The following is a 102903-nucleotide window of genomic DNA, read 5'->3' as shown; positions in this document are numbered from 1 at the left end:
GCAAAAAAGGCAGGGGCGCAGAATTTTGGCCTCACATGGCACTGCTGAAATTTGAAAAACCAAAATCTGGCCATAGGCATAGATTGCTAGGCTAGACCTGTTGGGTGTAAAACAAGGATAGCCAACGTGATGCCCTCCAGATGTTGCATTACAACTTCCATCATCCCTGATCATTGCTGGGGTTGGGAGATTGCTGACTACTGCTATAGGCACTCCACTGTACAGTGGTACCTCTGGTTGCGAACGGAATCCGTTCTGGAGCCCCGTTTGCAACCTGAGCAGAGTGCAACCCGCGTCTGCGCATGCGCGGGTCGCCACTTCTGCACATGCACGTGACATGTTGCGCGTCTGCAAAACCCAGAAGTAACTCGTTCTGTTACTTCCTGGTTGCCGCAGTACATATCCTGAAAGAATGTAACCTGAACCTAATGTAACAAGAGGTATGACTGTAGTGCCAAAAATATTTCTGTGCCTGCAAGACCCCTTGGAAATTTGTCCTTTAACAGCAACAACAAAACCTTTTCAAAACTTAAATGATTGAAAATAGCATGGAATAACTGACCAGAAAGTCCTCTGAAAGGCAGCCTTGAGAACTGCTGTTATTGCTGCACCCATTTTTACACTTTGGCCATGCCCACTTTGATATGCAGCCCCTGGAGGATTGATCATGTGTCAGTGCAACCCTTGGCCCCCCAAAATTTGACCACCCCAGGTTAATGGTTGGCAGTCCAGGGCTTGAACACAAAGGCTCTTGCAGACAGGCTGCCTTTCAGATAGGAAGCTGTCTTCCCATGCTCCTAGGAAAACTGTTCAAAAACTTACTAGACTTAAGTAAATCAGTGCATAGGATCTAGGTGTACAAACTGCAGTGGTGACATGCGTTTGCAAGCATGCAGGATAGTCTTGTTGGCTACACCACTTGTTGGCTACTGGTAGCAACAGTATATGTAAACGGTATTGCAGTGGCAAAATCTTATCTCTGACAAATATAGCTCCAATATTATGTGCTTGCTGAGAGTGAATGCAGACATGACAACTCAGCGATTTATTGGCTGTGTGATTCCTAGACTAGAACAACCTATGTTGCTTTATATATGATTGCAAGTTACCACAATAAGATTTAACATAGACAACATCATGGGTTGAGCCTTCCTGACTTTAGATGACACTGCAGATGTGTCAGACACAGTTATAATCATTTAGCAGACGAGAATAGTTACACTGGCTCTGTGTCACATGCATAAGAAGATCATCAGAAGGGTTCAGAGTTATCGCAATAACTGAACCATTCCCTACAAATAGAATAAATAAAATAATTTTAAATAAAATTTATTTGTGGCTCAGTGGCATGTCTCAAATCATTTCTGAAATTAGCTTCAAAAATATTTCCTTTTGCCCCATAAAATATGCACACATATCACATACAATTTTTGTTTTGTTTTCACGTGTAACTACCACATCTACTTGTTTTTATTTTGCAGAATATATTGACCCCAAAATGTCAACATTTACAGAATGTCAGAAACAGAATATGCAAGGAAAGTCAGAATCAGAGGTGGCTGGTCCCAAAGATGACATGGTGTAAAACAAGAACAACCAGTTCAGTATCAGGGACAAATTCTGCATACACCATCAGTCTGTACCTATAGTGAAACAACAGGCATTTGAGAATATGGCCTATAAACTTGAGTTTTTAGGTGGTAGCTTTATGCATGAAAGGGTATGATTTTATATATGTTTTATAGAGCAAGGATGCATTACTTAGAACATGGGCATACTTGGTGATGGCTATTTATTTCATGTGTAATGATTTGTGTTTCTCACCTGCTCCATCTTGGTTTCAGGTGAGCAACTCAAGTAACGGCTAGTTGACTAATGTATATTCATCGCTTGATAACCTGAATGAGCGAAACCCTCACAGACCCAACACCATAAACAGAACTATTACATCGCCTCACAGCACTTCTTTCAACACTTTCAATAGATTCATTTCATGTGTTTGTTTGGCTCCAAGTCATAAATTATCAATACGTTAACAACTCAGTCCTATATGTATGTCCACTCATAAGCAAGCACCACTGAGTTCAATGGGACCAACTCCCAGGTACGTGTTTGTTGTGTGTGTGTAAAAATGCTTCACTGGGAGCCAATCTCACATACCTCAGTGGGACTTTCTTCTAAGATTACATTGTCACTGATGATAAACCAAACCATCTGAATGTGTTTGAGACCGAGAATATTGATAGAACAAGGCCAGCAAAAATAAAATTACACATTTAATAAACTATATCCCTGGTTTTTAGTGCTCCATATTTAAGATAATCCAGTTAAGGTCTTAAAATCCGTCCTCAAAATATACTGGTTCAAACTTTGGTTAATCTCTCAGGAAAGGAAATCCTACAGTTGTGGAGCAGCCAAACAGAGAAGGTGGGAACAGCTTACTGTTCCTGTGATAATAATTTTGCAAATCAACACAGAATTATTAAGATGGCATTTTCAGTTGATTCTAGCTTGAGGGGTAGCATTATAAGAAGAGAAGAGAGATTAGCTAAGGTATGGGGGGGGGGGGGATTCCAAGCAGCTTTGAACGTTATCAGGTCAAAATTCATACCCTGAACTCCCCTCTTAAAGTAACAGAAAGCCAATGCTGATGTGTTCCTAAAATGTGTGATTTCCATCCTCTACACACCATAGATTACTTTGCCATCCTTGTCCTCTCTATAAAGTCTGATCACTCCCTAAAACATTATTTCCAGAGCAGCATCAATTGTTCATAACACAGCCTGTCGGTAAGCTAGTTAGGACTTACAGTGTGATTAAAATTTATGGTTTTGAGTCAACAAACAAGTGACAGTAAGGGAGATTGCAAGCCTCCCTTGGTGGCCACTTTCAGACCACTTACAGAATGTCCTGGGGAGGTTGAAAACACCCTCGATTCTGTATCTCCATTTCCACGTGGAGAAATTTAAAGCAGGTCTCGAGAGCAGCACGCTAAGCCACAGATGTCAGAAGATGCGACTGCGTTGAAAATCCGTTGCTCAACAACCTCGGAAGAGCAACTGGTAATCTCAACTGACTGCTAGTTTTGGAATGGTTGTGGAAACAGGCACGGCACGGTGCAGGAAGGGAACACGGCGCCTCTTTCCGTTAAGGTAGCGCCGGAAAGGAGACCATTGGTGCGGTGTTGTTTTTTGGGAGGGCGAAACTGGAACCAAACGACTTTAAACCTTGCAAGCCCCACGATCTCGCTTTCTGCAGTGCCAGGGAACTTCGCCTTTGCCAAGAGAGAAAAGTCAAAACTCAACTGCTCCAAACACCCATAACGCAAACACCCCTCTAAGGCCGAGACGCGTCAAGAGTTAAATTGACTGGCAGCCCGATCCTCAAACCAGTTAAACAGGAGCCCTTGGATTTAAGCCGGCTTAGTCCTATTGAGTGAGAGCTAAGCCCTGGAGAGGCCCAGGAAGCCGAGAGGCGGCAGGGGGGGGGGGAGATGCAATAGCCCAGGCGCCATCCTGCTCCGCCCTGGATTAAAAAACCTCGGGATTTGAATTTTATTAAGGGGTGTGCAAGGGGGGGTGGGGTGGGATTGTGTCTGCAGGGCTCGAGATCCTCAGGGGTCCGCGCGGAGGAAAGAGCTGTGGGGAGCGGTGAGTTTCAGGGGTATCTGGGCAAAGGGGGAAGAGCCGATGCGGCTGCAAGGGAGGGAGAAAATGGGGGGGGGGGGAGAGAGAGAATCAGGCGGAGCCGAAGAGCAAAATCCGGGTGGGGGGGGAGAGGGGAGGGCTGGCAAAGGAGGTAGCCGGAGGGGGGCTGATTCCTTTCCACGGATCTCTGCAGATCTGCGTGGAAAGCTTTGCAGGAGCGGGGGGGGGGGGACGGGACACACGCACACACACTCGTCTCGCCTCTTCTTTGTGGAGTTGGGAAACGACGGCCGTGGTCTGTGCAAGCATGGGGGGGGGGGGCGCTTCTGTGGGGCCTGCTCCATGGATCTGCTTCTCTCTCCCTTTGTCCAGGGTCGAGGCGTCCGCCCCCAACCGGCTGCACCGAGTCCCAAGCAGCCAGGCTTCATGGGTGCCATGCCTTAAATGCAATGCTGCTGTTGCTGCTACTACTAATAAAAAAAGTGGGGAGGGGAGGCGGGGCGGGGGAGGGGAGCCATGGTTGGGTTAACTTAATTCCGTAAAAAAAAAAGAGAGACACAAAAGGAGACAATCTGGAGTTTTGTGTTTTGATCGCTTGTTCGGCGAGTGGGAGGGAACGGAAGGAACCTTCTTTCTGCTGAATGGTTGCATTCAGGGGAAACTCCCTCCAGCGGGAAAGGCAGGATTCCCCCAAAATGGGGTTTCTTCCACCAGATCCGACCTCCCCCCCCCCCGCGCGCTTTGCTTAAGAAACACCCCTTTCTTTAGGACTCCCCATTTCCAGCCACTCACTGAAGGAAGAGAGTCCCATCAGACTTTGCTAGTTTAATTGCACACCCCATTCTCACGCACTTGTAGGGCAGGACTTGAGGTGGAGAGTGGGTTTTGTTTTTGAATTGGGGAGGGGGAGCCCCAGTGGACACCGCTGCCTGCTGGTGGTGGGGAGGGCGAGCTTTGCAGAAACGTATTTAACTCCTGAGCCGATTAAGGAATCTGCATGCTGAGCCTGCTTTTGGTCCCTGAGACAATAACACCTCTGTTTCCCCCCTTTCTGCTCCATTCCTACTCTCTGGGCTACTCTGCGTCTCATAAGAACTAAAAACAGCCGCCCTGCGACAGAAATAATTCAGGCAGCACCCCTTGATCCATGGATGGGAGAGGGATAAACTGTGTCCCAGCACAACCATCCAAGGAATTGGGTATATCTAATGTGACTCTCCGAGGCTGAGTGAAAACATTAAGAATGATTTCACCACATGTGTGTAGTTGTAATAAACTGGGTAGCAAAGATGTCCATCTGCGCATGATTTTGGTAGACACTTGATGCCATGTGTTGCTCCCAGAGAATAACCCGTATTTTTTGTATATAAAAATAAATCCAACAGATTGTCTCATAACAATTAGTTAGCACAATCAAGCCTCTTAAGAATTGATTTCCCAACATCAATGAACCAAATTCTGAAAGAAAGAAAGAAAATGGTGGGGAGGAGCTTCAGGAGTTGGGTCATTTTTTACCCAAGTTTCCCCTTCAAAGACTCAGGCTGCAGACACACCATCCATTTAAAGCACATTAGTAACAACACCCCAAACCCTGGGAACTGTAGTTTGTTAAGGATGCTGGGAATTGTCGCTCTGTGAGGGGTAAAGCTCGTACCCTCCAACATTTCTCTGATGAAAATAAGGATGTCCTACCATACCTTCCAACATTTTTTCCAACGAAAATTGGAACGTCCTAAGGAAAAGTGAGACATTCCAGGATCAAATCAGAAACTGGGACGGCTTCTGTAAATCCGGGACCGTCCCTGAAAAATGGGGACACTTGGAGGGTCTATAAGCTACACTTCCCATGGTCCTTTTGTGAGGAGGGGGAATGCTTTAGACGTAGGTTGTGTATGAAGAATCACGCCCAAGCTAGGCTTCATATGAACCTGGAACATACCACAACTTCAACTTTGAATTGTGTTTTAACTGCCAGAATTCTGCTTAACCTGTGAAAGAATTATTAAATAATACCTGTGGGAATGCAGGAAGCTGCCTATTTGTCCATCTAACCCAGTATTTCCTGCTCTGGGTGGCAGCAGCTCTCCAGGGCCTCAGGCAGAAGGAAGTCATTCTCATGGCCTTGCTCCATCATCCTTTTATCTGACGACTGAATCTGGGGAGCAAAATGCTCTGTGTCACTGAGCTGCGACAGAGCAGGGCTTTTAGGCATGGCAAGGGATGATGGAAGTTGCAGTCCAACAACACCTAGACGGCACCTGGTTTAGGCCCTTGATTGTGCTATGCTCAAAATATCCTCCCCTTCTGCCAGCCAGTCTGTCAAGAGAAACCACTGGTTGTTATTTCTCAGGCTAACTTCATATTGCAGGATTCTTTTAGGGCAGGGACAGAAACAAACAGCCATAGGTACACTGTCCTAAGCAACCTGGAGGACATATGTGAGCCACAATTGTTAATAATAATAATAATAATAATATGCCACCCATTTACTGGGTTGCTCCAGCCACTCTGGGCGGCTCCCAACAAAAAAACAGTAAAAGCACAATACAACATAACACAAAAAACCCTTTCCTGAACAGGGCTGCCTTCCGACGTCTTTTAAAAACCACATAGCAATTTTTCTGTTTGACATCTGCTGGGAGGGCGTTCCACTATCTAAAAGGGCCCTCTGCCCGGTTCTCTGTAACCTCACTTCTCGCAATGAGGGAACCCGGCAGATTAATTTTAATTGTTATTTTTCTCTCTTTCTCAGGAACAAGCTCCAAGTATCTGAACAAGAACTGGGCCTTGTCTGCGACCCTGCTGTTCAAACCCACAAGCACTGTCAGGGGGGTATCATATACCCTCGCAAGGGTATATGGTGCAGAAAACAGGAAAAAATAAATAAGAGTAGGAGAGGATTCCAAGTGTGAGAGTAGTTGAAAGGGTGGGCAGCTGAGAGGGTGGGGATAGATAGTTAAAATGGCTGAATAGTCGCGGGATGCGGCAGCCCTGGGTCTCCAGGTTCAGGAAAGGTTTGACAAGACGACGAGGCCAGTAGGGAAAATGGAGAATCAGGACCCGGCAGGCCCAAGGCCAGCAGAGAGCTTGGACAGAGCAGGAAGAGAGAGCTTTGCCATCCGCCCGGGAGCCATCCGGGAGCTACCTTGCTGGGCAGTGCCACGCCAGGAGGGCAGCATACCTCAGCACTTGCACACCCAGTGGCAAGATTTCCTGAAGACCATGCAGTCCCCTCACGCAAGATGGGGGAACCCTCTGCCGTTGCCAGAGCTGACCTCCTGGGACGACCTGGTTGCTTTCGAGAGGGTCTTTGGCGCCTGCCAGTGGCCCAGGGGAGATGCTCTGACCCGGCTGATGCCGGCCTTCAGCGCGGAAGCCCACCAGGCGCTGAGCAGCCTGGCCTCCAGAGACAAGATGGACTACGGGAAGGTGAAGGCCGCCTTCCTACAAGGGAACTCCACCGGCACGGAGATCCATCGCCAGCGCTTCCGGCAGTTCTGCTACCAAGAGGCTGAGGGGCCTCGGGAGGTTTGCGGCCGGCTGAGGGAGCTCTGCCACTGCTGGCTGGAGCCGGAGAGCCGTACGAAGGAGCAGATCGTGGACCTGCTGATCCTGGAGCAGTTCTTGACCATCCTGCCTCAGGAAATCCAAAGTCAGGTCCGGGATCGGAGCCCAGAGACCTGCGCCCAAGCAGTGGCCCTGGCGGAAGGCTTCATTCTGAGGCAGCAGGAAGGCGAGCAGCAGGAAGAACAGGTGAGGGTAGCAGCAAAGGCAGAAACAGGGTAAAAAGTGCAGTCCAGTGCTTCTCAAACTTTTTTTTTTCTGGACACACTTTTAGAATAAAAACTTGCTCGTGCCACCACCAGATTTTTTACAGATTGGAAAACGGAATCTCCTAGCAGCGCTCAATATATAACATGGAACACAACTATTATTATTTATTGAATTTATATACCACCCTATACCTGGGGGTCTCAGGGCGGTTCACAGAATAAAATCAAGATATAAAACCACAAAATACATACAGTGGTACCTTAGCTTACAGACGCTTCAGGTTACATACGTTTCAGATTACAGACTCCGGTAACCCAGAAATATTACCTTGGGTGAAGAACTTTGCTTCAGGATGAGAACAGAAATTGTGCTTCAGGTTAAGAACAGTTTCAGCTTAAGAACAGACCTCCGGAACGAATTCAGTTCTTAACCCGAGGTACCACTGTATATAAAAACAACAACCCAATAGCTTCCCCCCCAAAAAAAAAATTGAAAAGGGCATAGGATGTCAATCAGATCAACCAAAGGCCTGGTTAAAAAGGAACGTTTTTGCCTGGTGCCTAAGGTTGTATAATGAAGGAGCCAGGCAAACTTCCCTGGGGAGAGAATTCCACAGATGGGGAGCCACTGCAGAGAAGGCCCCATTCTCATGTTGCCACCCTCTGGACCTCTCGAGGAGGAGGCACACAAAGATGATGATCTTTGTAAGATGATCATGGGACATCCAGTAAGTATGAAACAATGTAGCCACGTAAGAACGTGGATCATTCCCAAAATATAATTATAAATGAGCCTGTTACATATGTACCTTAAGTAGGTAAACAAACTCAACGAGAGGTGTGAGCTTGCAGTATCACTTGATGCTTTTGAAAAGATATCTTTGCATATTCTGAAAAAAAAAATTGATACTATACTATTTACTACACTGAAATGTTTAAATGTTTCTTAGATTGTCCTTGAATCTTTCCACCACACTTGCCAGCCTCTCTTCCCACACCCTCTGAGAACCACTGTTTCTTTCTCTCTCCCCCTCTCTCTTTTTCTCTTTCTGCATGAAACCAAATGCCACCGCTGGGGTGTTATGTGGTTGGGGTTGTGGCTGCTGTCATGATGAGTTCCTGCACTTCAAAATTCACCGCTGCCCTACTGCATTTAACCCAGTCCTGTCCGTCTGGACTAGCAGGAAGTTTCCTACCCCGTTTTTCAGGATCTCACACACAGGTTGCTTTTAACTCTGCTGTCCCAGGTCCATTGAATGGGTATGCTAGGAATCGAGGTTTCCATATATGCAAAGAACACCCTCTACCGCTGGGCTGCCAGCCTCTTTGTGAGCAGGACTTTCAATGCTGTTTCAGGGGCACGAGCCGTTCCGAGAGGTGGCTGTGGATTTTTCTGAAGCGCAGAGAGCTCCGCTGGATGCCAGGCAGAGGGGGCTTGGCAGGGACGTCAGGAAGCAAGATAACGGCAGCGCCTGCCTAGTGGGTAAGACTCCCTCTGGTACAATTGGTGTTGAGTCTTACAAGCTCTTGGTGCCCACTGAAAATGTGCTTATTTGCCTAGAGTGGAATTCCATTTTCCTCTCTCCCATTTGTTCTGTCTGCACAATCATTTCAGCTCTCCAGACAGAACGATACCCCCTTTCCTCCCTCCTTCAATATACTGTTCTGCAGATTCTCTGGACCCTCCCTAAGCCAATTTGGAGAGGGGGCGCATGGGGGAAGGAGATTAGTTGACACCATGGCACGGGTGCAAGTGGGGCTGGTTAGATGTATCCCACTCCTAGGGTGGATCTTCACTCATGGTTTATAATGTTAAGGAATAATAATAATAATAATAATAATAATAATTTATTATTTATACCCCACCCATCTAGATGGGTTTCCCCAGCCACTCTGGGTGGCTTCCAGCAAAATATAGTGGTACCTCGGGTTACATACGCTTCAGGTTACAGACTCCGTAACCCAGAAATATTACCTCGGGTTAAGAACTTTGCTTCAGGATAAGAACAGAAATCATGCTCTGGCAGCACAGTGGCAGCAGGAGGCCCCATTAACTAAAGTGGTGCTGTTAAGAACAGTTTCAGGTTAAGAACAGACCTCCAGTACAAATTAAGTTCTTAACCCGAGGTACCACTGTATTAAAATACAATAATTCATCAAATATTAAAAGCTTCCCTAAACAGGGCAGCCTTCAGATGTCTTCTAAAAGTCTGGTAGTTGTTTATTTCTTTGACATCTGGTGGGAGGGTGTTCCACAGGGTGGGCGCCACTACCGAGAAGGCCCTCTGCCTGGTTCCCTGTAGCTTTGCTTCTCGCAACAAGGGAACTGCCAGAAGGCCCTCGGCGTTAGACCTCAGCGTCCGGGCAGAACGATGGAGGTACAGACGCTCCTTCAGGTATACAGGGCCAAGGCCATTTAGGGCTTTAAAGGTCAGCACCAACACTTTGAATTGTGCTTGGAAACATACTGGGAGCCAATGTAGGTCTTTCAGGACCGGTGTTATGTGATCTCGGTGGAACAGTTAAGGAATGGTTTTCATAACTTAGGACACATTACATTCTACTTTTAACATTCATAATGTGTTATTAAAATGGGTGCTGCAGAGCAATGAGGAACCAGCAGCAGGGAAGCAGCATATTTACAGTGAAAACAAGGAAAGGAACGTTTTTAATTTACCAGTATGCCCTGTGACGTTTTAGAACGATATACAGTCGTACCTCAGGTTACAGACACTTTAGGTTACAGACTCCACTAACCCAGAAATAGTACCTCAGGTTAAGAACTTTACCTCAGAATGAGAACAGAAATCACGCGGCAGCAGCAGGAGGCCCCATTAGCTAAAGTGGTACCTCAGGTTAAGAACAGTATCAGGTTAAGAACGGACCTCCTGGATGAATTAAGTTCTTAACCCGAGGTACCACTGTATCTAATATCATCCTAATAACGTTGGAAAGGTCGGTGTAGATCCAGCCCTAGTTTTTTTTGGCCCCATCTTCCTCCCACCTTTGCAATGGCCCACGGCCCAACATTGTCATTTGCCTCCTCACCCTCCAGGCACCACTAACACAGCCAGCAGAACCGAGGAGCAATTTGAACACCAGGGATCAAGGAGGGAAGACGTAGAGGAAGAGGCGGCAGCGCCCGCAGCCCCAGAGGGAGCCCAAAGGAAAGAGAAATCCCACCTCTGCATCGAATGTGGCAAGAGCTTCACCCGCCCCTCGGACCTGGCCAAGCACCTGAACGTCCACACAGGAGAAAAGCCCTACCTGTGCGTCGAGTGCGGGAAGAGCTTCAGCCAGCTCTCACACCTTACGAGACACCAGAAAATCCACTCGGGAGAGAAGCCCCACATCTGCTCCGAGTGCGGGGACACCTTCAGCCAGCGAGCGTACCTTGTCAGTCACCAGAGAAGCCATTCGGGAGAGCAGCCGTACCGCTGCTCCTACTGCCAGAAATGCTTCAGCCACCAGTCGGCCCTGAAGATCCACGAGCGGAACCACATGGGGCAGAAGCCCTACGCCTGCGCCGACTGCGGGAAACGCTTCGTCTCCTCTTCCTCCCTCACCACCCACCGGAGGATCCACACGGGGGAGAAGCCCCACGCCTGCAGCGTGTGCGGGAAGAGGTTCATCCAGCACTCGAACCTCGTCTCCCACCAGCGGACACACTCGGGGGAGAAGCCCTTCTCCTGCAAAGTGTGCGGCCGGAGGTTCGCCTACCCTTCCGACCTCACCAGGCACCAAAAGATCCACACGGGAGAGAAGCCCTACCCGTGCGACGAGTGCGAGAGGCGCTTCACCAGGCTCTCGGACCTGATCACGCACCAGAGGATCCACACGGGGGAGAAGCCCTACCGCTGCATGGAGTGCGGGCGGAGGTTCAGGCAGAGGGGGGTGCTGGTGAAACACCAGAAGTGCCATTCGAAAGAGAACCCGAGAGGAGGCGAGTTGGCGGAGTCTCAGCCCGGCGGCGAGTTCAAACTCTGCGAGATCAAGCAAGAGAAAGAAGAACTGGAGAGCCTGGCAGAATCCGGTTTGATTCCCTCTCCCAGCTCCTGATGCTCACCAGAGGGAGGAACGATCTCGTAGGCTACCCAGAAGGGTTTTCACTGTGCTTTTATTTCTTTTCTTTTCTTTTTAGTTAAATAGTTCCCCTTCTTTTGGTGCTGGCTAAAACCGGTTCCAAGAGCAGCTATCCATTGCCATCTGCCGCTTGGCCTGTGAACAGATGTTGGGAACTGGGGTGGAGTGTGTGCATTTTGTGGATGGGGAGAAAGGACGCAAGGAATCCGCTTCACCCTCTCCCGCTTCACACGGCTGAATGGCCTGCTGTCACGGTGACCTTTGGAAGAAGCGGAGGCGAGGTGGAACGCTCTGTGTACAGCAGTCAAATACACCTCTCTAAAGCAGCTGGCCTGTCTGTGTTTTAGCTAGATGCGAAAGGGACGACAGGGAAATAGGATTTCCTCTCTGCTACCTTGAGGGAGAAGCTGGATGCAGTGGTCTACTTTGTACGTCTCCAAAGGGATAATAGCATCTTCAACGCCAGACATTGTTGCTGTGCTGGGCTGGAAGTGAATGCAGCTGCCAGGGGGAAAAATGAAGCCAGGGGCTGGGGAAAGGAGTCAGGACCATAGCTGCCAACTTTTCCCTTTTCTTGCAAGGAATCCTATTCGAAATAAGGGAATTTCCCTTAAAAAATGGGAAACGTTGACAGCTATGGTCAGGACACCACAAGACCAATGGTTGTGGGCGGTGGGAATTGTATGTGTGAGGTGCGCAGCAATAATAATGGCACGGGCAGGTAAGCTTCCTTGAATTGGAGCAATGGTGGCTCCATCTTCTCCACATCCCTAGGCATTTGTGCAAAACCCAGCGGGCTGTCAAACAAGACAGGACTGCCGACAGTAACCTGCTTTTCATTCCTGCTCTTGCCACACACCCCTCCCCCTGATCGCACCCAGACATTATGAGCTGGTCCTGCTCAGTTGATGATATAAGAAGTGGCTTAAAAAACCCCAACTCTGGTCATTGGTAATGCCCAATCTGGCTGGCTGCAGCTCCTCAAGCTCTCAGACAGGAGTCATTCTCAAGCTTGCTACCTGAAATTGCAGGTGGTAGGGATTGAACCCAGGACTTTATTCCACACAAGTCATGGGCTCTGCCACCAATTTATGGGCTCTGAGCTCTGCTGGCTACAGATTAGAGCCTTTTTTTTTTTTTAATGCCATGCGGCAAGCAGGCAGTCCCAGATCAATTGCCAAAATCTCTCGTTTTAATGTAAGCCACTTTGGGAGCCTCTGTGGCTGAAGAGCGGTGCACAATGCTCTAAATAAATACAAATAAAATATACGCATTGCCCTCTGCTACCCAGCTCATTAGCAGATCTGCAAATCTGAAGTAGACAACAGATTAATATATACCTCCCCATCTCAGTGTTATAGAAGGAGAAAAAATGCATGGGGCTGTACACTGGAGGAGAGGGGCAGCCTGCAGTAACTAAACTTGGCTTGTGAACACTGAGATCCTGGAGCAAACAGAGCAATAGGATTTGCTTGGCTTCTGTTCATTCATCCTGAGACTTTAAATAGGGAGATTCGGTGATGGGAAAAGTGTGTCCTGAGAAATTGCCTCTGTTGAAGGCCTCAGAGCCCTGCCTGGAGAAAAAGTTAGCAACCTGCTGTATTCAAGTGGTTGGCCTCTTAAAACTATTCTTAGCATCACCATTTGAATGGAACTATTTGGGTTTCTCCTGACAGCAGGGTAGAGATTAGGTTAGAGTAACTGTTTGTTGTTCCAAAGCTGCAAGGTATTTTTAGAATGAATTCACCCAAAACCTCGGAAAGGAACTGGCAAAAATACGTATGTTAAAAGAACTTTAGACAGGGACTGTGTGTACTTTATGATTCTGCAGAGGTTTGGGAATAAACATGTGGTGGACCTCACCTTTTAATCTGAAAGGTTTTTGACTTTCATAGCTGAGAAAATAAGCTTGAAAATTATGCAGATAGGAGGGAGAGCTCTGAGCCAAATGCGTAGTCACCAGGAGACAAATAACTGGTGCTTAAGAGAACAATCCGAACCGTGTATACTCAGGAATAAATCCTACTGAATTCAATTGGACTTACTCCTAGGTAAGTGGGTTTAGGATTGCAACCTACTCTCCCCATGGTTGAACAAGCAGAAGGGTGAAAATGTATGCCGATTTATAGACACCACAGAGTTTATGTTTTCTGGGCATGGGGCTTGGGTTTCCCCAGTACAGTTCCCACAGCCCTACTTTTATGGAACTTCTGATATATAGAAATACTTTCAAATGCAGATGATTTTAATAAATAGAATCCTAAAAATTACTCTGACCCATTTTTAGAACATTTGAGTTTGTACTCTCACGTGGCAGTTGTAAACCGTGTGTCTCACTCATATTAGGCATCTTGGGAACCTCTGTTCCTTTTTCAGTGTCCTGAGGTAAAGAAACAGATTATCTTGCTGATATGGTTTCAAGGCCCGCGACATATAAATACGGTAGTTTGAAGTGTTTGGATTTTTTAAAAAAACAAAAAACACCACTCCAGCCACGTATGTTTTTACAGCTTCTTTCTTCGTTAATTAGGTAGTAGCACTCTTCATAGTCAGTGTTAGGGATGTAATTGATTACTTCCAGAGATTTTCTTCCTCAACACTAGTGCATCACATAGGGAACCTGTGGCCTTGACCTAATTGAACGTGAATGGGGAGAAGGAATAAAAGATAAAAAGTGGGAAGCAGAGAGAGAGAGAGAGAGATTCTTCCTTTGCTGCATCTATTAAACCATAAATTTGCTTAATTCTGAGAACTTGATTCTTGGGCGTTCAAGAACAGGCTCACAAGAGGGTGGGCAGCCATGGAAGCGTCCCCCAACTATAGGATGGGTGGGGTATAAATAAAATTTAATAATAATAATAATAATAATAATAATATTTCTGTACTCAGTCGTGTGCAAATACTTACAGGACTCAGCTACATTAGTAAAAACAAATTATAAATGCATTATAATACTAGTTGACGCTGTAGAACTGAAATTGGAACTCTATGAAATTTACCATCGTGAGCTTTAAAACGTCCTCCCCTCCCCCGAGAATTTGTATTTATAGCTGTGTAGATGCAGCCACAGTCGTGTTTGCGGAGAGCATGACACTGCATCTCAAGGTCACTTTGAATTCACCTTTCTGAAATCAGGTGACAGATATAGTAACAGCGACAGCATAAAAAAAGTTAACAAACATGAAGATTAGCAGCTCAGTTTTCAGTGCTGGCTCTCGCTCTATTTAATGGGACAAGCAGAAGGATCCTATGGAAGAGCCTATAAACATAGGTATTTGCTTATACACTACTCTTGTTTCTGTCCAACCAACAACTTGGACTGTCCAACTGGCAACTTGGACTGGCATATATGCTTTAGGTCCTAAAACAGGGGTTGGCAACCTAAGGCCCATGGGCCACAAGTGGCCCCACAGGGGTTGTTTAACCGGTCCACGAGATGCCCCCAAACCGAGCCACTCGCTTCTGTGGTGCCAGAAATGGCGTCTGCGCAGACACCAAAAATCACGGGCGCGCGCGCGATCCAGCCCATGGAGGGATCTCCACTGAAGTGAACTGGCCCAGGTGAGGTAAACCTTGCCAACCCCTGTCCTAAAACTTATGAAAATGTCTCTCTTTGAAGCAGAATTCCTCTATAAAGGAAACTGCAATGCTAATAATAATAATAATAATAATAATAATAATAATAAATTTTATTTATACCCCGCCCTCCCCAGCCAAGGCCGGGGTCAGGGCGGCTAACAACCAATAATAAAAACAAGTTGAATGAATACAACTTAAAAACAAGATTAAAATACAACATTAAAACACAGCCTCATCACAGGAGGAGAAAGGAAAAAAGAAAGAGGGGATCAAATTGGCTCCAAGCCAAATGCCAGGTGGAACAACTCTGTCTTACGGGCCCTGCGGAAAGAAATCAGATCCTGCAGGGCCCTGGTCTCATGAAGCAGAGCGTTCCACCAGGCTGGAGCCAGTGTTGAGAAGGCCCTGGGCTCTGGTTGAAGCTAATCTAACTTCCTTAGGGCCCGAGACCTCTAGGGTGTTGCTACATATGGACCTTAAGGTCCTCCGTGGGGCATACTGGGAGAGGCGGTCCCGTCGGTACGAGGGTCCTAGGCCGTCTTTGCAGGTAGCAGAAATGCATACATGTATCTTCATGAGCACATCCGTTCATTTCTGATGAAATGAAAGGGGGGGGGGTTGTGCATGTGTGAATTAATCAATCAGCATGGCTTTGTAACGGGGTGCTGATCTAAGAATGGGGAACCAGTACAAAACTGGCAATAATTCAGTTAGGAAAACAAGAGACCAGGCTGTTAAATTACTCATGTTTATTTATAACAGACCTTCAGCCAGTACAGTACAAAACTTAACAGTAGTATAATCTCCATTACACAAATATGTACTTACAATATATTACAGATACAAAAAAGCTTTTGCAGTAAGAGGTTTTTCTTTTATTTAAAAGTGAGTTTAACCCCACCAAAAAAAAAATAAAGGGAAAAGAGTGCGACACCAGCAAATCCAATAACAATATACAAATGAAAGCTTGTTAGAAAGAAGAGAAGAATATTGTAGCGGGTTGGGGATATTGCACATCTTTTGTTCTTCATACATCTGGTTAAAAAATATATAATATTTACACAAGTTAGAGACCTGGAGTTTTACAAAATTTCCAAGATTTGTTTTTTAGGCTCTTCATACAGGTGAAAGCAAAAATAAAACAGAACACTGGTTTTCTTAGAAATTTTAGAGCTTTGTTTCTCTAAAAACAAAACCTGTTTCCATTTTCACAAAAGGGGAGAAGCAGGAGGTAAGTTGTGAAGTCTGAAACAGGATTCTTGCTCCCTGATTCATCACAGAAGCAGGTTTAAGAGAGATTCATACCATTCCACAGTGCAGTAAATATAGTTCAACAGTGATGAGCTGGAGGTCTTCATTTAGCTCAAGAACTACCCAATATTTCTGATTTTTTTAAAACAAACCAAAAGAAAACCAAAGAGTTCCTGCAGAGAGCAGTTCTATTCCCACTAAAAACAGGAAGAAAAAGTCTGAACGTGGGCTTTGTATGGAGGCACAAAGGGATATCTTTACTTTTTACAAATAGAAATCAACAGTAACAAATGACCCTTTAGGTGCTTCAATTTACCAGTGTGGCATTAATTGATGCCAAGCACCCAAGGGCCATCTTTGGCTTTCAAGAAGTCAGTACCCAACTATGAAAGCCGATTTTCCTATTAATTTTTTGTTGTTGTTCTTGTCAAAGAATCACACTTGTATCTGGAAAAAACAACAACCTGTAAAAATATCTTAACAAGAAAGACTGCACTAACGTATTTCCTTCCCAATGTTATATGTCAAGAAGTCCATACATGCCCCCACTTCTTGACAAATGTATCAAGTTGACAAGCATAGCTAGTCGGATTATGTTTTACAGTTTTCACAGCAATATTAGTCTCTGCATTGGAAAAAAAAGAAAGATGCATCTTCCCAGAATTTGGTCTAGGGGAGCTGGAAAGAACTCTAATCTTACATGGGAAAGATGAGAGCATTGAGGATCACTTCTAGAACTGGAAGAATAGATTATTTTAGGGAAACAAACTCCACATTCTTAGCAACTTTCCCTAAGGTGGTGTTTCAGATGCTTTGTACTGTAACTCGCCTTCAGCCCAAACCAAGATGGCTGTGGCTGATGGGGAGTTGTAGCCCCCAAAAACATGTGGAAAGGCCCCCGGTTGTGTAACAGCTGCTTTGGGGTGTGTCTCCCCCAAGCTCTATTTTACAGATTCAGATTTATTTAAGTGCCTAGCATGAACTATGCAGCTGATCTACTAAGTGGGGGAAAAGCAGATACAAATTTTGCTCTCTGCTTTATTTCCACTTCTGCTTAAAAGACTGGTCACATAATCAAACAAACAAACACCACGCATAAGATTTTGCCTATGTCTGGGGAATAAGTGATCTCTTTCAATAGTTGGAGGACTTCGTAAATACCAACTTTTGTTTCACCTCGATCGACGGACCAAATAGTGCTTGCCAATTAAATATAGTGTTGCAAAACACACTGGGAGAAAAGCCTTCAACCCTGCATGTGTGCCACAACCAGAGGTCCAGACAGCCTCATGTACCTAGAGGAAAGTGCTCTTTGTCAGATCCTACAAGAGAATCTTCCTATAAATTGAAATGATTCCTGCAAACACCATTCTAGGCCTAGATTCATACTGGGGTGGAGAGGGAGGAACAAAAACATGCACACATTGAGTTTAGGAGTTTGCTTCTCTCATTACTACTATACACACCTGGATCAGAAGATGTGCAAACATCTCAACTCAGAGATTTAATTCTATAACATTTGTGGTTCACGCGACAAATGTTTTAGATCTTTCTCTGAACGCATTTATGTGAAAAGCTAGTTAGCTTTCACAGGATGAATCCCTATAAGCAAGATGCAAGAATCATCTAAAATACTGGCGTGTTAGGCGGTTCATGGGAAAAAATGTTGAAAACGCATTCTGGAAGAAGCTTTTTTTTTACTTGCTCATATACACAAAATGGGCCAAAACAGTCACTCAATGACAGGTAAATGTCTTTAAAAGTTGGAAATCAGCTTTGAGGTTTTTTATTAAATGTAATAAATGTGCATTAGATTTCCAACATCCTGCTTTCACAAGTCTTTAGATAAGCCTTTCCTGAGAACCCAAATGTGTGTTTTAAAAAATAGCTAAGAAGCAGCTTTAAGATATGCTCTCACAGATTTCCAGGGGCACAAATGGAACACCTTGAGTTCACTCATTCAACACAATTATCTTATCAAACTGCTTGTGTTAATCTGACTCAAACCTTCATGTTTGCAAGATTTGTAGTGGACAAATCCTAACTTTTAAAGCAGTATGAAGTCAAAACATTCAAAAATACAATGTATAATGGCTGGATCATAAGATGTCTTCCAGCCACATGAGAAACCCCGTAACAATTCCCAGTACAGAACTGTCATCCCCAGAATCACCACTGGGCAGTTTCATTCAAATAATATAATTTAATGAGCATCCAAGTCTTGGGAATTATTGAGGGGGGAACTATGCCTTCTGAACTGATTCTTCGGTTTAACAATCACAAAAAGTGCTGAATACTGTACACCAATAGGAGATATGAGTGCTTTAAAAAAATCAAAATCCTTTATCCAAGGGGCCTAAGGAATAACAGGGAGGGAGGGGAAAGTACAATCCTCATTGAAAAGACAGGAAGTGGACTCTCAAGTCCCTTTAGCAATTTGGCAAAGTCTCCCAGCAGGTTCCATTCGTATTGCACAATAGTAATCTTAATGACAAGAATTTTAATATTCTATTCCCTCTGCTTGAAGCCACAAAATACACATCTGCCGGAACCAGCTCAAAATGCCTTCTGAACCTGTAAGATACAATTCGTATGCTGAACCCAAGTGACAAGGCAGAAGGGGAAAGTGACTTTGTACCAGAAAAGTTAAGAGCTTTAGAAAGTGTGGCAGAACAGTGGAGTGCAACTATTTGAAGGAAGGTTCTCACCTTCCCATCTTCTAGAGGAATCCCCCGGAATATCTCATTTGTCAAGGACTTTCCAGTTAAGCAAATCTGTCTGGCCTTGCAAGGGGTGGCGACAGCTCGGAAAATTTAGCATTTCACATCTCAAAAAAGCAGTCTAATAACAAAAGGGCAAAACCGAACAAAACGTTGCAACTTGAGGTGTTTCTATAAGTAGAAAAAGAACAGCCTTTGGTTTATCCCACAAGGAAGCAGTTTGCTGAGCTGCTGTTGATCAAGTTATTTTTTATGCATCATGGGCATTTATCTAAAACCACAAGCCTTCTCCCCTTGCTGTGTCCTAAGACTAGAGATACAATTTTACCCTTACCTCCCATCTCTTTCTGTCAGGCAAGGTGCTTCTAGCAGGTCAAGGTGCTGAGACGAAGGACAACACCTTGCAGAAAGGCAAACTTCCCATGTTATGCTGCCTCATCCCCCAAGCCTTTACATTTGGCAATTACACTCTTAAAAGCAAGCATAAACAGAATTTCTGCTTGGGCTGGTAGGAATGACTGCATAAGCCTGACGTGGAGTAACAAATCCTGCCTACAGTCCACTAACAGAAACGCATCTTCAACCAAACTACAGAATTAGAGGTTTCAGCCCTTCGTGGTGATCAAGGCTTTTAAGACACTAAAGTACACAAAGCAAGGTTTTTTTCGGCGGGATCTGCATTGCAGAACACCAATGGCCCTCTTTGGCACCACTGATCACGTACCTGTGAGAAAATGGGAGACTCTGGCTACTGTGTAGATATTGGGCAGACAGGTTACTGGAAGTTACTCTACACGATTTTGTCCATGCCACTGTGTGCTTTTATGTAGCTTTACAAGACAAGGACCTTCCACCTTCACGGCTGCTGCTGTCAAGAGTTTGCTAATGGAGTCCAAAAAAAAACCCCATATGGTTTCTGAACACGGATCACTAAGGTTTTTGACTGATCTGTGCAAAAACAAGGCAGCCCTTCCTGCTGGGAAAGGAGTCAAACCCCAAGCTACTTTGTGATAACCAATTCCTGGGCAACTGACTAGAGAGAGGCAGAAGTCAGGCACCAGAACAGCAGCAAGAAGTGACAAGGCTTCAGCACCCGACTCTAGTAGTTGCAAGGGAGGTTACTAAAAGCCACAGAGGCTTTTGCTATCTTGTTTCCTGCCTTCCACTGAAAGTCCCTTGATTATGTCTCCTAGGAATCACATCCAACAGGGTCATGTTTATTTATTCACCCTACGGAAGTTGCATGCTTTTGGAGAGAGAAGTCGGTGACATACACTCACCTAAGGGTTGAGGCTCACACCTTCTAAAACTTTCACTAAAAAAAAAAAAAAAAAAGACTCTTTAAGAGCCGGCAGAAGGAAGCTCAGAGGACGTTAGCTCAAGCAACCCTCCTGAAGAGAAGGTCACGCTGAACAACACGGACACCAAGCACATCCTTTTGAAGGAGGGCATCCCAGATTCTTAACAGCTAGGATGCAGAACATGCCCTTTAACCAGGCAATGCTAAGGTTCCTTCCTTGTATCCTGGGGGGGGGGGGGGGAGCATTTGCTTTCCTAATGCTGATCTTCAATTGAGCTTGCAAAAGCAGCACCCTGGCAAACTTTGTACACAAACGCTTGCCACCTTCCTTCAGACTAGTTGGCGCTGCAGCTCCTTCATTTTTACCAGATGCAGAATTCGCCACCTTTTCTGTGCCCCAAAAGAAGAGACACAAAGCTGTCACAAAGCAGAAGCATAGAGGTATAGAGTTCGCGGGACCACAGAGTTCCTAGTAGGATACCTTCCTATGCTGTGTTTCACAGACACCCAAAAAAGAGGGAACACGCGGTTCTTCCCGACATCACCATCTAAGTGTAACTCAAATCGTGGCTTTCCTAGCCCCTTTGAAAGGGCGAAGTTCTACAAGAGTATATTAGCACCTGATCTGAGGTTCTTAACGTCTAACATGGTGGCTTGACAAGAGATACCTGAACTGAAATTCACCAAAAGAAGCCCAAATAAACTTTGAATGGAGGAGGAAGGAGGGACAGACAGACATGAAAGACACTAATTTCTTGCTCATGTGTACCAGAGGTGTGTGTCGTGTCCCTCAAAATGGAGGAAGCCCCTGGCAAAATGACATAAAGAAAAGGCTTACATGACAACAAAATAGAGAAATGAAATTAATAAATAACAACTATGAGTGGAAGAGAATCAAAAGCACAAGAGAACTTTAAAATCAATAAACAGTATTTAAATAACACAGCGTAGAAAAGACAAATGTTATGAGCTCCTCCCCATCTCAAGTTTGTTGGATTTTTTTTTTTTAAGTTAGGGTTTTTATTTTATTTTTTTAGAACATTTCTCTTTTTTAGCCAAAGTCAGTGCAACGGAGTACAAAAGAAATGAACGGCTCCATACCCGACGAGGATGGGGCACGAGAGATGGGGAGGGAGATTTGGGGAGGTGGAGAGAGAGGGGAGAGAGAGTTTAGGACTAGCCGACTTTATGCTCCCCTCTCACTATGTGGGAGGAGAACTCGTACCGGTCTTGGCTGTGATAGCCGCAGATGTTGCATTCAAAAGGGTCTCTGAAGCCGTGGCAGCCCATGTGGATAGTGAACATGACGTGGTCCAGGAACAAGATTCGGCAGTGCTCGCATTTGAAGGCTTTTATCTGTTCCCCTTCATCATTCACCACACGCAGGGCTTCTTTGGCTGAGCTGGGAGTTGACCGAGTAGTGGTGGGAATGATGCCCTCTTGTACTTTCGGGTCCTCTTTGGCGTAGGCCGGACTCTGCCGGCTGCTGGTGCAGTTCCCAATGACGGACAGCAGCGGCTGCTGTGAGCCCCTCTCCTCGTGGATGCTCTCAGTGTCTGTGGAATCCTGGCAGCCGTTGCTAGGTGACACCATGCTGGGCTCCCGAGATGCCCGGTACACAATCTGCGTCCCGTCGGGAAGGTCCTCGTGGCCTTCCGCAGCTTCCCGGCTTCCTGCTATTTCCAGCCTGCCCGGGAGGGGCTGAATCTGCGTGTAGACGGAACTGATGACGGGGGTGATCTCGGAGATGCAGTTGGTCGGCGGGATTCTGAGAGGGCGCAAGTGTTCTGCTCCCATGAAGGACAGGGATCCGCCAAAGCTCGTGTCCATGGGATGGTGGGCCGCCACCATCTCCACGTCCTTCTCGAAGCCGGAGCTGACGTCAAATGCCATGTCGGAGAGGCCAAACCGCATCTGCTTCTCTCCTAAGGCAAAGGATGAGAGGTATCAAAAGACAAGTTCCCTCTACGGTCAATACGATGAGCCTGTTAGGGAGTCAAATAAGAGCACAGCACATGGACAAAAAACCTTGCAAAGAAATCTCTGGATGCAGCTATTGCCGCACATGCAGGGCATTAATCTCTTGCCCCTGCCAATTCTTGTACATAGCCCCCTCTTGTCCATTTCAAATGCAAAAAGAGAACCTGAGAGACATGACCAACCTGAGCAACTGGTTCTCATTGGTCAGAAAGAGCCAGAGATCCTTCCTTCAAAAGAACCAGAGGGGAGAGAACCTTTAAAAAGCTGAGCAGCTCCTGTAGTTGGGGGAGAGGTCCCTCTACCATCGGGGTCCAGATTGGGTCTTCTATACCACCAGGAAGCTAACCATCCTTGCTGTCTACTCATAAACAGACTAGAAATATTATATCGTAGGGGCTGGAGCTGGGATTGGTCCAGTTTCAGGCCCACAGTGCTCTCTGGCTTATTTTGTATTCTGATCTTACCGTCTGCCAATTTCCCCCCACCTTTTATTTCTAATAAGGTTTCACAATTTAACCGTGTGTGCAATTGCCAACCACAGGATTCTAGAACTCCCACGTGTCTAGACAACTGGAATTTACATTGCCGGAAGTTTAGGATCAGAGTTGTAAGAGACTAGCATGTCCTTCTGAGCTCTGGGAAGAGACTCAGGCAACGTGGGCTGCCTTTACATTCTACGGAAGTTATAAGGGAGTGGTCTGGAAAATACAAGGAGTGTTGGTCTCAGGGTTCCCAGTCATAAGGAAGTTGAGGGGGGTCTGCCTGGGAAATGAACAACCTTTCTTTGATCTCCAAGCTTGGATAAAGCAGCCGAAAGCAAGGCTTGCTTTCCTCAGCAAGTTGTGTGCTGGCTGAATGGAAAAGTGTAGGGTGTGCTGGCTAAGCCTGTTTAAAAAGGAATGGGCTTTCGTCCTTTCCTGTTTCCCTCTGGCCTGCAAGAGGGTGCTGGAAGCAACTACTGGATTTAAAAGACTCAGCTGGTAGCACTGCAGGGCTGTTCTGCAACAGCTGGGCAAGGAAGTGGGTGCATGAGGCTTTCCTCTTCTCCGCAGCACATAGATCTGAGTCTGCACTTGACTGGAGGCAAGGAATACTTCATGTAAGAAGCAGGGGGAAGGCTCAATTGGAACTTGCTTCTTGAGTTTGTGACTCCATTTTGCACCTATTAGTTGTTTATTACTACTGCTACTACTATTAGACTTGTCAGTGACGTGTTACCTGAAGGTCTCTAACTTACAACACATTCAATAACATGAATACAATTAAATTATACCATGAAAAAAGAAGAAAACAACTCCCACAACAGCCAAATTAATCTAGTGTGTCTACCACCTTGTAGTTTAGTTCTGGGCCAGACTTGAAGCCAAATCCCACTAACGGCAGCTATTCCAGAGAGCATAACTGGCTGTCAATCCCAGTCTAGTGGTAGCTGCCATCTTGCTACTTGCTGAGAGATGCCCTACCCAACCACCTTTTGTTTTTGCAATCCAGCACGGAGAGGGATGATAAAAGCTGGCGGGGCTGTGAATGCAAGATCTGATGGCCCACAGGGAAACACCCAAGACAATAAATAACACAACTGCCGGTGGTCAACAGCGCCGTTGTCCTGCCACTACCTTTAGTCCACTTCCAGGAATCCAGGGGAAGCTCCTTACCCACAAATTTCTGAGGTGTGGAGCGTTTTCGTTTGGTGATGCTGTTTGCCAGTCGGTCAATGAAGGTTGGCCGGTCGGCTGAGGAGTGAAGCATGGAGTCCGGCACCATCTCCAAGTCTCGCATCTCGTCACCTGGCAAGGAAACAAAAGCAGGTGTGACGTTTGGCTCCCTAGAGCGTTTCTGCCTCAACCTTTGGAAGGCCTATATTGTGAAAACAGTAGATGCTGATGGTTCAGTGATTTGCCGAGGAAGGAAAAGTCACACAGCAAAATCGGCAAGGATGGAACAGACTCCCAATGCTAAATTTAGTCCGTCCAATTTAGATCCTGTTCCCCAGGTCCATGATAACAACAACTTTATTATTTGTAGCCCACCTACTATTACAACAACAACTTTATTATTTGTAGCCCACCTACTATTACAACAACAACTTTATTATTTGTACCCCACCTATCTGACTAGGCTGCCCCAGCCACTCTGGGCGGCTTCCAACATATATAAAAACATAATAAAACATTACACGTTAAAAAACTCCCCTATACAGTGATGCCCCGCAAGACGAACGCCTCGGAAGACGAAAAACTCACTAGACGAAGGAGTTTTTCGTTTTCTTAGCCGCTTCGCAAGACGCATCTCCCTATGGGCTTGCTTCGCAAAACGAAGCTTGGCCCGCAAGCTCCGGGGATAGCGGGGAAGCGCAGCGCGTCTTCCCCGCTGTCCCCGGACCTCTTTTGAAGCAAGGGGCGGCGGGGAGAAGATCGCTTCTCCCCATTGCCTGCCCCGCAATCTCCGGGGACAGGTCCGGGGACAGAGGGGAAGGCGCGCGCCTTCCCCTCTGTCCCTGGAGATTGCGGGGCAGGCAATGGGGAGAAGCAATCTTCTCCCCGCCGCCTCTTGCTTTAAACAGGTCCGGGGACAGAGGGGAAGGCGCGCGCCTTCCCCTCTGTCCCCGGACGGTCTCCATAGGAATGCATTGATTGATTTTCAATGCATTCCTATGGGAAACCGTGCTTCGCAAGACGGAAAAATCGCAAGAAGAAAAAACTTGCGGAATGAATTAATTTCGTCTTGCGAGGCACCACTGTACAGGGCTGCCTTCAGATGTCTTCTAAAGGTTATATAGTTACTCATCTCCTTGACATCTGATGGGAGGGCGTTCCACAGCGGGTGCTACTACCGAGAAGTCCCCCTGCCTAATTCCCTCTACCTTCACTTCTCACAATGAGGGAGCTGCCAGAAGGTCCTCAGAGCTGGATCTCAGTGACCAGCCTGATCACTGAACCCATTTAGACTCTGTCCTTCAAGGCCATGGTTTCTCTGACTACCAGGCCCTACATGTTCTAGACACTAAACCCAAATTTTCACCCGGACTAGATATGGGATTCTAGTCCTCATTACCTAACTAGTGCCTGCTGCTGAAACAGGTGGCAGGATGCCTTGTGATAAGTGATTCATAAATGAAGCAAATAATAATGATGACGGCAACAGTAACTAAATCTGCCTTTAGATGGAAATTCCATGCAGTGGAGGGGAACCACCTCAAAGAGGAAGTACCAGCTAGGGAAGGCATTTTGCATTGCAGAAGACAATTTGGACTGTTCCACCCACATAGACCCTGCTAGCCGGTTTGGATACTTGCAAAAATTGCTGTGCGTAAAGCCATCCTAAGTGACTGACAACACTGCCCCTCAAGCTCACCTGTCCCAGCCTGGCAGGTCCAGACTTACCTTGCTGGCCAGCCAGCGACTGTGGTTCAGTGTTAAGACTCTGCAGGTAGTTGTGGCAGCGTTCCTTGTGCTCTTCCAACGTGCTTTGCTGCTTGTAGCTGCGGCCGCAATAATTACATTTGTAGGGCTTTCCGACGGTGGGGGAGGAGACTGAAATGGAAAGGGAAACGTAAAAGGGCCCAGTAATAAAACTCAGATCTTTCTCGAACCACCACAGCAACCTTTGGGTCAGCAAGAACCAGCAAGCACCGACAGCCTGCCTGCAGCTGTAGGAATGAAAGGAGACAGGCACAAACAAAAACAAAAAAAACAGCCACCAAATTCGCAAATGGTTCAGTTGTCTGTCTCTGCAACTGTGCCTGCCTTGAGACGCTAAAGGAAAAGGGGCATCTTTCAGATGATTTCCTGCTGAAAGAAGTCCTCCAATCGCCATTTCTATGATCATCGCTGCCAAGATCAAATATATACGGGTCCCCCCCCCCCAGTTTTCTGGTAAGGGACTCAGATCAGATCTGAACATCCTCATTAGGCCCTAGTCACTGAAGGCACTCCAAAATGGGAGCTTTACGACAGTAATTCAAAGACGACTGATATAACTGCCCTCATTCTGTTCTTCCCCCTTTACATATCTGAATGTTACTATTTAGGGAGTAAAGGGGCTTTAGCGGAGCATCAGGAGTCCTCACTGATGGATCAATTGGAAATCATTGCTAAAAGAAGTGTTGCCCCCCCCACCCCCGAAAAAAAAAGCAAAGAGGAAGTGATTGTCAGAGTCTGAATTAGAAGCCAGACAAGTGCCTGATTTCTATAATGAAATAAGTTAATGGCGAGATTGTTATATGCACAGAGATGGAAAGATATAATCTGACCCACTACAGAGGAATGGCTGATAAAACTATTGGACTTGGCTAAGATGGCAAAGTTAATGTGTTTAATTAGAGAAAAATAATTACTGAAATTTATTAAGGATTGGAAACTTCCTATGGGCTTTTTGCATGAAAGAGAAAATGAACATGTAATATTTGGATTTGAAGATTGAAAAAAATACTCGTCAGTAGAATGGCTGGATGCTAATGAGTGAATACTATATTTAGCTGCAGGACAGAGAATTGGAAGTCTTTTTATCTTTCCTTATCCTTTTCTCTTTTGCTTTCTCTTCTTCTTTTCTTTTTTTCTGCCTCTGTTGTTTTTTAGATTAAGTATCTGTTTGATTTCAATATATTATAAAAATATATGAATTTTTATATATATTTTATATATCTTTATATATATTTTATAACAGGTATGATTTTTTGTATATTTTTGAGTAAGTATCAATAAATATATTAACAAGAAAACACCTGGAAACCACCTCTAATCTTGGTGATTGTAGTATTCAATGGTGAAGGGAAAATAAAGACATTTATAACAATAGAAATATATATTATTTTTTTAAAAAAAAATATGTCCAGTAGCACCTTAGAGACCAAGTTTGTTCTTGGTATGAGCTTTGCATGCACACGAAAGCTCATACCAAGAAGAAACTTAGTTGGTCTCTAAGGTGCTACTGGACAATTTTTTAATTTTTTAAATATATTTCTACTGCGTCAGACTACGTGAATTTATAACAATGTATCACTCAATATACTCAAGCTAGCTACTTTTCTTCTTCACATCGTGTACTCTGAAAACCATGTTGCAGAGCTAAATCTTGATGAATGCTTTAACAAGACAGACTTGTATGTTTCTTTTAGGCTTGGAGCAAGCTAGCAAATTTAATTAATTTATACGCTGCCTTTCTATAAGACATTGCCAAAGCAGTTATTTTGCTTAACGTTCTCCTGGTGCGTGAGCCTTCTTTGCCAATTGACAAACACACATTTGCAGTAATGTCAAAATCTATACTAGCTGTAATACCTTTATTAGACTAATCAAAATGCCACAAAAACAGCGTACAAGTTTTTGATTCTATTGCTCTTGTTGGTTTAATAAAGGTTTTGCCATGATATGAATTTTGGATTTTCTTCCTATGGGTCAAGAGGGCTGCTTTTAGTTTTCTCTTTGCAATGCTGTTTATCTTTTCATGGACTCCCCACTCCAGCCGGACGACAATTTGTGAAATTGTAGCAGCCACCAGCTAGCATTCACAGCACCCATGCAACACAGCCACAACAGCTCTGGTACATGAAGCCACTAGCGGGCAACATTTTGTGCAATTGAAGAAAAAAAAACCCGATTTGGTGAAATGGAGCAATGTTTCAGCCTTTGGCAAGTTTCCCCAAGAAGAAAAGTCTGGGCAACAGGCAGTACCTACTTGCTGGAAATTCTTCACGTTGAACCCCTGCACATAAGCAATAAAACTTTTTGGAAGGCTGGCATGTTATACAGTAGTAATAATAAAATAATAACAATTCATTATTTATACCCCACCCATCTGGTAAGGTTTCCCCAACCACTCTGGGCAGCTCCCAACAGAATATTAAAAACACGATAAGACACCAAACATTAAAAACTTCCCTAAACAGGACTGCCTTCATATGTCTTCTAAAAGTCAGATAGTTGTTTATTTCCTGATGGGAGGGCGTTCCACAGGGTGGGTGCCACTACCGAGAAGGCTCTCTACCTGGTTCCCTGTAACCTCACTTCTCGCAGTGAGGGAACCACCAGAAGGCCCTCGGAGCTGGACCTCAGTGTCCGGGCTGAACAATGGGGGTGGAGACACTCCTTCAGGTATACTGGGCCGCGGCCATTTAGGTCTTTAAAGGTCAGCACTAACACTTTGTGTCAGGGACGCAGGTGGCGTTGTGGGTTAAACCACAGAGCCTAGGACTTGCCGATCAGAAAGTCGGCAGTTTGAATCCCCATGATGGGGTGAGCTCCCATTGCTCAGTCCCTGTTCCTGCCAACCTAGCAGTTCGAAAGCACGTCAAAGTGCAAGTAGATAAATAGGTACCACTCCAGCGGGAAGGTAAACGGCGTTTCCGTGCGCTGCTCTGGTTCACCAGAAGCGGCTTAGTCATGCTGGCCACATGACCCGGAAGCTGTACGTCGGCTCCCTCGGCCAATAAAGCGAGATGAGCGCCGCAACCCCAGAGTCGGCCACGACTGGACCGAATGGTCAGGGGTCCCTTCACCTTTACCTTAACACTTTGTGAGAGACCAGCATGGACCTGAATTTACACACAGAGAAACGGAATCATCAAGGTGAAGAAATGGCACAAAAGAGGCAGAATTCAGAACTCTTTAAAGTTCCCTGTCCACGCAACATATTTGGGAAAGGCTGAAGCGCAATGGTAGGGCATCTGTTTTAAATGCAGAAGTTTCCAGCTTCTCCAGGTAAGGATTGGGAATGTCCCCACTCTCTGAAGTTCTGGAGAGCCACTACCAGCCAGTGGAGACAGTGGAGTCTCAGCTGATGAGTTTGATCTGGCTTAGTTCCCAATTACCTATGAAGTGACAGATCTCAAAACTAATACAGTGGTACCTTGGGGTTAGCTGGTTACCTTGGGTTATTTCTGGGTTAGCTGAGCCTGTAACCTGAAGCGTATGTAACCTGAAGCGTATGTAACCCGAGGTACCACTGTACAGCACATCCTTAGGCTCTTCAGAGTAAATGGTGGTGAAATAAAACAGCTCATGGTTTTTACAACATACTGGCTGATATCGCAGTCCTTCAGCCAAACCCCAGGTGCAAGAAGATCATGGATCGGGTGGGGGGATGGGAGGGAGGGGCGAAGGAAAGAGACCAGAACCATGAAAACTAGCAGCCTGATGAAAAACAAAACAAAACACTTCTGGGAAGTGGCTAGAAAAGCAAAAGGTTCACCAAATAAATGAAAAAGAGGCTGGCGGGGGGAGGGTGGAAGACGTCTCACAGAGCCTGTGCAATGTCAAATACAATTGTGAAGATCAATAGCCCTACACAATGCACTGAGAATGAAAGGGGGGGGTAGCGTTCTGCCTCTTGACTCAACCGAGACAAACAGAGAAACTGAACTAGGAAAGTTTTTAGGAATGGAGATGTCCTTTTGGAACTCCCTGCCATTTTATATAACGCAAGGGACCTTCTCTATTGCCCTTTTGACATTCCTCTTTCAACAAGCCTTCTAAGTGAAATTCTTAAGCCAGCTGGTGTCTGTCAGAAACTGAACTGAATTGTGTGCTACTGAAAAAGTAATTTCTGGAATGGCTTAGTGCCTTTCTAATTCCAAACTGAGGAGTAATGATCAGGGGTCTTGAATCCAATTTGCCATACTCACAATGGCTAGTGTTCCGCTGCCTTCTCTTCAGCAGAACGAGGAGCAGCCTTCCTGGATATATAACCTTATTCTCATTCTGTGCTTCTGAGACACACAGAGCACACGGGAAGCACAGTACAATTCCAGGAATAATCCCATTTAGAGGAGGGAGGTGTGTGTGTGTGTGTGTGTGTGTGTGTGTGTGTGTAAGAAAATTAATGGATGCAGTGGTGCAATTAGGTTATTCTTGTATCTGGACTTAACAGGGTCCAAGTGCGATAAGCCAGCTCTGCAGTCGTTTGGGAGCCCTCCTGTTCATTCTGCAAAGTGGGCTTCTGGGCTTCTGCCACAAGTCAACCGTACAATGGTAATACTACTGAGTGTTCAGGCATGTGGAGCAATGGGGCAGGTGGCCCTGCAAAATTTTAGTTCCAACCCCAACTACCCATGACATTCGGCCCCCAACAAATTACTTCATAGGGAAAGTGGCCCTCAGGGGAGAAACTGGCACTCCCCACACCTGACGTACAGCATATGAGTTATCCCACAACTAGGAATCTGTTCCCTACTGACAGGGAGTTTTTAACAGCAGAGAAGGTCTAGGACATCTATAGGGTCCCTATTTGGAAGAGCCACTGACTCCGTAACACAATCCTGGCCAGCCGTGCATCTATTTCTGAGCTACACACGCAACGCCTGGTACTGTTTGTTTTAAAGGAAGCCCGTTGTCATACCTAATCAAAAGAGTACTTTCTCATTTAAGCTGTGCTGTTAAGTTGTGCTTCACTTAAAACCGCATTTCCTCTATGGGCAAGAAGACCCTTTCCATCTTTAAATTGCATATATAAAAACAGGGAACTAAATTCTGACAGTCTGCTCTCCAAATATCCTGGGGAGGAGGGGAGGGGAGAAAATTCTGTAGAATTGGGTCTGCTGAATGCAAATTCCAAATGCATTTGTTTACTGGGTTGGGGGGGGAGAGAGAGAGAGAGAGAGAGAGAGAGAGAGAGAGAGAGAGAGAGAGAGAAAGAAAGAAAGAAAGAAAGAAAGAAAGAAAGAAAGAAAGAAAGGAGAGTTGTGTACCGAAGAGAGGTAGCCCCATGAGAGAAGAGTCCTCCTAGTGATCCCACGTGTAGATGCAGCTTCTGATCTATTTCTAACTGATGTGATGCGTTTGATCTGGTTTATAAATCCTCACTTTTTTGGAGGCAGATCTTCAAAGATGAAAGCAACTGCCTCACCCAGGGGAACAGCATGAAACACACATGTCAGGTTAAGGGGTGGGGAGAAGAAAGATATTCCTTGCTCCCCCTTCCCCAGGTGGGACAGGCTATTTTTACAGCCGTAAAATCCAAACGCTGATGAGGACACTGTCATTTCACTCATATACCCTCTCTGCCTTGTATTAACAATCTGGCCTTCTGCACAGCCTTAATTTTCTTCGATATTACAAACAAATGTTAGGATTTGGCACATTTTATCCGTCAACAGTCTCTGCTGTGATATACAGAGGGCTGGTGGCGCAGAAATTACACTAATGAAACAGAAGGCCTTGGAAAAAGCATGCTTCTGGAGAGAACTAGGTCGAAGTCTTGAGGCTCCTTCTAAACTGACCATTTGTGCAGGGAACTGCAGGCAAGTTTCTGTCAATATTTATCACACTCTTAAGCATTTTTCTCCTCTTAGAGCAGAGCATACTGCCCTAACTTTCCTCAGTATTCTCTAGCCAATATCAGGATCTTGGGCAAAGGTGCCAATGTGCACACAGATTTAGGGAAGGGCTGTTGATGGCTGAGTGGCAGAGCATACAATCTGCATGCAGAAGATGCCAGGTTCAACTGGGCAGGCCTGAGAAGGATACACTTCTGAAACTGTGGGAAGTTATGGCCAGCCAGTAGAGAACAAGATGTGCCAATATCCTGATGTGGTGTAAGACACATAACAACAGTGCTAGAGGAGCCTCCATTAGAGCATTTGTATCAGGGCTGAGGTTACTAGCCAGGCTTTGGAGACCAGCGAGTTGTAGTGGCACACGGTCCTTCCGGAGCACGGGTCAAACCCAGGAGTGTAGCCTGCAAGGTCCTGAGAATTCAGTACAGTCATACCTTGGGTTACAGATGTTTCAGGTTGCGCACCGCGCCAAACCTGGAAGTACCAGAATGGGTTACTTCCGGGTTTTGGCACTCGTAGAAGCACTAAATTGTGCTTTGCACATGCGCAGAAGCACCGAATCACGACCCATGTGTGCGCAGACGCGGTGCTGCGGGTTGCGAACGTGCCTCCCGCATGGATCACGTTCGCAACCCAAAGGTCCACTGTATCTTCTCCACCCTGTCTTCAGCTATGTTCTGAAATTTTCAGTCTTCAGTTCTGTTTTTTGTTGGAGGACTTGGAATATACCAATGATAAATAAGCACACACAGAGATATTCAAGCAGAAAAGTGTTTTTTTAAAATGGTAGGAACATATCCACTGCTTTAAAAGAGAGGTTTCTAAGTACAGTGGTACTTCGGGTTAAGAATTTAATTCGTTCTGGAGGTCTGTTCTTAACCTGAAGCACCACTTTAGCTAATGGGGCCTGCTGCTGCTGCTGTGCCGCCGCTGCACGATTTCTGTTCTCATCCTGTAGCAAAGTTCTTAACCCGAGGTACTATTTCTGGGTTAGCGGAGCCTGTAACCTGAAGCGTATGTAACCTGAAGCGTATGTAACCTGAGGTACCACTGTAAGTAAAAGGGGGGGGGGGAATTAGTTTGATTTTAAGATCAATTTTCAGGGGAAAATTGCAACCAAAACACAGTGTTAAGACCTTGAGACTCTTGCAAATGAAAATCCTCCCCCTTCTTTTGGTGGGCATCTCTTTAGGCTCCCGTAGGGATTTTTTGAAACTGGATTCTATTCAAACGTGATTCCTTAGAGCCATCCTTAGGATTCCCCCCTCGGTAGCGGGTGCAGTCATGAGATTAGAGGTCGGCTGGCAAGCTCTGCGGTACGTGGCCTTGAAGACGAAGCTCTGGCTATGGCTCAAGCTCTGTTTTAAACCAGTGGGTATTGCCCCCTTGATATTGAGGGATGATTTCCAATCATCGTGGGAAAGGGAGGTCATTAACGAGGTTCAATCCTGCGGATTGTCTCACCTTTACTTTGAGTCTATGACGTACAATCAAGCTAGAGATGTGATCTCCCAGAGACTGAGTGATATTGCCAGACAAGAGGACATAGCCCAGGTAAAACCAGGGATGTTCCTAGGGGACCAGATTTATCGGACCATACCAGCCCCCTATCTTGCAGAAATCCACTATGTGGAATACCGCAGACTTTTTACAGCGGCTAGATTAAATGTCCTTGACTCTGCGATATTGTGGGGAAGGTACAGGGGAGTACCATACGCCCAGAGAACCTGTTATTGTGCTATCGGTGTGGTTGAGTCCACCGAACACATTCTCTTGACTTGCCCTTCTTATGCAGAGCTTAGACAAAATTTTATAGACCCACTCCTATGTCAACTTAGCTTCCTACCCGAAGAAAACCAGGTTTTACACTTGCTGAATAATGTTACTAGAGCTATACCTTTCTTGGTGGCCAAATTTCTTTTTTTAGCCTTAAGCGTCGCAAGACCATAATTGACTGTATTGATATGGGGCTATCTGTTTAGCCCTTTTTAGTGTTGGCTAAGCTCTAAAAGCTTTCTGGATGTTTTAACTGTGTATTGTCAAATGTATTTGTATTTTTTTTCTGACTGACGGTCGAATAAAAATGTTGATTGATACAGTGTTAAGACCAAACATATCTGACTCCGACATAACTCTAGGAACAAGGGTGACACTGCAGAAAGTAAAGAATGGTATCAGCTGTGCCTCGCATACTGGCTCATTTACCTTTTTAAGCTGCTTGATAGCTGCACATGCTGTCAGCTGAGCTGGTTTATATGCACAGCATCAACTCATGCTGGTTGAGAGCACAGGGGTTTGAGCCATGCCCGAGGCTATGCATGCTCCATGCACTTGAGAGAATATTCTGTGCTAAGGTAAATAAAATGCTGAGTCAAGAAAGCGCAATTCTGTGCTCTGCACGAAGCATGCAAATTAATCACTTTTGCATACATCTGCTTATTTTACACACTCTGTTCTGCTACATGGAACTTTATACATGCCAGTGAACCCTCACCTCCAGACCACTGAGATACCTTCTTCTCTTCTCCCTATTTCACCAGGCATCGCCTATCCACACACACTCAAGCTTATTTTCACAGTCAGGTAGGCAACAAACCAAAAGGACCAAAGCAGGGATTCAAGTTCTACACGTGCACAGATTAAGTAAAGATCTACAAAAACTACAATGTCGCTAAAGACAGTGGAGAGATAAAGATGGCTGCCTGCACTGGAGTCTGAACCTGCCCTTTCTTTTTGCTTAAGCAAACCTAGAAACATGTAAGCAGCATCTCAGATGCCTACATACCAAGAAATTTCTGGGCTAGGCTTTCCGGGGGCTGGGGTGGGGGAGGCATGTGGGCATTAGTATATACTGTGCCCACTTGAATCCTTTAGACCTCAGATGTAGTCTCACTTCAGTCTTTGCCCTCATGGCCTGAATATATTGTACAGTGGTACCTATGGATGTGAACGGGATCCGTTCCGGAGCCCTGTTCGCATCCTGAAGTGAACGCAACCCGTGTCTGTATGTGTCGCGATTCGCTGCTTCCGTGCATGCGCACGACGTCATTTTGAGCATCTGTGCATGCAGCGAAACCCGGAAGTAACGCGCTCCGTTATTTCCGTGTCACCGCGGAGCACAACCCGAAAATGCTTAACCTGAAACTACTTCAACCCAAGGTATGACTGTTTTGCATAAATCGTGCAAAGCACAGAATTTAAATTGTTTTCGGCACAGGCTCTGGATTTCTGGGGTGCAGATTATAGAAGCCCAGGCTATAGACTCCTCTCTCTAGCTCTCAGGACAAAAGCTGTGCAAGCAATTACAAAGCTGTTGCCTCTGGAGGCTTAATGGTTTCAGCCCAGCTTACCAAAGAGACCTACTCTTCCCTTTACTCTCTTACATTCCCTTGAGATCAACTGAGAGCAGGCTCTTCCATATACCTTCTGTGCACTAATTTCATTCTACAAGGACACAGCATTCTTGGCATAGGCTGCCCTTGATCTAGAATACTCCCACTGTGGACTTTCATGGGTTTTTCAAAAGCCCTACTGTAACGCTTTCTAATCTGAGCAGGCTTTCAGTGGGAACCCCTAAGTTGGAAAGGCAGGATTTAACAGCTATACCTTGTCTTTTGATTTGCCATTTTGAGTTTGAGTTTTTAGTTATAATACACTGCCCAAAACTGTCAGGGGGGAACTAGAAATTCAAGCCAACATATACTGGCATCTGTACATGTATCTATTCCTCTTTGTTACATAATGCAAAACTGTTCTCCTGCAGATTTCCCTGCCTGGGGATATCAACATCTTAGCAGGAATTGAAGGGATGAACCAGCGATAAGGATAACAAGAAGATCAAGGTACACCGGAGATAGCAATACGCTTTCCAGACTCTGCAATAATCAAAAGGGTAGGTAAGCTAGAAACAACTTCTCTGAAAAGCTAAGAAGGTTCAGGATAGGGTTCCGTTACACAAACGGCCTATGGCAATGTAAACGTTAATTTCAAGTGGTTTGATGAAAGAATGCATGGGTTATCCAACTCAATTAGTGCATGATTAAATGACATAAAAGGTAAAGGTAAAGGGACCCCTGACCATTAGGTCCAGTCGTGGCCGACTCTGGGGTTGCGGCGCTCATCTCGCTTTATTGGCCGAGGGAGCCAGTGTACAGCTTCCGGGTCATGTGGCCAGCATGACTAAGACGCTTCTGGCGAACCAGAGCAGTGCACGGAAACGCCATTTACCTTCCCTTCGGAGCGGTACCTATTTATCTACTTGCACTTTGACGTGCTTTCGAACTGCCAGGTTGGCAGGAGCAGGGACCAAGCAACGGAAGCTTACCCTGTCGCGGGGATTCAAACTGCCGACCTTCTGATCGGCAAGTCCTAGGCTCTGTGGTTTAACCCACAGCGCCACCCATGTCCCTCTAAATGGCATAAGGAGGCCATAATTTAAGCTATGTTCTGGGGCTGCCACATGCACAGAACACTGCAAAGTTGGCGGATATATTGCACACTACACATCAGCAGCACACGGTATGATGGGGCTTTAAAAGAGAATTAGACGAATTCATGGAGGATAAAGTGATCAATGGTTACTAGTCATGATGGCTGTGTTCCACCTTCACTGTTGCTGAAGGTCTCTGAGTACCAGTTGCTAGTCAAGCAATTGCAGTTGAGCAGGGTGCTGTTGTGCTCAGGCCTTGCTTGAGAGCTTCCTGGAGCCACCCACTGGCCACCAGGATGCTAGTCTAGATGGGTCATTGGCCTGATCCAGCACGCTTTGCCCCACCCCCACCCCACCCCCGTGTCTGCTACTGACTCACATTCTAAATTTGCTTAAAGCATTTCCAAAAAAGAAAAAGAAAAATGCTTCCATCAAAATAGTGGTGGAATTAAGAATTGTACTTTTGTGTGCACATGTGTGTATGGGGAGGTGCCCGTAGTTCTTTCTCTCTGATCTCTAGCCATGGCACTAAAATCCCTAGGGACCCTTAGAGAACAGCCATAATAGCTAACTGTCATGTATATACTGAATAAAAAAGGTAAAGGACCCCTGGATGGTTAGGTGACTATGGGGTTGCGGTGCTCATTTTGTTTTTCAGGCCGAGGGAAAAGGCATTTGTCCACGACAGCTTTCCGGGTCATGATGAAATCGCTACTGGTGCACAAGTGCCAGAGTGCACGGAAATGCCATTTACCTTCCCGTCACAGCAATACCTATTTATCTACTCGTGTTCATATACTTGCGAACTGCTAGGTTGGCAGAAGCTGGGACAGAGCCACGGGAGATCACCCCATCGCGTAGAGTTAAAAAGGTAAAAGACCCCTGGACGGTTATGTCCAGTTAAAGGCAACTATGGGGTGCAACGCTCATCTCACTTCAAGCTGAGGAACAGGCATTTGTCCACGACAGCTTTCCGGGTCATGATGAAATCGCTACTGGTGCACGAGTGCCAGAGTGCACGGAAATGCCATTTACCTTCCCGTCACAGCAATACCTATTTATCTACTCGTGTTCATATACTTGCGAACTGCTAGGTTGGCAGAAGCTGGGACAGAGCCACGGGAGATCACCCCATCGCGTAGATTCCAACGTCGACCTTCCGCTCGGCAAGCCCAAGAGGCTCAATGGTTTAGACCACAGAGCCACCCGTGTCCCTGGTCCCAGTTCCAAAGCAAGTTAACTAGGTACTGCTGCAGTGGGAAAGGTAAACAGTGTTTCTGTGTGCTCTGGCACTTGTCACGGTGTTCCGTTGCATCAGAAGTGATTTAGTCATGGTGGCCAAATGACCCGGAAAGCTGTCTGTGGACACTCGCCGGCTCCCTCAGCTTGAAGTGAGATGAGCGTTGCACCCCATAGTTGCCTTTAACTGGACATAACCGTCCAGAGGTCTTTTACCTTTTTAACTCTATACTGAATAACAGCAATTGTAGCAGTTCAGCTAACCAGCTGCTGGTGTTTAGCCTTCTTCTGGGCTTAGGTTTGCCCTTTGACTAGCAGGGAATCTCAGTGAAACACAGTTTTATACTATAAGCCTTGGGAACAAGGGTACACTTGTATTGTTAGGCCTCAGATACAGTTTTCCACCCTGAGCCTTTTGGGACAAGCACAATTTTAAATATATGGGGAGTGGGAAAGAGACATGTACAAAAGGATAAAAAAGGAAGTCAAATGACAATCCTACCTACTTCTGCACTCTGGGATATTTCATTTCAGTGTCTGAAAAAATGGTACAATTGGGTACAGGAAATTAGCAAGCAGTTGTAGCATCCCCTAATAAGTATACTTCAGGTTGGCTTAGGGCTCCTTGAGATACCTCAATACAAAGACATTCCCTGCACACAGAAAACATGCATGTCAGGGACAAGTCTAGCATTTGGCACTGAGGAGCAGTCACATGAGCCCCCACCAGCAGTCACAAGTGGTATAGGCCAGACACAGGTTTGCCACCTAATTAGGATTGAGGGAAAGAGAGAAATGGAAGCAGATAGGTAGGATGGGATACCACCTTAGCTGCTAAGGCTTAGCACTTCCATGATGGCCCATTGTTTGTATTTAAGAAGGTTGTTCTAAGAAAATTCCTGAGCATCTGGTCTACTGGGGCTGAACAGAGATATTTCCCCAAACCTATCTGGAACCTCAGATGACAAAACTCTTCTGCGTTAACTAACTTTTCAGCAGGGTTGTGGCGGCTAAAGATTACAGCCTGGTTCTTTATCAGGTGAGGCAGTCTTCCTCTGAAGGCAGGACCTTGACTTAGCTGACGTTTCATGTCAGCTCCCACAATCCATCTGGCTGGCCCTTCAGGGTATTTTCTGATGCTCCAGCATACGATGACCCCGAAAGTGCTCTTTGCAGAGGCAGCGTCTCACTCGGTGGCAAATGCCAACACCTTTTGTTTTGCGACTGAGCGAATCCCCCAAACTGCAAGTTCTCTCTCGGTCTCAAAAAACGATACGTGCAAAATAGTTCTGAGCCCGTACTAAGCACCATGGATACCTACTGGCACCTCCCCCCCGAAGGGTCGGAATCAGAGGAGCTGTCACCACTGCGAACTGTCGCCAGGAACCACCCAAGCGGAAGCTGGTTGGGGGAAGTGACAACTGATTTTGATTGCTCCAGACTGAAGGACTCTTCAGGAAGGCCAGAGGCCTCGAGGCACAGAGCAGCAGCATCCCAGCAATGCACAGTGATCTGTGAAGAGAGCTGTCATGATTCCACGGCATCCCTCAACTTCCATGCAAGCTTGCGGGGGGGGGGGGAGGGAGGATGACAACAACATGCTGATCTCCTTTGCTCACAAAATAGCTAATCAGGGCTTCCTAAATAATGCAAAAAAAAACTTTTTTTTCAGGGAGGGAAGTTCAGCGCGTGAGAGAAGAATTTTGTTTGTGTTAAAAAGCCCCAAAGCACTGCAGAAATAGAAGCTAAGAGAAAATAATATATGCTCAGCAGGTGGGCAGATTTCCCTCTCTCTTTCCTGCCCCCTCTGCCCCCCCCTCACAGCACGCCAACTGCTACAGTAAAAAACCTTAGACTAAATTTAAAGAGCCACATCACAAGTATCGTGGGTTAAGAGGCTGATGACAAACTCACCAGTCCATCTTCATGCCAACCGTCCACACAAATCCTACACATCTCTACACAAATAAGGCACCCTATTGACAAACCAGTAACCCACAGAAAGCCAGCAAGGAGTTGGATCCAGCAGTGCAAGATAAGAGAATAAAAGCAGCCCAAAGGTCTAAATCATGGGTAGGCAAACTAAGGCCCGGGGGCCGGACGCGGCCTAACCATCTTCTCAATCCAGACTGCAGACGTGTTTTTACATGAGTAGAATGTGTCCTTTTACTTAAAATGCATCTCTGGGTTTTTTGTGGGGCATAGGAATTCGTTCATTTTTTTTTTTTCAAAATATAGTCCAGCCCCTCACAAGGTCTGAAGGACAGTGGACTGGCCCCCTGCTGAAAAAGTTTGCTGACCCCTGGTCTAAATGTTCCAGCAATCTCTTTCCCATAATGGCCAACCAGATGCCTATGGAAAAAATTGCAAACAGGACTAAATTGTAGTAACAGAGGAATACTACTCTGATAGGGAAGGAAATATAACCCCTGTCATGACTAGTAGCCACTGATAGTCTTATTCTCCTTTTAAATCCATCCAAGCTGGCAGCTATCACTACTTCCATAGAATTGTAGAGTTGGAAGGGACTGTGAGGGTCATCTAGTCCAGCCCCCTGCAATGAAGGAAACTTTTTGCCCAGTGTGGGGCTCAAACCCACGACCCTGAGATCTCATACGCTACCAACTGAGCAATCTCCTCATTTGCTTCCCTACCCCATGTCTTTTTTCTAAGCTAGAAAGTCCCAAACAGTGTAACCTTTTTCTTATAAAGGAGTTGCCTTGATCATTTTGGTTGCTTTTAAATTTAATTTCTCATTTTTAAAAATATCCCTTTTGAGGAGTGGTGTCCAGAATTACATGCCCAGCATTCCAGGTGTGGCTGAACCATAGATTTGCATAAATATGCTATGACAAAATACGCTAAGTTTTATTTTCAATGTAATTCCTTTCCTACTGAAGTAGATTCTAAGTTTAAGAATTTTGTTTAGATATTCATTCCCCGCCCCCTTTTATATAAGTCACAACTTTGAGAACTTATACAGATCTTCAGCTGAACTTTAATTGCTGCAATTGAGGTTTTATTCAGGTGCAACATGAGGTCATGTTAATCCATAGGATTAAGGACAGAGTAGGCTCAATCTAAGAGATTACTAGGACCAACAGGTAAAGCTTGATAAAACTGCCATTAAGATAATGCGGAGTCAACAATACGAAGATTTCCAGGGTCAGTTAGAGAAGAACCTGAATGACGGGAATGTTCCTAAAAACCAGAGAATGGTGTGAAGACAGTTCCACCTTCAGAGTTGAAGGAAGGGTGGGATACAGATGTAACAAGTAAATAACATCTGTTAGAGAGAAAGAAATCATGAATGGGTGGATCCAGATTAGAAGGCAGGCACTGGAGGTGATGGAACGGAATGGTTGGATGGCTGTGGGTTGCCAGGGGCTGGACTGAGGTGGAATGGTGGGGGTTGCCCCCACCTTCTCCTGAACCTTCCCGAGAACAGGAGGACAGTATAGATTTAGAACAGTGGTTTGCAGAAGGACATAGTTCAGAGGCTGCAGAGTGGAAAAGCTGGGAAATGTTGGGAGAGGAACAGCAGGAAGAAGCAGCACCGGGGGTGCGACAGCTGACAGACTCAGGGTCTTTGGAAAGCGTTCCTGAGCCCCCCTCTCCCAGGACTAGGATGGTATTGAGAGTAGTAGTACAGAAAGCTCACAGGCAGAAAACTCAAATTAGCCGGCGCAGGGATGACGTAGAATAGGAGAGATGGAAGGGGTTGGAATTTACTCGGAGCAACGCCATTATTTAATAGAGACTGCATTCCTTCGTCTCTCTCTGTGAATACTGAATAAATTACTTGGTAAGGACTATTCCTTTTTATCTGCTTTTTGGCTGCCACCGGGGGAGGGGTCGGATTCCCTGAAGCTTGACATGGGTGGTCACTGTGGTCTACCTCCCTTTAAGAAGAGGTGACTCCAACAAGCAGAGGTTTGGGCCGAGGGCAAAGAGCAAGAGATAGTTCTACCAACCCACCAAGGCCTACCTTGCTATAACTATTTATTTTTTGTCTAAGAAATTTATATACTACTGTATTTTTCGCTCTATAAGACGCACTTTCCCCCTCCTAAAAAGTAAGGGTAAATGTGTGTGCGTCTTATGGAGCCAATGCAGGCTGCGCGGCTATCCCAGAAGCCAGAACAGTGAGAGGGAGCGCTGTGCCACGCTCCCTCTTGCTGTTCTAGCTTCTGGCTTAGCCGCACAAAACCTCCACAGGGCACGGGGAGCCTTCATCTTGCTGCCCTGCAGAGGCTTCGCGCAACTATCCCTGGCTTTTGCGGGAGCTGGGGGAAGGGACAGAGCATGCCGCACACTCTGTCCCTTCCCCCACCTCCCGCAAAAGCCAGGGATAGCCGTGCTCCCTTTAAAGAACCGCACGGAGCGTGTGTGCGGCTCTTGGGGGCTTCACCCTTCTTGGGGAAAAGCCTGCGAGCGCCGCACACACGCTCCGCATGGCTCGTGAAAGGGAGCCCTGAGCAGAGCCTGTATGCATCCCAGGCTCTGCTCAGCGCTCCCTTTAAAGAATCTTTTTTTTCTTGCATTCCCCCTCCAAAAACTAGGTGCGTCTTATGGTCAGGTGCATCTTATGGAGTGAAAAATATGGTGCTGCTTAATTATATACATTTCTAAACACTGTACATAAAACAATGGGACAATAAAGAAAAGAAAATACCCATAAAACTGAACTAGAGCAGAAGTGCCTCGTGACCCACCTGAGTGTGTTCGGAGGTGCCCCGTGAGTGCGTCTCTCCTCCGACAGGCATAGTTACAGAAGGGACATTTGAAGGGCTTCTCGCCCGAGTGCAGCTTGATGTGGCGCAGGAGGTTGCCCTTTTGGGTGAAGGAGGCACCGCACTGATTGCAATGGAACGGCCTCTCACCTAGGAAGAAGGAGAGGAGCGCATTGGGATGAGTATCCAGAAAGGTTAGCCTCGATCCTTGCTTTCACTGATGAACCATGACCCCCAGTTCAACCATGCTGATAAACTGAGTTTAAAGGAAGCAAACAGACTCGGGATTGTATTCAGTGTAGTGTTAAATGGTGCATGTGGCGCTGTGGCCTAAACCATGGAGCCTCTTGGGCTTGCCAATCAGAAGGTTGGCGGTTCAAATCCCCATGATGGGGGTGAGCTCCCGTTGCTCGGTCCCAGCTCCTGCCAACCTAGCAGTTCAAAAGCACACCAGTGCAAGTAGAGAAATAGGTACCACTGTGGCGGGAAGGTAAACAGCATTTCTATGTGCTCTGGTTTCCATCACAGTGTCCCGTTGCGCCAGAAGTGGTTTAGTCATGCTGGCCACATGACCCGGAAAGCTGTCTGTGGGCAAACGCTGGCTCCCTCGGCCTGAAAGTGAGATGAGCACCACAACCCCATATTCATCTTTGACTGGGCTTAACTGTCCAGGGGTCCTTTACTTTTTTTTAACCTAAGTGGACAGTTCCATTGGGGCAAGGATTTCTCATTGTGCAACAGAACTATCTCCCCCTCTGCTCCCCCCCACCACTTTCTAAATCCATTCTGGGGAATCCTCCAGCTCTCTGGAAAAGGAGAGGGAGGAAGTCCCATTCTGCTAGTGCCAATCCTTGTGTTAGCACAATTATTTCATTTAACACTGTCCCCCTAAGTCCTCCATGGAGCTGTTCAGGAGCAAGCATGAGTGCTTCCAGCTCATGCATCTTGCAGAAAACCATGGTTTAGCATGACACGTGGATGTGTGAAGTACTCTGAATGCACCTGGATTGATCTAAAACCCAGTCTTGTAAGGAAAGAGCTATAAAGCAGTTCAGAGCCTTATTAGGCTAAAGAGCCTGAGCGTGACACATAGAACTTTTAGACCATTGAGACTTAAAGCACTATACAAGTGCAAAGCTCATGCATCAGCCCTTACGGTTACCAGCAGCCATGCCTGCTCACCGGTGTGGCTGCGCTTGTGCACCATCAGTACGTTCGGGCCAATGCACACCATCCCACAGATATCACATTTCAGCTTGCCATTGGGTAGCCGGATGCCGCCAGGGGAATGTGGCTCCTGCCCTGTCCCGTCACAGTAGCCGAGTGGCTCAGAGAGAGAATCCTCCACAATCACGCTGTCCTCTTTTTCAATGAGCCGGTCGTCATGCGACAGCAGCCGGCTTGATTCTTCATCACTGTACATTTCCACCTTGATAGAATTTGCTACGGAGGGAAAAGATGTAAAAACAAAAAAAAACAAAGCACGTACAGGTTTATGACAAGTATTTGTAAACAGTTAACTTTTTTAAAAAAAAAGTTGTTATGGTCCAGGAGAGTGAAAAGAGACTTCTAAAAAATAACCATCAATAATTATTAATAGATCCTACTAGCATCTAAGGCCAGGTGCTTGGGGAACATGATAGAAATTTCTAAAATTATGTATGATGTGTGTGTGGGGGGGGATTTATCCTTTCCCACTATTTTAGATCACCCCTTGACACTGATCAGGAGCAAATTCAGCACAAACCAATGGAGTATTTATTCAGAAAGTGCATCATCAACTTATGGGATTCAGTGTTACAAGAGAGGCAGTGTGGTGTAACGGTTAGAGTGTGGAACTAGGACCTGGGAGAGCAGGGTTCAAATTCCCGCTCGGCCATGAAGCTCATTGGGTGGCCTTGGACCAGTCACTATCTCTTACCCTAGCCCACCTCACAGAGTTGTTGTCAGGATGAAATGGGGAAGAGGAGAACCATGTGCACTACCCTGAGCTTCTTGGAAGAGAAATGTGACATATAAACGTAATAAATAATATAAATAAGCCATTAGTTTAGAAGGAACTTTAAAAAGGGATTAGACAAATTCATGGAGGCCAGGGCTATAAATGAGCATTAATCACATCAGCTAAGTGAACTACTATGATTACTTTTTAAACTGCCAGTTGGTGTGGGGCAACAGTAGGGTTCTTCTTATGTTCTAGAGCAGGCATCCCCAGACTCAGCGCTCCAGATGTTTTGGGACTACAATTCCCATCATCCCTGACCACTGGTCCTGTTAGCTAGGGATGATGGGAGTTGTAGTCCCAAAACATCCAGAGGGCTGACTTTGGGGATGCCTGTTGTAGAGTATCAAAAGGTGTAAAAATCAAATACAATCCCCAGTGCTCCAAATAATGTAGCGCTCATCACATGGGGGAGGGGAGCAGGCCTCTCCTCCTCCACTAGATCCCCGGCCAGGTAGAAAGGATGTTCCACTCTGAAAATACAGGCAAGAAAACAGTCTGAAGAGCAGCCTTCTAAGACTCAGGGATTTTTCTGCCAGCAGCCTGCAAGAATGTTGTGGCAGCTTTTCTATAGACAGTAGGTCAAGAGTCCTAAACCCAGGGTCTGGTTTCCAAAAGGTTCAGTTAAGAATGCGCAAGAAACCGGGATGCTATGACATTAGCAAGAAGAGCTCTTTGCTGGGGGAACACAGAGCCGGCCTGTAAATCCAACCACATCAGCTGGTGTAACAATGGACGCTCGTCCCATTTCAAGGTGCAAAAATGGGCAATCAAATATTTAAAATCTGGCCCTTTCCAAGCCAGAGACAGGGCAAGTTCGCAACTTGGAAAGCAGGGAGCATCTAGCGCAGGGCTTTCCCCTAAAGCAGCTAATGGAATCTAAAGCTTGAAAAACGAGGACTTCCTGTTTCGACCGACGGACACATGGAGCAGCCTCTGCCGCAGAAGGAATGCTGTTTGCGAGGCCTTGCTGAATAAACACTCCTGAACCTTTGGTCCATGGCCAGGTTACATCATTCCAAGGAGTGTACTGAAAAGAAGGACTCTCATATATGAATCTCCTCCCAATTCCTAAGTCCCACTGCGTTCTCTTCCAAGCAGCATTCCGCTGCAATGGGAAAACAGGAGGAAGCTGCCTTATACCAGTTCAGTCCATTGGTCCATGTAGCTCAGTATTGTCCACCATAACTTGCACACGCTTGCTGCACATGCATCAGGACCACCTATTAATACAGCGGAAAGTGGAGAGCCTAAAAATGAAAAGGGAAGCTGAAACCTTACCCCTCCCTTGTTCTGTTTTTTGCTTCAGGTAATTTTCTCCCAATCCAGCTTGAGACTAGGCTGGGAGCAAAATGCCCATAACAGCAAAGCATAGGCAGATAAAGGGAGGGAGAAGGTTCACTTCTCTCACCTGTGTATCCTTCTTTTCTTAAAATTAAAAAGCCCAGCACCACCTGCTCCGTATATAAACACAGCAGGCACGTGAACAAAGGTGCTCCAATCATATTTGGTTTGCCCCCTGCAAAGGATGGCACTTTTAGCTATGCTCATGTGTTTTGGGATAAGGAAACAATATGAACCGCCTTCCCCAAACTGACGCCCTTCAGATGTTTTGGACTCCAACCTGCATCAATCCTAATCAGCATATCCCCACAGCATGATGGAAGTTGAAGTCCAAAACATACGGAGGGTGCCAGGTTGGGGAAGGCTATATGGCTGATATAATCCCTTCAGACTCTCCATGAAATGTCACCTAGATTTTTTTCACATGAAGGGCTGAATAAAGATAATAGTTTGAGTTTCCTCACCTGAAGCTTTATTTTATTAAATTTTTTTCCTAAGTAACTCTTTAATAAGGCACACACAATTACCATTCTTTAAATAATATTAGTGATTGTTATCCTAATATAAAATGGGCGGGGGGAGAGAGAATGGAATGCCCTGCTTGGCAGAATGGTTGACTGGGGGAGGGCCTTGAACACAAGCATATTTGTCAGAAGGATGCACTACAACATTTAGTTGCAAGTACCATTTTGTCATGTTCTGGGCAAGTACCATTTGAAATTTGCTCCAGCAAAGGCTGGAAGCAGACTGAGGCTTTTTAAGCCTGTCTCCAGATGACTTCCACTGGGCTTCATCCCCCTCACCTGAAGCTTTCTAAGTTTATATATTGTAACATCATGAATGGAAATCGTTAATTATACAGCTGTTGACTAAGGAATTATTATTATTATAAGTGACATTAATTATGATTATGGAACACAGTGATGTAAGATCGGAAATGCACCCAAACCATGATGGGGGGAGCCGATTTTAACGAAAATGTATTAATTGGAAGTTGACTGGCACTTTGAGAATTGAATAATTTGGGAATTAATTGTTATTGTTATAATTTGGCTATTATTGGAAGTACAGTGGTACCTCGGGATGCAAACAGGATCCGTTCTGGAGCCCCATTCGCATCCTGAATAGAACGTAAGACGCGTCTGCACGTGCGCGGGTCGCATTTTGCCGCTTCCGCACATGTGCGTGATGTCATTTCGAGCGTCTGCCCATGCGGCGAAACCCAGACGTAACATGCTCCGTTACATCTGGGTTGCCGCAGAGCGCAACCCAAAAGTGCTCAGCCTGAAGTACATTCAACCCGAGGCATGACTGTATATTGGAAAACTAATTTTAAAAATGTTAAAAAAGAAAAGAAATGGCACCTAGAATTAAGGCGGCAGTTACCATGTTCATTCTTAAAGAGTGTTTGATTTGTGGCATTCCACAGAGCGTTGGAATAGTTAAGAATGTAGGTCATTGCCCGCATCTCTGCTTTTTCCTCCCTTATCTAGTTGCCACCTATTCATGCTATACAAACTGAAGGTAGCAACTTAAAGGCCTTGTACACACAGCTATGGCTGGCAGCCATGGCAGGAGGCTAGTGCAGAGAATTTACCTGTGCTTCTAGAATATCTCAGCATTAATTACATTAATAGAAGCCAGCTTACTTAGGTTAGGCATACACTCCTGTTTATACATCTTGGAGATCCAGCTGCAAGCCGACACCTCTGTGCGCAAATGTGAAGTGAAAACCTGCTTGCTGTGGCAGGAGCTGCTTCGGTATATTGATGCTGGTTGAACTTTGATGTTTTTTGCTCCCCTGGGGATGAGTGTTTCTTTTTCTCTTTCCCCCACAGCAAATGGAGGGCTGGCTTTTGTTCTGCAACTTTCCTTACAGAAGGAAGGCAGAGTCTGGTTGGGTTGGCAAAACAGGTTATGTAATATTTCTGCTCCACTGGGGCATGAGCTTGCTGGCTGAACCAGCTGTGAAATCAAGACCGATCAGAAGCAACGGTATCAGGCAGCGTCTCCCTTTTAAAGGGGAAGATACTCATTTCCTATTTGTTCAAACCATACGCTGGGTTCTCCTCCTGTTACACTGACAAGTGTGATGATGCTTTTCCAGGGGATCAACTAAATTTTAACGCAGCGGACGTGTTAACATGGACATTTGAACGTTCCTTTCTAAATGACTAAAACTGGATTTAATTGTTGGTTTTTATAAGCCAACTGTAATCGGTTTTATAAACCAACTGGACTGTAATATAAACCACCCATGATTTCAGATAAAGAATTAAGAGGATGTTATAGCTATCTAACAGGACGCGAGTGGCGCTGTGGTCTAAACCACAGAGCCTAGGACTTGCTGATCAGAAGATCAGCGGTTCGAATCCCCACGACGGGGTGAGCTCCCATTGCTTGGTCCCTGCTCCTGCCAACCTAGCAGTTTGAAAGCACGTCAAAGTGCAAGTAGATAAAGAGGTACCGCTCTGGCGGGAAGGTAAACGGCATTTCCGTGCGCTGCTCTGGTTCATCAGAAGCGGCTTAGTCATGCTGGCCACATCACCCAGAAGCTGTACGCCGGCTCCCTCGGCCAATAAAGCGAGATGAGCGCCGCAACGCCAGAGTCGGTTACAACTGGACCTAATGGTCAGGGGTCCCTCTACCTTTACCATATAGCTGTCTAACACAAAGTGGTGTTATCAGGTGAGAGACAATAGTCAGAAGTCAAGTCTGAGAACACTAATCTTTCCCATACATTAACTCTGCAACATGGTGGTCATACTTTTCAGCAAAATTCTCAAAAAAGAAAAAAAGGAAAGCCCAGTTGATAATTTCAGCAGGAAATGCTGGTGGTTGCAGAATATGCCAAATTAGAATGCATCAATGCAAACAAATCTTTTTCCAACACCATCTGAATATAGAGTCCTCTCCAGCATCTCCAACTCTTTGCTCACGTGATCTAGCACCACTGGTGCTTTCCCAGCAACCACAATTTCCAGTCATTCACTCACTATGAGAGGAAATGCCTTCTTTGTCGATAAATGTGTCAGGAGCCAAACAGTGACTTTCAAATCTCTCAAACTAAAAATCTGAGCAGGAGAGAATACTAGGCAGAAAGTTCAGATAATCCAAGGCTGCTGTATAAAAGCTCATCCAAAAGGTAAATTCTTCGCTGATGTGATTATCTTTGTGCAGACCTTTTTGGAGGATTTCAAAGGTGGTCTCTGCCTTGATCACAGCTTGGGCCCAACACCTTTTGGATGTAAACTACGGGAATCAGAAAATGACATACTTACCACTAAGGGAGCGGCTTGGGGAGGAATGTTGGCTGTTTGGTGTGCTCACAGTAGGGCCCACAATCGTGGAGGTGAACTCCTTTTCCAAAGAGGAATCTCCACTACCTTTGGGGAACAAAAAGAAGCAGAGAGCACAGGTAAGCCTTGTTTCAAGAAACCAAGAAATATTTTTCCTGTGCTTAGGACTGAAGATGAGCACAGAGGAAAGGAAACTCTCCTGATGGGTTCGAGTAAGGCCTAGATTTCGAGTAAGGCCTACAAAATCTGAATGAAAAAAATTCCACTGGTGCTCTGACTGAATGAAAACCTAGCAGGAGGAATCCCAACAAATCCTAACCATGTATATAATAAGTGCCCTGTTCTTGCACCGTATAGTTTATGATGATCAGATGATTATCAGCGTAGACCCAGATACAGTGAACATCCGACCAGCATTTCAGAAGAGAGATGTCAGATACTGATAGAACCAGCTCTATTACATACATAAAGCAGCCTTCTTGTATTTATAAGACTGAATTCATAAATGTTTTCAGAATGATGATACTGGTTTAACATGTATAACATGCATTGTCAAAATAAGCCTGCAGCTTCTAAGCTACCCGAATGCTTGTAACCAATATATGCAGCAGTGCTTGGGAATCATCAAATAAGTGCAAAAATCTCATTACATGGCGATTACAGGATAAAGGGATCCCCATTTAAAATTTGAATCATCTTAAATAAAAGCCAGGATATACGTGGCTTTGTTGTTGTGCAAATAATGCGCAATATGAATACAGAAATGTGTCAAACAGAAGAGTTTCAACATGAAGTCTCATGGAATAGCTGATATATATATATATATATGAATGATTGCGGAATCCAGGCTCAAGATAACAATACAAATCAGTGAACTGATTTCAAATACATTCTTCATGTATGGATTTCTGTGTTGTTTGCTCTTGCCTCCAAGAGGAAGAAAGCATGCACCAAAAGCACTTGTTTAGTTCGTTCTCTTTATCTATTTATGGGGAAGAACATGAGTCGGTTGCATATAAAGATCTTATTAATGGTTTATTAGCTACAGTGTACATGGAAGTCATGCAACACTAGGGAGTTCGCAGCATCTTGCCATTTATTTATTTTTAAGAGTCTGACAGCTTGCCCTTTTAGAGAAGCTAACCCAACTAAATGATCCAAATGTGCACTCTTCTTGTTGTTTTTTAGTGTGCAGTTTCCATTTCTTACATTAATAAGAACCCATCCTCCCTATGCCCACCTCATTTATTATTTTGGAAAGAGTGTGGGTTGTCTTCAACAACAGTCATGCTCTAAGTAGGACCAATGGAATTTATGGACATGGCTAAGTTTGGTCCATTCATTTCAACAGGTCTTCTCTGAGAAGAATTTCATTGGATTCAACCCAATCTTACTTAAGAGAGGAATTCAACTAAGTTTTACTCAGAGTAGACCCACTGCAATTAATGGGCTTAACTTAGTCATGTTTATTAATTTCAGTGGGTCAACTGCTTGCACTGACACAACAATCTCCTTAGTGCTATTTTATATTCCACCCATTATCCCATAAAAAATAATTCATTGTACACTGTACAGTGGTACCTCGGGTTAAGTACTTAATTCGTTCCGGAGGTCCGTTCTTAACCTGAAACTGTACTTAACCTGAAGACCACTTTAGCTAATGGGGCCTCCTGCTGGTGCCGTGCTGCCGGAGCACGATTTCTGTTCTCATCCTGAAGCAAAGTTCTTAACCTGAAGCACTATTTCTGGGTTAGCGGAGTCTGTAACCTGAAGCGTATGTAACCTGAGGTACCACTGTATACTGAAAACACAACCTATCAATAAAAAAACCTACTTGTTTAGTGACTTAACATGACTAAAGAGGGACAGAATCACTAAACAAGATACACCAGTGCACTTTACACACCCATATTAAATATTTGGACTGGTGTATGTGCCTGCAGCTCCACCAATTTAAAGGAGTAAAGTGTGCTTAACCTAAAGACTCAATTTAAGATGGGGCATGATCATCTTTATGTTTTATAATAAAGCCAAATGAAGGCAAGGGACGATGTTGCTCCTTTTGGATACAACATTCCAGGCTTGCTATAGGATTGCAGCCTACCTCCTTTTGCATGCATTGGGGGGGACCCACTTAAATAAACTTTGTTCATTTAAACTAAATAAACCAGGATAACTAACTACGCCAAAGCTAACATAAAATGGGAGACCCAATGTTTGTTGCCGACTTGCTAAGGAATCTCCAGCCTGTCGGTGTGTCATTAGACCCAGTGTAGGTCCCAATTTGGCCCACAAAGCCATTTTCTCCAAACCACATCTACCTTCCTCCATACTTGATATCTTATGTGGGGCAGAGAAGGGTACGGTTCCAAAGGAATAATCTCGAAACGACTGGGAGCTTCAAGGGAACCCTGGACTGGTCTTTTCCAAGCAGGGCTTGCTGATCTGGTGGAGTCCCATATTGCCTATTTGTCGCTAATTAGCAGCTAATTAAAGCAAGCCCTTTTGAAGCTGTCCCAGGAGGTCATAATGATGCCAGGAGGTTGACAGGTAGGTAGCGCTGCCCACCTGTCAAAGTTGGCCCACAGGTGTGCATGCGGGAAGGATTTAGCTTGCCAGCCACGTTCAGTTCCCCACCCCTGTGCTAAACTGCAGTTTAGCAATCCAGGATAATTACAACTTAACCAGTCCATTGTAGAAAGCAGCAGGGAAGCAGAGCAGAAACCATGGAATGCTAATTGACGGTAGCTTGGTAAACTGCATTTATCACTGCTGAAGGTTTTTGAAGAGACTGGAAGGAATATCTTGGGCTTAAATCTCACCGATGTGACAAAATCTGTCTCAGTTCTACTATTTCAGAATGCAGGTGGGGGCTCACAGGAGTCCATGCTCCTCCATATGAGAAAATCCCTGTGCACGGGAAAGAAGCGTTACAGCTGTCAAGACAGGAGGTTACTAGAGTATACAGAAGTGTAGCCAGGCTGAACAGCAGCAGCTGACAAACCAGGCAAAGCTGGAAATTGGCACTCCTTGCCACTTGATGCCACTGGGGCCTTGTGTAGCAATGGTGGCCATTGAATGTCTGCTATCTCCTTGCACGCTGCAACTTAAGACCGTGGGTTGTATCCAATGTAGCGTGAAGTTAAAGAAACTTAGCAATGAACCTGTTCCATTAGTGGGTTATCTTGCACGAGAGGTTCCAAAAAACGAACAGCTTGGATTTCTAAGCCCAATTTGTACACCTGTGCTAGTGCGAGCTCTTGCGCAATCGTTACATCGGCGGACCTGCTACGTGGGTTTACCCCTAATATACAACACAAACCTAGACAGCATCTTAAAAAGCAGAGACATCACCTTGCCAACAAAGGTCCGTATAGTAAAAGCTATGGTTCTCCCAGTAGTGATGTATGGAAGTGAGAGCTGGACCATAAAGAAGGCTGATCGCCGAAGAATTGATGCTTTTGAATTATGGTGCTGGAGGAGACTCTTGAGAGTCCCATGGACTGCAAGCAAATCAAACCTCTCCATTCTTAAGGAAATCAGTCCTGAGTGCTCACTGGAAGGACAGATCCTGAAGCTGAGGCTCTAATACTTTGGCCACCTCATGAGAAGAGAAGACTCCCTGGAAAAGACCCTGATATTGGAAAAGATGGAGGGCACAAGGAGAAGGGAACGACAGAGAACGAGATGGTTGGACAGTGTTCTCAAAGCTACCAACATGAGTTTGACCAAACTGCGGGAGGCAGTGGAAGACAGGAGTGCCTGGCGTGCTCTCGTCCATGGGGTCACGAAGAGTCGGACACGACTAAACGACTAAACAACAACAACAAATGCAACACTGGAAAACAGACCTCTGCTTTCACAAGGAAACTTGCACGAGCGGACTAACAGCTCTGGATACAACCCTTTGACTTAAAATACAGACTCAAGCCATTACTTAAACATCAGCCAAGCTCTTCCCTCTAGCCTGGTGAAGGGTTCTGTGGAACCTGAAAGTTTGCTCAGTACAAAGGTATTGTCTCCTAATGTTGGCTTTTTTTTTCTTACGGGTCAACATGAGTACTTTTGCTTTTCTATTTATTCAGATGAAAATAAGAACAACTTCCCTGTTGTTCATTGGCACTGCATTTAGAGAAGCAGGATCAGTACAGGCAGCATAATGACTGCAATGAAAATACTGCAGCAAAGCCAGCCCCCTGAACGTCTTTTCTGCAAGACACTCTCCCCTCACCCCAATTCCTGTTTAGTGCCCCCGTTGTTTGGAGGCACTCTTATCTACTTAGGAAAAAAGCAAGTTCTAAAAGACAGGAAGCATGTCTGGAGACATTCTCATCAGAGAGGCTTTAGTACAGAGACAGGTGATTTTCTTCAGAGTTTGAATGCTAGCTGCTGTTCTCATGCCCACATAGCTTAGCACATTCCAGGATCTGCCAAGATAAAGGAAACAAACTGTTCTGACCAGGTGAAGTCAAATTTAACACAGGCACAGCATGCAAGGCTGGTGCCTTGTGATCATTTTATCTTTAACGAAAAGTTGTTGCTTTCTTCTCCCAGGTGGGCCCCAAGGCCAAGACTTTCTGGGTCCTGAAAAAAGGAATTTCACCCTTTCCCTTAAGGCTGTCATTCCTCAGGTGGTAAACAGGAGAGTCTACATCATAGTAAGCCTATCTCTGCAAGTGCCTAGAAGCAGCCACACACCCCTCAATATGGATATTAATCGTTTAATTAGAAGTTAGCCGTGATACGGCTAAGCAAAATAGGCACCAGCAGCAAACAGTTTGCAGCGGAGCACATTTAAGCAGCAATGACTCGAACCAAGGATTTCTTCTGCTCCTTGCCAGAACACATAGAGAATTATGGCCCTGACCCCTTCCCTAGGCTTTTACTAAATAGCAGAGGGTGGAGGAAGAAAAAAGGGGGGTCTCTTTAACAGCCTTGTCCGCTGCTTTTATAACACATACTACATTTATCTTTCCCCTTTGGTTGCTCATCCCTAAACGATGGCCTGCAGTTGCATTTCTGATTTCGAACAGACTCTATCCCCCACCCCACCCCCTGACACAGACGATGAAGGAATTCTAGAAATCAATTTACTTGCATTGAAAGTCAGCCACTTCCTGCACTGTTCTGCATGGCATCAGACACACCCCAAATGGCGCCAAGTGTAAATGAAAACAGAAAAGAGCATGGAGTTATTTCACACGGCCACCCCGCTCCCCATTTAACTTACATTATTCTAGCTCGCTGAAGATACCCTGGAGTGTTATCACAGCCAACTCCTTGGAAACAGCACAGGAATACAGACTGTGTGTGTGTGTGGCTGCATCTCGGCAGTAGGGTGAACTCAGCCACTCACCTTCCAGGAAGAAGAGATTCCTGGAAGTGAGAGAAACGGCCGTCATTTTACAGTCAAGCAGCACAGTTAGAGCAGGAATCCATACGGCTGCAGTGTCCCCTTTTCGCTGAGATTCTGGCTTGCTCCTCTGAACGCTTTATATGCCTTGCCTCTGAAAACGGAGCCATCAGCTTACAAGCGGACATCCCTTTAGTGATGGGTTTTTTTAATAAAAAAAACAACCCCACATTGCCCGGGCTAGACAGAGCAAGGAAGTCCGTGGAAAAAACATCGCAGTTGTTGCCTAACCCCCATCACTTTGGCAACAGAATGAATGTTTCACAGTTGCTCTGGAAAGATAAGAGCTGCCACCGAAAGAGCCTTTAACACTCCAGAAAGTGGCAGGAGAAACTGTATAAGTACAATGAAACACTCCACTGCATTCAACAGAATATATATATATATATTTCTATTAAGGTGTGCTGCACATTGTACACAATTGACTCATTCTTTCACAGTAAAGTAGCCATGTTTCTTTGGCTAACCAGTTTTCTCTTGGCCAAATAGCTAGATCAAAACCATTAGGTACGGGATCAGCGCAAACAGCATACTTCATTTAAACGTTACTTGGGTAAATTGAAGAGCCAAAGGAGAGAGAGAAAAAATCTACTGAATGTGTGGAGTGGGGAATAAAGAAAATGTTTCCCTGCTCTTTCGAATACCTTGAGGAGATAAAGTAAAATCTTGAGGGAAGCTTTCCCGTTGTCACTGGGCTCATCACAAATCTAGTTCATTATTCTTTTTTAAATCCCTACCCCATAGTTTTTTCCCATTCCGTCTTTTCCGCTAAGAGTTTAATCACTTCATGGAAACATGTTTTTTTGTTTTTGATTAGGAGTATAAATGCAAGCTACTGCTATCTTCTGATTAAAATTATGCACTTAGCTGTTGTATTTCTATCACGCCCACTTAAAAAAATCAGGAGAAAGAAGTGCATGTTACAGGAGCTTTAGCCGACTTCTGCAGAGTTAATTTCCATAATAAAAATAATAGTTCTAAAGGGGGAAAAAAAGCAAATGTCTAAATTTTAAATTATGCATATGTGTCCTAGCAGGCATTCATCGCCTCCTGCATGCAAGTGATAGAAAAAGCAAATGCCTTCAAGAAGGCGCCTACCACCCATGGCTTTTAATCAAGAATAATGCTAAAGATCTGCTGCTCAATTAGTCAGAGGCACTTTTTAAATAGTTAAAGTCAATTTAACTGATCAATCAACTTGAAGTTGCGTATTTAACCATTTCAGACCAAGCACAGGCCTTTTCTTGAGAAAGGGAAATCCTGAGCTCAGTACTACAAACAAACAAACTCACTCATTGGAACCAGGACCTAAGTTTTCAAGTCAGCACTGTAGAGAGCGAAAAACTAAAAACTGAATTCCAGCTTTGAATTTTTCAATGGTCAGACTCTGGGATTTTTCTAGCCTTGTCTACACTATGTATTTACCGCACATCAGTGCTGGTTTCACGGTCCAATGTGTTTCTCACCTGCTAGGTATACACTGCAACATACACCCTCCCTGCTTCTGCCTGATATGATTACACCAACAATAACGGTTGCCATATTTTATCCCAGGCCAATGAGGACGGACTGCTGTGCTTCCATCTCTCCGTCCTGTTGCAGAAGTGTGCTTTAATGGAAATCCTGTGAACCAAACATCAAGGCTATTGTCCACTTTCTACTAGTTGAGAAGGAGCAACTGCCAATGCTCAGCTGCAATCGTGGGCATTCTGACAGTTTTTCTTTTTTTTTATAAAAAAAATCATTTTTATTGATTTTCCAATAAAAAACATCCAATTAATATATCCAATCATAATACTCCAATTAAAATAAAAAACTAAAATTAAAAAGACTAAATTATAGTCCAAATTATAATTATTAATTTTTCGGAGCTCCCCACGGTCTAGATCTCTGACAGTTTTTCAAATAAAAAAGAGAGCACCCACAATTGCAATTCCTAACCTAAAGTTCCATCTCTTTTCCTCATTTGGAACACACGTACAATAATATTTTCCATGATGAGAATATACAAGAACAGGAGGAGTACACAACTGTACAATTCTAGCTCAAGTAAGGGGGGGGGGAGAGCTGGGGAAAAGGGTAACAAACTAGGAAACGTAACTAGCTTTGTTGTCCTAGAAAAAGCCAACAACATTCGGAAACAGGATGAGACGACAAGTCTAAGAAGGTGATGAGCAGATTCCCTGAGTTAATGCAAGTCATTCTCAGAGTAGACTCATGGGCTTACTTATGGATGGCAATGGGTTTATGTGGAGCATTCCCCATTATCTGAAGAAACCTGAGAATATTCTTGGGCTTTAAATGAACTGAAAACAGGAGCCCATAACTTTCAGCTGGCCTTGGTCAGCCACAATTTGTGGGTGCTGTCGACCCTTGCTATTGCTCACCCCATTGGGGGGCAGAGCCTCCTTCCTTATTCATGCTGAGCTTTAGAAACGTTCTGAAAGCAGTGAGACCTCTTCCTCCTTTCAGAGTGCCTCTATAGTCTAGACCTCTTGCCAGATTAAAAGATTACTCCTGCCACTGGAAAGCTGGAAAGCATACTTGTGGACTTTCTAATGGTGAAAAGTCTTTTCCATGTTCTACAGCATCAGTCTGAAAGGTTGTTGTTAAGTAAAATCCCTAAATATAACTGTCATAAAGGTTAGGACCATACTCACAACAAGAGGCAGTTAAGCATCTGAAGAGGAATGACCACTTGAATACTGAATATCTCTTGAATATTTCCCCCATCAACAGACAAACTGATCAACATCTCTACCGGCTTCCTTGATTAGCTCTGCTCACCTTGTCAGCAGCCTGTTCCCAATCTGCATGTCACACTAATGTCATAAGCATAACCAAGAGCTTAGCAGAAAAGGGAAAAACAGATAAGACTGAAAATGTTTCAGATTATGTAGCTCCTGGACTGTACATTGTAGGGGAAAAGGCTTTCAAAGAAAGGAACCAGACTGGTAATAATCCTTTGCTGACCCTGTGTAGCATCTGTGGCTGCAGAGGATATCAGCCATGGCTTGAATGACAATCCTTAGGATCTAATATTGCATATACGATACAGTGGTGCCCCGCAAGACGAATGCCTCGCAAGACGGAAAACTCGCTAGACGAAAGAGTTTTCTGTTTTGGAAGTGCTTCGCAAAACGAATTTCCTATGGGCTTGCTTCGCAAGAGGAAAATGTCTTGCGAGTTCCTGCGGGGTTTTTTTCCTTCCCCCCCCCCCTTTTTCTAAGCCGCTAAGCCGCTTATCCGCTAAGCCGCTAATAGCGATAATCCGCTAAGCCGTCAATGGGCTTGCTTCGCAAGACGAAAAAACCGCTAGACGAAGAGAATCGCGGAACGGATTCTTTTCGTCTTGCGAGGCACCACTGTATCTCTTTATGAATTCATACACAGCAAGAAAACACCTACCACACATAAGCCCATGGAGTTACCTTTATTTCTCAGTTTTATTATCATAGGATGTTCTCACAGCCCTCTAGGGTTGTTGTTTTTTAAAAAAAACAATGACTAAATATGGATTTCTCCAAAACAATTAGTACTTTGCATCCTGTTCCCATAATCAGATCCCCACTAGGTCTCTTTTAACAAACTCCATCCTCCTGGGGTGTATTATAAATTTGGCCTTCACTGGTCTGGATGATTTACCAGCATTAAAGAATGAAAGGCAAAGCAGCATTTTGCAAACCAGCCACACAAAATATGCGTTTGATTCTGCACAGTTAGACACAGCCTACTGATTACTGCGATTGGTGGCATATAAGTCTTTGATTTCCCTCACTCTCAACACTTTTATAGTTGAACAAAGGTTCTTATTTCATCCTTAGCCTCATAACATGCATGTCACCTGATAGTGACTGGTTTTTTGTTTTTTAAAAAGATATGTAAGAAATATACAATCTTTAAGCTTTAAGGCACTACTGCATATATCTCCTAAAGACTGTTAAATCCAAACAGTGTCTGTTACAAGTACAGTGGTACCTCGGGTTAAGTACTTAATTCGTTCTGGAGGTCTGTTCTTAACCTGAAACTGTTCTTAACCTGAAGCACCACTTTAGCTAATGGGGCCTCCTGCTGCCACCGCACCACCAGAGCCCGATTTCTGTTCTTATCCTGAAGCAAAGTTCTTAACCTGAAGCACTATTTCTGAGTTAGCGGAGTGTGTAACCTGAAGTGTATGTAACCTGAAGTGTATGTAACCCGAGGTACCACTGTACAGTGGTATCTTGATACTCGAATGGCTTGGCTCCCGAACGCCGCAAACCCAGAAGTGAGTGTTCTGGTTTGCGAACATTTTTCGGAAGCCGAACATCCGACACAGCTTTCGATTGAGTGCAGGAAGCTCCTGCAACCAATTAGAAGCTGCACCTTGGTTTTCAAACCGTTTCGGGAGCCAAACTCCTGTAGTTACTTAATGAGATTGTCTTGTTCCTTTGCATGTTGCATATTCTAGCCATCATTTCACAATTCTGGCTACCATCAGATCAGTCTGCTCCTTGTAACTCTGATAACTGTTGAGCTACTTACAGCTTCACCAACAACCTTTGTCCAGGACAAAATATGAGCTGGTGTACCTGGCTATGAGCTAGCGGATGACATTTATTGGGTGGGTATACATCCCCAGCAAACATACTCCTTCACTTCAATTTAGTGGGGCTTTCAATACAAAGAAGCCAACTCATTATTCCAGTGGCCCACTCTGAACTGTAGTCAGTCAATATGTTTATTTACACCAATGTATTTGTATGCAAGTAGCTTTGATGATCTTTCCCTCATTCATAATTACTTCACGGCTCTGTTTTTTCCTGTTTAATGAGGACTCTATGCTCTGTTCTTCCAAAGAGAAACAGCCAACAAAATAAGATCATGCACTTTTGACTTCTTTTTCTTCAAAACCAGTGTCTGGTTTTATTTTAGTGTCTACCATTAACAATCCCTCAGAGGTTTTTAAAAAATGCTTGAGTAAATTATTTAAATCCTATGGGAGTGTTATACAAACAGAACCAACTAATATATTTTCTACCTTCCCTACCTTCCTCTATTAGGCTGTCCTATCCTATGCATAAAGGTAAAGGTAAAGGGACCCCTGACCATTAGGTCCAGTCGTGGCCGACTCTGGGGTTGTGGCGCTCATCTCGCTTTACTGGCTGAGGGAGCTGGCGTACAGCTTCTGGGTCATGTGGCCAGCATGACTAAACCGCTTCTGGCAAACCAGAGCAGCGCACGGAAACGCCGTTTACCTTCCCGCCGGAGCTGTACCTATTTATCTACTTGCACTTTTACGTGCTTTCAAACTGCTAGGTTGGCAGGAGCAGGGACTGAGCAACGGGAGCTCACCCCGTCACGGGGATTCGAACCGCCGACCTTCTGATCAGCAAGTCCTAGGCTCTGGGGTTTAACCCACAGCGCCACCCGCGTCCCTATCCTATGCATACTTACTGGAAATTTGATTTCCATCAAAAGAAACATCACTAGATCAGGCTGTTAGGCAAGTGTTCTAACCTGGTCATTCTACAATTCCCCTTTTCTGAAAAATGTATTTAAGTTACTACAGTTTGCACTTAGTATTGCTAATAAGAATTTGAACACTCTCAGTTAATGCACTTCAGATATGGCACTCCTGAGTAGCAACTGCCTTTATAGCTTTAAAGAATCATAGAACTGTAGAGTCAGAAGGGATTCCAAGAGTCATCTAGCCCAGCCCCCTCTAAAGCAGTAATCTCAACTAGATCATACTTGACAGTTGGCCATCCAACCTCTGCTCAAAAACCATCAAGTCCTAGCCTCTGAGCATACGAGAAAAAAGCTTGCTCCATTCTTCGTGTGACAGCCCTTCAGATATTTGAAGATGCTTATCACATCTCCTCTCAGTCTCCTCTTTATCAGGCTACACATACCTATTCCCTCAACTGTTCCCCATAAGGTTTGGTTTCCAGACCCTTGATCATCTTGGTCGCCCTCCTCTGCACATGTTCCAGTTTGTCAATATCCTTCTTAAATCGTGGTGCCCAGAACTGTACACAGTACTCCAGGTGTTGTATGACCAAGGCAGAATAGAGTGGGACTATAACTTAGCCCTACTTATCTTCTGAAAGAGAATGGGATCGGGGACAAGATATTTTAAATAAGGTATGTTTTAAATAAGGTAGAAGCATCCAACTATGCTTAAGGATTAATTGGAAGAAACTTTTCCAATTATCTTTCCCAGATGTAAGGTAACCACCATATTAAGTGAAACAATTTTACTATCAATTGCCAAACTCTTTCTGTACTCATATTTAATGAAACGGTCATCACACAAAAATACTGCCTATGGTCAAGCTAACTGAAACAAGCAGAAACAGATGGAATTTAAAGGGATGCCAAAAGTTCGCTTTTCCTTCAGTATGATACGTAAGGATTTGCTCTAAATTTTTGATGAATCAAATATCCTCAAACTGATTTAATTGCTGTGCGTGTGAGTCTTAACTATGTTGCAAGTCTCAGGTATATTTAACAGCTAAAACACCTGCCGAATTTGGCAGGTGGGCAAATACAGAGCTCTAGCATTTTTCGCAGGCACCGAACAGTAACTTAGTAAGACATGGCCATCCATTTGAGGTTGAGCTGAATTTGGAGGGTTGCTCCAGGCCAACTGTAGCCAGGGAGAAGACTGCATGCCACAAGATCAATGTGCAGTGACCTGGCGGGGCATCGCTTCTTGTCTCAAGTTGCACTTTGGAGCACTGCTCTGAGCTGAATATGGGTAAGGAGGGCAGAGGCCATGAATCGCCAGGTCACTGTTCAGCTGATCAGAACATAGGCTGGCTGTTACACTGCCTTAGGTGATGACTCCAACACCAGTCAAGTCCATGGAGCAACTATCACTGGTAAGAGACTGAAAGGCGGGGAGGAGGCTATTCTCCCATATCCACCCCTGAGATCTTGAAGCAAGACGAAAATGCTGGAAGTAGCTGCCCAAGGGTGCATCTATCTAAGAAGGCAGGTCATGTCAGGAAGCTGGGGGGGGGGGGAACCATGTTGCTCCTCAAAACCTGAGGCATGCTGAATATTCCAGTGCCGAACCAAAAGTTTATTGTGACCAAAATGCAGAAATCCTATCCTGTCTTTTGCACTATGTATTAAAGACAAAACGGCATCTAAAAACAAAAATAAACAAATCGAGATCTGTGAAAAGCAAAATGAGAACATACCGGATATGTAAGAGCGTCCATTGCAGTCCTCTATATCCATCTTTACAACACTCTTCTAAAGAAAAAGAGACAAAGGTCTATCAGAACAGCAGCTATAAACCAAAGCAGGAACCTTTTGGTGAGATCCCAATCCACCCCCTGGTTGCACATCCTAAAATACAAAATTTAACTAAACTACTTTTCAGGACTGAGGCCACAATGGCAAAGGGCCATAAGTCACTGGCAGAGCATTTGAAATGTATGCAAAAGATCCCAGGTTAAATCTTCAGCCTTCTCAGGAAGGGCTGGGAAATCTCCTCTCTGCAGCCCTGGAAAGTAGCCGCCAATCAGTGCTAGTCAATACTGAGTTAGATTGATCAATGGTCTGACTCAGAGTAAGGCAGTTTCCTATACCAATATAATCGTGGATCATTGCCATGGAAGTATTTTAATGAGCTTTTAAAAAATCCAATTTGTCTCCTAACATTTTACCAATTTTTTTTTTAAATCCAGCCTATATCTATATCAATATTATATATATAACCAATACGATATCAGATGATAACCTGGGAGTGCAAGTCTTCCAATTTGTGGCTTGGCAACAAAGAAAGAGAAAAGCTACTTTTGACACATACGCACCCATTTTACTGGAAATAAAAGGCAGGGCATATATATGTATATGTATATATATATACATACACACACACCAGCAAATAACTCTCATAAAGTGGGGCCCATGCAGTTAATTTCGGTAGGGTTTTCTGTCATTGTGTCTGTATTCAGCTGCCCTTTAAAGGAGGAGGCTGTCAAACGGTGTTAGTTCACGAAACAGAAGCTAAACACTGCTTCAAAAGGTTGCAAGGAAGGAGCAGCTGTCAGTCTTACATCTGATGAGGCAAGACCAGATTCAAACTTCATTGGTTTAGAACACAAGTGGCCACAGGCCACTGCTAAATTTGAATCCTTCAGTGGCAAGGTACAGTAACAACTGTCCAATGCAATTCATTTTCAATAAAACAGACTCTCTGCTGTCATCCGCTCTTCTGGGTTCAGTCTGAACTAAAATTGATGCTGGTGTGTAGAAGGTACAGCACACAGGTAATTCTGAGCCCCAAACCCAGAAGTGCAGCTTTTATCAATGAAAAGCAATCGTTCTTTGGAAAATGAGACTGAAAACCGACACATCGCATCACTGAGCAGTCAAGAAACAGGCATTTTCAAAGATCAGACTGGAATAACAGTATATATCTTGGTACTTAGCACCCCACAGAGATAATGAACATATTATGAACATTTTATACATTCAAATGCCTTCCCCCCATTACACTTAATGTTTTTTTTTTAAAAAAATAAAAATAAGTGCAAACAACCACAAGTTTTACCACTTTGAATTCACACTGTAATTGACTACCAGTAAGCTCATAAATGAGAACTCACTGGGAAAAAACAATTAAGAACAACAATTTCCCGAGATATATTTTGGCTTAAGGATCTAATTTAGGTGCAGTTTGCAGAACACAGGGGAAACAAAGAATTAGTATAAAGAGGAAGGAAGAATGCAAGTTCTCCAGGGAAAAGTCAAGTGATGTACTTACATCTGAATGCAAAGCGAGGATACTGATGGATCCTAGGATAGCTTCCAAATACGGAAGACAAAGGCAAAGGAGAACGATACTCAACTGCAGCTAGGTTTAGGTTAATATCAGGAAGTAAATTCCCAAGTATAAAAAGTATATCGCTTACCAAGGGGAGTTTTTAACTCACCCACCCCATCAGTAGCAAATGGTTTAGGCCAATGGTTCTTTGACTTTTCAAAGCAAGCCTTTCTAACTGATAAGCAGGTGGGGGTGGAAGGAGGTGTTTATAGTAATCCAAGGTCTCAGGTCTGGGAAGAGGCATATTTATTTATTTTTTTTAAAAAAAGCAAGCATGAAAAGTGCAGGACCAGATGGATTAACAGCATACTGTAAAGTTATTAAGGGAAGTACGCTTGAAAGCAAAAAGCTCCAACGTTATTAGAAAGCGTAAGGACACAGAGTCAATCTCTATCTCCATTAATGTACAGACTAAGGACAGAATCAAGCCACTGCTTACTACATGGTGAATGTTTGAAAAACTCCCCATCACGAATGAGAGTCCATGACCAGGGTGTTAAGCAAAATATATCAACCCAAACTTACAATAAGAGCTCGGCTGCATCCGACCAAAGGCTCATCACACTTCCCAGAGTGCTTATGGGAAGCCCAAAAGCAGGAAAGAAGTGGAACGGCCTTCTCCTGCTGTTGTTTGCCAGAAACTGGTCTTCAGAGGCATGCTGCCTCACATTCAGGACAAAGGAAACAGCAATTATGACTAGAGTCTTATCCCTCGTGAATTTGTCTCACTCCTGTTTGAAGTTATCAAAGTTAGCAGCCATCACAACATCTTATGGCAGCAAAATACCATGGTTGAAAGCATGCATGGTCCAAATAAGTACTTTCTCTTGTCTAATCACATTTCTGGTTGTCCGTAACCCTTGCTTAAGAAGTCACTCAACAAGCTGACTCTCCGTATGGTTGGAGCAGCCACGTAAGAAGTTTTAAAGTGGCCGGGATATAGCAGGTTGGGGAACCCCTTCCTGCAACCTTGATCCTGCCTACAGCCATTTGAGCCTCTGGGTCTCGTCCTGCCCATCAGCTGTTCGGCAGGGAGCAGCAGGGAGGAAAATGAGGGCTTTGATGCTATGAGAAGTATGTAATGGCAGCTCTTTTCTCCGCAAGAAGAGCAAAGCAGAGGGGAAATACGAGAACAGCCAGAGTGGTGGGGTAGTGCCATAGACTCATCCTCCTGACAACTGGGTCAATGACACTTACCTTGACAATGTGGAGGCAGGGATTGGGCAGCAGTGGGATCAAACCTGTACAGCTGCACTTGTAAGAGGGCCAGATTGCTTCCGCTGGTGCAGCCACATAGACCTAACCTCATGTTCACCCTGCCCCAACTACGTGCCATTCAGATTTAGTGGATTATGGTATGAGATTCTCTACCATTCCCAAATCAGTGCTTATCTGAATCTTATACAGTGGTACCTCGGGTTACAGACGCTTCAGGTTTCAGACTCCGCTAACCCAGAAATAGTACCTTGGGTTAAGAACTTTGCTTCAGGATGAGAACAGAAATCGTGCTCTGGTTGCATGGTGGCAGCAGGAGGCCCCATTAGCTAAAGTGGTGCTTCAGGTTAAGAACAGTTTCAGATTAAGAACGGACCTCCAGAACAAATTAAGTACTTAACCCGAGGTGCCACTGTATGGGGAAGTAAGTCCTCCGCTTGCCTTCAATATTTGTTGCGACCTTGGGTTGGTTTTATTAAAGCTATTGCACTATTTTTTACTGTAATTTTAATTTCTTGTAGTAGTTTTTTTTTAACCGCCTTGTATTTTCTTTTTCTTTTTTAATGGGAAGCAAAATATTATAAATAAATAAATGTGAAAGTCAACCTTTGATCTTCCATCAATAATGAAATGTATGTAGTTGCATGCCTCTCCACATGCTGTGCAACACTGGACAAGCTGGTGCTGCAATTTTGTTTTATCACAAACAAGAAACAAAGCTGCCTCCACAAATAGGTTATGGACAAGAAAACCCCCACCAGGCTGCAATAATTTGACAACACTGTCAACTAGATGTTCCGTAAAAATAGGGTGAATAGAAACTGGCAATTCTAGCTAGTTACGAAGCAGTTTGCGCCATTCCTCTCTTCATTCAATAGTCTAGTCCCAGGACTTTATGGCTCTATAATGGACGCTTGTGCTGTTCTGATCAATCCCATTTTAGACATTTAAGAAATTATGTTCACCGAATGATTCAGTTATTGGTATCTGAATCCTAGAAACTCACTTCTTGTTTAATTTTGGCATGAAAAGGACACAGGAGCCACATTGATTCTCTTGAGCTAGTTACTCACATATCTTCTAGACAAAACCCCAGTGGGAAACGGTCCCAGGGAACTGGGTTCTGTGTTGGAATAATGGAAGCATTTGGGCAGGGTGGACTGCATGTGTCACTCAGGCACAGTCCTGAGCCATGTGGAATCTTCTAATGGAAAAGTAGCTCACACTCAGCTAGAGCGATGTCTAAAGGGCACGCAAGTACTAACTGAACACTGACAACACATCCTCTTTCTTTATTGGAAAACTTATGAATTGCCATGCTGAGTTACAACAAGGATCTGACCAAAGCTCTGTTCTCTGTGATGTCCATTCCCTCTTAATCCAAGGCACTGGACAAGGATCCTCTGTGAAAACAGGAGTAGCGCACATCCACAAAGATTACCTGCCCACAAACTTTATTTCAGGGCATCTCTCTGCACACAGCTACCAGCCATCTGTATATCTGTGACATAAAAGCAAAAAAAACAAAAAACAAACCACCGCCCCCAGGAATTTATAAATTTACAAAACCCTTACTTATTCCTATTCTTCCATGATGGAACTTGTGATGTATAAGTATTTCCCATGTAGTTCCCTATCTAGGCACTGACCAGACCCACTTAACTTCAGCAAACAGCATTATATGTCTTCAGACCATACTCTGCAAATAAAGCCTCTAGCAGTTACATTTTGAGTCCCCTACATCCAGAGGGAATTCTAAGCACTTAGGACAAAACTCCAATAACTGTAGCACTACAACAGGAGGCTATCATTGACAGAACAAACCGGTCCTTAAATAGAAACCACCCCTAAATGGAACTTTTCTGCAATGGGATAGTATGTCGATGAACTCTTTTATGCGCATCTAAGGTGAGAAGCAATACATACAATGCTTAGCGTGTGGCTATAGAAACTCCACCATTATAACTACACTTCAGGCAACCAAGTAGAGAGGCCGAGATATCTTCTAAAGTTACATACACAAATATTTTCTAAATTAAAGTCAATGCAGTGCTATTTTAAAAGGCCGATTTTGGCTAATGGGCATCCATAGCGTTTTGTGACAATGGATTCCTTGGCTTTATTATGCATTATGTGCTTACTTCAGAAGGCTCCCTCGTGGCAAACACTGAACTACACTCACCTTCCAGGGAAAGCAGTTACCCCAGTGTAACATTTACATCTTTACCCTGCCTCCTTGGAGTTATGCAACTGCAGAAGTAAACGTGTCATGCAAACATTCCAGAGCAGATGGAAGCCTTGAGAGGGAAAAGCCACCATTCACTGAAGAGAATTCATCCTCAGTTGAAAGCTGCTCAAGGAGACCAGCTGGCTTCCACAGTTTAGCCATTGGGGCTGTCTAAACAGAACGGATGATTCAGCTCTGCTTGGTGTTTTCTCAGGAATGAGTTCAGAAGATAGCTGCTGCAACAGAGCTACAGAGCTCTGCCTATGGTCATGACCACATATAGGGTTGCTATACGTCCGGGAATTCCCAGGCATGTCCTCTTTTGGGGGTCTGGGGCAATTTTAAATTTTAAAGCAAATGTCCTGGTTTTAAAAAAATAAAATAAAATTGTGAACGGGTGGCTCTGGCGTGGGCTTGGGGCTATCGGGTGATTGCCCTAAAAAAAGCTGAACAACTTTTTGTCTGGGTTTTTACCTCTTGAAATATGGCAACCCTTGTCTGATCTCAAAAGCGCTGCCTAGTACTTCTAATTTCTGCTTCATCACTGTTCACTGCATCAAACATACCCCATAACCTAAAAAACAGGTTAAGGGTTCTAGCTGGGGTGACGTCCCCTGCTGGAGCAATGCCCCTACCTGTAACAGCTCCCTCAATCTGCGAGTCATAATAATAATAATAATAATAATAAATTATTATTTGTACCCCGTCCATCTGGCTGGGTTTCCCCAGCCACTCTGGGCGGCTTCCATAAAAACCAAAAATACACTAAAATATCACAGATTAAAAACTTCCCTGAACAGGGCTGCCTTAAGATGTCTTCTTAATGTCAGGTAGTTATTTATCGCTTTGACATCTGATGGGAGGGCGTTCCACAGGGCGGGCGCCACTACTGAGAAGGCTCTCTGCCTGGTTCCCTGTAGCTTTGCTTCTCGCAATGAGGGAACCGCCAGAAGGCCCTCGGCGCTGGACCTTTTTCATGTTGCAGAAAAAGTCTACAATATCCTTACACTATCCCAGATCCCTCTTCAAGCCTAGAAAGCTACTGCCTTTTAGTAGAAAGGCAAGTAAGGATGTTTATTGTGGAGTGGCACATTTGGGGGAATCAACCTTATTGCCTGGACTTTCCTAGGGCAGCAGACCTCCTACGTCAATATAGGTAGTGTTATGCTACTTTAAGAGGTGAGGAGGAGATCATAAGCATCCACAGGGAACATGAATCGGGAGGCAGATCAAATCAACTCTTTTTTTTTTTTATCTATACCCTGTGAGCGTTTGCCAGCCATGTGTTACATGGAACTGGGGAACAGCTTTTGGCAGAAATCAAACATTCAACTCTTTTTTGAGGTCTGTTCACATGCTTTTGTACTAGAACTCAATTGTATAGCACATTATGGCAATATTATAGCTTCCCGGGAGTGAGAAATTCTCACTGTTTTGGAATTCAAGCCCAGATATACGGCGAAGTTTCCAGATTTCAGGTACAGCAAGAGAGAAACAGGGCCAGTGTGCAGAATCCCCTCTAGGCTCAAAGAATTAAGAACATTAGCACATTAAAAGTAGAACACAGTGGCTTCAGAAGCCCTTGAAGTTCCTTTCACTTTTGAAATAAGGGCTTTCCCCCCCCCAAGTGACAAAACTTAGGGAATAAAACCTTCAGAAGTAGTCCAATTATTTTAAACATGTATCGCCTCCCAACCTCTGCATGATGATGTTTACATGCATCCTTTTGCAATAGTTAAGACAGATCAGCATTATTTTTTTTTTAAGGAAAGCAATAACTGAAAAGCTTCAGTGAAAAGAAACCCAGCTGGACCTTTGCATATCTCCTTTTTGCTCCAGACTGTGTCCGCATCTCGGAAATGAGAAAGTCTTATCAGGTTAATGCAGACCTTTTCCTTTGAGTTACTGTCGCTCCCTACAAGATACTTCCAACTGGGGGGCGCACTAGGGGGCGCATTGGAAGATGGCCGACAATACCATCTCTCCGACCCACACGGGGTAATTAAGAGGCTGTTATGGGAGTAGGCAGCCTCCCTTGTTGCCCCAAGGAAATGGGGAACACTGCCCTTGCCTGCTGTGCCCATAAATCACCCCCTAATTCGAAAGAAGGGGGTGAGGGCCCTAGGCAGAATGCCCCCGTGTGGATCTCGGCTCTCCTGGATGCTGTCTCTGATCGCACACTAGTTGCAGCAATTTGGAATAATTACAAAAGAAGCAAATGCACATATTTCAAGTGAAGAAGGGGAGTGAAGTCTGCTAATTTAAGTGACCTCTGCGAAAGAAGACGACGGGCTGGAGAAACAGGAATATTTTACGATGAAGATACACCAAAGGCGGGGTATGTTGACAACGGGGCTGAATGGGGGGACGGACCTTTTTTACTTTCCTTCTATGTGATTTACAAGAACCCCTCCTCATTAGAACCGTCGGTTGAACTGACCCAAGCAGGATGATTAAGGTCTGTGTGGAGATAAACTTTAACCAAAAGTATGCTTTATGGAGATCGAGAAGCAATAAGAGCTTTTGGGAATGGCGCAGCAATTAATTCGGAGTCGCCATCTTGCCAAAGGATTTATAGCCGGGAGGAAGAATGGACTTGGTTTTCAGACTGCATTCCTAGTGAATCTCCTCAGAGGTTTTGAGAAAGGAGGCAGATTGGTGAAGATTAATGACGCTAAGACTGTTTTGATGTATGGAAGTGATGTTATATGGAAAACGTCTGGATATGGCTACTGGATAAAAAAATAATAATAACCACGCAGGATTACAAACTGTTCTAACCAGCTTGCGGAGACTGTCAGAGGTCACAAAGAGAAAGGAAAAATATATGAAAATAACAACAAGAGATGTGGAAAAATAATAAGAAAGGACTGGATAGTACTGTGAACATCATAAGGTTAGATTTGTGGACATTAAAACAGCAGTAAGAAGCAAGAAGTTGATTGGATCCCTTCGGAACTTGAGATATGGGTATCCCCAACAAAAAATTAAAATTCGGCTGTGTAATTTGGAATTTATGTAATTTGGTTTGATTTGATGTGATTGGTCGGTTAATAAAAATTATTCTTAAAAAAAAAAAAAGATACTTCCAACTGGGAAATATCAGCCACACTGGGCAAATTTCAGTCTTGCAGGATCTGTTGTGTTTTCTGCTAGAACCCCCCAGGTTCACCAACTGGAGCCAGGTACAAGAGAGAAGCACTTATAAGCTACCAGAGATCTGACAGTAGATCCTGATCTACCTTCCGCCTACAGTTTTAACTCTTGCTGAGAAAGAAAAGTGAACGCAATGGAACACAATGCAAGGTATTGCCCCAGGGCTACAAATCACCCAGGCCAGAGATTTTCCACCTTTGAGTCCACGACTCCCTTGACCAACCACATTCTTTCTGCGGCACCTCTGTGGGGCTCAGGAGCCAGTTATGTCACCCCTTGCCTGCAGAGGTGGCAACCTCTCGCCCCTTTGTGAAGTGTTCCCTCAGCCTCCTCTCCTCTCCCCTCTCCTTGGGAATCCTCTGGGCAGCAGCCACAACCGCCCCTGGTCTCTTAGCTTCCCCCACTCTGCCCCAAAGAGAGGTGCCTCCGCACATTGCCCCCCATGGGCCTGGGAAGAGGAGGCCCCCAGCCTTAGTGGCCTAACAGAGACTGGTGAAAGGTGAACATGAGGCCAACACCTTACCTTGGGAGGCAGCAGGGGCAGCAGTGGGCGCTGTTGGGCCTGCATGGCTGAAAGACTCCCCTTCAGCCCCGGGCACTGAGCTCCCAGGCAGACCTTGCACACAGCAAGCACAAGAAAGGCCAGCACAGCGCCTGCCCACTCGGCCTCCCACTTGTCTGTCTGTGCCCAACAGCAAGGGCTGGTGGACTGGCTGCCTGGGCTCCTTCGCCCGCTTGCTTGCTTACTCCGAGGCTGCTTCAGGTCCTCAGCACCCCCTGGCCAGCCCCAGAGGCACCAGGAGCTGGCAGCCAGGGCTGCTGCAACAAACAGCTGTGCAAGCCTTGGGGAGGCAGAAATGTGAGAGGGCATCAGAGGGGGGAGGGAGGGAGGGAAGGAAGGAAAGGGGGCAGAGGTCAGTGTGGCCTGCAGCACCCCTGACCATCATTCAAGGCACGCCAGGGTGTCATGGCACACTGGTTGAAAACCACTGACCCAGGCTATTGTACCAGTGCAGCAGCTCAGGGTAACCCTGAACTGTATTTTTTTAAAATGTGATACAAATACACACACAATAGAAGTAGACATGCTATGTGGGCAGAGGGGTTGCATGGCAACAATACAGACAGTCTTATACATCAACAAAGTCCAGGATCTTCTTGCACTGGCACGGCAATATGACAAAAAAACCCCACAGCATTTAACTGAAAAATTGCATGCGTTCTGAAGCTCTCACATGCACTCAGGATACCAAGCAGGAACAGGGATACTGACTACCACGCACTGGAGCAAGTGTTGACACAGCAGCAGCTCTTGCGAGTGTCAAACAACAGAGGCGAACATCAATCATGTAAGGAGATGGAATTCAGCAAGCCTGATCAACCTTTTAAGATGCTGCTCTGCATCTAAAAAAACAAAACAAGGTCAGAAGGGAAACATTTTCAGGTTTCCCGATATTATCATCACTGAAGCACACAGCGACCTAACATTCCAAACAAATTACTCAGCATTACCTGGAAGACAGATAGGACAGCAAAGCAATGCACGTTATTAACCTCCAATGAATCTGTTGGGGAGCAACTGTTGTTGGGCAGTGTGGGGACACACTGCTTCTGATACAGTGCTTGTGGGAGTGGGCGGGCCCGTGAGTCTGCATGATGAAAATGTTAACACCAAATTATAGGTCACATTTATTTAAAATAATTTATGCTATGCTATAAGCATGCTCTTAGGTTGGCAGTTTACTACAAATATTGAAACAAATTAAAAAGTACATTGAAGTTTATTTTATTTTTAATGCTTACGATCAGCATAAACACCACATCTCAGACAGAACTACATTAAAACCACAATCTATGAAAAGGCCTGGGGAAGTAAAATGTGTTTGCCTAACAAGTTACGGTAAGTACTAGGCAAGCATCTTTCCGCAGCCAGGGTGCCACCACCAAAAAGGCCCTTTACCCAGTAGTCAGCCCACTGAGACCACCCCCCCCAACCCCCGAGAAGGGCTTTTGATGAAGATTTTAAAGTTAGGGTATGTGCATATGGAGACCAGGGATTCTTCTGGTATACTGGTACCAAGCCACAAACAGATTGAATTTGGCCTGGAAACAAACTGGGAAGCCCATGACAAATTACCAGTGTGATATTCTCATACTAGTCCCAGCAATCATGTACACAACTCTATGAAGTTCTTGGGCTATACTCAAAGGCTCCTCCACACAAAATGTGTTACAGTAGACCAAACAGGAGCTTTAACAGGTAGTGATAACTGAAGCCAAGCTAACCCTGTCTATGTAGAGTCATAGTTGATACACAAGCCTGATTTGGCAAAACCAAGCCAAACAAGGAACCTGAGCTTTCCAGTGGGGAAAAAAAGGATCAAGGTGCAGCCTTGAGGACTCAAGCAGTTATTACTCCAGCACTACCTTCTAAAATGGTTTGTCTGCATAGGAATTCTCTAACTCAGGCAACCTACCTAGAAGCATACCATGGTTGGCGGTATCGATACCTGCTGAGACATCTAGGAGAAATAGGACACACACAGCATTTTCCCCCCAGCAAAGGTCCTCCCACAGGGTAACTATAGCATGTTCTGCGTCAAAACCAAGCCTGAAATTATCTAGAAGTATGAGTCTTATCTAAGAATGCCTGGCGCTGACCAAGAACTAACTGCTTGAGCACCTTGCCCAGGAAGGGAATGTTAATCACCAGCTAGTAGCTTTTTCAAACCTTCAAGGTCCAATACAGGTTTTCTACAGATGTGGTCATACCACAGCCTCCTTAAAGCCCACATGGGCCACCATGTCTCTCAATGGATGTAACTGGACACCCCCCTTCTACTATATCTAATAAGCCGAGACAGACAAGAATAAAGAAAACAGGTGGTTGGCTGAACTTGGCCAACTTGTATAACTGAGTCATTCAACAGAATAATCCAGATGGTGCCTTGGTTGTCTCCATTGACTGATCTGCATTGCGGTGGATAGGAGGAATGCCCTATAAACATCTCTTTGTCAATTAGATTTGGGTATGCTGAAAACTCCAGAAGCAGCATGACACACCCCTGCCCGACTCTCCAATAGGTCAGGACTAAGACTTTCGAACATTATGTCTTTCACCTACTAAGTTGTAGGTTGACTTTCCTAACAAAAACTGTGATATATGATGTAGATTACCTTCAGATATTTCATATCCCCTGTCCTCTGGATTAACATATTTTTTCATTTGTGCTTTGATGTTTGTGATCAAATAAACTAGACCCATTCTTCTTCATCAGCGATTACAATGAGGTCCCTAAGCGACTGCAAAAGTTAAAAATTCTTTAAAGTGTTAATGGCATCACTGTGATCACAAAGCAAAGCTGTAATTTTTTATTTCATTTATATCTTCTTCTTCTTCTTCTTCTTCTTCTTCTTCTTCTTCTTCTTCTTCTTCTTCTTCTTGATCCACCTTGAATTTTTATAAGGAAAGGCACCACGCAAATATTTTAAATAAATAATAAACAATCGTAACAAATGGCAAGTTGCAGTAGACACTTCCCAGACTGCTACAAGGAAATTGCTTTGCAGAAATTCAAGAACCAAAGATGAACTCAATGAGCCCTGACCATTGGATTAGACTGGAACAGGTCATAATAATCTTAGAAAATAGGTAATACTTTTTCAGCCTGGATGTTTCTGCTCAATCTGTATCACATGTCTTCAGTAAAGCAATTCCAGAATAACTTCAGGTAGGCTGTTTGGGCAGTAAATTACCATCCCTTAAAGATTTGTGCCATTTTGACAAGATTTATCTAAACGGCATCTATCTGCCGCTAAAACCCACTATGCTTTTAAAAACTAAAATGAGTGATTGTGTTTGTGTTCCCGTTTCATCTGCATAGTTCACACTGTGACACAAAAACCCTGCTCTCATGCCCTTCCATTTTCTGCAAGTGAGGGATAGCATGTATGCAAACAGCTCCTGAAAACACAAACCTCAGGAAATGTGCTGTCTGGCAGGAAATTTGGAAAATCCCAGTGATATATATTTATGTCTACCCAGGGGGTGCCTAGTATCCCCTCTCGCCTCCAGAAGGTGTCAATCCCCTTTACCTGCTGAATATGAACATTTCATGATGGGCGTAAAGCCGAATAAACATTTGATTGATTGAACATTGTCAAAAGGAGCAGGTGCTACTCAAACCAACCTGGAAGAGTCCCTAAAAGTGAGCTGAGCTTTGCAGCTTTCGTCCCTGTCTGAAAGGATAAAGGGTCCATTCCATCCTTTATCCTCATCTGTCAGGAAACCTTGCAACTAACCAACCGCACTCTGTTACATGTGAGTAGGCTAAGGAGTCTACTTGTAAGTTCCTAGGTCAGTACAAGTAGTTCCTAGGTCAGCACAAGTTTCTTTTCCAGCATGTTGGTAAGGTCCCACCAGGAGTCTCAGATTTGCACAAAACTAGAAAACGGCACAAGCAAATGTACAAGTACCTGTGGGCTCTTGCACACTTCTTGGGTGGGGAAACTTAAAAAAAACCCAAGGTGCATACACAGCTATTTGCACTTTTGTCATTATAGGATCTACAAATCTGAAGGCAGGGACAAACAGAAAAGGGAACGTCTACTGGTATGTATGGGAAAGCCCCAAATTTCCTACTCCTCATACACAAATTCAAATGCTGGGCTAAAAAAGGTAAAGGACCCCTGACAGTAAAGTCCAGTTGTGAATGACTCTGGGGTTGTGGCACTCATCTTGCTTTACTGGTCGAGGGAGCCGACGTTTGTCCGCGGACAGTTTTTCCAGGTCATGTGGCCAGCATGACTAAGCCGCGTCTGGCTACTCTGGTCTAATTCAAACAGGGAAATTGTGGAAACGTAGCTTAATAATGCTCATATATGGACAAGCCCTCAAATGTTATCAGAAACCCTCAATCCTGCATTTGATTCTATGCATGTAAGTGTTTGTTTTTTTATATAAACTAACTAACTAACCTGCTCACAAGTGGGCACAGGCTCAAGGCCTTTGTGGGTAAAATCCTATACCCATTAGTCTGAGAAGTAGCCTCACTGCATTCAGTGGGACTTCCTTCTAAGTAGACATGTATAGTATGACACTATCCTGATGGTTATGTTGGATGTCGTATAACAAGGTACATCACCTAAGCCTTCAGTAACTCTGAGTGCCTTTGGGGAACCTTTTCTCATTTTTTCCTAATCCAACACTTGACCAAGAATCATTTCTGAACAATGAATGGCTTTGTTTAATTGTCTTCACATGGATGAAGGGAAATGTCAGGTACTCATGGAATATTAAGATTTGCTGCTCAAGTTGTCAAACTTGTTTTATCTAAAAAGGCACAATGATCTTTAAGGTTAGCACCTGACAGTTTACTATACATTTTTGCTGAGGTCTCTGGTGTTAACAGCAGTGCCATCGCGGACTGAATTTGGGAGGATGTGGAGGAGAGAAGAGACTGAATTTCATCAAACAATATTAATTTGAATCCAGATATTCAAGTAATATATTTGATGTGAAACACTGTGTTAACCAAAAATGCCCTGTTAATCTGTAATATACAATTTCTTACAGAGCAAAACTGAATAAAAATCATTATATAAGGATTATTTTTTTTTAACAGTGAGGCAGCATTGTAGGTTTCAGCTGAAGTTCAAATAAAAATCTGCAACCATCAACATATTTAAAAACAATCAAATCACAAGAATCTGGGGGTTAATTTATGTTTCGGTTTATGTGCATGTTTATGTTATCATTTTCTTACATTATCTGTTTTGTCAACACTTAATTGAAAGCCTCAGTAAACAAACGTTTCTTTAAAAAGAGACAAAAGGAAGATTCATACAGAGAAACAGTCTATGTGGTTGTTACAACTACAGCCCATCAGTAAATCTATTTAAAAATCCTGAGCAAGTAAAAAGGTCCTTGGTGATTTAAAAACAAAACAAAAAACCATAAGAATACCAAGCAAGCCTCTCCACTTGTGACCAAGTGAAGATGCCTGGGCATCAGGATGGTGCCTGACATCTCCACCATCTGGAGGTGCATGCCTGGGGATCACTGGATCTTGACCGTTTTCACACACTAATACCCCATCCTGTAGAGTTCTATCAGTTATAATTTTTCTGCACAATTGGAATGAAATTCAGGAACCAAAATGCTTTTTTGTGCAGTCTGAGCAGGAGCTGTGAACAACGTTATAGTTAATTGTTGTAGCTTGTCTTCACTTAACCCACCCCACTGTCCTGCTCACAGCTGTGAAGAATATCCCTATGTCATGAATGGACCAGGTCATCATTAAGAATAACAGTTAGAAATAGGTATACAGTGGTACCTCAGTGGTACATACGCTTCAGGTTACAGACTCCACTAACCCAGAAATTGTACCTCGGGTTAAGAACTTTGCTTCAGGATGAGAACAGAAATGGTGCTCCGGCGGCGAGGCAGCAGCAGGAGGCCCCATTAGCTAAAGTGGTGCTTCAGGTTAAGAACAGTTTCAGGTTAAGAACGGACCTCCGGAACGAATTAAGTACTTAACCCAAGGTACCACTGTGTGTGTGTGTGTGTGTGTGTGTGTGTGTGTGTGTGTGTAGACTGTCCCTGGATCTAGTGACTTTTCTTCTTTAAGTTCTCAAAGTGCTTAACCTAGCTCAAGATGGTCATCTGAACTAGCCAGATGTCACAGTCAGTCCGTCATTTGAAAAATAATGGTTTAGAGCCATATTGCCCCAAAATGGCAACTAGACATTCTGTTTTGATGACCGTAACCTTGGTTTAAGAAGCCATTTGGCGCCTAGCTTAGATATCTGTGTTTCTAAGTCTGCTTTAAAATCAATGCTTTTATTATAGTTTTCCAACGTTGGCTCTTTCCTTATATTTTGCTGTTCCAAATAACAACCAGAGTTACGAAACCAGCCCATACTGTGGGCTCAAGCGAATAAGTCATGGGTAGGCAAACTAAGGCCTGGGGGCCGGATCTGGCCCAATCGCCTTCAAATTCCAGCCCGCGGACGGTCCAGGAATCAGCATGTTTTTACATGAGTAGAATGTGTCCTTTTATTTAAAATGCATCACTTGGTTACATGTGGGGCATAGGAATTTGTTCATTTTTTTCTTCAAAATATAGTCCGGCCCCTGACAAGGTCTGAGGGACAGTGGACCGCCCCCCTGGTGAAAAAATTTGCTGACCCCCTGGAATAGGTCATCAAGGGGTTTCTTTTTGTTACAACAAATCCAATGTTATCAGGTCTCATGAGTAACAAAAATTCTACAAACACCAAAAAAAACCCTAAAATAAAAATCTGAATATGTATCAGTAGCACATAATGGTTATCATCTTATGCAGCAATTTCAGTTTTCAGGGTAAGTTTGACAGACAAAATTCTATGCATGACATTTCTTCAAAACAGCTTACTGTTACCAAGTCTTTTTTTTTTTTTTAGTTCTGCCTTAAAGAGAAGACAGACCTGACATTCTCAGGCAGGTCACAGTGGGTTCTTCACCCACAAGGTGAACTTGGAGACACATGTTACAGACATAAAGAAAATATAACAAACGCAAACGAAGTCTGTCAATCTTGCCCCACTTCTTGCGCTGCATATAGCCACCTGCCATTTATTAAACCAGCATATATTTGTGTATACACACACCCTAAAGTTCAATCATAATGATAATAAATGTTCCACTGCGAGCAAAATGCACTCCACAGCTGGATTCAGATGCTGAAACTGTCCAGGAATGAGCAATTATTTTAGTAGGTTAGCCCTGGAATATACAGTAACATATAATGCAGGTCTCAAAACAGATTGAGGGTATTTTTAAAAAACCAAAAGGCAGGAAAAGGGCAAGAAACCCTTTCCCAACCTCTATCGTATGCTGCCAGCCAGTGTGATGGAAAGACAAGGTAATTAGCAAACAAGGCAAAAAAAAAAAAAAAAGGGCAACATTTAAGTGCCCAATTCTCATTAAGAGACACTGGACAATCATAAGTCTCCAACCAGGGATCTCACAGAAGGGGTGGGGATGGATGGACCTTTGGCAAGACTAGCACCCAAAATTTGCTAGTAGCCAGCAATTAGCTCCATAAGGCTTACAGAGTTAAGGGAAGATTTAGTATGATCCATAAAGGCTTTACTGTTTTTCCCCCAACCCATTGTTTCCATGAGCAGCCGTTTATTTTCCTCTGTAAAGACTTGTTTTCCACTCTTGCTGCAAATAGAAGTTAGTCAGATGAACCAACCATTTGAAGCAAAGGGGAAGAAGGGAGGGGGGGGGGTGGAAGAGAAAGAGGCTGGATTGTTTGAAACATTTGAAAAGCCAGCCTGGAAGAAACCCATTTGTATTTTTAAACAAACAACAAAAAGCTAATGTAGCTATCAAACTGGCAGCACATTAAACACCAAAGAAAATGTTTTCCTGGCAATCAGTGTGTGTGCTGACACTAAATGGCTTCTGGCGGTGGCACAGAGAAAACTCCATGAAAAACTGGGGAAGCCTGTTCAAAGGGGCAAGACGGAGACACAGCAATCAGAAAAGGAAAGCCTCTACAGCATCATATCATTCTCGCGGCTGCTGGGTTGCAAATGTTTTGGAGCACATTTGCAAACAAGATGGGAGGGAGTCAATGGTTTCGTGGAGATCTTTGATTAACACACATACCACTGGGGGGGGGGCATTTCAAGTTTATGTGGGTCAACAGTTAATGTTTAGGCTCCCCAGATTTTTCCAGCAGCAGTTGCAGAGGAGGATCACATTAGTACAGGAGTAGGCATCAGATTCTACACTGTTACCGTCTCCCACCTGCCTCAAGCCACGAGCAATAGTTAGAAGGCTGAGAATCTCAAACTTTCATTAAAACAAATTTGCGGGCCTCATGCATGAATACACAGGGGCTAAGACCTGGCCACAGTGATCCATGCGACGGTCACCTCCAGGCTTGACTACTGTAATTCGCTCTATGCGGGGCTGCCCTTGAAGCTGTCCCAGTAACTCCAGCGGGTGCAGAATGCTGCAGCGAGGCTCTCTGCCATGGGAGCATATTCACCCAGCGCTTTTCCAGCTGCACTGGCTCCCGGTGGAGTACAGGGTCAGATTTAAGGTGCTGGTTTTGACCTTCAAAGCCCTTCGCAGCCTAGGACCCTCGTACCTACGGGACCGCCTCTTCTGGTATGCCCCACGGAGGACCTTAAGGTCCATAAACAGCAACACCCTAGAGCTCCCGGGCCCTAAGGAAGTTAGATTCGCCTCAACCAGAGCCAGGGCCTTTTCAACACTGGCTCCGGCCTGGTGGAACGCTCTGTCTCATGAGACCAGGGCCCTGCAGGATCTGATTTCTTTATGCAGGGCCTGTAAGACAGAGTAGCTCCACCTGGCCTTTGGCTTAGAATCAGTTTGATTCCCTCCCCCTCTTTCTTTTTCCTAATGTTTTAATGTTGTATTTTAATCTTGTTTTTAAAATTGTATTTAAACAACTTGTTTTTATTATTGGTTGTTAGCCGCCTTGAGCCTGGTCTTGGCTGGGGAAGGCAGGGTATAAATAATTTATTATTATTATTATTATTATTATTATTATTATTAAGAAAACCTTCCCAAAGCCCTGCCCGTTTCATGATTTCAAAGAACTGGATCAGTTTTGAACATTTTAGTTACCCGTTTGGCTGGACAGAAGTCAAGACTTATCTATGCTATACGGGATCTGGTCATAGCTGTAGGAATGCAAAATGATGCGGGCATTCTAAGCAAAGTTAAGCATTACTAATTGCGTGCTTATCTTTCCCGTGTTAATTACTATAAACTTGAAATGCGCATGAGCAGTGGCCCCCTGGTTCACAATATGTTTCTGATGCAGCACACACTGGGTATCTGCTCCTCCATCAGCACACCACCAGCTTGTTTTACGGTTATGCATCTTCTACACTCCCACACTTTAATATTAAAAGTATTTAACATTTCAATTTAGCATTTCCTACATGCTCGTTCCAACAGAACTCTTGATATCTCCCTTAGGCCTATCTTTGCAGGCTAATGCACTTTAATTTTGTTCTTTAGAAGAAATTTACATACAAATTCCCTCAAACAGCTTCCACCAGGGAGCTGCTTTTTTCAAACAACTAAGTGCATATGACAACATGTTTCGGTCCTTCTGAAGGAAGTTAAAGACTTGCGATGAAGATGCCGCCAATAATAATTGACTTGTGGACCACCGCCAAGATCCAAACACCAGTATTACTTCATGTAGGAAGATTCATGCTCCCTGTCAACTTGGTTTTGCAGAACAATTCTCAGAAAGATTGCAACAGAAAGAGGCAGAAAAATTTCTGACCTTCCCTATTTCCCATGCTACCCTCACCTCCCCTAGGAGCCAAAACTTCTGCCACAGAAATAGGGAAGAGACATTATGAGGAGTAGATTTACAAGGGACCAAGAGAGAGTAGCAGGTAGCCATAAAAGAAATGGTGATTGTTTTCCGCCCTGGTGTATATAATAAATCAGAAGTCAATGAACTTTTTCAGACATTGGAATCGAAAGGTCTAACACTGTACCACATTTTATTAGCTAGTGGATTGTTCCTGTGAGGATTCCTAGGCAAATCTCTAGTGGTGATGGACAGGGGAATTCCACGTCAGCAATTCGGGGAAAGAAACTTCAGCTCAAGAGAATTTTCATCCCCAGGAATGTGGGCAAACAATTCTCCTGTTAGTAGAATTTGCTCGTCAAATTTGTATGGTAATCACATAGGAATAATTCTCCAGCAGACAAAACGTTGAGAAACTGTGCAGTGCAATTTACGATCACAAACTAATTATCATATGGGCAATTATTTGAGTGCTCATCAATACAGTATTACAAAGACACAAGTTTTTTTAAAAAAACACACACCAAAAAAGCCCCACACACTTACTTCTTCAGCACATGTCTAGAGTGGGTCACAAAAGTTAGTCCAACATTTGCCCATCAACCCAAGACAGAGTAGTGCTTACCATTAAAAGTAAAGGTGTATACCACTTCTGAACACTGATATTTTTATTAATGTGTACTAATGAAATCCAGCTCATGAAAGGCACACGGTTGTTCCAGATTGAAAAGGTCCACAGTAACTCAGCTTCTCTCTCTTGCCTGCCACAGAGCTCACCCTGACACTTTCCGCCTCCCTCCCTGCAACTGAACTCAGATAACCTCCATCTCGCAGGGTAGAAGGCCAAATACTTGTGACCCTATAATTCTATTACGTACAGGCTTCCCCTGGCTAAATCAATTTCAAAAAGAAATTTGTATCCCTCTTGGGGAAAAGGGTTAACTGCTAAGCACTATTACCATCAGCTATAAATGGTGATACATATAGAGAGCTGTGGCGAACCATTTTCATTCCACAAGTGGAGTCAAAGAGAGCTAAACCAACAACAGTCACACTCAGAGCAAAGTCCACCACCAAATATAACTAACATTTGCTATCTCCCACAGATCACTAGGGTGTCAGGCTGGCAACTGCCATATACTTATAGAGTGCTTTGGAAAGATGAAAAATGTTTCCTGTACAATACAATAGCCTAGTTCGCATGCAACAAACGAGTCTAGCTTGTGAAGCGTAAATCCAGACTCCTAGAGGCTTATTCCTCTCCAAAAGCCCTGCAAGCAGAAGCCAAAGTTGGTCCTTCTTTGGAATGAAAGAAGGTTGCAGTAGCTGGGTTCTCATGTCGTGACAAGCCAGACTCTAGTTTGTTTCCTCCCATATGGAGCAAAGTCAGCAATGGGGAGGAGCAAAGTGCTGGTGTAAATTAAACCATGGTTTGTTTTATAAACCATGGTTTAACATTACATGCAAATTAGTTCAATATGTACTGTCTTGTCACCCCAAGAAATGAGAGAGGTATGCTGAGTTAACCTTTAAAAGAGACTTTAAAAAGACTTGGTCTAAGGGCATAGAAAGAATGGTGCTCACATTATGGAAAGCCCTTCTAGTAAAGCAGGGGTGGAGAACCATATTTCTGTCTCCAGGACTATGTACCAGTGATAGGCATGTCTAGAAGCAAAAGTAGTATGGCCAGACCCAAAACTGGGGGAGCAACAAATGTGACTTATTTGTATACAATAAGCTACATTCCAGCCACGCAAAAAAACAAAGGGTTCTACATATCTAAGCAAGCAAGAGCCACTATAACAACTAAAGGACACTCCTGAGACGGGCTTGAAGCAGTGCTAGTGACGGGTACAGTCTGAGGGGAGCCCTCAAGACCAGGTAGAGAGGCCTCAAGTCCTGAGACTTCTCTTCCCTGAAGTAAATGCTTGCCAGGGTCATAGCAAGAATACATGTCAATATGGTTGTGCATAGGAAACATGAGAAGCTTTAGATATTTTAAGATTCTGCACTATTTTATTTTTTGATATTTTGAGACATAACCCACTCTGAGTCTCCAAGGTGAGCTGTATATGCATCCAGATAAACTAACAGGAATAACTTCTGGGACAAGGGATTCCAGTCAAGGAGTCTGCTCCAAACAGGAAAATTAATCATTTGGCTGATCTTCTCAGTAAAAGAAAAACTTCAGGAGGCTACAGCTAACTTGAATCAAAAGTCTTGCTGAGCTTTTGCTTGGATCTATGACAGTTCCCTATTCCAGTTTTTAAGCTTACCTTCTTCTATGAACTAGAGTAATACAACATTGCTAAATAGTGTGAAAAGAATAAGAGGCAACTGAAAGACTCACCTTCATGGTCAAGTCTGCCCTATGTAGGCTTAGTCCAGGGCCACCAAAAGACTAAATAAGAAGTTTGCTACATAATGTTAATGGCTGAGGCAGATCTAAACAACTCTTACCATTAAAGAGCAGGTACCAGGAATAGTTCTGTATGATTTTTTGCCATACTGGTAGGCTATTCAGTCTGAGGGAGGTTCTGACAAAACGTCCTGGGGTGATCTTGAGACCACAAAAAGGAAGCAAGGTTGGAAGTGGTTGTTGAAGCACATACAGCCCAAACCATTTTAAAACAGGAAGCTGAAATACAAGAGAAAAGGCCACTTTCTCCTGCTGCTCAATAGCCTGCCTTCAAGGTATGGTGGCAAAGGCCACACCATCCATTTATCGTGATTACAGATTTTTAACTTGTCAAAGCATAATCAGTACTATTCATAAGAAACAAAGCTTTCACCTTAGATAAGCCTGGAATACAATAGCAGAGGAAGTGTTATGGTTTCACATGGTTGTTAGCAACGAAGTAGTCCATGGAGAACCGGTGTAGCTTAGCAGCTTGGAGAATAAGCTAGGAATCAGGATGTGTCTGGTTCAAATCCCTCCTTTGCCATGAACTAAATAGGTTGCCTTAGGCAAGCCATTTTCTCTCAGCCTTACAATTGCTAATACAATAATCACACTCTCCCTACCCTACATGGTTGTTGTACGGATAACAAGATAACGTATGTGAATGATTTAAAACAATCTCATTATATAAATGCTAAGCATCATAGTTCTTTGTATGCATGATTGCAAGCTCTAACCTTGGAAGTGAGTCATTTTAAAAACAGTGGGATTTACTAAGAATTAGCCACATATAAGACCGGAAGAATAGACCTGACAGAGAGAATCCCAAAGCTTATCATAAAGTCTTGCAGTAACAAATAATGTCCACATTTGATTGTCAAAGAAACTCAGTGAGATGAGTTTACACAATACACTGTGATAGTTTAGAACAAATATGAAACACTAGCATCTTGAAGTGGGTAACAAGAACATTGTTCCCATTAGACAAAGGAACTACCATGGCATAGAAAGTGGCATGGTTTCTAATGCACAGATCCCGGGCTACCCCTGTACTTTACACCATTTGAATAAGTCAGCTGAGAAGTTCGTCTTGAAACCTAACAACCAGTTTGGGGATAAAAAGCCTATCTACAAAGCCAGTGCCAGCTCATGTGACTTAAATGCACCAAACTAAGAAACTTGAAACCTTCTTAAGATTCACTGGCCTGATACATGTCTAGCAGCATTAAACATATGCTAGAGAATGAATGAAGTCCTGCCTTTATCTGATGAGCCTCAACTGACTTGGAAAGAACATTTTGCCCCATGAATAACGCTTTCAGGTGTATATTGTTGCATTCATGACAATGAGAGTCAGCTTGGTTCTGAGACTCTGCTAGGTGGGATCCAATAACTCAACATTACACATCTCCCAACAAACACTGGCTATTTAGAGAATTTGCCACTTCATAAATATAAAGAAGCAATAGAAAATTAAGGCTAATAGTCCAAATGCATGCCAGGAAAAGCATGGCAGACACCTTTCCAACATAACCTTGTTAATATCATGCTGAAAATGTCAGAAACTCTTGCACAACTGTGTCATACTTAATAAAACTCCAACTATATTTTTAAGGAAGCTCATACACACAGAGAAGAGAGCATGTGGAACAAATTGTCCTACTCTAGCACACCCAGCTCTCTTAAGTATAGTTCCACCTTCTCAAACTCCACACCTCCTCTATTCATTGCAGATGCAAAAGCAGCCAAATTTGGGAGCTAGGCAAGCTGGAATTCAGTCCTTCAATTCCAGAACAAGATGCCCATTACAGCTTACCAGTATTTCTCTTAGCATGATACTATGGTGGTTTGAATAAAGAAAACAGTACTCCAAAAATGTAAATCCTGATATATTAGTGTAGAAGAAACTCAACTAAAGCAAAACACTGAAAATGAACTTTTCATACTATAAGCCTAAAAGTTTCCACATTTTCCCAAGCAAAGGAGTGTTTTTTGTTTCAGTTTTAGACTGCATTTTTTGAGGAGATACTCACATTCCTGTTACTTTTCTCTTGCTCTCTCACACATACAACCACCCAGGAAAAAATATACTAGTCTCATTGTACAAGGGAAATATTAAAAGTTTAATTTAGCAAGAGCTGGAAATGAGAAGTGATTGGAATTTCGACTAACCAGGGTACTAGCAAAGCTTATCATCAAGAGAAGGTTTGTTTCCTTTCAGAGGTAACCACAGATAACCAGGCTTCTAAGTCTTCATTCAGATTCTTCTCTGCAAGAAGTATGCAGTCAGAAGAGTACAGTAAACAAGCATGCTCCCAAATCTATCAATTCCTCCTTCACCTTCGATTACTGATGCATAATAAGGGATGCATTAGAGGAGGCAACTACACTCAACGCTGTACAACAGAGAACCCTTTCCCCAGGGAGAAAAGTACCTTTTGCTAAAGACTTCATGGCAGCCCATCAGAATACAACACTCACAATCTGTGTGTGTGTGTGTGTGTGTGTGGCCAGGACCATGTGTGTGGATAAAACACAGATGCACGCGCAATGCGGAGCCAAACCTATTCAAAACCTGAATGATGGGATTCAAATCCATAGCCTGGCACAAGACAAGAGCCTGCATTTCGTTGCTGTTTCCAGCATGTTTAGAGTAACACTACCCTGAAGTGACAGGTACCTCTCCTTCCTTGCGTCCCACTTCTTCTCCAACCAGTAGGGCAGACACCATCCCGAAACAACCGCCTCCAGTCAGTCCCCACCACTCAGGACGAAGCTGAACTTCTAAGTGCTCCTAGCCCTGGGGCTCGACTTCCTCGGCGGGCCCTTCTTGAAAAGCCTCTATTATGAGCTCCTGCAAAGGCGCAGCCCAAGTTTGCGCCTTTCTCCCTGCAGCCAGCTGTTCCTTAGTTACCACCTCCTCTCGCACAGAGCTGCTCCTGACAGAGCGCCGCGCACTTTCCCCCTCTGCCCACCGAGGAATCTCCTCGCTCCCCTCGGAGCCTTCACCTCAACTCCTTCCCCCACCCTCCGCTATCCGACTCCCCACTTCCAGAGACACCTCCCGCCTCAGCCCCGCTTTGCTCGTTCTTCCCTCCCGGCCCCCGTCCGCCCGCCCGCCCCTCTCTTTCCTCACCTGACTCGGGGGGGCTCCAGACCCAGCCGCCTCGCCGTGGGGAGGGCCCCCCCGGCCCAGCCGCTGGGAGGGGGGTGGGGGGCGCTGGAGGGGGGCTCAATGGCTCCGCGACGGCGGCTCCATCCACAGCGCCTTCACCTGAGGAGGGACCGAGCCCCCCTCCCCTCCCCGAGCCACTTCCGGTCCCTCTGCTAGGCGACAGGCGCGGGGAGATGAGCGTCGAGAGGCTCGAGTGGTGGTCAAAGAAAGCGCCCAGGGCATCATCATTCCGTCAGGGGGTGGTGGGAGAGGGAGCGCATCGAGCGAAGGCTTTAGAGGCTAGGCAAGGGGGAGCGGGTAGAGAGCCGAGCGAGTCGATACGGGAACTGATGGGCGGGGGGGGGGCGGGGGCGGAGAGAAGGGTCGTCGCTGGGGAGGCGGCGGCGAGGAGGGAAGCAGGCCGAGCACGGAGGCGCCTGGATAGAAGTAGGGACGATCCGAACGCCGGGCGTATCGATGGCGGTCTCAGGAGGAGAGGGAGCAGGGGGCACAAGCTGAACGCCGAGAGCATCGGCTCAGAGCGCTGGCGAAGGGGAGATATTGGGGGGGGGGTGTCGGGGCGTGTCTGTCTGGGAGTCCGAATATTCGCCGATCGGGGGACCCCCTCAAGTTGCTCCCCAATCTTAAATTAACAGCAATTAGCCTTGCATCTTAAATTAACAGCAATTATTAGTCTTGCATCTTAAATTAACAATTATTAGCCTTGCATCTTAAATTAACAGCAATTATTAGTCTTGCATCTTAAATTAACAATTATTAGCCTTGCATCTTAAATTAGCAGCAATTATTAGCCTCGCATCTGCCCCCCGGTCGCCAGCCAGCGATGAATGCAACGTGACAGTTCGAGGCGGGTCCTGCAGTTCCCCCAATTCCTTGCAAATCGCGATAATGATGGTTCTAGAGGTGTCGAAGGAACTAATATGTTGCACGCGGGGTATCGATAGTGTGTTTCTGCGTGTTTCACCACCAGCAGGGACGACCGATTTGTTTCCGACGCGCGTGGGAACGTCCTTGCCGATTTTCTTTCATAGTATTATTTTTTTGTGTGTGTGTGTAACGAATAAACTGTCTGCCTTTATTACGTACTCTCTCTTTCTATCCTACCAGTTTTCGCTCAGACGTAAGTACGCTTGCAACTTCACCCTTAACGACCCAAAGCTTGGGAAGTTTCAGTGGGATTTATTTGGAACCGCCCAGCAAGCAGGCATAGGATTATATATACCCTTAGTAACAAAATAAAGTACTGGAGCAAACCAGTGGGGATAAATTGACAGGACCTAGCTTGGCCCTTCCTTACACTTGCCGATGGAGAAGGTTGCTTAGATGAACTGTAGGTCTCCAGCATCTTCACGTGTCCCTTATTTCCGTTTTACATTTTGACACAGTTTAAGAACAGACCCCCCCCCCCAACAAACACACAAAGGCACAACGGCTTAAGTAACCAGCAGTTATTTATTATTGTTAATGGTGATGCTGATGAAGAGGCATAGGGTTTCCTGTGGCTCTAGCTTCCAGCACAAATTACTGGTTATAGCTAGCTTGCAAGAGACCTGTACAGTGGTACCTCGGGTTACATACGCTTCAGGTTACATACGCTTCAGGTTACACACTCCGCTAACCCAGAAATAATACCTCGCGTTAAGTACTTTGCTTCAGGATGAGAACAGAAATCTTGCTCCGGCGGCGCGGCAGCAGCAGGAGGCCCCATTAGCTAAAGTGTTGCTTCAGGTTAAGAACAGTTTCAGGTTAAGAACAGACCTCCGGAACGAATTAAGTACTTAACCCGAGGTACCACTGTAATTCCTCCTGCTGCCACAGGGACTGTGGGTTCTCCTATATGTAACACACAGGATGGAACCGCTTCACGGGTTTTTTTTTGGGGGGGGGAGGGAGAGGATGAAGCACTTCTTCATCCTAAGGCTGATAATAGTTTTCAAATTGTCATTTCCCGTCCAGTCGATTTTAATTTAAAATTCTCTTTGAAGCTGGCAGCATTGTCTGAGGAACACATTAAATTTGGTTGTTTTCACCCTGCGTGTGCTAATGTGGTCCTCTTTTGAGCTTGCAGCTGACGAATTAGCTAATTAAAGCCCTTTATCCCACATGTAAATAGGACAGAGAATCCGTGCTGACATGAACCAAATTACCTTTGGCTCCGAGAATCTCTTTGATCTGGATGCAAGATGCACATCAAACACAACACACCATCTAATAATGCTGGTCAGGGAACAAAATCACCCTTGTCCTCAAAATTGTGGCATACCACCCCTCATTTACTTAGGCAATCATTATTATTTTCATTGTAATTAATCCATAGGCACGAACCTGCAAAATTTGTCCTTGTGGAGGGTGGGAAATGTTATGAGCAGAAGCAATCCCCTCATCATCTACTTCAACACTTACCCAGCTCCCCTTGCAAGAGCCCACTAGGAAACTTTATTCAGTAGCGTTATGTTCCATCCAATTTTATGTTTAGCTCAGCACTGCTCAAGTTGAGGCTTTTGTGTTGCTGCAAGCTTGCTGACTTAGACTTGAGGTTGTCAGCAACAATCTAAATCAGGTTAGAGTCACTGGATTCCAGCCCTGTGTTGCATTCAAGGCTATCCTCTCACCCTTGATATGCCACTAGACCCTGGGCAGGCCCACTACAACCTTGTCAAAGAACCAGCTGACTTCTACCACTGGTATGCTACTGAATACCAGTTACTGGGGGAGCAAATAAGGAAGCTGGCTATTGTCCTCATCGTGCCCTGACTGCATCCTAGTGGCATCTAACTTGCCATTGTGAGAAGCAAACATCAGATTGTCCGGACAAGAATAAGATAGAAAGCTTCCAGTTATGGGGATCCCTGCAAATGAGACCCCAATGGGGTCAGCTGACAAATTTAACAGTCGAGAGGAAATGTAAATTAATTAAGTTATAAGCAATCTGCCAACTGACATACACCTAATAGAGCCAGTGTGACATTGTACTATGCTGAATATTCCTTCTGTGCAAGCATTTCAGCATACCAGATGGAACAATCAGCCCTCATGACACCCCCAAGCCAATTTCAGGGGGCACAGGGGGAGAAGGCTCCATTGCAAGTCCTTGCACAGGGAGCTCCCATTCATCTTCAGATGAATCCCACTCAAGCAGTTACCAAAGTACATATACTGATTTTTATGGAATCAGAAAGGTGGATGGGTTGTTAAGATATAATCTAGTCCAATCCCCTGGTGATGCAGGAAATCTAGTGCTACAGCACCCCCAATAATTATATACCGGTAATTATGGCTGTGGTTTCCATAACTGGGGCCCGTCGCATGAGCAGAGTATAGATTAAACTAATAAGAATATACACTGCAGACTGAAGGCAAGTTCCCCTGAAATTAAGCGGATGTACCTCAAATTAAAGAGTGTTTCAGATTACAGGTGGTTCCCATTGGGCGTGGAATTCTCAAATGCAGCATTGTTAACTTATCCCGGGCTTTTATGTCTGAATGAAGTTCAAAAGCAGAGCAAGAGATGGACCTGCATATAACCTTACAAGCAAGGAAGAAGAGATGTACATAACACAGGTGGAAACAAAAAGAAGAGAGATAAAATCCGGAGTGTTTATTAAGGACTACTAGAAAATATAGATTCTTACCCTATGCAAAATTAACAGAACAAATGCAATATTTTATCACACTCATCAGCTTTCAAATAAGGACAGAGCAGAAGGAGCCATTACACAGTAAAAAAATGTTATAGTTTCCCCTGTGCAGTGTGGAGATATTAAAAGGTATCTGGTTTTAAGAACTACTCATTCCTTCCCCATGCAAAAGGGGAAGCCTTTTCAGCTTAAGGGCATGTTCCCTTGTGTACAGCCTTTGAGGGGAGGGGTGCTTGCCAGTGGTGGGGTGGGCCAGAGGCAAATCTGGGCGGATCATTGGATGTAGCTCTTACTTTTGTACAGTAGGCTACATCAGGGTTTCCTAAACTTAAGTCTCCTGCAGTTGTTGGACTACAACTCCCATCATCTCTAACTAGCAGGTCAAGGATGATGGGAACTGTAGTCCACAAACAGCTGGAGAGCCAAGTCTGGGAAACACTGGGCTACATTCCAGCCACGCAAGTCAGAGAGGTTCCTCCACCTACTCAGAACACACTTTACACCTGCTCTAGGACACCTGCTCTAGGAAACCAGCCTGTTGATGACCATTTTTCAAACAGACTGCTTGGGCTTGCTTTCCATCTTATGCCTGGCAGCTCAGAGTTCTCAAGTCTTGCTCTTAAGTGGGTGGAAAACTTCACCTGATAAATTTGGGATAAAGCAGAACAGCAAGGCTAGGGAGAGATTGCAAGCCAACTGTTGTAACATATAAACTTCAACTTGACTATAGGCAGCCTGTGACGAGTTCCCATTGGCTCTCTTATCGCTAATCTTTTCTGTGTGCACTAAGGAGGGAAACCCCTGCTAAAAGTGCCAGGCGTTTCCCTTTGCTTAGCAATGGTTTATATGCAAATCCCTTCCCGAATCAAGAAGGGGTTTGCATTGAATCCTACCAAACTGAGCAGGATTTAACCCCTGCGGAGGGGGGAGTTAAATCCTACTCAGCTTGGCTATGTTTTGAAGTCCCCATGTTGGGACTTCAAATAACCTCTGAGGCAGCCAAGTGCTAAATCTTCGCTTTAGCAGTGCCTTGCTACCAGTGAGGTGCTTTGAAGCCGAATCCAGACTTCAAAGCCCTGAAATGTCGTTTGTGATGTCAGGTGATTTGGCATTTGGTCAGCCCCACCTGTCAAATTTGGCTTGTGAGGCAGATCCTGATAAGGCTCCTCACACACACTTTGAAGTTTGTTACCACAAGCGGGAGGGACGTGAGTGGCGCTGTGGGTTAAACCACAGAGCCTAGGACTTGCCAATCAGAAGGTCGGAGGTTCGAATCCCCGCGACGGGGTGAGCTCCCGTTGTTCGGTCCCAGCTCCTGCCAACCTAGCAGTTTGAAAGCATGTCAAAGTGCAAGTAGATAAATAGGTACCGCTCCGGCGGGAAGGTAAACGGAGTTTCCGTGCGCTGCTCTGGTTTTCCAGAAGCGGCTTAGTCATGCTGGCCACATGACCCGGAAGCTGTACGCTGGCTCCCTCGGCCAATAAAGCGAGATGAGCACCGCAACCCCAGAGTCGGTCACGACTGGACCTAATGGTCAGGGGTCCCTTTACCTTTACCACAAGCAGGGGTGACAGAACAGGCACTCACCAGCTTCTTGTAGTCTTGAATAGCCAATTTGCCTTCCAAACCTACAGGTGTCACCCTCCTCTCTTGGGCTGACTGGGACTTACCCAGGAAGCGCTTTGTGCACAGTGCCAGGGATGGAGAACCTGTAGTCCTCCAGATGTGGCTGAACTCCAACTCCCATCAGCCCCTGCCAGCTTGGCCAATGGTGAGGGATGATGGGAGTTGAAACCCAGCAACATGGGAGATCCCTGGTGTACATGCATATCCTGATTTTCTGGCTGTAACCCAGCACCATTTGAATCATGTTGTAGTTCCAAACCAACCACCCCATTGTCTTGCTTTGTTAAAGAGTTAACAGGACCTGGAGCTATGGAAGAGAATCACCTGGAGCCATACAGTGAGATGAAGGCACCTGGACAGGATTCAACCCATTAAATCCTCTTGCCTGCCCCACCCCATATGCAATCCTACAGCACTAGTGGAAGGGAGGAGGTGAAGGAATCCCTTAGCATTTTTGTACACTGCCTCAAACAGGTCATCATGGAAACTCTAGGCAAAGTAGAAAAAACGAATGAGATGAATACATTTTCCACCATGGCCAGCAGAGGGAAGCAGCCAATTAAAACAAGAACAAAAAACCCATGAATAGATACAGAAGTCTTTTATAGTGTGACGAAAGCTTTTCCTAACCCCTCTAAACCGGATTCTTGAAGCTTGGCAAGTGTTGTAAGGGGGGGGTGGGGAATGCTTACAAGCTAGTAGGCAGAGTTTCCAGTCTGGAATGTGATTAATTTCCCCAAAGCTCTCGAAATCTGGCCTCCAATTACCACTTCAGATACTTGGGGAGGGCAGATCGGAGACTCACCCAAAACCATCCATGGCGACGTTTTCCATCCCCATCCTGAAACGTCAGAGCAAGAACTGGCAGAAAATGCTGGGGTACCAAGAGTACAGTGAGTGTCACGTAAACTCACAAATCTACAATGGAAAAATCTCTCCAGGCACTTATTGTGGCAGGTGCTGGCAGTGCCCTGAACAGGCACAGGTTGCAAAAAGAAAAGAGGTGCAGCTATGATGTCCTGATCTGATGAGAAGGATCAGCAATGGCGGTGGGGGGGGGACACACACCTAATTTTGGACGGGGTGGGTGGTGGTACACAATGAAATGCACAGCACTGGCTCCCAGTGCATTTCCAGACACAGTTCAAAAGCACTGGTGCTTCTTGGTGGTGCCCTGCCTACATTACAATATTTTGGGCAGCAGGTTAAAAAAGCTTTAATGTTTTCCCAGGGCTTTTTTTTCTTTTCCAAAAAGTTGGTGTTAAAAAAAAAAGTCCTGAAATTAAACTAAATGTTACACTGTTTTACCTATGACTGTTTTCCTGCAAGTTTGTGATGTTATTTTAATGCTTCATGGCTAACATCCCCCCCCCAAAAAAAAAATACACTAACACACACACATATATAGAGAAGGCACAAAGTGTTCATGGGAGGAGATAAATGCCCATGGAGAAAGCCAATTCCTTGGACACACACACATAAATCTAAGCTCCCCATATGACCAGGTGCAATCTGCCCTACAACTACTGTTGTAGGAAACCCAAAGCATTCAAATTTAGTTTTGGTGTACACACAAACACACAATGCCTCTGTTTTGTATGTTGTTTTCCTAAACCTGAATTCCCATATGTGAGCAAACTACCTTTATTCCCAATCTCATTCTTATGTGCAAACAGAGTAGCCATTCTCTCTGTGTTTTTAGTCCTGCCAGGACAGGAGTTAAGTGTTTCACAAAAGCAATTGTCAGATCCCTTTCCTTACAGATAGAAAACTGTGCTAGATTGCTGGACGCAAAGGGCTCCTGTAACGTGTAAACAGCTGCTGAAATCGCCTCTTCGAAAGAGTCGAGATTTCTGTCCTCCTTTTTCATCTGGTCATCCATGACCATGTCTTCTGAGCAGGGCCGGGGAATGAGGGAACAGGCTCTTGTAACGGCGGCAAGAACCACGAGAAAGCAATCCTGAGGAGGAGCAGCAGCAGAGCGCAGGAGATAACGAAGGCAACTCAGCGAAGGTTGCACACATTCGCCTCTCGAGAAACAAACGCATAAGGAATTCTAAAGGGCAGCAGAAGGGCTTCCTTAAAAGACAGAGAAATTAGAGAAGAGGTAGTAAAAGGGCCTTCATCTTGAACGGGGCTTGCCAAGGTGGTGACCTCCAGCTGTCGTTGGGCTACAATTCCTTTCAGTCCCAGCCAGCAAAGTCGATGGTCAGGAATGATGGAAGCTGTAGCTCGGCGGCAGCTACAGAGTGACAACAAATGCTAAATCTCTTCTCCAAGAGGATGGAGGCAAATGTACTCTTGGAAAAAAGAAGGAGCAGAACCGCAATCTAAGACCCTTTGTTTCTTTCAGGCAACGAGGCACGACTCAGCCTCTTACTCCTCGCCCACGCTGACGTGGACCCGATGCCACGCGCTGTTGAGCACTCCCAAAATGTTCCAGATGGGCGCCACTGTGTTGGGCTGGTCGTTATAGCTGGCATCCACAGCCTTGCAGACAATGTCCAGCTCTTTGGTGCCTTCGGGCACGCAGGCGTCCAGCTGCCACAGCTGCCACGCCCAGGCTCGACCAGGCAGCTGCTCCTTCCCGGTGAGCTTGGCCACGTGCCAGCTCTTCCCACCATCCAGCGAAACATCGACGCGGATCACCCTTCGACCCCCTCCGCTCCAAGCGTAGCCTTTCACCGTGAGCTCCCCGGGGCAGACGCAGGCACCCGGGCCCGGCTCGGTGATTGCCGACTGCACGGGCATATCTTGGATGGCAGGGGCGCTGGAGAAGTCCACGTTGTCCCACGTCACGGAAGGGGAGAATCCTTTGTAGTCCTTCTGCTGCCAGTGGCTCTGGCTTTCTTCCGGGCCCACCGTGATCCGGGCCAGCCACTTGACGTTACGAGCGCCGACTATCCCCGGCGCAATGACTCGGAGGGGGAAGCCGTTGTCCCGGGGCAACTCCTCCCCATTCATCTCATAAGCCAAGAGGACGTCCCCGTCGGGACTCATGGCCTTCTTGAAAGGGATGGAGGCCCCGTAAACTGTGCCGCTCTGATCCTTGTCCAGTCCCTCAAAACAGACATGCCCCTTGTCGCCGGGTTTGTACCCGGCTTCCGCCAGGACATCCCGAAGCAGGGCCCCACCCCAGCGCGCGTTACTTATGGCCCCGACGCCCCAGCCCAGCCGGTTGGTGTTCTTGATCGCGTTCATCTCAGCCCGGCGATTGCCGGCGCACTGCAGGGTGGCGGTCACCTCATGCTTGGGGAATCTCCTCTTCAGCTCTTGCAGGGATAGGGACATCGTCCGCCCGCCGGAACTCTGTACTTGCAGCCGGTAGGTGGCGGGATCCACCAGGGGCACGGGGAAGTGGTTGCGCTTGAAGAAGAGCGCGTTGGGAGTCAGGTAGTTCTCGGCAATCAGCTCCGGGGGGGTCTCTGCATTGAAGGGCTTCAAGGTGTTGATCCGCAGGGCGGGGTGCCGCTGGGGATCCTCGGCGTATGGGTCTCCCGGGCTTGGCTGCGGAGGCTCCTCGGGGCTCAGCTCCCCCACTTTGTACCCGCGGAGGATCTCCAGCACGTGTTCCTGCTTGTGCATGGCGTAGAGGGCCCAGAACGGTTCCAGAGCGCCCCCTGCCGCCAGGAGGATCTTACTTTTGCCTCCAGGATGTACCTCTACGAAGTCTGTGATGTCAAAAACCTCGCTGCCATAGGTCACCCACACCCGGTTCGCTTCACTGTTGTGGCGAGCCACCTCCTTCCGGGTAAAGACCGTAAATGGGGGTGCAGCTGCGGGCGCTGGAGTCTCAGGCTCAGCTGCCTGTAAGGAAGCAAGAGGGGAAAGCCATTAAGAAAGGAGAAACAAGGGGCTCTTTGCAGTCCTTAGCACTCTTCTGCCGTGATCAAAGAGCCCCACTTATTTACACGAGAAACCTGTCAAACCACAGTTGAACTATGGAGTTTGTTTCCTTTTCTTAAGCAATTATTAATTGGTTTTTAAATAAAAACAAACACAATCACCACGAAACAGCAGTACATCTAAGAGTGTGTGTTTTATCCATTGTCTCTAGACATACACTTACACATTCAAACTTATTACTTAATGTAGCCCCTCCACTGAGAATATTGAGCAGTTAGTATAAGAAGGTCTTGATTTTGGTCATTAACATTGTTAAAGAAAGGGGTCCACGTTTCTCGGGAGGCGTCTCTATTTGTTAAGCCTTTAACAACGCCTCCTGGGTCTGGTGAGACACTCAGACATTGCTATATCCAGGAGTTTGTTTTCATAAGGCCTAGTGATGGTCATTAACTTCCATGACTTTCAACGAGGATGAGGTAAATTAATGGAGGATCAATGGACTACAGTGGTACCTCTGGATACGAACGGGATCCATTCCGGAGCCCCGTTCACATCCTGAAGTGAATGCAACCTGCGTCTGGTGATTCGTCGCTTCCGCACAGGACGTCATTTTGACCGTCTGCTCATGCGCAAGCGGCGAAACCCGGAAGTAACACGTTCCGTTACTTCTGGGTCTCTGCGGAGTGCAACCCGAAAGCAACTTCAACCCAAGGAATGACTGTACAAGCTATAATGGCTACATTATATCTCCACTGTTGGAGGCAATAAGCCCAGGAATACCATTTTCTGGGAGCTGCAAGTGGGGGTGTCAGTCTTACGTTTATCATCTCCCACCTTGCTGCTTACAAGTTTAAGTTCAGGCACAGTGCCAAGTCCTTTTTTTTTTTTACAACAGCCCAGCTCTCAACGTTTAGCTCTTCTCTTCTTTTCTTCACATCCTACTGTCAGCATGCAGAGGGTCGCAAGGCCAGCTGGCTAGCCCCAGCTGGGTCGTCTCCTTTCAGCCGTCCCGCTGCAAAGACCCATTGGCCTCTGCTCCGGCGTATATCAGCGACCCAGGCTTCAAAGCCAGGGCACACTATGTCAGCAGAGCTCTGCACACACAGAATAGGCGTGAGGTTTGTGGAAGCATACTACAACTACGGATTTATTAATCATAAATCAGGACAAAGAAACATGTTGTCTCTCTCTTTGTTTTCTCTGAGAGACAGGGAAAGAGCAAAAGCTATACATGCAACGGAAGTTCCCAGCAAGCTGTGCTGGTATGTAAACAGACATGTGACATGCAACAATTCCATGTCTGCATCTAAAGGTGGAATGGAATTTTCTAACACCCACTACACATCCCACTTCCCCAAGCTGCCCCACTCACCCGCCGACGGTGATCTCCATAAGCCAAGATGGTGCCTAGGCCCAGTCCGGCCCCTGCTGCTACCATGACCCTGCGCCTTGTGCTGCCAGCATCGTTCCAAGTGCCATGGTTGCGGGAGGTTGTCCAAGCCATGCAGGCTGGAGGGTGGAGCCTCCAAGGCATCTCTCTCAACCTGTAACCAAAGCAGGCCAAAACCTTAGAAGAGAAGATATCTACAGCATATACTTTGGACGTGTTAAACAACACTGTTCTAGGATTCTGTAGTTTTATGCAGTGTCATTACCTGCAGGCTTAAGAGACATACAGGAAGAGGACACGGGAAGAAGATGCAGAAATAAGTTGCAGAGTGGGACAAAGGTGGAAAAGAGATAATTTGCTATGGCAGCACAGAGTCTGTCTTCCAGGATCCCAACAACATAATCAAAGGAATCTGTACCTTCCCTTAAGAGCACCCTTGCCTGACAAACGCAATATTCCCCACTTCACACACAGGGAGGGAACTTAACAAAGATGATGATGATGATGATGATTAATTACTTATGACCCGCCCATCTGGCCGGGCCTCTCCAGCCACTCTGGGCAGCTTCCAACAGGATATTAAAAACACAATAAAAGATCAAACAATAAAAACTTCCCTAAACTTCCCTAAAGAAAGACTGTGGGCCAGTAACCTAGGAAATGTTTGCCAAAGCAGAAAGGAAAATGAGTGCAGTTTGTTCTGCTTCCAGGCTGCCATTCTTAACTCCTTGGCAAAGGTGCCTTTCTCTCTTTTTCAAAGAAGAGTGTGTGCCTGCAATTGCAACCTGCAGCATGTTATCTGGCAAATTCCAGACCTGACATATAAAATAAGGAGGCTTTCCAGAGCCTTATGGTAATTGTTTATAAAAACAGGCCTGCCACTTCTCTTAAGAGAGTCAGAACAGGATGGTGATTCCTGTGGGGGAGATTATCATCACCCCCCAAAGCTACTTGATCATTGTCCTCATCTGCTACCTTCACAGAAACTGCAACATTCATATACTTCCCAAATTTGCCTCCTTTACCCCCCCCCCCAGCAATTCATTAGGCAGGTACCCTCGCCACCATGTTTTAGATGCCTGCTGATTTTTTCATTGCGGTAAGCCTACCCAGACATATCATTTAGCTATGTATTTTTTGCTTCAAACAGTTTTTCTGATTCTATATTCTATAGGAATCTATATTCTGATTCTATATGTGTTTTACTGATAATATTGTGTGTGCAACCTCGGAAGTTTTATAATTAAGAAGCCTAAACATTTTTCTCAATAGAAATAAATCCCAAGGGTTGTCCTCAACATTGTCCAGAAGAAGAATTTGGAACATTCTCCACCTCTTCTTCTTCTGCACACCCCCTAAATCTGATCTGGGGGTTCCCCCTAACCCTTTGTAGCAGGTTTGGTGATGGCTGGTCTCCAAGAAGGTGATGGCGCTGGGGGGGGGCAGAGTGGGGAGAAGGTAGAAATCCCATTGTGCTACAGCTAATCCATGCGCTAGCACAACTATTTAGTTGAATATCATCCCACATTTTGAATTCACAGACTTTTAAAAAAATAACCCCAAAAAATAACCCCCCCACCCTGTGAGACTGAGATAATTACATTTTTTTGCTGGGATTTCTAGACACCAAGAGCATAGGTAGCCTATTTCCACTCAGGCCAACCAGTGATTAATCTTTAACTCCTGCCTCCACTCAAGGCAAGGTAGAGGGAATTATAAACCTAATAAAAGGAGTACCCCTACCTAGATCCTTTGCCTAGGATCATAGAAGCAGAAGTCACATTGAAAGGGAAGTGATGCACTTGGAGATAAGATTAGAGGCCATATACAACTGGGTAAGGAGCCAAAACAAATACTCTGGAAAGGCTCTTTAGGAAAGTTCAGGTAAGGTCTTTTCGCAAGGTCTTTTTGCTTCCTTTTAGGCCACAGAAGCAATACTGCCTGCTAGAAAGGAAGAGACTTGGTAGGATGTGACTGGATGGGGGTTTAAATTGCCAATGTGAGTGGAAATTATAGAGTAGAACTAGAGAGGGAGGAATAGCAAAAAAGGCCTTAGCTTGACATGAACTTTTATTAGTAAAAATACAGCATTTTTTTTATTACAGAAGCCTTTTCTCCCTGTGTGTGTTGGAAACTTGGTTTCCCCTTTCAACCTCTCTGCTTTTCTTTGGGACCAAGAAACAATCTGAATACGGAATGTCAGCCCTGGCATTTTCTTTCCTAAGAAACTCAACAACTTTCCACACTAGAGCTTTTCCTGCTATATTGTCTCTAAGCCTTCCTTACCCTAGAGAAGAGCCCTATGCGCTTAGGAGCTTGCCCCTCTAATTGCCAATTGTTCCAATAAAAACAGTATTGTTTTTTATTTACTTTCGCAATTTTTTGGCCTGACTCAACTCATTTGCCAAAAACCCCACAGGCAGCAGCTTTTTGAGTCCATGTCAGGATTTTATGAGGTCAAAACAGAAAGGAAATATGTCCACCTTGGATAGCAAGTTAAAGATCAAAATGTCCTTTCACAAGAAACACAGAGTTGATGTAAATAGTCCATACTCCTTACCAGTGTGTTCTATGAAGGATGCAGAAGCCATTCCTGCTGGGTTTAGACAGCAGCATCTTCCCAGTACCTACATACAATAGGAAAAGTCAGACAGGATTTGCACCAGACAACACAAGTTCTAGAGCTGCCCATAAGCTGGAAATTCAGTTGCCACAAGGACAGTCTGGCCTCAGTTGTCTATGCTCTGATACTCCAAGTTAGACTATTGCAAGGTATTGGGCTGCCTTTGCAGATGCACAGCTAGTGCAGAATGCTGTGGTTGGATTATTAACTGAGATAAGAAAGTGTAAGCTCGCTTTCAACATTTTCAACATTATTGAACCAACCAGAGTCTTTACTTAACTTCCACTGCACAGTATTTACCTCTCTCTTAATAAAGGTAAAGGTACCCCTGACCATTAGGTCCAGTCGTGATCGACTCTGGGGTTGCGGCGCCCATCTCGCTTTATTGGCCGAGGGAGCCAGCGTACAGCTTCCGGGTCATGTGGCCAGCATGACTAAGCCACTTCTGGTGAACCAGAGCAGCGCACGGAAACGCCGTTTACCTTCCCGCCGGAACGGTACCTATCTATCTACTTGCACTGGTGTGCTTTCGAACTGCTAGGTTGGTAGGAGCAGGGACCGAGCAACGGGAGCTCACCCCGTCGCGAGGATTCAAACAGCCAACCTTCTGATCGGCAAGTCCTAGGCTCTGTGGTTTAAGCCACAGCGCCACCCGCGTCCCTCTCTCTTAATATTCTTATTAATTAAAAGGTACGTGCAGCCCAACCCATGTTTACTCAGAAGTGAGTGTCATCAAGCCCGAAGGAATTTACTCCTATGAAAATATGTATATAATTACAGTGTCCTGCATTATTTCAGCTTTGCTCTACATGTTCCTAGTTTCCTTTATGCTAATCACCAATAGGCTTCCTACTTGCAATATTGGAGACCCATTTTGCTCCTTATATTTGCGGTTCTAAAACGTACAGGTTGTGTTGTAGCCATTTAATTCCACATCAGCCAAGAGAGGCAGGAAAACACCCCTAAGGTAGCAAAATAGGTTCTTGGAGACCAGCTAAAAATGCTGACCTTAATTTAAAGTTTTAATAAAATGCATACAGAATACATGGTATGATCAGTTATTATTTACTTACTCGGCTGGATGAAAACAAAATCTAATTATTAGCAAGGAAACAAGAGAATACAACTTGAGGCTCATTCTGAATTTGCCCGCTTGTCCTGGCGAGACCTGGTTAGCATGACATTTCCCTTACATACTTTATTTTATTTTACTCTTGTATTGGTTCTGGCTGTGTCCTAACAGCCTGAAATACGTAAGTTAACACAGGTTAATGTTTTCCCATCGTTTTATCGCCACTTGCTGCATGTCAGGCTGCTGTAAAAAGCAGTCTATTAACAGGGAAGTCAGCAAGCTGATAGTGGGACCAACACCTTCTCCTGCAATAAATATTCTCAAGAGATAACCTTTCCTAGAAAATGAATAAAAAAAACTAGGTGAAAAGTGATCAGACTACTACTTTTTATATGTGCACCCGGAGCCGGATTTAGGTTTGATGAGGCCCTAAGCTACTGAACGCAGTAGGGGGACGCAGGTGGCGCTGTGGGTTAAAGCCTCAGCGCCTAGGACTTGCCGATCGAAAGGTCGGCGGTTCGAATCCCTGCGGCGGGGTGCGCTCCCGCTGCTCGGTCCCAGCGCCTGCCAACCTAGCAGTTCGAAAGCACCTCCGGGTGCAAGTAGATAAATAGGGACCGCTTACCAGCGGGAAGGTAAACGGCGTTTCCGTGTGCGGCTCTGGCTCGCCAGAGCAGCGATGTCACGCTGGCCACATGACCCGGAAGTGTCTCCGGACAGCGCTGGCCCCTGGCCTCTTAAGTGAGATGGGCGCACAACCCCAGAGTCTGTCAAGACTGGCCCGTACGGGCAGGGGTACCTTTACCTTTACCTTTAAGCTACTGAAGGTAATGGGGCCCTTTATATGTCCAGCTGTCCTTTGTCAACAACAAATTGTCGCTGTTTTCTGTGTTGAATATATGCTATATGGTGATTTATGGACCTAATAGGTATCTAAAGCCATTTGCACATAACAAATAGGAGCATACACAACACAAAACACTGCTGCTGTATGTAGGTTTTATTTTATTTATTTTTAACTTATATTTTGGAAATGTACACCCAGGGTTTTTTTCCTTTAAATTTTTTGGAGGCCCCCAAGAGAGTGGGGCCCTAAGCTATAGCTTGTTTAGCTTATACGTAAATCCGGCACTGCATCATATCCATCCTGTGCAATACAGAAGTAGATAGATGGATATAATAACATCGCAGGCTTTTGAGAACAATCCCCACATACAAAGGTCTCCTAGGAAGCTCCACGAAAAGCTTCTACAGCACCCAGAAGTCGCCAGAGGTTCTCACTGGGATTTAGGAAACTATCTCTGCACAAAATGCTGAAGGATAAACGCTTCTGAGAGGCTGGAGAAAAAAGGCCCAGGGCCAGCAAGACACATCCACAGAAACAGAGCTGTGACAGATGTCTGACTCTAAGGAACCATAACGGGCTACCTTCCAGATCCATTTTAAAAAATGAAATATTATTGTGAAGAGGAGCATTTTGTTTAAACTGGCAACCCTATGAATAAAGACGATAATGCACGTGTAATTTAGGCTAATTAACACCCTCTCGCCCCCCCAAATTATATTCAGGTTAGCATCCCTGCTGAACTGCATTGCGCTCCGGGGTGCTAACCTGAATATAATTTTTTTTGGGGGGCGAGGGAGTGTTTAAAAGTCAGACAAGCCCCTCCCTGCATAATCGATCACATGACATGGCATATTTGAATAGGAGTTCCCCATAACTTGGGGGGGGGGAATGTCCCCTTCAAATATTTTATAGGGGCGGAAGCGAAGGGACCTCCTGGGAGTTGGCTCTACTTTTCCACGCCCATCCTCGTAAAAAAGAGTAGCCCCCATAAGAGGCAGGGGACGCGTCAGCACAACCGCCCCCCCCCAAAAAAAAAACAACAGATGCCACTCAAAGCCAGGCTCTTCCCTCCCCTCCCCCCGCCTTTCTCCCCACTTCACCCCCCAGGGCATCCTTGCCCATGTGGATTCCTTTTCCTCCCACCTTCAAGTCAGGCCGGTCCTCCCGGGAAAGGTCCGTCTCCGTGACGCAGCGGCGGCCGAGCGTTGTTCTCCTTTAAGAGGAGGAGGTGGGATCGATGCGGGGGGGAAACGAAAGTGACGACAGAAAACGAAAGTCCTCGCCCACCGAAGCAGGAGAGATTTAAAGGGCCCGCGGCCCAAAAAAGAGCTGCCGCCTCGGACCCGGAATCCCCCGCGGCTACCTGAGTTGCGCGCAGCAGGCGAGAGCTCCAGCTGGCCGACGTTGCCCGCCTGGAAGATGCTCCCGTGAGCCGCGTGGAGTTTTCTGTTGCGCAGGTGCTGCGCGCTCTTGGCTCCGCCCTCGCGGCTCGGCAAGCGGAGGAAGAGGCCGCCCTCCCGCCCAAAATGAAGCCCAAGCCCCGGCCGGGCAAGCAGGCGCCGGCGGGGAGAAACAGTATTCTTCCATCTCAGTGTCTCAGGCTGGCGTCCCAGGTTCTTTAAAATAAATAAAAATAAATTAAAAACATCTTTATTGGAAGTTCAAAAAGTACATAATTCTATGTGCACTAAACATTGTGAGGCGTAAATAAAAGAGAGGAATGAAAAAGAGAAACAGAACCCTTGTAGAAGGAAAAATAAAGGGGCTTCCCCGAAACTGTATACTGTACAAGATTGTTATTGTACTTCACCAGATCTTAACCTATTACAGTATTTGTAAGAATGGATTCCAAATTCGTCCATGGTGTGATAGGATGTGGAAGGGAGCCGCATTTTTATTTTTCCAATTCATCAGGATTAGTCTTTTTGCTTTTTGCGTGGAAATTCCACTCATCTTGTCCTTTTGTAAGGTTGCAGGTGCTGGGTGTATAATTCAATAGGATATTTTGCTCTGTAAATGTGAGGTTGTTCCGTATGGTTCTGCTGATGGTTTCAGCTACCCTCTGCCAAAAATCTTTCAATATAGGACAATGAAAAAACATATGTTTTAGAGAAGCATTATCCCTGTTGCATCTCCAACAGGCTGGACCCAGATTCTAGTCTGATGAGAAAGGACTGGAGAAGAATGTTTATTTATTTATTGTACTTATATGCCGCCTTTCTCTTCAAAGGCTGTCAAGGCGGCATTGTCTACAGGCTTCTCCTCCTACCCATTTCACCCTCACAACAACCCTGTGAGGTAGATTGGGCTAAGAAGCTGACCCAAGGTGAGCTTCCTGGCCGAGCGGGAATTCAAAACCTTGCCCGTTTCTGAGTACGTTTCCAAGCACAATTCAAAGTGTTGGTGCTGACCTTTAAAGCCCTAAATGGCCTCGGTCCAGTATAC

General features: G+C 45.1%; 3 protein-coding genes and 1 long non-coding RNA gene across 11 annotated transcripts; 1 reads left to right on the top strand and 3 right to left on the bottom strand.

Annotated features, from left to right (window-relative positions):
- Positions 1-1313: 1313 nt before the first annotated feature.
- LOC307210175 lies at positions 1314-2938 on the bottom strand. Its single transcript, XR_013835903.1, has 2 exons — positions 2903-2938; positions 1314-2447 (listed from the first exon to the last, which is right to left on the bottom strand). It is a non-coding gene; the product is annotated as an uncharacterized lncRNA (long non-coding RNA).
- A 195-nt stretch (positions 2939-3133) lies between these two features.
- Positions 3134-13365, top strand: LOC307209975 (uncharacterized protein). Of its 2 annotated transcripts, none has more exons than XM_079965464.1 (4): positions 3134-3152; positions 6400-7400; positions 8777-8903; positions 10476-13365. In XM_079965464.1, the coding sequence occupies exons 2-4, from the start codon at positions 6693-6695 to the stop codon at positions 11477-11479; spliced, it is 1839 nt and encodes a 612-aa protein (XP_079821590.1). In that variant the 5' UTR covers positions 3134-3152; positions 6400-6692; the 3' UTR covers positions 11480-13365. The 2 variants fall into 2 exon arrangements, with proteins under 2 accessions (XP_079821590.1, XP_079821589.1); XM_079965463.1 differs by lacking the exon at positions 3134-3152 and adding an exon at positions 3497-3650.
- Positions 13366-13806: 441 nt separating this feature from the next.
- Positions 13807-85512, bottom strand: IKZF4 (IKAROS family zinc finger 4). Of its 7 annotated transcripts, none has more exons than XM_079965489.1 (9): positions 82301-82318; positions 61254-61308; positions 48633-48737; positions 43188-43448; positions 41988-42155; positions 25717-25866; positions 23950-24120; positions 21579-22278; positions 13807-13883 (listed from the first exon to the last, which is right to left on the bottom strand). In XM_079965489.1, exons 1-9 carry the CDS (start codon positions 82301-82303, stop codon positions 13841-13843), a joined length of 1656 nt encoding a protein of 551 aa, XP_079821615.1. In that variant the 5' UTR covers positions 82304-82318; the 3' UTR covers positions 13807-13840. The 7 variants fall into 7 exon arrangements, with proteins under 7 accessions (XP_079821615.1, XP_079821616.1, XP_079821618.1 ...); XM_079965490.1 differs by lacking the exon at positions 13807-13883 and adding an exon at positions 13914-14136 and having other exon boundaries at positions 82301-82406; XM_079965492.1 differs by lacking the exon at positions 13807-13883 and adding an exon at positions 15418-15676 and having other exon boundaries at positions 82301-82406.
- Positions 85513-88999: 3487 nt separating this feature from the next.
- On the bottom strand, positions 89000-101917 carry SUOX (sulfite oxidase). The gene is made up of 4 exons (XM_079965497.1): positions 101602-101917; positions 98477-98543; positions 95899-96070; positions 89000-94487 (listed from the first exon to the last, which is right to left on the bottom strand). The coding sequence occupies exons 2-4, from the start codon at positions 98530-98532 to the stop codon at positions 93057-93059; spliced, it is 1659 nt and encodes a 552-aa protein (XP_079821623.1). The 5' UTR covers positions 98533-98543; positions 101602-101917; the 3' UTR covers positions 89000-93056.
- Between the last annotated feature and the right edge of the window lie 986 nt (positions 101918-102903).

The sequence above is a fragment of the Podarcis cretensis genome (genome assembly GCF_951804945.1).
Source record: "Podarcis cretensis genome assembly, chromosome: 2".
In the NCBI taxonomy this organism is placed as follows: domain Eukaryota; kingdom Metazoa; phylum Chordata; class Lepidosauria; order Squamata; family Lacertidae; genus Podarcis; species Podarcis cretensis.
The sequence above is the reverse complement of the archived record's forward strand: the minus strand, read 5'-3'. Positions and strand labels throughout refer to the sequence as shown.

Bases quoted from the DNA above. Each gene is read 5' to 3' on its own strand.
- LOC307209975 (XM_079965464.1), top strand. From the start codon at position 6,693: ATGGAGAATCAGGACCCGGCAGGCCCAAGGCCAGCAGAGAGCTTGGAC. The intron at 7,401-8,776 runs GTGAGGGTAGCA...ATGCTGTTTCAG, and splicing joins GCGAGCAGCAGGAAGAACAG to GGGCACGAGCCGTTCCGAGA. The intron at 8,904-10,475 runs GTAAGACTCCCT...CTCACCCTCCAG, and splicing joins CGGCAGCGCCTGCCTAGTGG to GCACCACTAACACAGCCAGC.
- IKZF4 (XM_079965488.1), bottom strand. The intron at 25,867-41,987 runs GTGGGTCACGAG...TTTCCATTTCAG, and splicing joins GCACCTCCGAACACACTCAG to TCTCCTCCCCCACCGTCGGA. The intron at 22,279-23,949 runs GTAGTGGCAGGA...CCTTTGCCTTAG, and splicing joins TTCCTGGAAGTGGACTAAAG to GAGAGAAGCAGATGCGGTTT.
- SUOX (XM_079965497.1), bottom strand. From the start codon at position 98,532: ATGCTGCTGTCTAAACCCAGCAGGAATGGCTTCTGCATCCTTCATAGA. The intron at 96,071-98,476 runs GTAAGGAGTATG...CTTTGGTTACAG, and splicing joins ATCCTTCATAGAACACACTG to GTTGAGAGAGATGCCTTGGA. The intron at 94,488-95,898 runs GTGAGTGGGGCA...GCTTCCTTACAG, and splicing joins ATGGAGATCACCGTCGGCGG to GCAGCTGAGCCTGAGACTCC.